At 36.7% G+C, this 144179-nt stretch overlaps 1 long non-coding RNA gene and 1 pseudogene across 4 annotated transcripts; both read left to right on the top strand.

Moving 5' to 3' along the window:
• Positions 1–79046: 79046 nt before the first annotated feature.
• On the top strand, positions 79047–127312 carry LOC140635177 (uncharacterized). Of its 4 annotated transcripts, none has more exons than XR_012032513.1 (7): positions 79047–79159; positions 81548–81620; positions 98825–98961; positions 102051–102122; positions 103362–103568; positions 125416–125465; positions 127124–127312. It is a non-coding gene; the product is annotated as an uncharacterized lncRNA (long non-coding RNA). The 4 variants fall into 4 exon arrangements; XR_012032515.1 differs by lacking the exon at positions 98825–98961 and adding an exon at positions 92574–92672; XR_012032512.1 differs by lacking the exon at positions 98825–98961.
• Positions 127313–128720: 1408 nt separating this feature from the next.
• On the top strand, positions 128721–129775 carry LOC140636045 (eukaryotic translation initiation factor 1 pseudogene; annotated as a pseudogene).
• The last annotated feature ends 14404 nt before the right edge of the window (positions 129776–144179 follow it).

The following is a 144179-nucleotide window of genomic DNA, read 5'->3' as shown; positions in this document are numbered from 1 at the left end:
TAGAAAGGGAATAAACATGAAGTAGTTCTCAGTCATTGTTGCTCAGGGATCATACTTGTATGATACATACATGTGACTAACATACATGTGACTAACAACATTGTAATTCAGCTTTTCTTGTCAGGGCACCAACCTCCAGGTAAGTCAATTATTTCATTTCAACCATTGAGACTCCTGCATTCACGTGCAAAATGGTCCTCTGCTCACTGCAAATGAACAGATCTCTAGCAAAGTCTCTGAGTGATTTCAATTCCTATCAGAAACCCTGTATATCAAGCAAAATTAAAAGCAAGAGGCACATAACACAGGTTGTATATAATTCTTTCTTCTGCCCTTCATTCATGTCAATCAGCTTCCCATACGGCATTAAATCCCTTAATGAAGTGAAATCCCCTGTTGTCTGGAGGCTGTAGTGTATGCTGGGGATATAGTTTGAGTACGAATCATGTTAATCTGAATTCTAATCCTGGCACCACCACCTATCTAAGTGGTGGCCATGGGAAAATTAATTTACATCTTTATGTTTCAATTTCCTCACTAGTTAAATGGGTATAATTACAATGCTCAGCTCCTAGGGGCATTTTAGGATACGAAGAATGTGACACATGCACAGAAATAAGAACAATGCTTTATATAGCATCAGCCTAATTTATTATCTGCTGTCCCTATTTGGTTGCAGCATTTGAAAACACCTATTACAGTTAGAAGAGAATGGGATGGACGAAGGAAGTCTGGGATCTTCTAAGTCTCAATATCTTCAGCCATGACCAAAATAGGAATGGCATTTCTTTTCCTGGTGTTAGTCAGGGTAGACAATATAAAAGTTTTGTTAAACACCAAGTCTCAGGGGTTTAACACAATACATGTTAATTTCTTTCTCTTATAAGAGTTCAGGTCTTTGGTGGGAAGTTTTCTTTGCTGTGATTCATGGCCCAAGATCCTTCTGTCTTCCAGTTTGCCTTCCTTTATGACTTCCACACTCTCTCAATTCCATCAATGGGTAGGAAGGAAACATCCAGGTAGATTGATTGTGGAAGTTTGTAGTATAGGTTGTGAGCAAACAGAGCTAAGGCAATTTGGCAACTTCTCCGTATGACTAAAGGATAATCTCAGCCCAAACTCCATATTAGTTCCTAAGGCTCAGAACCTTGATAAACCTTCCTAGAGCCATAATAAAACTGGGAGGAAGAAGAGATACACTCTGAAAGGCTTTATGTTAGCTTTTTTCTAGAACCTGGTCATGCCAGAATAGACTATTCCTATAGGAACAACTATTTTTAAGCACCTCTAAGAATTCTTTATTCTAAGGGAATGTTAAATTAAATTACTGAAGTTGGTAGGAACCTTAAACTAATCACCCTGCTTAGCCACCATGATGGATGGGTGTTCAGGTTCACCCTTTCATTCTGCAACAGTTCTCATTGCCAGGCCATCTTTTCACATGGGTACTATGATGGTGGCTCAAATGTCTCTACACATCCTTTATTGGCCAAGAACTGCTTTAAGTACTTTACAATTATTAGCCCATTTAATGCTCGGGACAACACTTCAGGCTGGTACTACTGATTTATACCTTTCTTGCAGAAACTATAGCCCAGAGAGATGTATGAATGTGTCCGGAGTTACACAAAACTTACAGGTCAAGCCAGGAATTAAACCTAGGCAGCCCAGAGCTAGAGCCCACACTCTTAATCCCTCCACCATTCAACGCCTCACAACAACATCAGCTATTTATCCTAGTTATGATGCTAGGATATAGAGAGAAAAAGGCTTTTATCTCTTTATTGCTCTCTTAAATTATTTCAAAGTCCATGTTAAGTAAAAGTAAATAAAGAGTCTTTTATGTGATAGCTATGATGAATCCCTATGCCATGCACTTCTCCCCCAGTCTTCTCTGCTCTAGGTCAAACTGATCAAATCTTTCAACCATGTTTCAAACAAGATCAGGATCATGTTTTGCTGTCCTGTTGCCTCTTAGTTGTCAATGCCACTTAAAACTGAAGAAGAAGAAAAAACACTCTCTAGAAGTTGTCTGACTAGACTATAATGACTTGGGACTATGGTCTCTATAGATCTGTTCACTAAATCTCTCTCTCTTCGGCTTCAGACGATATTCCTTTGCAGCAACTATGTGATGCTGCATTTAGATCTTGTGGTTTCTTTTATAGTCTGAGAACTTTCTGGAGGCACTGCCCTGCATCCTTTCCCCTTCTAGCCCTCTCTCACCCATTCTACTTTTAAACATTTTTCTGAAGAAACACATCAGATTTTAACTTTAACTTTGGATTAAGGCCTATGACAGGCTGTATTTTGCACTCTATGCTTATATAAATGCCTAAATGATTCTTTTAGTGCAATGACCTTTCTAAACTCTTATGTTATTAAAACAGGTTTAAATAACTTTCTTTTAATTATTGTACTCAAATATAATATAAAACCCAAGCTTATTTTCAATAACTAAAATTGGAAGATGTTTTAAACCCGTTGGCCTTAGTTGGCCTTAAAGAAAAAAGAAAAGACAATCTGCCAATTTTGCATTATTCTGGGCCTCAAATGGGTATTTTAAGTCAAGTGTCCTAAAATATCATCATGGACAGAACTAGAACATGTGGTTCTGTGACATGGTGGCTTACTCCTTTGTTAGCCAGAGGGGAGGGGAAAAGAAGGGTCTTGAAATACATAAACTTGTAAATGTTCTAGTACACAAATCCTGGAAGATGAAACTGATGGAGATTTGTGAAACCCTGAATAATCACTTTGAACCCTTTATCTGGTTGATGTGATTGGATTATAATTTCAAAGTTGATTTTCAGCCTCAAAAAAACCCTGAATTCTATTTATTTAAACAACCAAACCAAACCAAACACACACTAGGAAGTCTAACTAGTACTGTACCAGGAAATGGTAGAATGAAGTTTGCTGATAGCCCCTTCCCTGAGAACCTTTACTCCACCCTCATTTCATTCTCATGTTTGGCATCATCACACCCAGAGATATTCTATTTATATTTTTATGACATAACTCCCTCTAGAATCATCTCTTCTTGTAAGGCTGGGAGTGATACCTCCTCAAAGTCATTATCAGGCACTCACATGCCTGATTGCCCTTAGTTGTCAATGCTCCCTTTAAATGTGGTATTTCTTTCTCAGAAAGAAATAAAAAAATAAAAATACTCTGGAATTATCTAATTCAACTAGAATAGCATGAGTGTATTGTTTCCATAGGCCTGTTCACTGAATCTCTGTTATTTCAGCAAAACAGTACATTTCATTTTTAGCCACTGCTTGACACTAAATTTGTTGCTTATTTTATACATCGGGAACTTTCTGGAAGCATTACTCTTCATCCTCTTCCTCTCCCCTCTGTGCTATTACTAGAAAGATTAGGTTTTCAGATCAATAAAGAACCTTTACTTGTTCTGGTATCTCTTCTATAGACTGAGCAGGGTAGGCACCAAACATAAGCTTTTGATCTCAGGATATAGGGAGACACCTCCACATATTAGAATGATTGGAAATTCTGCCAGTCAAGTTTTCCACTTCTGTCCAATGGGTCCCTAACTTTCTAACCTTTCGGAGTCAAAACAATATTGGATTTTAACAATCTTGTCTTTCAATAGATCAAAACTATCCTTGATACAGCTAACATCAGGGATGACATCTCTGACCACCTCTCCTCACAAAGTACTGGAACGCCACTCCTAGTGTCAGTTGTTTTATAGACATTATCTCAAGTGACTGGCAGACAGTTCCCCTCATTCCACTTTCTCAGCCACCAGAACAAAGAGTGCATGCAACAAGCCACAGTGTTTGCACATCACTCCTGGAGTTTCCATAACACAAGCTCCCATTTTCATTTGCAGTAATGAGAAAAGCTCACAACAACAGTTCTTGCCACTTCCCTCCTTATTGTTCTTGTTTGGAAATGGGCTATAAAACTTTACCACCTCATCATTATAGATCACTTTAAAAAAATAAAATAAAATAAAATAAAATCTAATTTACATTTTGTTCCGACTGATTTTCTTGACTGACAGTTGTCCACAGCTCAGTGGCTGCTCTGTTCAGTGTACTTTAATTTTGAGCTTTCAAGTATTTCGGAAGCCCATTCAGAAGTAAATTCTCAGAGAAAATTGAGCTCTGTCATGGATGGATTAGTACTATAATAGTTGGTCACATATCTTGCATGAAACCTTTCAGAAGCAAGGCAAATGAGAAGGAAATGAAATTCATTTCATACTTCTTCAAGCACGCTAAGAGACTTTCTCTCCAAGTAATCTGTGAAGTAGCACTGGTTTATTGGAGGTTCGCATAACTACCATTACATTATACCTTGTCACAATCTCATGTATTGGGTGACTGCTTTTTCTGAACGGATGGTACCTGCAAAGTGCTCTCTGAAGGCACTGAACAGCGAGTGTCGTTTCTTTGATCAAAATGTATAGGTCTAAGGAATAGCATAAATAAAAGTACTTGAGCTAAATTGGAACATTATAGGTCAGAGGTGAATGAAATCTGAAAAGCAGATATATGGAGGAGTCATCACATTTGCTTTTTGATATATTGATAAGCCAGGAGACCAAAAAGGGAGGGTGACTGGAGGAAGGAGAGACAGGGAGAGTACTGTTGTTAGATATGCCTCATGGGAAAAGCAAAGGCTTGATTGCTTTTAGGAATATTGCAATATGGCATTTGGTTACTTTTTCAATTGCAATAATGCCAGCTTTTCTTTTTTTTTTTTTTTTTTTTCTTTTTTTTTTTTTTTAATGCCAGCTTTTCATTAGAAATTGTGTGCGTGTGTATGTGTTCCATAACATCTTAGCATTGTGATAAATGCTTTCTGTTATCTAACAATGACATATTATGTAAAATATTAGTAGGAAGAGAGAATGGAAACCTGCATGGGAATTTTATTTTGATTGATCACTTTTTGTTTTTCAGCAATGTTATTTCTTTAAGGACAACAAAACTATAGAAAAAGTGAAAAAGGTCAATTACTAGTTATTTTTCTTTTATAAACAATGACAAAAACAAAAAACGCTGTGATTGATTTTTTTTCCCCTGCCAGAATTGATTAGCTCTGTAGGTTCCCTGCAACTTGCTGCTTCACTGTGGGTGAATGTAACCTAGCTGAAAAGTTTGACTTGGCAGCTCCTGGGGGACACATCTCAATGTACAGAAAGCAAGGACCAGAGATGAGATTTCTTCCAATCTTCTCCCGGCCTGGCCCTACATATGAACTGCAGTGAATCAGAGAGTGATTTAAATTGAACTAAGTTGGAATACAGGCAGGACTGGTTTGGCCACAAATCTAAGGCTCTGGATGTATCTTCCCAGAAGATGGGAGGCACTGGGTGGTTTGAGAGTGAGTGATACCTCCACCTGAAAGGTGGTATTTAATCCCTCAATGGCAATCACTAGGTTCACACTTCACCATTAGAGATTCTATCATTTGGGTTCTTCAAGGCTGTCAGAGCAATGGTAAAACGTGCAGGACTAGAGTATGCAGCTATCAAACCAAGAAGGGTTTTGAAGGGAAAGTGGAAGAATGTTTAAAACAAATCTTATCACTTACGTTTTGATGTAGACATGTCTCATGGAAACATGTTTTTAAAGTAAAATAAAATAAAATATCCACCCACTTTCATTCCACTAGCTTTTGCCCAATATGAAATTCTTTGGCGAAGTAGCAGTGTTTTCTGGAGCTTGGGGAAATATGAGACCTCTGGGATTGTGCTTGTCTGGATCCTACACAGGGAACTTGTTGCTTCAGTCTATACTTTCTGTCTGACTTTCCATTTCTTTCAGATACAGAGTTCTTTCTGTAAAGTGCCTCCCAGTGCTTATCATCTTTTCCTTTAATCTGGGCTGTCTAGGCAGGCCTATGCTTCTGTTGCCCTGTTCCAGAGGAAAAGAACATTTATGGATATACTAGGTAATACTGATGACACAAACAGACAAATTCTAGATTATCTAGGGAAGAAGTTTCTAGAAGCAGGTCATTCTGAGGTGCTTGTTAGATGTAATTTTAGGTCCTGATCCCACATATTCTGATTTGGTAATGTTAGAGTTTTAGACTATGCATTTTAAAAAACCCTTTGGTGATTCCAACACCAAGAATCTTTAGACTTCCTCTTGAGTGGCAATTAATTTGATTAATGGCAAGAGGCAAGACTTAGAATTCTAATTTATAAACTCCATAATCCTTAGTTTATCCACAGAAAAAAATGAGGTAAACTATCCCTGCCATGCCATTTCCCAGGGCTGTGTGATTAATTAAAGTGCATGACAAAGCTGTGAAATAAACAGTCACTATGTATGTGTTGAATGAATGTTAAATCAACTAATATCAGTGGAAGCTATTACCAGTGATGTACCAGTTATTACTAATATGCAAAGAAAATCAAATTGTTCACATCAACTATTCACTGCAGTGTTAAGATACTTCAGGTGCAATAATGTGTTTTATGTGTCTGTGTGTTTTCAAAATCATCAAAATAAAGAAAGATGTTGGCTCAATTGCATTTTCTGCTTATTCTCCCATGTGACTAAAGTACTTGGATGGTTGGCATATTTGAGTCATCAGAAATCATTTAACATAGCAGGACAAGAATGGAAGCTACTCCTTTCATAGTTGAGCAGCATTTTAAAGAAAACAAAACATAAAATAATAAACAAAGAAGTTACTAGAAGAAAAGACAGTTTTCTGAGCTTAATTTACTTGACTCCTTATGTTTGGAAACTGGAGAAAACACAATGCATAAGCTTCCTATCTCCTTTCAGACTTTAGCGGACTCATAGTTTTCAGTTGTGACATATCAGTTGGACAAGACACCTAATGGTGACGTCTGCAGTGCAAAATAGTAGGCATTTATACGACTCTTGCCAGGCAGGAAGTTGCTGTCACATACCTCTTTACTATCACGAAGTTATCCCTAGCAATGCAAAGTCCCTTCTGGCTGCTGTAAAAGTCTATTCACAGAACAAGCTTCCACCAAGAAATATTTTATTCATTTTTGGGAATATAAGCACAGGATAGTTTTTAAAAACACATTAGAATGTACTAGTATCCACCAAAAAAGTTATCTTTTGCAAATACTTGTGAATTTGTGCAAGTATTCTTTCCAGCTAGGAAATGTCACTGCAGCTGAATTTTAAATCAAGTGTTCATATTTCTTTGGGGAGTTTCAGATCAGCAAAAGAAATGGAATATTTACAATTTGGTGCATAATTCATTTTCTGTGTGTAACTTCATTTTTTTCTTTTTTTAGGCTGAATTGTGCTGAATTTTAGACGAAAATGGAGATCATAAATTATTAAGAATCATTCCAGAGGCTGGAATAAGTAGATTATTATTAGCATCATTATCATTGTGGCTAATAAAAGAACTTAGCAGGAAAGGAAAAAAATAGGATCTAAGATTGCTGACAAAGGTAGCTTAATGTTTCAGTGCTTGCATATTTATCAGAATCCATGTGGGACAGGATTTTCTTGAATCACCACTCTGATCTATGTCTTTTCCAGCTGCAAAACCCAGGGCACATTTCAGGGCTGTCAGCCTGCTCTCCTTCTCCCAGAACGGCCTATCTCCTTCAGAGGGCTGGCAGGGTGATAACATCTTTTAGCAGGTAGGTGTGAAGTCAGGCGGGTTTTCATAACAACTCCCATTCAGTCGGGATTGGAATCCACCAGTGTGGCATTGGACTCCCATAATCCCTCAGGTTCTTCAGTTAGGTATGTTGACATGTGAGCCAAACAGGATTAAATGTCTCAGTTGTTGGTTTTACCTTAGTATCCTTATTCTTTTTCCTTCTGATTCAGGCCTCCAACTCTAAAATCCCTCCAGCACCAATGTATATCCCCAGCTGAAATCCAGTCATTAGTCATCCATTTCTCTTGGTGGAAGTGTTGTCCTTTATAAGAATGTTAATTCCCTTGCCAGGGAGCACTCACTGGGCTACTCTTTCCGATCACCAATGACCTAGTTATGCTGACAGTTATCGAATTGCTAGAACACATGAAGTATGGTTTCAGCTGCTTTGCCTGCTCCTCCCACTGCAGGGAAGGTCCTTTGGTGAGTGGCAAAGAGGTGAAGCAGATCCTATACTCCACTATAAACACCGCCCTCATTTTCTTTTGTAAACTCCACATAAAATTATATGGGTATAACAGTCTTTAATGAAAGATAAAGACATTGCAATAAAAGGAAATTAAAATTTAATGTGAGAAAGAGAATTTGTAATGTTTACTCTCCAAATATATATATCCAAGGGACGCCTGGGTGGCTCAGTTGAGCATCTGCCCTTGGCTCAGGTTATGATCCTGGGGTCCTGGGATTGAGTCCCACATCAGACTTAACTCAGGGAGCCTGCCTCTCCCTCTGCCTATATCTCTGCCTCTCTCTCTATGTCTCTTATGAATAAATAAATAAATTCTTTAAAAATAAAAATAACCAAGATTTGGAAATGGACAAAAGAACTTCTTACTGTACTTCCTTTCAATGGGATGATGGACATTGTCTGGTAGATGCTTCAGGTGTTCAGATGAACCTATAGGAGTGTACACTTTTGACTATCTTTCCATTGTAGAGGCTATTATACAGTTCTATAGGGGAAGAATATGTGCCATATACAATCTATTATATTAAAAACTAGCATAAACTCTGTACATTTCATAATTTGGTCTTCTTGGACCCATGAGGAGTAATAGAAACATTAGTGGCTCAAATGCATTTTGCTTCTTCTCTTAGCTATACATAGTATAGAAAAAATTGTGAGATCATAGTAAAATCAAATTTAGAATCAAGTCACCATTTTCTCTTTCATCTCTGAATATAGATATTGGGCAATTTTATTCTTCTGGCTTCAGAAGACCCAGGCAAAAATGCTTTAATGACCAGAGCATAAAGGGCAAGTTGAGAATAAATATTTTTGTCACTGTACTTAGAGAGAAGAGTGAAGAGAAGCTGAAGATATAGCATAGTATTTTGTGGCTTGAGTGTTCTAGATAATATTCTAACACAGTATTACTCAGAGTGTGGTCCTTGGAATATAGCATCAGAAGCATCTGGGAACTTATTCGAAGCACAGATCTTTGGGCTCCATCCCAACTCTACTTAACCAGAATCTCTGGGGGAGGGAGTGTCAAGGACTTTGTGTTTTAACAAGCTCTCTAGCTGTTTCTGATGCATGTTCATGTTCAAGAACCACTGAATTTTAATACAAGCTTTTTCTAATAGTATAAAGGAAAGATTTTAGGATTAATAAAGAACTTTCTCAGAGTCCACTATGGAGGCAGACCAGGGTGGAGGCCTAGAAGAGGTAGGTCTCTAGATCTCCCATCTATTCCCCTAACCATAACTTAACCTAGTAACCTTAAGGTAATTTCTAGGCTCCATGCTCTATCTACATGTAGGATTTGCTTTGAAAGTGAGTTCCTATGTTAATAAGTAAATGAGTAAATAAATGTTTTTATCCTCATTTTGTAGATAGATATAAAGATTATATACTTGCTTTTCTTTTTTTTTTTGACTCTGATGTTGAGTTTATTAAACAAAAAATTATAGGAGCTATTATAACTCTCACCAACAAATAATGTAAGAAAGATTATGTCCCAAATAAAAAAATAGAAATTTTAGTAGAGAATTAGAAAATATGAAACAATAAAACAGAAATTTTATCATTAAAAATTATGATCTGATAATTTTAAAACTCTCAGGTGTCTTTTTTTTTATTTTTTTTAATTGGAGTTCAATTTGCCAACATATAGCATAACACCCAGTGCTCATCCTGTCAAGTGCCCCCTTCAGTGCCTGTCACCCAGTCTCTCCATCCCTCCCCCACCCCATGTCCCTTTCCACAACCCCTTGTTCTTTTCCCAGAGTTAGGCTTTCATGTTCTGTCACCCTCACTGATATTTTCCACTCATTTTCTCTCCTTTCCCCTTTATTCCCTTTCACTATTTTTTATATTCCCCAAGTGAATGAATGAATATAATGTTTGTCCTTCTCCGACTGACTTACTTCACTCAGGATAATACCCTCCAATTCTATCCATATTGAAGCAAATGGTGGGTATTTGTCATTTCTAATGCCTGAGTAATATTCCATTGTATACATAGACCACACCTTCTTTATCCATTCATCTTTTGATGGACACCGAGGCTCCTTCCACAGTCTGGCTATTGTGGACATTGCTGCTATAAACATTGGGGTGCAGGTGTCCTGCTGTTTAACCACATCTGTATCTTTGGGGTAAATCCCCAACAGTGCAATTGCTGGGTCACAGGGTAGCTCTATTTTTAACTCTTTGAGGAACCTCCACACAGTTTTCCAGAGTGGCTGCACCATTTCACATTCCCACCAACAGTGCAAGAGGGTTCCCCTTTCTCCACATCCTCTCCAACATTTGTTGTTTTTGGTCTTGTTAATTTTCCCCATTCTCACTGGTGTGAGGTGGTATCTCATTGTGGTTTTGATTTATATTTCCCTGATGGCAAGTGATGCGGAGCATTTTCTCATGTGCTTGTTGGCCAAATCTATGTCTTCTTTGGTGAAATTTCTGTTCATGTCTTCTGCCCATTTCATGATTGGATTGTTCGTTTCTTTGCTGTTGAGTTTAATAAGTTCTTTACAGATCTTGGATACTAGCCCTTTATGTGATATGTCATTTGCAAATATCTTCTCCCATTCTGTAGGTTGTCTTTTAATTTTGTTGACTATTTTTTTTTGCTGTGCAGAGGCTTTTTATCTTGATTAATACTAATAATTCATTTTGGGATTCAAAGCAAAATTCATTTGCTTTTGTTTCCCTTGCCTTCATAGATGTATCTTGCAAGAAGTTGCTCTGGCCAAGTTCAAAAAGGGTGTTACCTGTGTTCTCCTCTAGGATTTTGATGGATTCTTGTCTCACATTTAGATTTTGAGTTTATCTTTGTGTATGGTATAAGACAATGGTCTAGTTTCATTCTTCGGCACGTGGCTGTCCAATTTTCCCAGCAGCATTTATTGAAGAGACTGTCCTTTTTCCAGTGGATAGTCTTTCCTGCTTTGTCGAAAATTAGTTGACCATAGAGTTGAGGGCCCATTTCTGGGTTCTCTATTCTGTTCCATTGATCTATGTGTCTATTTTTGTGCCAGTACCATACTGTCTTGATGATCATAGCTTTGTAGTACAACTTGAAATCCAGCATTGTGATGCCGCTGGCTCTGGTTTTCTTTTTTAATATTCCCCTGCCTATTCGGGGTCTTTTCTGATTCCACACAAATCTTAAGATGATTTGTTCCAACTCTCTGAAGAAAGTCCATGATGTTTTGATAGGGATTGCATTAAATGTGTAAATTGCCCTGGGTAACATTGACATTTTCACAATATTAATTCTTCCAATCCATAAGCATGGAATATTTTTCCATCTCTTTGTGTCTTCCTCAATTTCTTTCAGAAGTGTTCTATAGTTTTTAGGGTATAGATCCTTTATCTCTTTGGTTAGGTTCATTCCTAGGTATCTTATGCTTTTGGGTGCAATTGTAAATGGGACTGACTCCTTAATTTCTCTTTCTTCAGTTTCATTGTTAGTGTATAGAAATGCGACTGACTTCTGTGCATTGGTTTTGTATCTTGCCACACTGCCGAAGTGCTGTATGAGTTCTAGCAATCTTGGGGTGGAGTCTTTTGAGTTTTCTATGTATAGTTTCATGTCATCTGCAAAGAGAGAGAGTCTGACTTCTTCTTGGCCAATCTGAATGCCTTTTATTTCTTTTTGTTGTCTGATTGCTGAGGCTAGGACTTCTAGTACTATGTTGAATAGCAGTGGTGAGAGTGGACATCCCTGCCATGTTCCTGATCTTAGGGGAAAGGCTCCCAGTGTTTCCCCATTGAGAATAATATTTGCTGTGGGCTTTTCATAGATGGCTTTTAAGATGCTGAGGAATGTTCCCTCTATCCCTATACTCTGAAGAGTTTTGATCAGGAATGGATGCTGTATTTTGTCAAATGCTCTCTCTGCATCTATTGAGAGGATCATATAGTTCTTGTTTTCTCTCTTGTTGATATGATCTATCACATTGATTGCTTTATGAGTATTGAACTAGCCTTGCATTCCAGGAATAAATCCCACTTAGTCATGGTGAATAATCTTCTTAATGTACTGTTGGATCCTATTGGCTAGTATCTTGGTGAGAATTTTTGCATCTGTGTTCATCAGAGATATTGGTCTATAATTCTTTTTGGTGGGGGTCTTTTTCTGGTTTTGGAATTAAGGGGATCTGGCCTCATAGAATGAGTTTGGAAGTATTCCATCCCTTTCTATCTTTCAGAACAGCTCTAGCAGAATAGGTACTGTTTCTTCTTTAAACATTTGATAGAATCCCCCTGGGAAGCCATCTGGCCCTGGACTTTAGTGTCTTGGGAGGTTTTTGATGACTGCTTCAATTTCCTCTCTGGTTATTGGCCTGTTCACGGTTTCTATTTCTTCCTGTTCCATTTTTGGTAGTTCATGGCTTTCCAGATATGTCTCCATTACTTTTAGATTGCCTAATTTATTGGTATATAGCTACTCATAATATGTTTTCAAAATTGTATTTCCATGGTATTGTTTGTGATCTCTACTTTTTCATTTGTGATTTTATTAATTTGAGTCTTTTCTCTTTTGTTTTTAATAAGGCTGGCTAATGGTTTATCTATCTTATTAATTCAAAGAACCAACTCCTGGTTTTGTTGATCTGTTCTACAGTTCTTATGGTCTCTATTTCATTGAGTTCTGCTTGAATCTTTATTAACTCTTCTGCTTGGTGTAGGTTTTATTTGCTGTTCTTTCCTCAGTTCCTTTAGGTGCAAGTTTAGCTTGTGTATTTGAGTTTTTTCTAATTTTTTGAGGGATGCTTCTATTGCAATGCATTTCCCTCTTAGGACTGCTTTTGCTGTATCCCAAAGATTGTGAATGGTTGTTATCTTCATTTTCATTAGGTTCCATGAATCTTTTTAATTCTTCTCTAATTTCCTGTTGACCCTTTCATCTTTTAGCAGGATGCTCTTTAACCTCCATGTGTTTGAGTTTCTTCCAAATTTCTTCTTGTGATTGAGTTCAAGTTTCAAAGCATTATGGTCTGAAATTATGCAGGGGACAATCCTAATCTTTTGGTATCAGTTGAGACCTGATTTGTGACCCAGTATGTGGTCTATTCTGAAGAAAGTTCCATGTGCACTTGAGAAGAATGTGTATTCAGTTGCATTTGGATGTAAAATTCTGTAAATATCTGTGAAATCCATCTGGTCCAGTGTATCATTTAAAGCTCTTATTTCTTCGGAGATTTGTGCTTAGAATATCTGTCATTTGCAGAAAGTGCTGTGTTGAAGTCTCCCAATATTAGTGTATTATTAAGTATGCCTTTACTTTGGTTATTAATTGATATACTTGGCAGGTCCCAAATTAGGGGCATAAATATTCATGATTGTTAGGTCCTCTTGTTGGATAGATCCTTTAAGTATGATATAGTGTCCCTCTTCATCTCTTAGTATAGTCTTTGGGATAAACTGTAATTTATCTGATATGAGGATTGCTACCCTTGCTTTCTTTTGAGGACCATTTGAATGGTAATTGGTTCTCCAACCTTTCATTTTCAGGCTGTCCGTAGGTCTGAAATGAGTCTCTTGTAGACAGCAAATAGATGTGTCTTGCTTTTTTACCCAGTCTGAAACCCTGAATCTTTTGATGGGATCGTTAAGCCCATTCATGTTCAAAGTTACTACTGAAAGATATGAATTTAGTGTCATCATAATAGCTATTCAGTCCCTGGTTTGTTTGTTTTTTTTTCTTTCAGTCCCTGTTTTTGTGGATTATTTCTTTGGGCTTCCTCTTTCTTTTAGAGAGTCCCCCTTAATATTTCTTGCAAAGCTGGTTTGGTGGTCACATATTCTTTCAGTTTCTGCCTATCTTGGAAGCTCTTTATCTCTCCTATTTTGAATGAGAGCCTTGCTGGATAAAGTATTCTTGGCTGCATGTTCTTCTCATTTAGGACCCTGAATATACCCTGCCAGCCCTTTCTGGCCTTCCAGATCTCTTTGGAGAGGTCTGCTGTTAATCTAATATTTCTCCCCATATAAGTTAGGGATCTTTTGTCTCTTGCTGCTTTAAGGATTTTCTCTTTATCTTTGGAATTTGCAAGTTTCACTGTTAAATGTCAAGGTGTTGAACGGTTTTTATTGATTTTAGGGGAGGAAACTCTTTATCTCCTGGATCTGAATGCCTGTTTCCCTCCCCAAATTAGGGAAGTTCTCGCTATGATTTGTTCAAATATGCTTTCTGGCTCTCTGTCCCTCTCGGCGCCCTCTGGAACCCCAATTATACGTAGATTTTTCCTTCTGAGGCTGTCATTTATTTCCCTTAACTTTTCCTCATGGTCTTTTAATAGTTTTTCTCTTTTTTTCTTCCCTTGCCATCAACTTGTCTTCCATGTCACTCACTCTTTCTTCTACCTCATTAACCTTCATTGTTAGGACCTCCAGTTTGGATTGCATCTCATTTAACTGATTTTTAATTTCAGCCTGATCAGACCTAGATTCTGCAGTCATGAAGCCTCTTGAATCCTTTATGCTTTTTTCCAGAGCCACCAGTAGCTTTATAATTGTACTTCTGAATTGGCTTTCTGACATCGAATTGTAATCCAATTCTGTAACTCTGTGGCAGAGTACTGTTTCTGATTCTTTCTTTTGTGGTGAGTTCTTTTTTCTAGTTATTTTGCTCAGTGTAGAGTGGCTGTATGAGTGGGCTGAAACAAGAATATCAACCATGACCAAAGTAAATTTCACCCTAGATAATTCTGCTTAGGTCTGAGACCAGAAATTGAAAACAAAGATCAGAACGAAATAAAACAAAGGGACCACTAAGTGAAAAACAAATTTTAAATCAAAGTAGCAAAAAATAAAAGGCCAAGAATCCCAATGAAGAAGAGAATAAAGGAAAAAGAGAGAAAAAAAGGAGAAGAAATAAAAAGAGAGTGGGGGGCTGGGAGATGGTGGTGGTGATGAAGTTGTAGTGGAAGGAGAATGTAGTCTACCTGAGAAATTCTAGAGTGTGATCTTCTTGTTTCTGAGTATATTAAGTTCTGTATGTTAGAAGATGCTTAGTCCCAAATTTACATAAACCATAAATACTTGTAAAAGACCCCAACATTGACCACCAAAACATAAATGAGATAAAAGAGGGGGGCAGAATGGGAATGAGGAATCTCACAGAATGAGCCAGCATGGTATACCACTTGGTTCTGGTTGCATGCCGGTCATGTTTTAGAAGGTATTAACTTCTGCCATTGTAGAACAAAATGAGGCAGAGAAAACAAAAAACACAAAACAAAACAAAAAACATATCTTGTATATCTCCCAAAATTAAGTTGAGTATGTTGAAGGGAATCTATAAGTGGAAAACATATCTAGGGCCTGTAATTGTAGAAATATGAAAGTCAAAAAAGAAGAATCTTAAAAATGAAGAGGTAGTAAAATATTGTAGTTAAGGTGGGAAAAGAGAAAAAAAGAAGGAAATTTACAGTCTGATATAAAAATGGGTTGTCCTGGAAAAAAGGAAGAAAAAACATAGTAAGGGTACCCTCTGGTTTTGTATTCTGTAAATCCCTCAACTTCCCCTGGCGCTTTCCAGCGCTTCTTGGTCCAGAACTTGCTCTTCTGCTGTCCTTCCAGCCGGTCTTCTGGGGGAAGGGCCTGCTGTGCTGATTCTCAGGCGTGTGCACTGGGGGAGCTGCCCCGCCCCCCGCAGGGGGCTGTGTTCAGTGGGAGCTGTTGACCCTGTGAATCCTCTGTTCCCTGGTGGTGCCGCCTCTCCCAGGCACAAGGTGACACCAGGAGGAACAACCACACTGGCGGCGGCCAGCTCCCCAGCCCTGGAGTCAGCTCCCACAGTAACTCCCGCAGCTACTAGTCCTAGTCCTCACCGGCCTGGATGCTCCCGGGGCGGGGGCGCCGATCTGCACAGCTCGGGGCCCCTGGCAGGAGCGTCCTCGCTGTCCTGAGCCCTCCCCGCCTCCCTGTCCCGGGGGGAGCGCAGGGCCCTGAGCTGTGTCCCCCGCGCCCTGGGTCTGGGGCCTGCGCCGCTGGACTTGCGCTCCCGGCCTCAGCTCCCGAAGGCAGCAGGTGCAGCCCCCTCCCCCGGAGCCCCCCGACCCAGCGGCTTCTCCCGAGGCCCCGCCTGGGCGCTCCAGCCCTTCCCCGAGCTCGGCCGCGGGGTGTGGGGCGCTCTCCCTTGGGTGCACCTCCTCTGTTAGCGTCTCCAGAAGACTGGAGGCTCCACTTCCCCTCCTGAGGTTCTGCCGGAGTTCCTGCTAAGCGCTTTTCCACCCAAGAAGAATCTGGTGCGGATTTTTAAAGTTCCTGCTTCTCCGGGGCTGAGCTTTCCTGTCCCCGAGACTCTCGCCACCCGACTTAGCCTGGCTCCTCGCAGGGCCCCTCCCCCATTTGATTCTTTTTTTTTTTTTTTCCACCTTCCTACCTTGTTAAAAGGGAAAACCCTTCTCTCTGTAGTGTTCCAGCTGTTCTCTCTTTAAATCTCAGGTCAAATTAATAGGTTTTCAGGATGACTTGAAAGTTATCTAGGTAAGTTGGTGGGGACAGGTGACTTGGGGACCCTACTCCTCCGCTATCTTGCCCCGCCCCCCACCTGCTTGCTTTTCATATTGATTTTGAATCAATAATGTAGCTTACATATGAAGAGAATAGGGACGTTCTGGTGAACAGCAGAAAAAGTTGGCCAAGAGAAAACCTTCTTGCTAGATTTTGTTCTACCCTCAGAGTCTCTGAGTGATTTTTTGTCTTGTTTTCCATTACTAGAAATATAGTAAAAATGTATTAAGAATGGGCAGCAGTGCTTGAGAAAACATACTAAAAAGATAAAATAGCAAGATAGAGAAAGGGGTATAAAATAAATAAGATTAAGTGGCCAAATAAAAATTAAAAGTAAATAAGATACATTAAGAGACAAGGTAAGACAATAAAAGTGAAAAGGAAAATAATTAAATGAGATTATCATAGCATAATAAAAATAAAGGAGTAGAATTGTTAACTTGCATTAATTTAGCCAAATCACACATTTAAAATTGAAAAATTGATGTAATTTTTCCTTTATAGCAGCGATATAAAAACCAAGGGTTAAAACTACAGAAGGAGAAGCATTATAGCTTATAGTTAAGGACATGGTTTGGTATTAGACAAGTGAGTGTTCAAATTCTCTTTATGACTTATACTCTGATAATAGGAAGGTCCTTTCAATGTCCTGATCAATCTAAGATCAGTTACATAATTGATAATAATAAGATAATAATAATTGGTAAGAGTAATTGTGGTACATATTCTGGAGGAGCATATCTTGATTTGAATGAGATAATATGGCAAAACACTTAGCACAGTGACAGATTCTTAATAATTTAACTTTTTCTTAAGTAAAAAGAGGTTTTTTTCTTATTTGTCCCTCTTCTCCTCCCCTCCTAAATAACTCAGTCCCAAATCTCTTAGGTGGGACTGGATAGGGTAAGCATCAATACGGGGGTTGAGAAGAGCCACTAATGGCTCAGAGGAAATCTAAGAACTCAAATACGGTGAGTAGTACGTCCATAAAGGAGGGAAGTCCAATATGAGGAGTCAGAGGCCCATGCAAGAGAGAAGGTTGTGCACATGCCGTGGTGGCCAGGTGAGGGTGCCAGAGCTTGAGCAGGATGAAAAGGACATTCACACAGAAAAAAATCCCAGAATGGCTGTCAAAGCCCAAGTGCAATAAGAGAATCCCTGTTGGAGCCCAAGCAGATCTCAGTGTGGAGCAGCCTGGCAGAAAGTGTTAAAGTCCAAGCAGGAGGAGCAGCAGAGGTAACTTCATAGAAGGGTGCCAAAGCCTAAATGGAATGAGGTAGACACCTGCACACGGGTGGGGAGCATGGCACTGGGCAAAAAGATGTATTAGCGATACTGCAAACCAGGTTTCTCACAGTGACAGAGTACATTTATTTATATGGAGAAGAGTGCAATATACTGGTTAGTAAAAAGGTTTACAAAGCTCTTTCTAGGACATGATGCAATATTAAAAGTACATAAAAGTACATAATGCATACATAATATGCATTAAACCCTTTCTAGAAGAATGGACGAAAATGTCAAAGTGGTTACCTTAGGGTGGTGTGATTAGTGATGTTATTATTATATTTCTTCCTCTTTATTGCTATTTTTTCCTACTATATTTAATATCTGTAATATTCATATTTATTCAGTCATTTATCAGATACTTACTATGCTTCAGAAAGGCTCTGTTGATACACACATGAATATTCTTTATCTTTGAGGAGTGCAGTGGCCAGATATTGCAATTCTAAAAGAAGGGATGCTGAATAATTATTTTTAACAGTATATGTTTAGATTGATTTAACATTCTTGCCAGTAGATTCCTATAGCTAAGACAAGATCAAGTGTAAAACACTTGTCATTGACAAGTAGAGGCATCTGTATGTATGTGGTCGGATGGCCCCTGACTGAGATGGATGTTTAAACCAATCTCAGGGTTCATGCTATGCAGACAAAAGATCATGGTAATGCAAACAAACAAACAAAAATGTACATTCTGGTAGATCTCAGGAAGATAAATGTAATAATAACCCATTAGTAGCTGTTTTTTTGACATCTTCAGACTTCAGGAACTTTTCTGTAAATATGTGATAACTTTGAAAGTTGAATCCACTTTCTCACAGATAGATAGGTTGCCGTGCATGGGCTATAACAGGTAGAATCACCTTTGGTTATGTCTATAGGACATAAAGTAAAGTGGAGGTTTGGGAGTTATTAGGGTATAATTTGATCTATGTAGATAACCAATCCAGATAATAAGTCCTTTGGGTGAGTTATGTGTACTGAATTATCTGGTTTGACCGTCTACATGTAAACATAGATCAAATTAATAGGATAATTGTCAAACCTGTTCTTCACCTTGTGGTGTGCGGACTTGCTCTCAGGACGTAATTGGCACTCTGGGAGAGTTTAGCTCAAAACTGAGTAAACAGTAACAATAACTAATGGAGACTCTGCTGAGTCTAGTAGAAAATGCAACTCCTGAATATCAGTATATTCAGAACTGTTAAGGCAAATCTGTGTTCAGTGGCAAGTCCTGAAAAGTTGTCTAATTCTACTTGTGTTTCTCAAAATCAAATGTGAAAATGTCAACTTTAATTCTGATTTATAGAGGGAAGGACTAATAAAAAATGATTTTTAAATGCACGAGTAAAAAAGAAATGGACACTATAGAGAGGTCAGTTAAAACACAGCTTTAAATAGCATTAGTTAAAAATTTATTTTTTATTAGATAATTGTCCTTCAGAAGCTTGACTGAGAAAAATGGGTTTATGAAAAGCATAATAGATGAATACAATAATTATGTCCTCAAAAATGACATTTATCAGCATTCAGATCTCATTATGTATTCTCAGCAAAACACAAAAATGAGGGAGACTGTGTAAGTGATAAGGCAAAGGCAAGATTTTCCTTTATAGAAAATTTAGAATATTCAGAGTGAGTGTTTCCAAGGCAACTGTCTATGTATTACCTTGCAAATAAGCATGAGGAAAAGTTTGTAAGTATCATTATTTGAGAGATCTTATTTGATAGATATGATAATACAAATATCTACATATGCTTACCTCCATTTCCATATAGTAATCTGAGTTTGTACACAATAGCTACTCTGGGTGGAGTTGTCATGAGAGGTGGAAGTGCAGGGAGACAAACAGCCACCTAGCGCTCAGTGTATCAGTCTACTAATCAACCAGTCAAGTAAAACATATTTTCTAGACACCTGCTATTGACTGTCATACTATGCTACTAGCTGTGGAAAGTACAAAGAATAAAAAGAAATATCCCTTGGATTCAAGGGACAAAATGACTGAGTAGGGAACTGGGCATATACAACAGGAACATTAGCTAAGAACAGGAGGAAATATTTACCAAGTGCCAAAGGAATGCTTGGTGGCTGCCAGTGGTATAGCCAGTGGTGCCCAGAGCATGGTCCTTGGATGGGCAGCCTCAGAATCATCTAGAACTTTTGTTAAAGTGCAAATTCCCAGGGCCCATCCCAGATACTAAATCTTAAATTCTGGGAGTGGATCCTAGTGCTGTGTATCTAACAGGCAGGCTCTTCCAGTGTAGACTATAAATCATGAAAGAATTTAAATAATTGGGAGATCACTGTGTGTGTAGAATTATGGAAGAGGAGGATAAATTTGACCTGAAATTTGAAAGATGGATATCAGGATCTGGATATCAGCCTGGAGAAGAAGAGAAAGCATTTCAGGCAGAGAGGTTGATATGAGAAACAATGGCACTTCACTCATGTCCCTGTTGGAGAAGTCATCTGTTATATTTTATGCATATTTTCACATGCTTCTGTCCTCCAATAAGACTGTAAAATTTCTAAGAGTAGAGACCTAATTTTAATTATCTTCTCATTTCAGTGCTTCCCACATAGGGAGTGCTCAGAAAACACAGGTGAAGGACAAATTGGATCAGAAAGAGGAGAAACAAGGAAGGAAAAGAAAATATATGTGTATATAGGCTTTGTGAGATGCACAATGGATTTAGAGCCAAAAGACAATATATTTAAATATGCTTGAGTCTTACCATAGTACCTACAGTTTGATTTCCTTATGTATGCAATGATAATGACCAATTCCACCTCAAACATATTGGTGCAAAATAGGCTATCTTATGTAATTGATAGAACCTGGTATTGTGTATAGTCTATGGCATTGCTCAATCAATATTTATTAATACTGAAATAGTGATTTTTTTCATGGTCAGGGCCATGGTGTCCCCTGAATTCTCTCTTCCTTTGCTCCTTCCTTTACTCCTTTAGTTTTTTGCTAAAATTCCACTGCCTTTTATAGTCTTTCTCATGCTTATCATTTATATACACATCTCTGGATTCCTATTTATTCAATTTTCCTCTTTTATTTTTACTTAGATTACTAACACTTATAGGCCCTTAATAAGTTCCAATGGAGAGGCTAAATGTTTTTGCATTATCTTATTTAAAAATTCCAACAATGCAAGGATCTTAGCCATTCCTGTTTTGTAGACAGAATCCAAGCTTTTAGAAAGATCCAAATAAGATTTCCAGCAACACTTGGTTATTAAATGCTAGATGAAGTTTGAGCCCAGGCAACTGGAGCTTCACCAACAGTGACATGACCACAGTCTAAGGCTGCTTCTTCAATCCCAAATCTTCCTGCTGTGCTCCAATAAGAAAAACAAAACAAATTCATAGAGCATGTCATCAAACTATTTAAACCATCTTCAGTGGTATCTCTTTTAATTTTAGGAATGCTTTGGTTTATGCTGCTTTGTATTTGTGGTGTTTATGTAGGAACTTGTTAAACTTTCAACTGAGGGCTTATAAATAGTGTTTCTAGAGTATCTTGTGTTACCCTTATGCAGAAGACAGGGAAATGTTACATGAATGTGGTAGAGAGGCCAGGTAGTAGCTTCTGGGTTACCTTTCCTTAGCAAAAAATGTGTTTGTTTAATCAAGAGAGCCATCAAAATACAATCATATATATATAGTCTTTAAAAAGGCAAGAGAATTGGTAATATATTTTAAGTTAGATATCCATTCGCAATGAATGCATTTTAAAAATGAAACATTTTGTGCTCAAATGGTAAGTTTTGGTGTTCTGGAAAATTCAGTTATTTGTAACTCTTCCTTTCCAAACAAAGCCCAATAAATAACAAGTTGTGCACATCCCTTTATTGTGGGGATATTGCCTCAATTATCTGTACAATCACTTCATTTTGCAACTTCACTTTGCCTGTGTAGGGCATTGCCCTGGTTGGTAATTGTGTGGCCTATTGTTTGCAGCACATGGATAATTATTATGCTGTGAACATCAATTTGTCCTATTGTGTCGAATGGCTCTACTTCCCGAGGGACGTGATGGTAGCTGTGATTCTCCTCAGTAGGGGGTGGGATGTTGCTCAGGGCTAGAGTTCTGCCCAGTAATTCCCTCTTTACAAGTAAGACTATACATAGTACATCCTAGAAGTCCTTCATTATAGCATTTGTTTTCTGCTTGTTAACATCATTTCACGCTGGATGGGCACTAGTGTAATTTTCCATTTTGTTTCATCAAATTAAGGGAAGAAAGGAGACTGTCTTGCAAGTCTTTTATTTTATAGACAGTTGGTCATTTCATTAACACTTTTCATATTCTTGTTTGTCATGATGACTGACGATAGTAAAAAGATTTTCTCCCCATTAACTTATGAGAGAACAGCACTTTTATTTATTTATTTATTTTTGGGCTGAGAAGTATTGATCGACCAAAGAGGACATTTATTAAAATGTAACCAGCATCTTGGCACTTGCAAGTGGCGCACACTTTAACCGATTAAATAGTCATGAAGAAAGAAATCAATACATCTTGGATTCCTCTACTCTGGTCTCTGCCAGCAAAGTGGCCTCACAAATTAAGAAAGAAATAAACAAATGTGTTTACGTTGAATGTTTAAAGCACTTTGCACTTTAATCAGGAAGTAAAAGGACATTACTAATATTGGTTGAGTAGGTGGTTTGAATGTGGTTACTTCTGTACAAACCTGATGATAAACAAGAAATTTACTACTGAAGTTCCCAACCACAACAGGAGTAAAGCATGTCCATGGGAATAAGGTGACTATGGATGGTTGTCCTATGAAATGCAAGAGGAAGGTCATTAGAAGTTCACAGGGGTAATTTCTTATTAAGTTTTTGTTTTTTGTTTTTGTTAATTCCAGTTTTCATGTCAAAGTGTTCCAAATCTTTCAGCCCCAGGGTTGGGAAGGCTGGCAACACAGAAATGATTCAATTTACCCCGATGCAAAGGGAACACAGTGATGTTAGTGGCTTCAGTAGATAGTCATAGCTGATTTCCTACCTAATATCAGATTCTTAGCACAAAATTCTTTAAGTATCATCCAATGTTTGGATATTTTCAGAGATGCAGAGATCATTGATTAACAAAATATTCATTTTAATTTTTGACATTATAGATTTTTTTAAGCTTTGTGATTATTTCGAGTCATCTATTTTAATCCCAAGAACCCGCTGACTCTTTACATATATTCTTAACCAAATTTCATCTTCTCAGTTTTCATTTATCATTTTAGGCTATTGTGATGGTCAATATCCCTGCCAGCCTTGTGTCACTTGAGCATCTGAAGAGTACTTCCAACCATCATCAGAAGATAGAACAATAGAACACCAAAACAGGGCTTCATAAAACTCCAGCGCAGGGTTCATCCACAGTTAGGTTTTGCTCAGACATTTGTTTTTTTGACATTATCATATACTTTTACCACCCCGGATATGGAAATGCTTTTCTCCAAGGTAAGACCATGCTTTCTAGCATCTTTTTCTTTATAATAAAAACTTTTATTTTGCAATCCAAACTTAAATATACAAACATCTAGAGCACTTGATCCAGCATTATATACCAACCTTATTTATTTGCATTATTTTTAATCTGAAGAGGAGATTAAGATATTTTGTTGGAGGGGGACAATACTAGAATTAAGTACATATTTAATATCACATTCTCAGGAACACAAGGTGCCATTAAAGACTTGACTATACATGAATAGCTTATATACTCCATGTGACTACAATGACTGCATTTATTCCTCAGGGAGGGAGTAGTCTATATCAGGCAGGAATAAATTATATTTATAGTAGCCTAGATAAAATGAGCATGATAGATTTTTGTTTAATCATATTTATGTAGCCTTTTTAAAAATAGGCACATTAATTGTGATTTTAATGTCTTATCATAAGATAGCTTTATGAAGGTTAAGTTCCTTGATTTTGGCTTATGGGAGGATTTAAGTTCAGTGTTATATCTTAGTTGTAATTTTTATATTTTTTCCCCACCAGTTATGCCTATGAAAGGTATTTCAGGGCCAGCAGTATCAGTACGGTGCCCCCTTCATACGACCATGTTCTACATGCTTCCTTTGCTTACCACAGCGCCTTTTCGGACAGTGCAGACACATGTGATAATCTCTGTTGTCTCTGACTCCACTGTACATTACCCACTTAATTATATTCCTATTAGATTAATTATCTTCTGGCTTCATGTTTTCAAATCTGGGTTCTCAGCTAGATCATAAGTTCTTATAGGGCCAAAGATAATATATGTTGATTATGTTTCATCCCTTGATATACTTACCACATTTCTGGGCATAAAGTATATGTCCTATATGTTTTTGCATTTGAATTCAGGTTAATCAGGTCATCATGTTTAAGTGTTGATTATTCATTCAGATTCTTATCCAAGCAAGGCCTTTGGTTTTGATAATTTATGCACTGACAACTTCCCACTTAGGTTATCCTCTAATTCTGGAATTAAAAGCCATTCTTGTATTTCATTCCATTTACTATTATTCTCCTGGTTCACTGCCCTGAGAGCTATGGCTGGCTCACAGACACTAATCTTGTGATATGAAAAAACCTGTGCCGATTTTGAAACAGATGAGTCAGCTTTATTCCCCCAAATTATCTCTTTATATGAAATAGTAGCACAATGCATATAGAGAGATGAGGGATATAGGTGTGTCTCACTGGTGAAGTAACAAGATGTAAGATAGTTATGGACACATCATATACTGTTACATTAATTCCAAATTATTTTGTTTATGAAAAGAACCTGCCAATTTAGGTCTTTGTGGGAAGGAGAATGAATGTAAGGATATCACTAAGTGGCCAAAACAAGTCTATGGAAATAAATTTCAATTGTTAGTTTCTAAAGGAAAGCTGAGCTAACAAAGGAGGAGAAATAGAATTTCCATATGCTTTGGACACTTTTTTTTTTTTTTAAGTCAGCCAGTTAACAATGAACAAAGAGACTCAAAGAAGAAAAAAAGTACCAACTCCTGAAATCAGTAAAGATCTCCTAACCCAAAGAGATACGAAGAAGCAAAACAAAGCAAGAAAAAAAGTCATTAAACTCAAAGAACAAGCTGAGACACAAGGACCGTGGAGATAAAGGGAAAATATGTACAGAGTGAGGATCTTATCTCACTTAAACAGAGGAACAATGGAAGCAGGCTGCCTTTCCTTTTCTGCTAGATCACATTAGGGATGGACAGCAGAGACAAGATGGGTGGTGCAGGTGGGGGCTAAAGACTGTTGAAGGGTTTTCATTGTTAGGTTCTCCATGAAAGATTTTTCAGGCCAGTCAGTGTGTGTGTGTGTGTGTGTGTGTTTGTGTGTGTATGCACTCATGAGCATATATGTGAGCTTATTCTCTAAACTTTAGTAGCACTTTCTATTACATTTTCTAGAAAGTCATGTAAGACAACTATCCATCAGTGTCCCTCACAAGAATGTACAGAAGGCAGAGAACAGTAGTATGGGTCCGACTGGGCTTAAGGATGTACTTTTCATTTTCTTTCCATGGTTTATTCCCTCTATGCTCTCCTTCAAAGCATAACTATTTCCATTTGAATGATTATATCTATAATCATTATCTATATTGGAATGTGTAAAAGTATATGTAATATTATATGCAATATGTATAGCTTTATCTATTCCCTCAAAGGTGGTTCTATAAGAATAATTATATCATTTTAAGGTACACCAGTCTGGTTTTTTTTAATGCATTCCAAACGTTGAATGACCTTGGTTCTTTTACCCAAAATTCCACATCAGTGAATTTCATAGTATTTTAAAAATTCAATAATTATATTAGTATCCATTCAATGGCAGAAAAGACTGCTGAAGAGATACAACATATTCCAAGTACATCTAGTGAATATGCTGAGAAGAGTCCTGAGTACTGGACTCAGATTAGTTCTTGCGCTAATTCTTCCAAATGTAGGTGAGGCCCTTATCATGTCTGGGATTAGGAAGCCAACTCGATTGTGGTTTCAGTCCTACCCATGCATTCTTTATTCAGATACTCTCACCCATGGAGTGATGAATAAATGGGAAAAAAAAATGGCTACCTACATGATTTTCCTTTAGTTTATTTGAGTACAGCTACTCACTCAACATATACTTTAGGTAAAGAAGATTTCATTTGTTTACATTATGTCATTTGTTCTGGTTGCTGTGAAGGGGTAACAGAGGTGTCAGATATTATTTCTACACAAAATGAGACTACATTATCCTGAGGGAAATAAGTTGTATCTAAGTTAAACATAGATTATAATGCAATAGAACCTAAAGGAAGAAACAAGTCCAGCTTAGAAGGGCTGAATGGTTTTCCAGAAACACCTTGGTGGAGGACTCCCACTATGTCAGCTTGTGGCTTTGTTTTTCTTTTAATTTAACTTCCTCCTTTTCATCTTCCTAATTATTCAATACATTCAAAGTGTAGTTTGTATTAAACTAATACTACACAACACGACTTCCAGTGTAAGATTTGTACTCATTCCAGCGGGATGTGTGTAAGACATTAAATGTCACTGAATCACATAACGAGATATTTATTCTCTTTTCAATTCTCTTTCAATGTCGCTGATTATGTGAAGACAAGTCTCATTTGGGGTTTAGGAGGTCACTATATCTGAGCTAATATACTTTTTTAACAAAATTGAAGTAGACTTTAGATTCAGAGCCTTAGGCAGACAATAGGTAAGAGCTCCAATTTTGAAATATTGTTTCATTTTTGTTGTCTTCATTCTTGTTTTAACAGCTTAAGCTTAGGGAAAAAAAATGAAATATATACATAAAAATTGATTTCAAGGATATGAAGTTTCCTGATTAAATTGATTTAACAACACTGTTTTTATCCATGGAAAATAAATAATCATATAGATGGCAGAAAATCTGAAATTTGGAAAACCTCATGCCAACCCAAATTCCCTGCAATTTAAGTCACACCTGTTCTGGAAGCCTGCTTTAATAAGGTGGACTCAGTTGGCTTCCTTACCTCTAGCATTCTTCTTAGCCTTTTAATATGTCCCCATAGTAGTGCCTGGCAAATGAAATGGATGCTCATTTGCTACATATTGATTGATTTGAGGTAGATATCAATCTAGGCAGTCAAAGTGACAAGGATTTGGGTGCTGGAGAATAGGGAGCCGGGCATTTCAGATCAGTAAAATGGGAGCACATAAGGCCAGGATACCAGCATGTCTATATTTTGTGTTCAGAGTATGGTACAACAACCACAAATAACTCAGTGCTCCATGTTCTTAAAAGGATTACAGGAAATAAATCTAAATAGATGACTAAAAGCTGCAAATAATCTGTGTGAGGTAAATTGCTTTAATCTAAGCCCTGCCTCTAACCCTGCCACACACTTTCTGCTCAGTCATGATCTACAGAAGCTACCCCTGGCCAGAGGATCTCACTTGACCACCACTTAGATTTTAATGTAATTTTAGCCATCTGCTGAAGCAGCCCTTCCTATATTTCCTTTTTTGGTAAGACTCTAGATTTATAAAAACATCATGCCTTGATATTAAATCCAAATTTTAACAGGCTCCAAAGTTCTATTCATCAATTTTCCTTCAGTGTACCTAGAACAGCCTGGTTATTTTCCATGCTCTGACCTAATGCTCAGAGCAGCAAGTAAAGATAATGCAATGAGATCCCTTTGGTAATAGTTACTATCCTATTTCACATCACCATGATCTGCCCAATTTTCAACATAATGTGAAAGCCTTAAAAAAACAAGTGACAAAAGGGGAAACCATGACACCAATAAAAGCCCCATGCTTGGAGGATGTGTTTAATAGTTCTAACATGTATAACATTAAAATTTTATCAACAAATCAGAGAGAAAACATTTTGTATACAGAAATCAATTTACCTAGCAACTATCTGCAAGACTTGCTTGTAATTTATTTTGCCTCAAAGAATACACTGCTTTTAAACCTAATTCTATTGCATTTTAGCACATATGAAGAGAAAGGAAAGTGAACGTTTTTGCTCAAAGCATAAGTAAAAGAGTTAGAAGTATCACAGACAAAAATATGTACTTTGGTGAAATGAAATTTTGTGGCACCAGCTTTCCTGAGTTTTTAAGCCTTGGTTTAAATTTTTTTTTCCCTTTATATATGAGTTTCTTTGTTCTTTGGCTCATAAGCAAATTTATTTGTAAAAAGATAGCAAAGGTGCCACAGGCTAAGCCAGGTTTAAGAAAACCAAGGGCAGGGGATCCCTGGGTGGCGCAGCGGTTTGGCGCCTGCCTTTGGCCCAGGGCGCGATCCTAGAGACCCGGGATCAAATCCCACGTCGGGCTCCCAGTGCATGGAGCCTGCTTCTCCCTCTGCCTGTGTCTCTGCCTCTCTCTCTCTCTCTGTGACTATCATTAAAAAAAAAAAAAAAAAACAAAAAAAAAACAAGGGCAGTGGTGAAGATTATGACCCCTGGTTCCGAATGAGTACAATTATAGTGGGTCCTTTCTATATCTGGAGAAGCATAATGCAAAATAAATGAAACAAATGCAAGGTTGCAAGTGACATAAACCCAAGTTTGAGTGTCAGTTTTAATGCTTACTGGCTGACTTTAACTAGGTTATTTCTAAATAAGCTTCAGTTTTATTATCCATACAATATGGATAATTTGTTGTACATAATCCATGTGGTTGTTGTGAGGCTTAAATTATATAACAATTGAAAATTCCTGGCATAGTGTTCAGACCATACCAGGCACTTAATAATTGCTACCTGCCTTCCTGACCTTAACCTATTATAGAGAGATTTCAGACAGATGACACCCCAGGAACCCCAATGCTTAGATCTGTGCCATTGTTATGTTCTTAGAGCAGTGAGTCAATTTCTGGCTTTCTCACCATTATAGCAGTTTTACCCAAAGGACAGTAACCCCCATCAAGGAGAAGCAGGACCTAAATGCAATTCATCTGAACACAGTACATCCATGGGATGTCCTCCAACCAGCCATTCTGGTGCTTCCTCTGCATTGGTGTAACCAGTTCTGTGCTCCAAACAAAGTCCTCAGGGTAGTACTGGCTTCTAGTTTTGCCCTTTTGTTTTACAGAGGAAGGCTTCAACTAAAAGCAAGTAGAAGATTTGTCTAAAGTGTCACAACAGGCAAGTGGAAGGTCAATAATAAGTCCATAGTTTATTGATACCCTTTTATTTATACAATGTCTCTTATAGCCTCTCAGTCCTCAAGCAACTTAGGATTTTGGAAGAGAACCAAGGTACAAAGAGTTAGGAACCTTAGATAAGTATATTTAGGGATGCAAACCACCAGAGTGGTCAGTTCAGGAACTCTCTGGAGGAAGAGTTTCTGGAAGCCGGAGCTGATCACAGGGATGGACAGGAGGCTTTAGATGTTGAGGTGATACTAATGCACCCCCTTCAACTTGGCAAAGGGGCTGAGGGGCCTGATACAGGGGTATCTGAGAAAATGATCAGTCAACTATTCTTGAAGAACAGACTTGAATGCTGAGAAGAAAATAACTTTTAAAAGAAGGCTCTTTTATGGGATTATTTATTTCACTGGGAATTTAAGTTACTTTGAAAAAATATCTAGGGGCACCTGGGTGGCTCAGTGGTTGAGCATCAGCCTTTGGGTCCAGGACCCTGGGATTGAGTCCTGCATCAGGCTCCTTGCAGGGAGCCTGCTTCTCCCTCTGCCTATGTCTCTACTTCTCTCTGTGTGTATCTCATGAATAAATAAATAAAATCTTATATATATATATATATATATATATATATATATATAAAACTGCTATTATGTCAGAATATTCAAATAGGTATAATTGTATAGTATTTTACCTCAGTATAATTTGACTTGTTTAGACTAATGTTAGATCTTTAGGCCTTATTGTTCTTTTCTTCAAGTCTCACACACACACACAAACACACACACACACACACACCCCATATATATGTGTGTGGGTACGCAGATACACATATGCATATATATATATATGTGCATGTATCTACACATCCACACACACACAAACATGGGGTGCTTTGTTAAGCATTTGATTTTACATGTCAGAAAGTAATTTTACAAAGTATACTGCATTTCCCAAGTGCTTTCACTTCTCTTTATTATTCCTCATTAAAGAAGCTGTCCGAATGGAATGGTAAAAGTGTAGGCAATGGAGCCAGATAGGCAGGGTGTGAATTCTAACTTTGCTATTAGTTGTGTGACCTTGGGAAAACTATTTAACATTGTCTATCTTAGTTTTCTAACCATGAAATGGCAAGAATAAAAGGAGTGTGTCCTTCATTTATTGTATGCAGTGAGCTAATGGATAGATGATACTCAAAACAGGATCACTTACAAAGAGGGATCTAAATAAACATTAATTCGATAAATATTGATTATCACATACTCCAACTTGCTGTGGTAAGTAGGTGTGATATTATTATTCTGGTTTTATTAATACAGAAGCTGGTTGGAAGCCAGTTATTATGTTCTTGGCCACTTGGTAATACTCAGCTATCTGGGTTAGGATTACAAAAGGAGGCAACTTAAAGGTAAGCATTTGAAATACAAAAGGAAAGAAGATAAGATACCTCTATTTGTTTTAAAGTTATAGTACCTATAGACAAATCAAAATGCTTCCTCATTGGATTTGAAAATTAAGCCACTTACTGTGCATATTGGAACTGTTAGTCTCCTTATGTCTAGAGGGAGGTAAAGCAGCTGGGACCATGAGCTCAGCTGTGTGCTAACAGTCTGGCCAAGGGAAACCTCAAGCTCCACACACAACTCCACAGAACACCCTTGACTCAGCTCCCCAAACCTCACTGCTACCTGCGAGACAGAAGAGGCTCTCAGTATGATGGACGTAGGCTATAGACAGTGAAGGTATGGTATGTATGTGTGTTCTGACCCCTCCTGATGGGTTACTGTTCTTTGGATAAAACTACTCTAATAGAAGGAGATCCCAATCCTGGATGGTAGGTACAGACTGGTCTAGAAGGAAAACCATGGGGGGAGAGCCACTCAGAGCCCTTCAGTTACTGCCTACTCTGTACCTGATCCTCGACTCAGGAATTAGAATTCTAAAGCACAACAGGGAAGGCTGAAAAATGTTTTAATCACTATTTTTCTTCTAGGTATGGCTTAAAATCAGAAAGCACTGGGACTGTACACTGTCAGCTAAACACCATTTGGTCATACTCATAAATGGTTGAATTCAGTGACACGAGCAGGTTTTGTTTTTGTTTTGTTGTTTCTCTGTTTAATTTTATAACAAATAATACATTTTTGAGTGACTCCATTGAGTGCTTTGCCATTTCTAAATTAACATTTCAAAAATTTTGTTTCATGTAATATGTCAATTATCAAAAATGCTTTTATAACAAACTTGTATGGTTAACACCAATTTAAACAAAAATAAATAGGTATGTTTCTTAAAGGACTTCTGTGGTACAATAAAAAAAAAATATATATATATATATATATATATATATATATATATATATATATATATATATATATATTTGGTCTCTACCCTGATTTCTAGAGCAGAGCTTCAAAAGCCCTTGGAATATCCTGAGAGATAGGAATGTCTCATTATATTAATGAAGTGACTCTTGAGGCCCCTAGATAGATTCAGTATGGGGTTTTGTTGCCAGAAAATAACAAACAATTAGAAAGTTAGAACTTTCAGCCCTACCTCCAGACCTCTGGGGAGAGGAGGAGGACTAGGTACTGAGTTCAATCATCAATAGTCACTGATTTAACCAATCATGCCTACATAATGAACCTTCAATAAAAACTCTTGAACAACAAGGTTTGGGAAGCTTCTAGGTTCAAAAACATATCAATGTCTTTGAAGGATGGAGCTCCTGGAAAAGGCATGGAAGTTTTGTGGCTCTTTCCACTTATCCCTGTCCTATTTATTGCTTCCATTTGGCTGTTCATGAGTTGTACACTTTATAATAAAACTATAATAAAACTCTAATTTAAGTATAGCACTTTCCTGAGTTCAGTGAGCATTATAGAGAATTATCAACCTGTGGGGGGAGTGTCACGGGAACCCTCAAATTTGTAGTCTGAAGGACAGAAGTGTGAGTAACCTTGGGATATCCAAGAATTGTGGCTAGTGTCTGAAGAGAGGTCCTGTGGCAATGAGCCCTTAACCCGGGGTCTGCACTAACTCCAGGTATTTAGTGTCAGAATTAAGTTGAATTGTAGGACACCAGGTTGCTATAAGAGAATTAGTTTTTTTTTTTTTTTTTTGTTTTGTTTTGTTTTGTTTTTTTGTTTTTGGTTTTGGTTTTTTTTGGAAAAAATGCAATTTCTGTGATATCTTGATATATTAAAGTGCATTCAAAATCTTCAAGAGAAAGACACTTACTTTTCCAAGATTCTTTCCTTGGGGAGAATATCATGGGACCTTACAATCTTAGCAGATACTTTAGAAAATAATCTTATAAAACTGTTTCAACATATTTACCACAGTATTCTGCACCTAACCTTTGAGTTAGGCACTGCAAGTAGAACAAAAGGAATAAAACATTTAAATGCAAGTAGATCTTTTATTCACTTTACTATCACTGCATCTCAAGCCCCTCAGCTTGCTTCTATTTCTAGTTTTAATCTGAGGTCTTAGGTCTTCCTTAGAAAACCACCTCCATAATTTTTACATTTGCAAAAATCATAATGAACCTCAGCAAGAGTCACTGTGTTAGCAGTAGATGTCAGGGATAAAGAAGATATGGTCTATATACCAAATGGAATATTACTCAGCCATCAAAAATGAAATCTTACCATTTGCAATGATGTAGATGGAACTAGAGGGTATTATGCTAAGCAAAATAAGTCAATCAGAGAGAGATAATTATCATATTATCTCACTCATGTGGAATTTAAGAAACAAAACAGGATCATAGGGGAAGGGAGGGAAAAATAAAATAAGATGAAATCAGAGAGGGAGACAAACTGTAAGAGACTCTTTAGGAAACAAACTGAGTGTTTCTGGGTTGTGGGGGTATGGGGTAACTAGGTGGTGGGAATTAAGGAAGGCACGTGATTAATGAGCACTGGGTATTATATAAGACTGATGAATCACTGACCTCTACCTCTGAAACTAATAATATACTATATGTTAATTAATTGAGTTTAAATTAAATTAAATTTTTAAAAAAGTAAGTAGGTGTCAGGGGGTTTTAGAGTGAAATAAAAAGCAATGTGAGTGATCCTGAATGAACCCAAAGCCTCAAACAAGTTTCATAAACACAAAGCCAGCAGACACCAATCCATTAACACAAGAAGAAGTTTGGGAAGTGAACATGGCCATCTCAAGAAGGGAACTGTTTTTCAGCTTCAATCAATTATTGTTATCTAGTAATCTAGGCCCTATGTTGGCACCTCCCCTGAGTTTTCAAAAGGCAGGAATCTGGATCTTTTATGATGTCTTTTCTTTCTTTTCTTTTTCTTTTTTCTCTCTCTCTCTTTTCTTTCTTCCCTCTTCTTCTTCTTCTTGTGACTAATTTTACTTTAGAAAATACTGTGTGAGCAATTTTTTAAAAAGTACATTTGCCATCTGAATTTGGGCCACCATCTGTGGTTCAAAGGTCTCCTTTGGAATATAAGATTATTCATAATGTAGCCCCTGACTACCTCTTGAATCCCACTGCTAATACTCCAACCCATTTATACTCTATCATACTGAATTACATATACTTTCTTCTGATTATTTTTCTTAGTGTGTCTAGAATGTGTGTTGGATTTTCATAACAGCTACTAATTTACTACCTTTAAAAAAATTTGCTCAAGCATCATTTCCTTATATAGCTTTTCCTAACACATTTATCTTTTGCCTCCATGTTAGGCTTTGCCACTTCCTCTTTTGCACAGGATAATGCATCAACATGCTTTCATCGCAGCCTCATAGTTTGTCTTGAATGCATACGTTCCCATACCTATCTTCCTCTAAAGGATTATGCACAGACACTAAGAACGATTCCAGGCACATAACTGGATGTAATCATTTTTTGTATAAATGAATGAATCAAAGATGAACACTATAGCTCTAAGTAATGACAGTCCACCATTGCCTGTGGTCTAAGGTTGAATTCCCTAGGATGCCAGATGGCATCCTTTATGTGTGGCACATCAACAAGAAAAGAAACTTTTTGGAGTCTCTCTCTCTCTGACTAGTTGTGCGAATTTATATAAGATACTTAATGCTTTGCATTTATTTTTATCCATTTTCTTGCCTGTGGAACAGTGATGATAATAATAGATGCCTTGTAAAGATTAATTAAAGTTTTATTTGAGTAATAGGAACAGCACTTCTACCATAGTAACTGCCACAGAAGTGGCTCAATTTTTAATTTCCTACCTGCTTACTTTCTCTAATTTATCACCAGCACTAGCGGATGCTGCTTGCTAAGACAATTCCTCATCACATCTATTCAGCTATAGTAAATTTCCCTGTTGCTTTCACACAATTTCTTATTCATATGTGCATGATTCTGTACATACTGCTCCTTCCATCTGGAATGTGCTCCATTCCTTGTCTTCCTTGTCCTTCAAGGCTCACTTCAAATATCATTTTTCTCTTCTGCCCTGACTTTGGGCTAGCATTAAAACAGAGCCTAGCACATATTAGGTGGACATAAATATCAGCTTATAGTATTATTTTATCTTAGACTCTGAGTTCTCTAAGGGCAGGAAGACTACTTCATTCCCTCCAGAAACCTGTTGCCTATGACACTGCCTGGGAAAACATCCTGTTTCAATATACATTTGATGAATGGATGAGCAAACCAAAATGAACTTTGGGGATGGAAAGGTAAGATTATGACTACTCCTGGCCAGTAGCACATTGTTCACTCTTGGGCAAATCCCTTAAGAATTAAATCCTACACAGCTTTTCACCTACCAGAAAATATAAGCCCTTATTTACTAGCAAACATATTTGTAGATTTATGCCCAAAGGTATTAGACAATGTGAACCTACTTTCTGTATTCTATGACTAAGAAGAGTAAAATCTCGAAGGTAGAGATCCAAGGTTATACAAACTTTTCATTTCTGATGATACAGGAAAAGGAAATATGTCTAGAAAACAAATGGTTTCAATCCTGAATAAATGTGTACATCCTAAATGAGAGGATTCTCTTTTTATTTGTACACACATACACACACAGACACAGAATTCTAGCAATATGCAATCATATGTAGGTTTAGCTATGCAACATGAACTAACAAAGAAATATCAAAATCATTTCCTGCTCTTCACACCTTAAGTAGATTTTTCTACAACTTGTTCTTACAGTCTTGGTTATGTTGCTTTGTCAAAGTCTCAAATTTCTTTAATTTTCTGAGTCAGATGCCTTCAGTGTCAGTATAACAATCTTTTGATCCCACATCGGACATGTTTGTAAGAAGTTTAACCTTTACTGGATTGCCCTGAGCTTCACTTCCCAAGTATGTCTGGTGATCTCTAAGGAATATTTATGCATCCTACAAATTTAACCTCTCTGTTAGATGGAACTAGATGTGTAGGTGTTTTGCTGCAGGTAACCACTCGACTCCCTGAAGATCATAATTATAGTGACCTTTCACCTAGTTTCTCCATTCTGTTTATGTCTCACTTCTCCTCAAATTTGTTCCTGGACTCTGTGAACATCCCAGGCCAAAGTTCAGACCAGGCCACCAAAGGCAAGAAAGTTTAAGAGAGTTTCACCAAAGATCTCAGGACGATAGAAGGAAATTGGAAGGCATGAAATCAAATGATTATTGATTACTAGATATGAACGTCACTAGAGTCACAGGCCATACTCATCCCAAAAACGTCCCTTGCCAACCACCCCTCTTACTTTGCTCAGTTGTTTCCATGTCTGAGAGGGAGGTAATCATTCTAATGGATGTACCTCTATGCTCCCATACCCATAGTTTGAGTTCCCCTCTCCCACTCCTTTGAGGACCAGTGAGAAGGGGAAAAATATACTGTCTTCTTCTTGTTGTCACTCACCAGTTTCTGTCTCTCATGAGAAAAACAAGTCTTTTACATTTTTTTACAAATAATTTTTATTTCTTTTCTAGAATTTTCCTAATTCAAAAGAGAAAGTCTTTATTTTTTTCAATAAATAAAAGAGTTACTTAAATTGCCTTACTACCCATCTTCCTACAACAGTGGAATAACTTAAGTTCATAGGTAACTCTAAACATTTATGCAGAGGAACTAAAAAGTTGCTGCAGTCTTAAACAGCAGCTTCAGCTCCATCCTCACTGACTACCTCTCTGCCACATTAGACAGAAGCTTTCTAAAACAGATTCACTTATAGAATCCCATTAAAATCCTATAACTTATGTGCAATAGGGAAAGACAACCAACTACAAATCTGAATCACGGAGGAAAGAAGGAGATAGATTGAAGTGTCATCCTAATGTCTAATACTACATGATGGGCAGCCCTGGTGGCTCAGCGGTCTAGCGCCCTCTTCAGCCCAGGGCCCGATCCTGGAGACCCAGGATCGAGTCCCACGTCAGGCTCCCTACATGGAGCCTGCTTCTCCCTCTGCCTGTGTCTCTCATGAATAAATAAATAAATTAATTAAAAAAATAATAATACATGAAAATAAGATTTCCAATCTCATTAGAGGTTTGACTGATAAAGTTGAAAACAGTGCTTTGTTTTATTTTAAAATTATTCTCAAGAGTTTACTGCAGTCTTTTTAGGTACTGTTCCCAAAGATGATGTCCAAGGAAACCGTGATTGAAATATACCACCAGTAATTTCCCAATTTCACAGCTACCATTAGCATTTAGTATTATTCCAACAACCCATCTGCAAATTAACAATTAGGTACTTACTGGAGTTGAATTCTCAAATATTCCAGGACGAAACTTTATCTGAGACTACATTTGATGTATCAAACTATTTAAAAGTAATTGGCATAGGCAGTGAACCATCCACCTGCAGGCTCATGAATATCACAGATAGGAGATAGAATGTGCGGGGGAATTTTGTCCAAGGCAATAATTGTAGGTCAAATGCTGCTCTGAAGTTTCTAGTTACAATTCATAATTTCTGGAGGTTCAAACTCTGTTAACTTCCTATTTCTAGAGAATGGGCCAAATGGCTTTGGAAATGGTATTATAATGACACTGGAAATAGTAGCTATACATATGGATGTATAAATATACATATATATGTATATATATATGCATGTTCTTCATGGAAAAACTAATAGAAACATGAGCAGTTACAAATAATAATATGGTAAGACATGATTACTATATCTTAAAATTTTACCATACTGTTGATTTGTATGTCTTATCTTTGACAAGTAATACTAAACATTAGGGGGTTTTAAATTAGTAGCACAGGGCACCTGAGTGGCTCAGTTGATTAAGCGTATGCCTTTGGCTCAGGTCATGATCCCGGCGTCCTGGGGTGGAGCCCCATGTTAGGCTCTCTACTTGGTAGGGAGCCTGCTTCTTCCTCTCCCTCTGCCTGCCACTCTGCCTGCTTGTGTGTGCTCTCTCTTTCTGTCAAATAAATAAATACAATCTTTAAAGAAATAATAAAATCAGTAGCACAGCTAACTGTCCCATGTACATTAAAATATAGGGCTCAAAAAAATATAGGACTCACAGCAGAATTAAAGAAACACCTGGTTCTTCTCACATCATTTCTTGTAGATGGGTTATGCAATCCACAAAACCCCATGCCACATTACATACATGCCTGGTAGACACTAGGAATTGGGTGAGGAGCTGCAGCCTGTACTAAAATATGAAACTGTCATCATTAGATAACATAAAAATCTTACAAGACAGACACAGGTAGATCTATACAGACACTACCTTCCTCTTTTAAAATATTTTTTTCTGAGCAGTCCTGGTGGTGCAGCGTTTAGCGCTGCCTGCAGCCCGGGGTGTGATCCTGGGGACCCGGGATGGGGTTCCGCGTCAGGCTTCCTGCATGGAGCCTACTTTTCCCTCTGCCTGTGTCTCTGCTTCTCTCTCTCTGAATAAATAAATAAATAAATCTTTTAAAAAATATATTTTTTCTATTACAAAAATAATTCCTGTTTTTTCCAAGAAATGTAGAAAAATGTACAAATGCAGAAAGAAAGGATGCTGGGTGGTTCAGTTGGTTAAGTATCTGCCTTGGGCCCAGGTCATGATCTCAGGGTCCTGGAATTGAGCCCTGCATCAGGCTCCCTGCTCAGAGTTTCTTCTTCTCCCTCCCCCTGCTCATTCTCTCCCTTTCTCTGGCTCACTTTCTCTCTCTCTCTCAAATATATAATATTTTCAAAAATGCAGAAAGAAGGAAATACAGAAATAACTAATGTTACAAAATTGGTACATTCATCACAATAATGTGTGCTTTGTTGTTTGTGTTTAAGAGTATAACTTCAGGGCAGCCCAGGTGGCTCAGCGGGTTAGCGCCACCTTCAGCCCAGGGACTGATCCCGGAGACCCGGAATTGAGTCCCACATCAGGCTCCCTGCATGGAGCCTACTTCTCCCTCTGCCTCTCTCTCTCTCTGTTTCTCTTATGAATAAATAAATAAATCTTTAAAAAAAGAGTATAATTGCATATTTATTTGATAATGTGCAACTTATAGACAGGATTTTGGATAAGAGACATCTCTACGGTCATTGGTCTACTCTTATTTAAAAATTCTAGAAAGTCTTAGGTTATCCATTACTTACCTTTAAAATCTTCAAATCATTTTTCAAATTCCTCAGCATTAGTGGAGTGAAAAATTATTACTACTTTTTGTTTCTTTGATATTTTCATGCTGAAAGAACCTCATTTCTGATTCTAGGAAAGTATCAAAAAAGAAGATGAAACTAAAGGGCTAAGCTTTTCCCTGGGGCTATAGAAACTACTTTATAATCTATAATATAATTCAACTGAATTTCTAAGCTGAGAATCACAAAAATTACAAGTAGTTACAGGATTTTACACCCAGATGGCCTTGATCTTGAGCTCTTAGTCTTGTTTCATTTTTCAACTTAATAATTATTAAGTTTTAAAGCCTTCTCTTAGTCTTCACCTTACAATATTCTTCTATTATTTTATAATTTTGAAACACAAAATTGTCATGAATTGATGAAGTACAACCTTTATTCTCTTATCTTCCAAAATTTAATGTTGGAGAGGAGAAGTCTGGGACAAAAATTTTTGGTTCTCTCTCTCTCTCTCTCTCTCTCTTTTTTTTTTTTTTTCCTTCATGGCTATTTGTGCAATTTTTTTATTTTTGCAACTAAAATCATTGTCAGAATCTATGAAGAAGTGGTTTCTTGTTATTGATTTCAAGAGATTACGGTAAAATTTCATTGTTCTAGCAAGATTTTCTTTGTTCTAGTTTCTAAAGTGTTCCTTTTTAAAAGACTCGTATTACAAATGTCTCTCATCTTTGTATCTAATATATTTACTTAATTTTACTGTGCATTCTGAGATAGTTAAGTTTTGTTTATCCATGAATTTAAATTCTTATCCTCAGTGAATGTTTTCATTTTTTCTTGCATGATCAGTTTATTTAAACGCATCTTTAAATTGTCTTTTTTCCTATTTTCATTTTATTTTATCCAATTTTTTTTTAATCTCACGAGTTACCTGCTTATACATTCCGCTTATATTTCATGGAAGTCAAATTATCTTACAACCTTTTGAAATCTTCAGTTATCTCATTTTCCCCTCTGATTCCTGTAATAGATAAGTTTAGGAGTCTGCTTTAGTAAGCTTATTTATTTACTTATTTTTAAAGATTTTTATTTATTTATTCATGAGAGAGAGAGAGAGAGAGAGGCGCAAAGACACAGGCAGAGTGAGAAGCAGGCTCCATGCAGGGAGCCTGACATGGGATTCGATCCCAGGTCTCCAGGATCAGGCCCTGGGCTGAAGGAGGCACTTAAACCGCTGAGCCCCCTGGGCTGCTCAAGAACTGCTTATTTAAGCCATCTTAAAATTTAATGAATCAGACAAAAACTGGTCATCATCACTCATGCATCTGTGGGTTGCCTATGGGTATTGGCTAACATAGACTGGAATGAAATGGGGTAAATTGGATGAAGAGGCTTTGCTCTACTTATACTTTATCCTATTTCTGACCAATTGGCTTGCTCAGACATATTTTTCTCATGGTCATAGTTATGCAAGAGAGGAAGTCAAAGCATACAAGCCCTCATAGACCTAGGTTCAGAACTGGCATACATATTGCCATATTTACCTCGTTCTATTGGTCACATCAAGGGATAGAGAAATGTACTTTGGACTAGACCAAAGTCAAGGGGTGGGGAAACATATGCTGTCTTTGTCGAAGAGGCTCTAAAATCATGTAGCAAAAGACATGTATACAAAAAGAGGTGAAAAATCAAGGTCAGTAATACAGTCTCTGCAAAGAGTATGTGTTTTCCTAAGTGTTTGTATATGCTTCCTCTTTCTTTATAGTAAAGTACATCTTTCATTATACTTTATTTCTTTTTATTAAAACTCATATCTGAGAAAGATATAAACAGATTTAATGATTATCAATAGGGCACCTGGGTGGCTCAGTGGTTGAGCATCTGCCTTTAGCTCAGGTTTTGAACCCGGGGTCCTGGGATCAAGTCCAGCATCAGGCTCCCCACAAGGAGCCTGTTTCTCCCTCGGCCTATGTCTCTGCCTCTCTCTCTGTGTCTTTCATAAATAAATAAATAAATAAATAAATAAATAAATAAATAATCTTTTAAAAAAAGGTTATCAATAGATAGGTTGTAAGACTTCCTTAATGTTAGTCTCCCCGTGTGTTTTGGTAAAATCCTCTTCTCTTATCCACTGGATGATTTTAGATTGCAAGCTGTAGCTCCTCACCCAATTTCTAGTGTGTACCAGGCATGTATATAGTGTGGAAAGTGGTTTTGTGGAACTGAATTGGAATGCTCCCTGTCCTTCTATCATCTCGCCATCTATCTTTTTGAATAGACAGGACTCGTGAGATATTGTAGTACCCAGCATACTCTACCTCCAGAATTCTCCTTGTTTCTATTATGCTAAAGTACACTTGGGGATAACATCTTCCAGAATGTAATATATCTCTACCACATCTCTGTGCTTCTTGATCATTACACTACTACTTGCTCTTCCATTTTCTATAACTTACAGTTTTAAAGAAGTAAACCTTCATAATTTTAGATTTGGCAATTAATTGTTAGATATGACACCAACAGCATAAGTAACAAAGGAAAAAACACATAAATTGGACTTCATCAAAGCCAAAAACTTTTGCTCATTAAAGGACATTATCAAGGAAAGGAAAGAACAACCTACAGAATGGGAGAAAATAGTTGCAAATCATATATCTTCTAAGGATTTAATATTTAGACTATATAAAGAACTCTTATAAATCAACAACAATCCAATTTAAAAATGGGCAAATGGCTTGAATGGATATTTCTCCAAATAAGACATACAAATTAAAAATAACATATGAAAAAATGCTCAAGATCATTAAGTATCATGGAAATGCAAATTAAAAGCACAATAAGATGCCACTGTATACCTACTAGAATGTCTATAACAAAAAGGAAAAAAAAAGAAAATACTAAGTATTGGCAAGGGTATGAAGATATTGGAACTCTTGTGTATTGTCGGTTGGAATGTAAAATAGTGCCACCATTGTATGTAAGTTTGGTAGTCCCTAAGAAAGGAAATCATAGAAATGTCATATGACCCAACAGTTTCACTTAGGTATATATACACAAGAAGTAAACAGAAACTCAAATAAGTATTTATACACCCATGCTCATTGCAGTGTTATTCACAATAGCCAAAAAACTGAAACAACCTGTGTCCATCAACAGATGAATAAATAAACAAAATGTGGCATATAAATATAATGAAATATTATTCATCTGTAAAAAAAAATGAAGCACTTATATATGCTAAAACCTCCTCTGGGTGGCTCAGTCAGTTAAGCTTCTGCCTTTGGCTCAGGTCATGATCCCAGGGTCCTGGATCGAGCCCTGCCTCAGGCTCCTTGCTCAGAAGAGAGCTGCTTCTCCTCTCTCTGCCCTGGCCTCTGCTTGTGCTCTCTCTCCCTTTCTGTCTCAGTCTCAGTCTCTATCACAAATAAATAAACAAAAAAACCTTAAAAAACAAAACACTGATGAACCTTGAAAATGTGCTATTTTGCTATGTGAAAAAAAGCCAGACAAAAAGGACAAATATTGTATGATTCTATTCATAAGAAATATGTAAAATAGGCAAATTAATAGATAAATAAATTAGAAGTTACCAGGGAATGGGCACTGGGGCCGGGAGTTATTGCTTAATAGGTAGAGTTTTCATTTATGGTGATGAAAAGTTTGTAAATATATATATAGGTCATGTTGCATAACATTGTGAATGCAATTTATGGCATCAACTTACAAACTTGAAAGTCGTGAAAATGAAAAATTTTGTTATGTATATTTTACCACATTTGAAAACTGAGATTAGGGGAGGATGATAAGGCTCCAAAATTCTGCCTAGACTTAGACTTGAAGACAAACCATAAATTTTCCTAAATTTATCTCTTCATTTTAAATTGTGCTAACAATAGAAATAAGTCACAATTTGTTTCACTCTGGCTTCCAGTTTTATGCATGTATTTATATGAAATTACTTATTAGATTTAATTATAATAATTTGCTACTTTATTTCATAGATACTCCTTGATAACAGGAAACTTACAAAGTGGTTGGTTTGAGGAAGGTCTTGAATTTGATAAATGTAAATTAGTGGCTGTCTAGTTGTTAAATGAATGACTCTCTATGTGTGGTGATTAAGATATTTCTACATAAAGGAAGGGGGTAGGTTACATGGATTGCTGGGATCTACCACTATAAAGATTGTATGTGATTCCACATATTTTGTAATTTTGCCTTGCCTAACATATTGCAAGTTAAATTAAACTGCAATAACTTGCAAAATTATATAATACGTATATTCTAGAACTGAACAATGGAAATACTGATTTATAAAGAGTCTATCCTAAGATATATTCTCTGCCTTTCTACAAAAAAACTTTCATGTATTTCTCTAACTCAATCCTATAAATAACTACATCAGATTAGTAGATTATGAATTATTACATCATCCCAAAGAGTAACCCAAAGTCAGGATAAATTTAATGACCTATTAAATTCATCTAGTGAATTAATGTGAAAGGCAGGGTAAGAACTCATGTAGTTGACATTAGATAACTTGCTGAGAGTTTCTACACTTTAACGGAGGTGGTGGAGTGTTTATGATGAGGAAGTTGCTGTGAGGGGGAAGATGGCACTGTGCATGAGTACCCTTCTCCCTGAGATGCTACCATATGACTGGTGTGTGCAGCCATCAGGAAAGAGAACTATCAAGGAATAGCCATGGCATGCAGCACATATGGAGCATAGACACAGCATGCTTCTCTTTGCAGCTAGCATCAATTACAGTGAAAAATGAGGTATTAATTGGTGTTCCCTGAGCAGTCTAATTCTCCTCTTTGAGATCTGTGTCATATCTAGGAAGAGGGAAATGAAAAGGGTGGGAGCAAGAGTGTAACCCATTGGGGAAATCAAAAAGAGGCCTGAGTAAAATGGTTTCCAGGTTCTTGGGCTTAAGGTAACGCATCTGTCAAATCACTCAAAGCTAAGTATGAGGCCTTGCATTTCTTAATGGAGGCCTAGGAACCACATCTTTTTTTTTTTTCTTTCTTTCTTTCTATATTCCTCTTTTAATATAGTTGACACACAATGTTACATTAGTTTCAGGTGTATGACATCGCTATACCTCATGCTATCACCACAAGAGTTGCTACCATCTGTCACTATAAAGCATTATTATAATATTGTTGACTGCATTCCTTATGCTGTGCCTTATTCCCGTGACTTATTCATTCCATAACTATAAAGCTATATCTCCCACTCCTCTTCACCATTTTGCCCATCACCCATCCCTTTCCCTCTGACAACCATCGATTTGTTCTCTGTGTTTATAGGTGGGAGCCACATCTTCATCCCAGGCTCTACTCACCAAGGTGAGGAGCAGACACAGTGATTCAATTATAACACTTCCAGAACCCAGGTGTTTGCTTTCAAGTGTCAAAGCCAGCTTCCTGAGTTCTCTGCCACATATCTGATAGGCTTCTATGTTGCCCCAAATAACAGACAATGGCAGGAGTGTCTACTCTTTCCTGGTGTCACTGGTATTTGACTCCTTTCTCTTCTTGTTTTGACTTCCCTAAGTCTTCTCTCATAACCATGCTGCTCAAGCAATAATCTCTCCTTTATATTTTATTTATTTCCTTTTTCCTTCCCCTCTATAGCTCTGAAACTTCCTATAATAAAAAGCTTTTGTCTAATTACAAACTATAAAGAGATCCCTTCTTTTCATTTACAAAACCACAGTTACAAAGCTGCCTATCTTGCCTATATTGCACTTTACAGCTTTCACTCTAATTGGTCATGCGATGTCTCATGACAATCTTTTTATCATCTTCACATACCAATGTGGTTTCATATGCTTGTGAGTGCTTACACCAGGATTATTCACCAATGAATGTGGCTCTCTCCGTGTGGTCAGGAGCATCCAGAAGGACATTACTGATACATTATGCCTTCTTTTGAAATCATTTCCAGCCTGATGCCCATTGCACTTAAACCTCCATTGAGTTATATCCTTTTGTCTCTAAAGTGTTGTCCGCTATCAGCAATTTCCATACCAACATCGAACCAGGTGAGTTACTGTATAGACCTGGGCCAATGTGAAGGAGGTGTTAGATGCAGCTGGAAGATGCTGAGTTAATGACACTAAAACTCTCTTCTGATGTTATTGTCCTGAAATGAGAAGTCAAGGTATAGGACCAAGAACAACAGGCCTGAACCAAAAAACCTTTTCTCTTTTTTTTAGCTTCCTCAAAATTTAGTGAAATAAGTTACAGCAAAAAAGCTGCCTCTTTCTAGGTCTTGGTTTTAGCACCTGTAAAACGAGAGGACTAAGACAGCTAGATCAGAGTCTTTATATTGTGCTCTGTAGGGTGTCGGGGTGCCTCAGGCTGTGAGGAGTGAGTGAAGGGAGGAAGATTGGGTGTGAGTACATGGCTAATGACCAGGTTGTACTGCAATGTCACCCAGACAGGTTTTATATATTCTGGTCTCCAATAAGATCTTCTTTGAGAAGAACTGCTATAAAGGCAAGTTTGTAAAGCTAATGCAAAATAGTTCATGGGGTCTTGCTTTATATGAGCTGAAATAAATCGTTTTATATAAAAATATTAATGTATACATTATGTGTGTGTGTGTGTATATGTTCAAAAGGTGCAGCCAGATGTCTCTTTGTCTGCAGTATTCCAGAGCATTAAACCTGTGGGTGTCTGTTACTTAACCTCCCTCACTGGCCTGTGTTCCAGTTTATCATGAAGGAGAAAGATAAACCAATTCCAATCCATCTATCCCAATCCTATTCACAACCAAGCAATAACAATTATCTCCGTCTTTACATTTTCTCCCATCTCTTGCTATTTCTTGTACAGTAATGAATTGTAACAGCTACTTCTTGCTGACTTCTCTCCCATATAATTAATGTCCTAAGATATTCTATTTACTGGTGAAGCAGTTTGAATCAAGAAGTGATTACTTTTAGAGTAAACAGAGCTGCTAAACCCTCTCCACAAACAAAGCTGACAGCAGTTTTATTTTTAAAATAATCAAATTGAAATCCCAAAAAGCTTTAAGTTTGGGACTTCTTATTTATTATGCGTGTGGAGGTATTTTGCGTGTGTGAAAAGTATATTAATATTTAGAGCACAAGATAGGAAAAGTATATAGATCAAAAAGAATGACTTAAAACAACAAAGACAACAAACATACCTATGTCACTACCCCCTGCTTCCTTGTTTAGCCTAAACCATCAACCTTCGTATCAGGTGACAGTAACAGGAAACAGAGCTGTTTGTTCAAGAGTTCAGGTTCAATTCTTAAAAACATTAAAATTAGATATTGGACTTACTGAGTTGGGGACAAAAAGTTCTTTAGAATCAAAACCTCAACAATGACTGAATATAAAGGAAGAAAATGGAAATGTTGTTGGCCCAAACTTTGCAGTATAGATTGTGTTGCAGTTTTGGGGGTGGTTTTTGAAGTTTTGCAACATTTTGAAATGTTGCAGCAAGGAGTCAAGGCTTCCCTTTAAGTCAAAAAGAATAGTAGCTACAGTATAGCCATAGTTATAAATCAATTAACGTACAGTAACTAAGTGAGTGGTTGACCAGCCTGATGAACTTCCTATCTTCAAGTGAAGCCCTATCTCTGGAAGTTCCATGGGCCACAATCCCAGCTGCTTACCCCAGTCCATGCCCACAGCTTCAACATCCCCCCACTCCTTCCCAGTGTACTGCTTTTTAATATCCTGGGTCTTTGCTTCCAACCACTCCTTCAGACTCCTTCCTTTATACTTCTGCTTCCTTAGGCAAACCATAATGGTATCAAATTGATTATTAAAACTTAAAAACTAATTTTGGATTTCTTCCTTTCTTGTCTGCGCCTTATCTGGTAACCAATTCATGTTGATTCTTTAACATATTCTTTTCCACTTCCAATCTCTTTACCCGCATTCATCTTTTCATCACCTCACATGTGGATATGGAAATCACCTTCTAAATGGCCTCTGTGTCACTCTGCGTTGCCCTTTTTACTTCATGGAATGCCTCACTGCTAAATTAATCTTAAATCTTCTCTAATCAAGCATCAGAACTCATGACATTCAGAAAATGGAGAGATCATTGAGGGTAGAGCAGTTAGGGAAGGTGATGCTGAGGAGATGGGCCTTAGAGTATGAAGGGAGAGGATGGAGATAATCAGAGCAGAGGTCGGAAACCATTCTCAAAAAAAGAAAGAGCATCAAGATAGCCATGGATGGCAAGCTTCAATCGCAGGCCTTGGATTGTTTCCAAGTCTCCTGTCTGCCCAGACTTAACACAAATTCAACTCATTTACAACTCCCTGACAGACATGCTCTTTTGCAAGGACAGAGAAATGGTTTGACAGCCTGGCTTTTTTGAATGCCATCATTGCCCCCGCATACGACCTTGTCATATTTGCATACTGTTTCACAGGGAACCTGAACTTATCTTCTAAACTAAATCCTCTGCACCAGTTAAACTAGTCTAGTCATATCTCCCAAAACAAAACCTTCTTGAGCATGCTGTTTCTTCATCTACAAGTCCCCCTTTTCCAAATTTTACCCTGTCTTTTTGAAATTATACCTGAGGCTGAAACCCTCCTTTAATTTAGCTCATCTGTGGATCATGTATCTTATAGATTCTCTATACATAATGCTAGCAAGAGAGAAAAAGAAGCAGCAAAACCATTCACATTTCTAAACCAACCATACTTATGCTTATATTAGATACTTTCTCTTAATTATGGTCAAGAACAGGTAAAACTGTCTATATTACACAGGTGTATTTTTTCTTACCTTTTAACTTTCCTTTCTCTGGTTTAACAGAATAACAGATGTTTTATTTTAGAAAATTTGGGAAATAAGAGAATGACAATAATCAGGAGAAACAAACGAATAAAAATTACATATGGGGAAAAATAAATACATTTTGAAAAAAATCCACAGATCTATTTGAATTTCTCACCTTTATGGAAATAATTCCTGGTCAATATTTTATGTGTTTACTAAATATTTGTTGTGCATATTTTAAGTGCCAAACATTGTGCAAAGATGGCTATGACATATTTACTGAATTCTGAGACTTCACTGTCTGAAAGGAGAGAAAGTTCTGTAAAAAATAAATTTTGACACAATATGATAAGTGCTACAATATAGGTATGCCCTTTGCCAGGACACTACATGCATTATAGAATTTTGCAGATGCCATGTGGGAGTGAGATGCAGAATCTTAGAAATGGTGACACATACGTAATTACTGCCAATTTACAAATCTCAATCATGTTTTTTTTTTTAAGTAAAATCTGTGTTTAACTTAGAATTACATTATTTCACTAGATTCCTTATGCTGCATATCAGGATCAACCATACATAATTCTTCGATGTTTCTAAAACTGAAATTCATCCGCGGAATGCAGATATTTTTTTTTTAAGATTTTATTTATTTATTCATGAGAGACACAGAGAGAGAGGGGCAGAGACATAGGCAGAGGGAGAAGCAGGCTCCATGCAGGGAACCTGATGTGGGACTTGATCCCAGGATTCCAGGATCACACCCTGGGCCAAAGGCAGACACTCAACCGCTGAGCCACCCAGGGATCCCCAAATGCAGATATTTAAAAGAACATTCCACAGTGCCTAGGAGCCTCTGCAGCTGTACAATCATGAAAGGGATTGCTTTACTGACATATAATTGGACATTAAAAAATAATTCAAAGTTGGTTGTAATTATGCCATTTTGTTAAGAATCGGTTCAGAGAGACATTTTTTTCCAAAAAATGATTTCTACAAAGAACATAACAGTTTTGGAGAACTTAGAAACAAGGTTTTCTTGGGGGTGGGGGGTGGCACTTTCAGAAGAAGTTGCCTGAGCTAAAGGAAGAGCAGGGTCTTGGCAATCAGTGGGAAGGTGAGGCTAGGTGGGAGGCCAGTCTTGGTAACAGGAGGAGGGAGAGAAGCATTTACTTTCCTCAGGATTCCTTCAGCTTCCTTGGTCAGCAAACCAGTAATAATTCCACATCACCTGCTGCCAGCTCAAGAAGATCTGATTAGAGATTGGATTGGCCTAATGAAGACCCTTTCCATCTTCCAGCCTCAGCAGTTCTGCAGGTCACATTGATTTCTTTATGGGCATGTCAAGCAAAAAGATATCCCCTGCATAGGGAAGAGGCAGGCTCACCCTGAAAGACTTGCATCTGAGGTCAGAGAGCAAGCCTTGCTTTCCAGGGCAAGATTAATAGGTAAGGGCAAAGTGCTAAACAGTCAGCCAAATCCACAGCCATGTGTCTCAGGTAGAGAAAGTGAAATCAAAGGCCAAGGGAACTCACACTCAGCCAAGTTAAGGGTAAGAGATGTTTCAAGGCAAGGCCATCTAAATGTGATCTGGAGACACAGGCACAGAGGCTGATCTCATGGCCTTTGCAATGGCTGCCAAACATTTACCACAGTCCTGCTTGTAAAATGGAGGAGGGAATGATGCCAATGCACAAATAAACGAAAAGAGAATCATAAACATCGAGTGCTTGTTGGAGCTATATAACCCTTTGTAGCAAAGGTACTATCTAGAGATAAGAACGGAAAAACCAATAAAAAAGGGAGAAAATGTAGAAAACAGTACTGTCCAGCTACTGAAGCCAGCTACAATGATAAATTGAATTTTCCTAACAGTATAAAAAAATCTCTTCCACTGTGTGGATCCATTATATATTTCCAATCTGATTTTTCCATAATTTCCTCTACAGACCAGATGGTGTCCTGGCAATCCCTCCATAATTTCTAATCAATGCTCTCCAGAGACATTTAATTTTTCCCCAGGTTCCAGTATTTTTAGATCCAACCCAATCCTCCCACACCTTTGGCCCCTTCAGTGAAGCCTCCTGTAATTATACCAGTCAATAATAGCTTTCTTTCTTGAATTCCTCTGATATATATTATTTGAACAAGTCACTTTGTGATTATTACATTGACCTTTATCTTGCTCCATACAATTCTATGCCCCTTGGTGGTCAGATCCATGTCTCATGTAAGTACTTGTAAAACCTAAGATACAGAAACTATATTAAAAAGAGCAAAGTATGATTTATTGGCAATTTACCAGGGGATTTTTATTTTGCGGTATACTATTCAAATAAATCATATTCAGATATAAATTTCTATGAATTTTTATTTTAAGTGTTAAGTCAAAGTCTATTTTAATCTTGTTTTAGTTATTATTAATGCAAAATACAATTACAAATCTTTTTAAAATTTTAATTCCAGTATAGTTAACAAATAGTATTATATTAGTTTCAGGTGTATAATATAGTGATTTCAACAATTCTATACATTACTCGTGCTCATTATGGTAAGTATACTCTTAATCCCCTTCATCTATTTCATGCTACCTCCTCTCTGGTGACCATAAGTTTGTTCTCTATAGTTAAGACTGTTATTTGGTTTGTCTCTTTTCTTCCTTCATTTGTTTTGTTTCTTAAATTCCACATATGAGTGAAATCATGTGGTATTTGTCTTTCTCTGACTATTTCACTTGGGATTATATTCTCTAGATCCATCCATGTTGATGCAAACTGCAAGATCTCATTCTTTTTTATGGCTGAGTAATATTCCATCATATATACATATCATATCTTCTTTATCCATTCCCCTATCAATGGACACAGGCTACTCCCATAAGTTGGCTATTGTAAATTATGCTGCAATAAACATAGGGGTTGCATGTATCTTTTCAAATTAGTGTTTCTGTATTTTTTCGGTAAATACCCAGCATTGGAATTACTGGATCATATGGCAATTCTTTTTTTTTTAATAGAATTATAAATCTTGCTGGATGTAATTTCAAGAGATTTCTGGCTGTCCCATTTTTTTTTGTTAACTGAGAATTTGTCATGTACTTAGTATAATCTCTTATTCAAAATATGTGTTCAGCAAATATCAGTAAAGGATTCATTCAGTTAGATATAGCTCCTTTGATGAGCAGCCCCTGTGTGCCCTGATGGCAAATAAAAGATTCAATTTGCAGCTTGTCCTTACACTTAGTTACCTAAACAGTCTCTTCTTACTCCTTAGCTATACCTTTCTGAACCTAACTCTACCCTTCTTTCCTCATATATTGCCTCTTTGGCTCCATGTCTTTTATTACTGTTTCCAACTTCAGTCTTGGCTTTTTCCTCCACCCTGGTTCCCTAGGCTGTTTCTGTCAGCCCTCCATCCAGAGCAGAGGACCCAGAATGGAGGTAGGCCAAGCCTGGAGCTGCAAAGTTGCTGAAGGACTGCATCTTCTGGGTGCATGGTTGTGCCAGTGTACCACAAAGTGTCCTTACATCCACACTGCTGACCAACCTATAGAGTGTCAAAACCCAGCAACAGAGCCCCTTCCTCCTGCATTGTCCCTTCAGCACACTGTCATCAGAAAGTTTAACATTGTGCTACTGTAAAGGAGAAAGGCTGGTAGAAAGTCCATCCCTTGTTGCAGAGCATGTATCGAAGGATAAATTTGGAATTAGAATACTTTAATAAGTGGAACATTTTTCATAAAATGTTAGAATATATTTCTATCCCAAATACAATAGGTACTTTACTCAGAAAGTATATGCCAGTTGATTTTTTATAAATAGAAACTATTTTAACCACATTAATAAATATCTATCATTTAATTAAATTTGAAAATTAGTAGATTGTTTTAGAATTGAAGGAGGGATCTCTCCCTCTGTCTTATCTCTCTTATATATTATCAAATTATAAATGAATTATATTATATGAATCAAATATATACATTATATATAAAACCAAAGTGTATATAAATATATAATATATGAGTGAGAAGAGAGAAAAAAGAGATAGAGATCCTGACCCCATAACTCTTTTTCTGCCTCTAGAAAATAGTTTTTTCAAATTAAATTAGTAATGATTAACTTTATTACACAAGCTTAGACACATTAACCTTTAAGTGGTTTCATAAAGTATATAGATAAAATAAGTTCCATTGTTTATCAACAAAAATATTTTATTATTTGAAGAGAGTTTTTGATAACTCTCTTTAAACTTTTTAATATATCATAGAATTTGAGATTTAGAATATTCAAGGTAAAAACCAAAATAATTGTTCGAAAAACAAGTGACTATACTAGAATTATGAGAACTATAAATGCTTGGGGTTAAAAAGATTTTCTTTATGAGGAAGTCAATATATAAAAGAAAATACTGGAGAGTACATGGAGAAATGAATCTTTTTTAGATAGTTCTGATATCCATACAATGAGAAAGTAAATTGATTCCATTTTGGCCAATGGCCCCTTACTCACACTCTTAGCTCTTTGTTCAGGGCCAAACTAACTCAAAATGTTTTGTCCTCAACAATGGATATACTTGGGGAAGTCTAGCACAGCTACCTCTGGGTTGTAGGTAATTAAGGATTTTGTCCTTGGGATTCAGAATTTTTGGCTTTCTCCAAATTTCTCTTATCCAAAGAAACCTCAGAATACACAACCAATCTTGATTCTGTCAGGTATGTACACTTGTGGAATAGGGTGATAATTTTGGAATCTCTCTTACTATCCTAGAATTAGCAAGCACGTCCCAAATCTGGGGACAAATTGATGTATTTTGTTAATGCTGATCCAACAAGAGCTGCAGTAAAAAATTAAGGAGAGGCATTCTCCAGAGCTTACTGAGGTGGCAAACTGGGCTCTGCTACCACCAAAGTACTCAGCAAGCCACTTTACTTCCTGCTAACATCAGAAGGTTGTGGAGGGGTGCTGATGGAGTAGTGGCTGGAAGTGCAGTTTTTGTAGCTAGAACCTCCGCTCTTCATGGAGAGATGCCTAGTGAGGGGAGCCTTGGGAGATTACTTACAGAGACTGGCATCTACAGGCTTTTTGAGCTATGGAAACTGCAGCCCCAATCCCTAATGGAGAGGAGTGTGTGGAGAAATTTTTTAACTCCTAAAGTGATCCCAAAAGTTCGGTGGTCTATGAGCATATAGAGGCTGATGCTGAATTTGAGGAAAGCATATGGGTCCCAGTAGTTGTCTGAAAGTGTTCAATCAATACCTTTGGGTAGGATCAGCAAAATACCAGCATTAAAACTTATAGAACAGGTATCTGCAGTTTACGTAAATATTGTGAAGATAATAGTGAAGCACTTTTATTTTTTTTAAGATTTATTTTATTTATTAATTTAGAGAGAGGGAGGAGCAGAGGAAGAAGGCGAGACAGAATCTCAAGTGGACTCCCTGCTGAGTGCAGAGCCTGATGTGGGGCTTGATGATCTCACCACCCTGAGATCAAGACCTGAACCAAGATCAAGAGTCTGACGCTTAACTGACTGGGCCACCCAGGCACCCCAATAGTGAAGCACTTTTAAAAAAATATTTATTTATTTGAGACAGAGAGAGATGGGTGGGAGAGAAAGCATGAGAGAGAACATGAGCAGGGGGTAGGGGTAGAGGGAGAGGAAGAAGCAGAGTCTCCGGTGAGTAGGGACCCTGATGAGGAACTCAATCCCAGGACCCCAAGCCAAAGGCAGATGCTTAACAGATTCAGCCACCCAGGTGCCCAAGTGTGAAGCACTTTTAATGAAATGAGAATCACTAGCACTTGATGACATAGAAAAATAATATTGGAAGGTAAACACGGACACTGGTGACTCTGAATAGAAAAGTCATTCAGAAGATTCAGACTCTGAATGATAAAACATTTTAGTATTACCCTAGACAATGTATTCCACTTATATTTTTCTTTGTATGTATGCATAAAATATATGTGTGTATCTACATACACACGTGCATGCATACATGTAAGCCTAAAGGAATTCTTTCATCAAATATAAAAGTAAGTGTGTGGGGGCACCTGGGTGGCTCAGTGGTTGAGCATCTGCCTTTGGCTCAGGTTGTGATTGCAGAGTCCTGGGATCGAGTCCTGCATCAGGCTCCTCATAGGAGCCTACTTCTCCCTCTGCCTATGTCTCTGCCTCTCTCTCTGTGTCTCTCATGAGTAAATAAATAAAATCTTTAAAAAATATATTTTTAAGTGTGCACATGTGTGAGATTAGAAAACACTGAGGTATATATAGTTTAATTGACAGACATATAATTGTCTTAGATTTGATGAAATCAGGCATATTAAGTGCTGATATCCAGTACTAGCCTTGTTCTTCAGTTATGTTGGGTATTCAAGCACCTTAGTTCTACCCTGTGAATTTTATGATAAATCTACAACTCTGTTGGATTTCTTTTGGAAGGCCATCAATAAATAATTGTAGAGAAATTCAATCTTATAATAAATGTTTTCTTCAATAAAGCTTTGTAGTTTTCTCTATGAAGTTCTGACATATTTTCAGATATGACTGATCATAGTTATCTTAGATAATATTTTCATTTTATAAGGTATAATTGCTAGTATATATGAATGACACTGATTTTTATATATTGTGTCAGAAACAAGCATCCTTAATGAACTCTTATATTAATTCTTTTTTTAAAATTCTAGTTAGTTGACATACTGTTCAATAATTATTTTAGGAATAGAGTTCAGTAGTTTGTGATTTATGTATAACATTCAGTGCTCATCATAACAAGTTCCCTCCTTAATACCTATCATCCATCTATCCCATTCCCCCATGAAAGAATTAAGTCTCTCATGATTCATTTCCCTTTCTCTTTTTTTTCTCTCTCCTGAATATTCATCCATTTTTTCCCTAAATCCCACATGAGTGAAATCACATGGTACTTGTCTTTCTCAGATTGACTTATTTCGCTTAGCATAATATACTCTAGCTCCATCCATATCATTGTAAATGACAAGCTTTCATTCTTTTTGATGGCTGAATAGTATTCCAGTGTGTTCAGTGTGTATGTGTGTGTGTGTGTGTACCACATCTTTTTTATCCATTCATCAGGCATTTGAGCTCTTTCCATAGTTAGGCTATTATTGATAATGCTGCTATTAGCATTGGGGAGTATGTACTCCACTGAATGTGTATTTTTTGTATCCTTTAGGTAAATACCTAGTAGTACAATTGCTGGATCATAGGGTAGTTCTATTTTTAGCTTTTTGAGGAACCACTATACTATATTTGCAAATGATATACCTGCTAAAGGGTTAGTATCCAAAATTTATCAAGGATTATTAAACTCAACACCCGAAAACCAAATAATCCAGTTAAGAAATGGCCAGAAGACATGAACAGACATTTTTCTAAAGAAGACATTTAGATGGCTAATAGGCACATGAAAAGGTACTCAACATCACTCCTCATCAGGGAAATACAAATCAAAACCATGATGAGAGACCACCTTATACTCATCAGAATGGCTAAAATTAGCACAGGAATTGGAGAGGTATTGGAGAGGATGCAGAGAAAAGGGAACCCTCTTGCACTGTTGATGGGAATCTTCTATTAATTCTTTTTTAGTTGGATATGCCTATTGTTAGTAATTTCTTTCTTAACATTTACCATTTATTCTTTTCTGGTTTGAATAAGAGATAATACTAAACTTTAAAATGATTTGGAAAGTATTCACTCTTTCTTAACTGTATAGAGTATTTACAACTAGCATAAAACAAATTGTGGATATCTATAAAGTACAATTTGACAAGTTTTGAAATACATATACATAAATTAAATTATCACAACAATCAAGATATATCACTCCTTCAAATATCCTTGAGCCCCTATGAGATTCTTCCTTCTTCTCCCACTGGGCTTGGCTGATCCTTAGGTAAAAACTGATCTGCTTTCTCTCACTGTGAATTAGTTTGAATTTTCTAAAATCTCATATAAGTGCAAGAATATGATATCTATTCTTTTTAATTTGGTTTCTTCCACTCTGCATACTTAGAGTCATTGATGTTGTTTGCCTCAATACTTCATTGTTTTTTATTCCTAAGTGGTATTCAGTTGTATAGATATACCACTATTTGTTTAACCATTCACCTTTCAAGGAACATATGGATTACTTAAGCTTTTTGGCTATTACAAATAAAGCTGATATGAAAGCAGCAACATCCACAATAGCCACACTGTACAAGGAGCCAAGTGTCCATCAACAGATGAATGGATAAAGAAGAGGTGGTATATGTATACAATGGAATATTACTCAGTCATCATAAAGGATGAATACTTACTATTTACACTGACATGGATGAAACTGGAGTGTATTATGCTGAGTGAAATATAAGTTAGTAGGAGAAATACAATTATTATATGGTTTCATTCATATGTGGATTATAAGAAACAATGCAAAGGATCACAGAGAAAGGGAGGGAAAGTTGAATGGGAAGATATCAGAGAGAAAGACAAATCATGAAAGACTGTTAACTCTGGGAAAGAAACTAAGGGTTGCTAGAGGGGAGGTGTGTAGAGGGATGGGGTAATTGGGTAATGGATATTAAGGAAGGCACATGATATGATAAGCATTAGGTGTTATACGCAACTGATATATTATTGAACACTACACCTGAAACTAATGAAGCACTATATGTTGGTTAATTGAATTTAAATTAAAAAATAGAGAAAAAAAAACAAAGGTGATATGAATATTCACATACAAGTCCCTGTGTGGACATATGCTTTCATCATTTCTCATGAGTAGGTACTAAGGAATGAAATGTCTTGACTATATAGTAAATGCACTCTTAACTTTTTAGAGGACTGCCAGATTATTTCCCAAGTAGTTGAACCTTTTTTTATATCCTCACAAGTAATGTATGAGAGTTTCAGTTCTACCACGTGATTAATCTTTTTCTAATTTTAGACATTTTAATAGGTGTATAGTGGTTTCTCATTGTGGTTTTAAATTGCATTTTCTAAATGACGAATGGTGTTAAACACTTTTTCCTGTGCTCATTTGTCAACCATACATCTTCTCCTGTGAAGTGTGTATTCAAATCATTTGCCCATATTTTTACTTGATTATTCCATTCTTACTGAATTCGAGGAGGGTTTTTTTTGGCGTGTGTTTTTTACAGAAGTCCTGTATCAGAGATATGTTTTGCTTTTATTTTCTCTCAAGAGAAAATTGGGCTTATATTTTCATTTTCTTAGCAGTATATGTCAAAGAGCATAGTTCTTAATTTTGATCAAGTCCAGTTTAATTTGTCTTCTATATTTTGTTCTTTTATATTAAATCTAAGAAATTTTTGCTCACTCAAATCACAAAGAAGTCTTTTTATGTTCTACATGTTTCATAGTTTTGAATCTTTTCATTTATGTTTATAAGAGATACTTATTTGTAGTTTTATATTATATAATGTTTTTGTCTTATGTTTTCATCAAATAACACTATCCTCATAAATGGAAGTGGAAAATACCCAGTCATTCCCAATTTTCTATTAGAGTTTGTGTAAAATTGAATCAGTTCTTCCTTAAATATTTTGGAAATCACCAAAGTAGTCATCTGTGTCTATAGTTTTCTTTGTGGGAAAGTTTCAAACAACAAATGTAATATTTTTGTTATAAATAAGACTATTTTCTTTTGAGAAACTTTTGGTAGCTTATATTTTTCAGTGAATTTTTCCACTTCATCTAAGTTGTCCAATTTATAGGCATGAAGTTGTTTATGATATCTCCTTAATATCTTTTAAATATCTGTAGAATATATAGTGATATCTCTCTCATTCATAATATTGGTACATTGGGTCTTCCCTACCTATCTTCCTTTTTCCTAATAAGTCTGTCTAAAGTTTATTTTTTTAAAGATTTTATTTATTTATTCATGAGAGACACAGAGAGAGACAGAGAGAGAGAGAGAGAGAGAGAGAGGCAGAGACACAAGCAGAGGGAGAAGCAGGCTCCATGCAAGGAGCCCGATGTGGGACTTGATCCCGGTCTCCAGGATCACACAATGGGCTGCAGGCAACATTAAACCGCTGCACCACCGGGACTGCCCAAGTCTGTCTAAAGTTTAATTCATTATTTTGATATTTTCAAAGAGCTAACTTTGGTTTATTGTTGTTTTTTTCTATTTCATTTATTTGCATATTCATGGATACTATTTATTTCTTTTGTTTACTTTTAAATTGTCTTTTTGCATGCTGTTGAAGGTGAAAGCATAGTTATGGGCAATTTTTTTTAAATTTTTTATTTATTTATGATAGTCACAGAGAGAGAGAGAGAGAGAGAGAGAGGCAGAGACATAGGCAGAGGGAGAAGCAGGCTCCATGCACTGAGAGCCCGACATGGGATTCGATCCCAGGTCTCCAAGATCGTGCCCTGGGCCAAAGGCAGGCGCCAAACCGCTGCGCCACCCAGGGATCCCGGCAAATTTTTTTTTAATGCAGTTGTTTAGTGCTCTGAGTTTCTCCTGAAGTCATGCCTTAGTGACACAAATTTTGACACAAATTTTGATAGGTTTTGTTGATTTTCATTTAACTAAAAGTATTTTATAATTTTTATTTTATTTTATTTTATTTGTCCCTTGGGTTGTTTGGAAATATGTCTTTTAGTGTCCAGATATTTGGGGAATTTCCAGACATGTTTATGTTATTGATTTCTAATTTAATCCCATTGTGACCAGAGAAAATAATTTATGACTTGAATTCTTTTCCATTTATTGAGACCTGTTTTATGGTCCAGTATATGATCTATTTGGCAAATGATCCACGTACATTTGAAATGAATAGCCACTCAGCTGTTGTTGGGTGGAATGTTCTACAAATATTAGATTAAGTTGATAGGTAGTGTTGTTTAAGTCCATTTGATATTCTATTCTTTTGATTGTTAAGAGTAGTGTATTAGGATAACACTATGACCATAGTTTTGTCTATTCCTCCCAGTTTTATCAGTGTTTGATTCCTGCATATTCTTTAGTTATACAAACATGTATTATCATTATGTCCTCTTAGTAAACTCCTTGATTACTATTATTATCTGTAGTAATATCCATTGCTTTGAAAACTACTTTTTGGCTATCAAAATGGTCATTCCATTTCTTCAATAAATGTTCATATGGGAGAAATACTCTTATGACAAAAACTATCATCTCTGAACCCTAACCCTCACATATAATAGTGCCCCTAATCTTTGTGTCAACCAAAAACACCACCACAAAAGTCTGAAGTGTCCTGCGGGATGGGACTATATCTCTTACAAACTATGATTTAGATCTTCTTTGATGTCTTTTAATAACATTTTTATAAATTAGGCCAATAGCTCAGAATTTATTTTGATCTAAGATAAGATAATCTAATAGAAATTGAGCAGGAGGAAAAGGTCAGAGTTTGGCATTAAAATTGCCCTCTAGAGAAAGACACACTCAGCCTGCAGATGTTGCCAAAGAGGAAGAGTGGGCTGGGCAGGTATTGTTTGGCATGTGCTGGTGTAAATCTAGGCATGAGTCTGAATGAGAGATTCTTAATTGAGTCCCAACATTTCCCAAAAAGCAAGAGGAGACAGAGAAGGGATGATTGATGTAGAAAATTTTAAAAATCACAGAATTGTAGGGCTGGAATTTAATGATTAATATTTATATTACGTTATCTCAAGGAGTTAACTGAAGCCCAAAGAGACTGAATAACTTGGCCAAATTTACTAGGTTAACTTGGAGTGAGAGATTACATAGGCTACCATGTGAAGTTCAATCAATGACCTCTGACAGCATATTCCAATTTTTAAGACAATGTTAATTCCCAGATTGGGGGGGGGGGGTTATCTCAGGAACTAATATATGATTTGCAATGCATACAAATTCACATAATCTCAAGAAATCAACAATGAATTATGATGCCTTTGTAGGTCTACCTAATCTGTGTTCTGTGCCGCTGATGCAATGAAATTGAAGAAAAAGGAGGAGGAGGAGGAGGAGAAGGAGGAGGAGGAGGAGGAAGAGGAGGAGGAGGAGGAGGAGGAGAAGGAGAAGGAGAAGGAGAAGGAGAAGGAGAAGGAGAAGGAGAAGAAGAAGAAGAAGAAGAAGAAAGAGGAAGAAGAAGAAGAATAAAAACCTTCAGAGAAATAGTATCTCATATCTGCTCTTTTGTATCTTGCAATATCATTTCTGGTCAAGTAACCTATCTTGGGAGCAGGTATTGATGTTTTTCCAGCTACAGTACAATGCTTTACCCTTACCCACCACATTCCAGTTTCTAGCTTGTAAATATAAGACGTTAAAGGCACAGTAAGTCTTAGAGTTTCCCATACTCGCCTAGTATATTAAAAAGCTAGCCACACCTTGGTGATAAAATAATGCTATTGACAATGAGTCGCGAGAGAGAAGCAGCACCCTTGCTTGGGTCAAGGTCTATGGCCAAGGTCTTAAATAAGCCTTTCCACAGACAAGAAAGCAGTCTGAAGACAATAGCTGAGTTAGTCACTATTCAATTCATAAAACCGCATTTTTTTGGTGCACAGATCCCATGCTCCTGAGATTCCCAGAGCTAGATTCAAGGTGGCAAATGCAGTCTACCTAGGAAGAATGCTGTATCTGCATCAGAATATCTGTTTTCGAGTCCTGAGTTTATCACCAACTAGCACAGTTACTGTTGACTTAACTTCAGGGGGAAGAGGAGGGAGGACCCTCTTTACTCTCTATGAGTTGGGAAAAAAATTTTTTTCTAACTATCTCCAAAGCTCTCATGGGGAGCAAATATGAATACTTTTAAAGAATGTGGGATTTTTTCTTTCTTTTTTCTTGGACATGATTTCCAAAAATTTGTTTGTATTGCATGGAGGGATATTTAACAAATAAATTACAGAAAAAATGGACTGATGTGTTAACATTTTTGGTAGTTCATACCTTGATAGTTAAGGTATGAATGACATAACTCAGAAATGGTAAGATATGAATGGGTCCTTCTTAGTTAAAAAGTCAATGAGTACCCTGATACTTCTACAGGGGACAAGTAAAGGTTTCCAATTTGTTGAGAACAGGAAACTAATTCCCAAATGGTTTTACCTAACAATGGTTCTCATTTGCATTCCACGGGAATCTGCATTTATGACATTTTAGTGGGAAAAACAGCATTCACAAATCATAGTAGGCTATGAGAAAATAAGCATGTAATTCTACAGTAGCAAGATGAAACTTTTTCTGTCATGAACAGACTGCATACAATGAAAAAAATCCATTTAATCATCCAGATATTTAGTCTACATGTCAATGTATATGAAGAAATGGGAAATATAGAGATAGCTTTTTTACCCCTCTTTTCATTCAGGGTTGTTTTCTAGAGCTTTCTGTGATGATGGAAATATGCTATATCTGTGCTACCTAATAAAGCATCCACTTGCCATATGTCACCAGTGAGCACTTGAAATGTGGCTACTGCAACCAAGGAACTGAACCTTTAATTTTATTAGTTGATTTACATTTAAATAGCCTTCTGTGACCCGTGGCTACTGTATTGTACAGGGCTGATTGAGATTATTTGTTTTTAGCCTTTATTAGAACTTCAAAGAAACTTACTGAAAAAAAAAATCCTACCTAATGGCTGATAAGACAATTGTTACTTTTTCTCATGCTCTTTTTTCATTTCAAATTCAGGAAACAAACAACTATTAGAACGAACTCCTCTCTGATGTTAGTTCCATCATCTAATCCGATTATGAAAGATTAATCCCTTTGAAAGTGGCTGCTTTTATTTACTTAATAATTATAATTTTTATTATTTTCAGTGTAAATTTATGATGCTTCACTAATAAAAATAAAAGTTGGCAAAAAGCCTCCATTGCTCACACATAATCTTATCATTAAATATTTGAGACCTGCAATGGGAAAATCATCCATGACTCCCACAGCCAGAGGAACTACCTGCTTCTCCACATCAGATGCCTTTCAAAGCCGGCCTCTGTTCAGGATGCAATTCATCACAGTTATCCCAGGTCACCACGTGTTCCTCTGTGTCATTTCACACGGGAACACGACATGACATGATGTAATTAAAGGAACGCAATGTGGTGGCTCCTGTTAGAAAGAAAGGACGCATTTTCCAGATCAGCTCCTAGGTCTCCACTCCAGCTGCCACAGAGAGGCTCTGAAGCTTCTTCGATGAAAGCTGGCCGATCTCATGTGTTCAAATGCACAAGGTCTCTACATGTCTGCCCATTTCTATTAAAAGCCAAGTCAACCACTGTCAGAGAGTGTTACAGACCTCTTCCCTCAAACTGTGGTCTTGTCAGATCTCATAAGCCAAACAAGGTTGGGGCTGGGTGTGTACTCAGATAAGAGGCCTACTGAGGAAAAATGAAGGTATTCTGGTTAGCCCAGGAACCCATTCCACCTTCCCAGCCTAAATGGGATCACTTTATGTCGCACACATCCTTGTTCCCAGTGCCTTTATTGGTGAGCCTAGGTTGGGAACATACTTATGCATCACACATTGCATTCTCCTTCCCAAAGTTGGGGAGAATTTTGCTTTGCTTTCCTGGCTTTGTTCCAGTTCAGCTAATTGCTTCCTCTTGCTTTAAATTCCCCCTGCAGTGTCTATTGAAGGCTGTCTTCTTCATTTATGATTCTAAACTGTTGTGCCATGTTGCTGTGTGCTGGCAAGCAGCTGTTGCTCTTCATTCCAGCTGTGGTGGAATTTTTGTAGTGGCCAGAGTGAATTGTACACATGCCATACTCAATTGAGTAGAGAGAAGTCGTAAAGTCCTGGAGCTCATCCCAATGATGCATGCCATTTCAGTGAAAAATTATTCTATATAATCATATAGATGCAAATGCAGATATATACTCCCACAGTCTAGACTTGTTAACTCACTACCATCTGTCTGAGACAAATTCTCAAAAGGAAACCAGGGTGGTGAGGCAAAGCGTGGGCTGGAAGTTGTGAAATTGGAAACCCTCATTTTCATGATTCTTTATTTTTATTTTTTGCTTTAGCAGGAAGACTCTAATTTAAATCAGCCATTGGAAAAAAAAGAAAAAAAAAAAAAACCTTATCCATGTCAGTTTACAGAAATTTGCTTAAACACTATTTCTCTATCTCTTGATTTTAAAAAGGGGACACTATTTTGCCACCCATGGAAATAATTTGTAATATGCTGAGGAACAAAGATCACAGAATGCTTGGCTTGAATACGTGTATAAGAACCTGGGCAATCATTTGAAATTATTGTTTTGGATAAAGATCTTTCTTATCTCCCCTCCCACTTCCTTGTATTCCCCATTCCCACAATAATGAAATCTTTTGATTATCAAGAGTTCCTACTATGATGCCTCTCATTCTAATCTATACTTCCTTGTCCTCCATAGTACCTCATGCCCCCGAACAACTCATTTATCCATATACTTTCACTATTTTAAAATCTCAATTTTCTCATTAATAAGTAATCTACTTTAGCTTAGGAGAAAACAGCCTGCTTAAAATACTTTGTACTAATATGAGCATTGCTGTTTGTCTGTCCTGTGGTCTTTTAATACAGTCCAACACACTCTCACATGAGCTTTGGGAATTTTATTGCAATTTCACTGCCACTCCCTCATTTGCTCCAAATCTTTTCTCTTTCTAGCTAATCTCCACTAAACTTTGAAATCTTTAAAATTTCTAACCTAATCTTTATTAAACTTTGAAATCATGCTGCAATCCAGAATAGTAATTCTGCTCCAAGCAGTTTACACTTGTGGTTCCGTGCACTTGGTTTCTGAATTTTGGGCTTCCACCTGCTGAGGCTGGGTAGCATTGACTCTTCCAACTCTCCTCACATTAAGAAACAGATTCTTGCTCTAGAAAACTTCTCAACATTGGCTATCTGGCAGTTCTGTGGACAAGCTACTTCTGACAGCCTTCTATAGAGTAGAGGAATTCAGCAGAGGGAGGAATGGAGGACCAGATTCAGACACAGAATTGCCTTTAACTCTCCCATGCAGACTATATTTGGAAGATAAGTTTTAGATTAAAGTCAAGAGATCTGCTTTCTAATCCAAAAATTTTATTTACTTTTTGTGTCTTTGGATAAGTGTGCCGTTTTTAAAAAAGATTTATTTATCTATCTGAGAGAGAAAGAGAGAGAGACTGGGTGGAGGGGCAGAGGGAGAGAATCCCCAAGCAGACTCCTTGCTGAGTGGGAATCAGATGTGGGGCTTGATCCTACCACTCATGAGATCATGACCTGAGCTGAAACCAAGAGTCTGACGCCCAATAGACTAAGCTACCCAGGTGCACCAGTGAGCTAATCTCTTCAAATGAAGAAATTGTATCAGAATTAGACACTCTAAATTTTGAAATTATTGTAAGTTATTTGTAAAAATACTCATTCCATTCAGGAATTTAGGGGCCATACCCAAGACAGATTCTTGTCCAGATGAAAATGTTTGTGAATACTTAGAAACTTGATTGTTTTAAAACTTGATGGGGATTAAGAGAAAAAAACTTCCAGTTATAAAATAAATAAGTCATGGGGATGTAATTCTCTGCATAGAGAATATAGTCAGTAATATTGTAATAACTTTGTATGGTGACAGATGGTAACATATAAAATATATATAAAAATATCGAACGACTATGCTGTATACCTGAAACTAATAGGATATTGCGTGTCAATTACACCTCAATAAAAAATTAAAAAATAATAAAACACATGTCGTACAATAAATATTGAAAAAAAGGGAAACTTGATGGCTGTGAAGTTCTTGACTTTAAAGATGCTTAGTCAAGTTCTTCTTTGACAGATTTCCAGGCTGAGTAGGAATCTGGCTAATATTTATGAAGCCTCTATTATTGCTAGGTTATTTGTATATGTTATTTAACGTTACCTCACCATTATCTGCCACAATAGATGTCATTTCTAGATAGTGAAGCTGAGGCAGAGATTTTAAATAACTTGCCCATGAGACTAGAGAAGTGCGGATGGAGCCTTTGAATCACAGTCTGTAAGTCTGATCTCCCTCTGCATTGAGGTATGCCATACCAGCTGTGGAATTCTTCCCCTCACCCACCCACCCCCACACTCTGCCTACCCCTGCCCCCACCCCAAAATGGAATCTACAAGGAACTCTGCTCTTTGTATTGGTACTTATTTGACAGTGTCAGTTATGAGTTAGAGAATCATAGAATACTAGGGTTGTAAAGCCCTTTCAGAGCCATTTGGTTCTACTTCCTTATAAGATCTGCATGATTTTTATAGTCATTCTTGTCCTTATTAATAAGGGATGTTCATCAGGCTACCCTGCCAACGTGAAATACAGCACATGCTGCTATCATCACGCTCCTTGAAATTGAGGTAGAGCCTTCTGCAAAATTCTTCAGAATATTTTTTCCTTCTAAAAATAGAGATCATTAGAGATAAAAATAACAAGCGCTAAAAAAGAAATAGTTCTGAGATTAGTGTTTCCATTTCACTCTAGAAATATGTGGGTATGAGTAAAGCCAAATTGGAAAAAGAAACTCTGAGTGTTATGATTTTCACTGTTCTGTAATCAGGTAGCCATAGTATTATGACTTCATTAGCATTCAATTAAGTTGGGGTGGAGATAGAGACCCAAACACACTGTACTTTTGGTAGATTAAACTTAATTCTCCAAGATCTTCACACTGTTTAGCTTTGGCTATTCTAAGTTGCACCTAGGTTTGGATGGCCAGGTTAGGAGTCAGATGGGAATCTCCCTACCCCATCTCCAGTGGATGACCATCTTAGTGTGCTCAGTGTGCTCACAATGATATTGTTTTGTTTCTCAGGCTAGTCTACAGGCCTGAGATCTCTACCTTTTCTTTTTGCCTATCAATCTTGCTGATTCTTCAAGGATGAGTTTTTTCTATATATTCCTTTCTGACCATACCTACACAGACTGCTGTATCTTATGTTTGAAATCCTATTTAGGCTTACATGAACATTTAGTTTTCATTGCCTTACTTTTCTGCTTTCTTGCTTTCCTTTTAACATATGATACTCAAGGACAGTATGTATCTATGTGGCATGAGTGCTTATTACCATGGTAAACCTTATTACCATGGTAAACATGTAAAAGGTACTCAATAAGTTATTGCCAGATAAAAGCCACACATTCCACTTGTGTTATCTTTCAGTGAAAACCAAGGAAAGATCTAAAATGAGGAAACACATTTGAATAGACCAGAGTTTCTAAACACAAACCCACTTATTTTCTTTAACATATGCAACATTTGACGAAATCTAGTAAAGCACTGCCCTGGTCTTTCAAGGCCTTGGTCAAGCATCTAACCAATAACTGCACAGAGAGAAATGATTCCCCAGTATCTGAGTGGTATATTTCTTCCTGGATCAGACTGTCTATTTAATCACTTTCCAACAGGCTCCTCTATTCACATGTCCACTTGATCAACATTAATTATTTTAACCGACATCCTTGTTAAGTGAAATTGTTTTTCCTAGCCAGACTATAAATAGCCTCCACCTTATTCATCATTTATCTCTTTGGAGATCACACTGGCTGCATTTATAAAGAAAGAATGTCATGACTTGGCCAAGGTACAGGAAGCAGCCCTCTCTAGGGGCAAAGGAATTTCACAGTTATTGGAAAGACACAGCTTATTTTTTTCTTGACAACACACCAGGACAGGGCATCGGTTTTCTTTTAAGTGTGAAAGATTGCTTTTTGTAGTGTTCTTTCTCTACTGTCCAAGGAGGAGGCGAAGGAGAAACACCAGTAATAGGGAAAGCAGAAGGAATAAGTAAAATTAATAAAGCCTCATCTTCTGTCACCTTTTCTCATTCACACACATAGACAAGGTATTTCAAGGTTAAAATTTATTTTAAAAGAGAAGCACAAAAAAAGAATAAGCTTACTGTGACTATATGTAAAAGGGGTAGGATTATTTAAAGTCTCAAAATCTACAGTCCAGTGAAAAAGGCAACAACTGAAAGGGATATAAAGTTCAGTGCAGAATATGACCAACAGATTCTAGTTCATATTACTGCTTTTCTGCTTAGGGAGGAAGACCCCTTTTTATCATGCAGGGCTTGAATATACTATAGTATCAAATAATTCCTCAATTTCAGTGTCTCAAAAAAACCAAAGTTGTATTTCTTGCCCATGCTATGTCTCCACCTATGGTCAGCACATTGTTCTGTTCATGTCATCCTCAATCAGGCTCAAATGGAGACTTCACCATTTTGAACATTGCTAGTCACCTGCAAGGGGACAGGTAGATAGCAAGTTGCACGTAGATTTTAAAGACTTTTGTCTCAAAGTAACAAGTCGCATCTGCTAAGATTTTATTACCCAATGTAAGACACCTGGTGTGCCCTGGCTTCAGGTGCGCAGGAGAGTACAGACTTGCTGTACTCCTGGAGGAGGAGGAGCAGGCATGGTTAAATAGCATAAATGGCTTCCATGAATTATCTCCCTAATATTTAATGAACATCAAATATTCATCTCCAGTTTTTCCTATGGTCCTTTTCCCATAGGAGAGATTATATTATTATTATTATTATTATTACTTTTTTAAGGAAAGATCATTTTAAAGTCCCCTTCTGCTGCAGCTTAAAGTCCAGGGTCTCCCAGAGATGCAGAATAGTGTCTATAAGTTTGATATGGCTACTCTTGCTCCAGACACCTATGAATTAAAAAACAAGGAACAAACAAACAAACAAACAAAAAACAAGTCACTTTGCATGGGCATCATATTGACTATTCAGAGGCTGACCAGGAAAAAAAAAAAATCAATGAGGTTGTCCCTTTCTCTTGTTAAAACAATTCTGCTGTCAAGTTGGTTATTTCACTGATCTTAATTAACAATTGAATTCCATGGGCCAATCTACAGTCTACTTGGTTATGTGACAATTAGCTATCATGACCACTGGGAAGATGCATTAAATGAAATAAAGAAAAGCAAAACACTCTCATTTGATCATAAAGACAACACCTGGGCATTTTTTCAGTTTTTCTTCCAAGTAATTTTTGTTTTTGCTTTTTTTCAATAGGTTTAACATTCCACTTTTGTTTTTTTGCATAGGTAAGGTGAGTGGAAAATTGAGCAATTTCTAGCTATATCCAAGGTTATGGTGTAGGTTTTATGAACTTGGAATCAGTAGCTAGAATTACTGATTGTTAGCCCCTTCACCCTTCTATATCACTTCTATTTCTCCTTTGTTTTCTCAATACTTCCATGACTCAGGGTTCATTTTTCAGCTCTTCTTACCTCTTTTTTATTTATTGCATCTCAAATTCCAAAGTGAAATATCTTGGAATTTTCTCATTTATAAAAGCTCAGATTAGCTATGATTTCACAAGTTTATTTCAAAGAAATGGAAGTTTCCATATTAGTCAAAATTCTTTCAACAGCAAGCAACTTATTCCTGGCTTAAACTAGGCTATATTTTTAAAAACCTACATATCAGCTATTGGTCTGTAATAAACCACTCCCAAAACTCAGTGGCTTAAAGTAACAATGATTTGTTTTATTTTAAGAATTGTTGGGTCTGTTGGTCTCAGTTGAATAGCTCAGCTTTAAACTGCAAACATAGCTGGGTTTTTTTCTTACTATGGATTGGGCAACTGTCTGTTCCATGAATATAAATTATGAAGAACAGGTTGAAAAAATGAGTAGCGCTTTTCATGGTGATGAAAGAAGCACCAGAGAATAAGCCCAATAGTGCATATATATTTTAAGTCTCTTTGTATCACAACTCTTCACTTCCCATTGGCAAAAAGCAAGTCATGAGGAAAAACTCAACAACAAAATACAGGGAAAGTATACCCCTCTCATATAGGTGGTAGAAAGGGAAGGAATACTTTTTTTTTTTTTTTTTAATTTATGATAGTTACAGAGAGAGAGAGAGAGAGGCAGAGACACAGGCAGAGGGAGAAGCAGGCTCCATGCGCCGGGAGCCGATGTGGGATTCGATCCCGGGTCTCCAGGATCACGCCCTGGGCCAAAGGCAGGCGCCAAACCGCTGCGCCACCCAGGGATCCCGGGAAGGAATACTTTTGAACAGTAATATAATTTTCTACATTGTACATTATATTGGTTTATGTATCTAGGAAGTTCAAGGGCAGTAAAGTAGACTGTGCATAGACAGATCCAGATCAGAGCAAAATCTTTCTTTTGCTCTCTCTCCATCTCCCATCCCTGATCTTTCAGTATGCTGGTTTTACTGTCAGGTATATTTCCCAACATGACTAAAAATACAGCCTCTCATAGTGTGAAGCTTATACTGTAATGTGTTATTACCCCAAGGAAAAGAATTTTCCTCTCACTGAATCCATACATCAAAACTCAGAGAAGATTCTGATTGTTTAACTGATTAATTTAATATGTTAGTTTAATTAATTAGTTTAATATGCCCAGCACCATATCAATCACTAAGATCCAGGATGAGTGTATAAGATTAATAATCCTAGATTCCTAGATGATCCCATGTGTTGAGAAAGTGGGGGTAAGAGACTTGACAATTTCAGGAGAATTATGTGGAGTTGGGTCAAGATTGTACCAAAAAGGCAAATGAGTGGTTGTTATAAGCAAAAAAGCAATTAATGATGAGCAGCCTCAAACAAGAAATGTCCACTACAATAATACTACATAATGAATATGCTTTCATATTACATAAACCAGTAATTACATGAGTCCACAGAATAAATAGATGTGGAATGGAATTTAATGAAGTTTATCCATTTGAAAAAAAAAATTCAGATTAACCCTTTACATAAGTTTTCAGAAAGGGAGACCATTCCTTGAGTTCCAGAGTACAAAGGCATCTTTTTATTTAATACTCAATGTAGAAAGTAATTATTTTTACTTTATTATTAGATATTTATAGGAATAATATCTGTATTTTGGTTAAAATGTTTGTAATGAAGTTCGGATAAAATTCTTGAATTGCCAGAGAGTTTAGGGATCACATAATATAGCACACTGGTTTAAAGATAAGGAAAGGGAGGCATCAAGATAAAAAGTGATTTTGTCAAAACCACAGTTAGATGTTGACAGGGCCCAGCCAGACCAGACTATGTAAATTAAAATAAACAAGCAAAAAGACTACTTTGGGATTAGATTCAACCAGACCCATTGCCTAACTAGATCAAATTAACAGTGCAATGGGAAGTCTCCTCTTCATTCCTTAATTTATAGAAGCAAACCATCCCTTTCTAGATCACATTCTAATGAGAAAAGACTGGAAGATCTAGTTATACCAATTTTCCACAATTCAGAGATTGAAATGCATACCCTATTGCCCCATGCCTGGAGTTGTAAACAATTACATATATCTGAGGCTTCTCAAATTCCATCACAAATATCCAGCGAAAGCAAGCATTTGGTTGGTCTTTAACAAAATTAACTTCAATTTTTAATTTCTTCATTTTGTACCTGTAGGTTATTTTGGGATCTTAGGTTAATGCAAGATGTGCAAAATAAGAGGGTCAGAGTGAAGAACAAGGAAGCTCAAAGTAGTACATGTGTCTATGAGTGAGGGAATCACAGAGGCAGCCCTTATAACAGTAACTGTTTCCTCTCTGGGAGGACAAGTGTACCACCATATGTATGGTGTACATATGCCCACCTGACAACTTTTAGAGGAGAAGAGGGAAAACAAAGACTTTTAGTTCAGTTATAGTGTTAGCTGAATTGTGTTCTATTCTTTCTCACTTTGGCCAGAGCCAATTTAAGCAGATCTTCATTTTCTTCTCATGCTCCATTTCCACCAAATGTCTTTTCAGTTCAGATAAAGCCTCTCTCAGCCAGACTTTACTTCTGTCTTGCACTGGCATAATTACAGAAAATTGCACTGTTTGCTCAATTTTTGCAAATTGAGCTAATGCAAAACTATGTAAATTATTTACCAAAAAGGAGCAAAATCAAACAAGTAAATGGGTTTGTGCTGTACATTAAGGGAGCAGAGTGGCACAGCCGACATTGTGGTTACAGAGCCAGCTTGATGAACTCAGCCCAGGGCTACACAGTGAGACATTCTTTGCTTGGCTCCAGTGAGCATCAGAAGGGGCGCCCCTCACCCCACTCTCCTAAACCCTAATCAAAATTTTTTCCAACTTTATGAGTTTGCTGGAGGATTTGGAGAGGTCAGTATTTTGTAGTCTAAGGCAACAGTATCCACCTACTACTGCTTCTCTTCTTCATTCTTTTCTTTCCCTTCTTTATGCTGCCTTCTCTCTCATCTTCCTTTATCATTAAAGCAGTGGGAATTCTGGGATAATGATTAACTAACAGTGTGACTTATAGTTCCATTTTTTTTTTTTCATCTTCTTCTCTAGGTCTTTTGCTTGCCCATATGTACTTGAGATTCTGTGTTTTACATTTTCTCCTGTCCTCAAATATTTTCCCCAATTTAATGGATGGTCAGAGTTTGAACTTTCACCTCCAAGGAGAAAATTAAGAAATTTTAGAACTTGCTACACTTTGATTCTCTGCATCCCATTCTCCCTTTCAGTCTGCTTACTGAGTTGAATATTACTATTCAACCATCTACAAACTTCAAATAAAATTGTTCTTGCAGTCATTTTTCTTCCTGTTTCATACTCATTGTTTAACAGAAGCACTATTCTCTTGGTTACCTGAGCTCATAATCTCAGAATCATATTTGATGCCTCCTTCTCCTTCTCCTTCTCCTTCTCCTTCTCCTTCTCCTTCTCCTTCTCCTTCTCCTTCTCCTTCTCCTTCTCCTTCTCCTTCTCCTTCTCCTTCTCCCCTCCTCCTCCTCCTCCTCCTCCTCCTCCTCCTCCTCCTCCTCCTCCTTCTTCTTCTTCTTCTTCTTCTTCTTCTTCTTCTTCTTCTTCCGATTCTTTTTTGTTTAAGAATTCCATCTATTTATTCATGAGAGATGGAGAGAGAGAGAGAGAGAGACAGAGAGAGAGAGGCAGAGACATAGGCAGAGTGAGAAGCAGACTCCCCGCAAGGAGCCCGATGTGGAATTCAATCCTGGACCTCCAGGATCACACCCTGAGCCAAAGGCAGATGCTCAACTGCTGAGCCACCCAGGTGTCCCTCTTTCTTCTCTTTTGTCAAGTTAAATGAATGCCATTTTAAAACCCTCTTCCTTTATAATGTTTTTTGTTCATATCCAATATTATTTGATTCATTTGCTGTGCTACTGCTGCAAGCTCTGAGTATCACTGTCTGCCATTAACTTTGACTGATCTCCCCTACATTGTGTTCATTGCCTATTCCCCCCCATACCCTTTAAAGGGACAATTCTCTAACATGAGACTCCGCCCATCCACTTGGTCAGTGCTGGTGGTGCAACAGATCCAAGTGGCTACACTGTTAGAAAATGCAGAGTCTCACTTGGGTACACCTCTAAACAATTTAAGGAAATTATATCATGATTTATGGGTTGATCTCACATTTAGCCCGATTTTATCTTTCCTACCTTTACTTTATTGTTTAAATTTTGTCCACTCCTTTTTTTTTATTTAACTACATTTATGACTTTTAACAATTTTGGGGGTTGACCCATTGGGAACAATTAGATAGTTCTTACTGTCTCATGCACTTGTCATCAGACAATGGCTGGGGCCGGAGTCCTCTCCAAGTCTCCCTCACTTCTACATTTGACATCTGAGCTAGGAAGACTCAGATGGCAGACAGAAGAACATGGAGATCCTCAGGTATCTCTCTCCTTTTGCTGTGTAGTCTCACCAGCCTGGCAGATTCAGAGTAACTAGATCTCTTAGAGTGGCTCAGGGATCCAAAGTGCATATCCTGAGAGTCAGGTAAAATATTTAGCACCTTTTATAACCTAAACTGGGAAATCACGGAACAGATCTTGGTCAGGATCCTATTAGCTGAGGTTGCCACAAAAGGCTGACTCAGTTTCAAGGGGAAGAGATGTAGATTCCACCTCTTGGTGGGAGACTGGCAAGGTTCTGGAAGACTGTGTACAATGCAGAAGGATGTTACTGCATCCATTGTTGGAAAGTACAATCTTTCATATTATACTAATATATAAGTAAAAATATTAAAAACATAATTTTCTTGCCACCTCAAGTCTTTGCCATTTGAACAAACCAATGCAGCCTACTACAGATTGATCTTCCTATAGCATAACACTTGTACTACAACACTCTTCCAATAGACAATCATTACCACTTTCATGATATGTCACTTTGTGTCCTATGAAAAGGTATCTGTGGTCAAAAATTGCTAAAACATTCAAATAAGTTTCTATACTACAGAACTTGTAAACATACATTGCAAATCTTTAAGATGGACATAAGTTGTATACAATATTCTCACAAAAGTCTACAGAACCCATTTCAGAGTCCCTATAAACTTGTATTGTTTGATGCACTGTGGGAAGCATCAGTCTACACAACAGTGTCACAGCTCCATATGTACAGGATAGTCACATAATCTGTGATCTAAACCAGATACTTTTGAGAGACAAAAGGGTGCCATTAATCATAATGGGCACTAACTATTCCAGACATCCCAGGATAAATGCCACTCTACTTCCGAGGCATTATACACCCTACAATATCATTTTCCTGTACTTAGGAGTGCATTCTCTTTTTCCCACTACCCAAAGGATATTTGGACATAGTGCATTCTTTCTACTCTCCTATGCCTATGTTCACCTCTGTAATGCTCCCATTCCCATCGGGAAACTTCTCAAGTCCTCCAGTGAAAGATATTACCTTCTTCAATGAATCTTCATAGCATCTCTCCAAAACAAACTCTGTTCTAGCTTGTATTAAAGCTACCTATATCCAGGACTCCTCTTTCTTTTATATTGTGAGATGCATGAATGTTGGGTTAATGTTTTATTTTGTTTGAATTGACAGACATCAAACTAATATCATATCTTAACTAAAAATAAATATGTATTTCTACTGCACTGAAATGTTAGAGTAGAAGTCATTTTTACTCAAGTATAATTAATTAAGAATGGTTTAGAGAACTAACATATCAGCTTTTCCTAGCACTGAGTGTCAAGGGAGATTTGGAAGAAGGCATTGCCCCAATCTTTGAAGGGGAAAGGAGACCCACACATGTTATATGATGAGTTCGAGTATGCACAAATGTTCAAAGCAATCAATTAATGCTTCAAAATCCATCAACATTATTGACATTATGACTATTTACATAAAAATATATAAAATATGTTGTCATTATTACAGGCTTGATTTTTAGGAAAGATAAGGGAGATTAGAAGTGACTGACTAGAAAAAAATGGGATGGGAAGGAGAGGATGGACTTCAAATAGACAATACTTTCATTTCTTACATCTCTTTAGTTGTCTTTTTTTTTTTTTTTAAGATTTTATTTATTTATTCATAGAGACACAGCTAGAGAGAGAGACAGAGACACAGGCAGAAGGAGAAGCAGGCTCCATGCAGGGAGCCCGATGTGGGACTCGATCCCGGGGTCTCCAGGATCATGCCCTGGGTTGTAGGCGGCGCTAAACCGCTGCACTACTGGGGCTGCCCTAGTTGTCTTAATCATACTGCCTTCCATTAAAAAAAAGGAAAAAAAACCATTTTTATTTGGGCTGATATATACCCTATATTTTTATTAAAGGCTGACATATACCCTATATTCAAGATAAATTATAAGAAAACTGGAGGGTAGGAACACTTAGTGTTTACCTATTGTTATATATCCCCACAATGCATTAGGATAATTAACCAGTTCAGTTTGCATCTGCATTCACAAATTTATATTCAGAGTCTTGGGTATATCTCACAACCCCTAGTGGAAGATCCTACCTTTGAAAAAGAGTAAAAAAAAGGGAAAGATCTGAGTTGTAGGAATGCCCAATGGAGAAGATGTGAGAGGATTCAAGAAAGTGAGAGACACTAGTAAAAGAGGAAAGAATGACCTATATCATTAAGTTGATTTGAAGATAGCAAAGATGGTGTGGTGGGGAGTCTAGACTTCTGAGTGTAACAAATACACACATGAGCAAAGAGGAGAGAGCCTTGAAGCCAAATAAAAGAAGTTTACATTTAAATAAAGGGATATTAGGATTTAGCTTAAGGGAAAGAATGACCTGATTACTGGAGAGCAGAACGAGTTACCTTGTCAGAAGCCTTCTGAACTAAGTACCAACAAAATTTATGAGGAAAATTTCTCACTAAAGTCTATGTAGAAGGGACATCGAGCAACATTATGAATATCTTTAATAGCTCTATTTACAGGCAAAAGGGGGTGGAAAATTAACATACATGATGGGTTAAATAAAGGTCAAGAGGTAATTGTCAAAGTATAAATCTACTCAGACAATTCTACAGTAAGAATAAATGACTGTAGATACTAGAAAATCTATTATACTCCTTCAAATTCCCATATACTTTTTATCCAGTTGTCTAGGTCTTCCCCTAATTTGATATAGGTCATCCTAGATAATGATTCACCAATTTAATGGGAAGGCCCGGTACTTAGGTTTCACAAAGTTTTTCAAACTCTACAAGTTTACTCTTTTCCCTACTTCTCTTATCATGCACACTCCCTTCCCCAGCAAGTTCATCCATTGCTACTACTGGAATTACCAATGAGAAGATAATACAAATAAACATATTCAAGTGAGATATTGCTGACTTTCAGATGTATTTAGTCTTCTGCTCATCAGATACCTCCTCCTAAATATTTCCAGGATACTTCATTCTCGTTATTGCTAAAAATAAACCTTATATAATCCTTGCACATGTTTCTCATCTTTGCAAATGGTCCCACCATACATTCATTCAATTTATACAATCTGGAAACTAGGAATCACTCTGACACTAAGGGTGCATCTTTGATTCCAAGCCTTACCCATATCATTGTCTGAGTATCATTTCATCCCATCTATTTCTCTTCATGTCCTCTTCAACAGCATTTGCCCAGGTTGCTACCTTTCCTTTCTAGGATTTTTATATTAGGCACCTTATCAGTCTATCCTTATCTCTCCACTTCTCTACTTACAGTATCTCTTTTCCATATTCTAACTCATGTTATTCTCAATATCCAAAACTGGAGCATATCCTTTTTCAGTTTAAAATCATCCAAATATCAAAGAAAAAAAATCATCAAAATCTCATTGTTCTTAAACTTCATTTGATTAGTTTTTAACTTGGCCTTCAAGATCTGATCTGATCTGATCTCTACCTCTTCAGCTTTATCTTATATTTTATATCACTCTTTCAGTTCCAGCTACTCAATTCTTCTCTTTGCTCCTTTCAGACTCCATGGTCAAATCTCCCTTTCCTATTGGCAACATGGCACTGACTCTCTCTCTAACATGAAATGTTTTTCTCTATCATCACTTATTACCCTCATTGCTCTGGAGTCATTTCTTCAGGAAAAGGTCACTAACCTTTCTGAATGGATCAAATAATCCTGCCACTCATGAAACCATGCACATCAACTTTAGAGCATTCTCATTGTTAGTTTTACATTGGTTTGTGTGTTGTCTTTTATTAGCACAAGTGTTCTATGAGATCAAGGCTCCAATTGCTTTCATTCAACATTGTATTTCCAGTATTTTGGAATATACTTGGTACATATTAAGCATTCAGTGAAGATCTGTTAGTTGGATAAATGTGTCAATCAGTGAATCAAAAGGTACATGATTGCCCACATGAATATAAACGTCGTATCTTTTTATGCACAACAGAAATATAATAATAGTTGTATTATATAATATAACAGTTAAATATAATAGTTATATTATATAAATATAATAGTTAAATATAATAGTTGACCCAATAGGTATGATGATAGTATAGAAAGGTAATTAATTATTGAGTTTCTTTTTAGTGAACTTCAGTGAAATGTATTAGGCGAATGAGGATCCTCCTGATGGCCAAGACTGAGACTGGTATATAGACAAGGTGCTTGGACTTTTTTCGGTTTGTATATGAAAACTTAGAGTAAGGAGGCAATACAAGAAAGAAATACAGCAGGCTAGAGCCAGTTGGCAGTAACGAGGGAAGGAGTGATTGCCAACAATTGCACTTTTCAGTGAGACAAGAATGTGATACAAATGATTAAAACCTCAGGGATCACACATCAAGTCAATATACTTGCCAAGTGGCAATCAAATCTTCATCCAATGTACCAAAAAAAAAAAAAAAAAAAACCACTGGCAGAAAATCAGAGGCAATTTGTATGTACTTATGAAGTGTCTCAGTTGTTATCAACTTTAGGAGTTGGTACTTCATCTGCCTATTGTCTTAGAAATGTCGTTCAAGAGAAATGCCAAGCAAAAGACTCTGCCATCAGTCCTGAGACATAAACCCTACCTCGTTTAGGGATTCCAGAACACAGACACCACTGAACTATCATAAATCCCAGTTTTGTGTTAGGCACTAAACTATTTTCCGGGGTGTGTGTGTATGTACACGTGTATAAGGGACATTAAAGTCTCAGTCTCCAAAGAGTTTTATTTTCATGTTCAACAGTCTTGGCTTCCTTCTGCAACCTGGAGTTAACTAATAAATTTACAAAGGATTTACTGTGAACCATGCATTCTTATACATATTTCATGTATATTACTTAATTTAACCTCCATAACAAAGCCATGCTATGGATTTCTATTACTATGTCTTTTGAGAAGATTAGGAAACTGAGGCATTTGCAAGTTACAAAACTTGTCTCAGATGGGGATGGAACACAGTCTGTGTTATTGTAAAGCCTGTGTGTTAATCACCGCAGGGTTTAGCTTCCAACCTCTTTGCCAACTGCAAATATAAGCTGTACTATATATTTAGTTGAACACTTGGGGGATATAATCTCAAAGCAGCATTAATTCAATTACATGATCAGAGAAAAGGAGACTAAACATTTGAGTCTTAAATGCTTGTGTATGCCAACTTCCATAAACATAGGTAAAACAAATGCAAACACCTTAGTTATGCGTACTATTTTGCCAACAGTGGAACTTTAGGTGGAATTATTCACATAGTTCCCTTACTTGGCCTTTTGACTTGGCAAACATACATGCAATTTGAGTCTGTCTCTGAAGAGGAAACTAAACCACAGTGTAGTTGATAAGTTGTGACAAAGCATGCCAGGTCAATCCCTCCTGGACTATTGTGGTTTGAAAGAAAAAGGCAGCATGCTAGTCACCACATCATGATGGGACTGGACTAGATGCAGACCATTATTATTAAGGTTGTAATAATATACCAACAATGTGGGGCTAGAGGAACAGTAATGATAAAATTAGCCCAGACCATGATGATTCTGGATATATGCTTTTCATCCAGAGAAGTCTGGAAACTGTATGTCATCATGTTTCTGGGTAACAATGCTATGGTACCAGAGGTTTGGTTTAGCTTCTATCCTCTGCATCCAGGGTCTCCAGTAAGGAGTTAGAAAAGACTAGCAAAAGCATGCTCACTGTATTATCATCATCACCATCATTCTGCTTTATATAATTTATTATCCTTTATTAAATATGTATCCCCTTGGCTCAATTAAGTAAACTGTAACCGATATAATATCTATGGGTCCTGAGTGTCCACCCACGATACTCCCTGTGTTTAATGGAATCTGTTCATTTCTCTTGGTCCTTTTCATTCATGGGGTTCATCACCTCACAAGCCTTAAATGCCTAGCTTAATAATGTGGACAATGAGTAATAGTACCTGATAGTGAAACAACATAATTGTTACGCAGTGGCTGTAAGTATGAATTTTAAAAGAACATTTTTGTCTCTCCTCACTTCACCCTACTTTAGCTGTCCCATTCCCTTAATGGCACATAGCCCATGATGTATTTTTCTTTGAGGAACAGAACTAATACTCATGATTTATATTGATATCTATATAATGAGGATTGAAGTCAGAATGTGTCCATGCCTCAATGTTTGCATTTAAGATATTATTTTTCAGTTTCAGTGAAAAAATTTTACAGACTGTTAAAGGATCATCAGACATCTATAAGGAGGTAGGTACTATTTGTGTTTATGGAGAGGAGGCAGTGAAAGGGCTTCCAGTGTCTCTGAATCACACAGCAGAAAGGCCTACTTGCCTGCCAGTGAGGTTCTAGCTAGCACTGTGGAGGGAGGGACAGGCAGACAGATAAAGTGGCTCTCACTCAATGCACTTGTACCTAAGCCTCCAAATGGTACACACAACATCCTTTCCATACAACAGGCTCCCTTGACATTACAGGAAATATCACCAATACCAGCCTGCCATATGGGCTTCTCCAGGCAGGGCATCTGCTGTGTGCTGTGGCGGCACATGGTGGAGACAAGAAAGGTTTAACATTTTTCATTAGTGTATGCCATAGACAGTTGAACTCCATTATAATGTCTGCAGGAAGAATCTGATCCATTCCATTATCACAGTGACAAAGAGAAAGGATGGCTTGCGATTTCAGAAAGGTCACAGTGAACTGGTGTTCAGCTGTAAGCACTCAAGGTATGATGATAATAATGGGAGAAAGGGTTTAAAAGATGAAGTTTACAGTCAGACAAAAATTAACATTTAAAAGGAAACCCTTATCTAGGAGATATTCCTATTCTTTTCTATTTCTGTCTCCTAGAAATTGCTAGTTGTTAGGGTATTTATATATAAATACATTCTTTCTCCTTCAAAAATTTGTATCTGCTTTCTGATTATTCCCATACTGAAGTGATAGAAGATGCCTGTTGCTATGGGAGTGACTGTGATGTCATAAATGGAAGATAATTGTTTCATTGTGTGATTAAACAAAAGAAAGAAATGAACTTGGAAGGGGAAAAGCAGGTGGTTTATCTGCATTTCTGGCTATAGGTAGGTAATTATTATTAATTCCTTTAGCAATCTTGGGAATTACATTGATCATTAGGGAACTCCTGGGATACAGAGGTGGTTGAGGTGTGACACGTAATTGCACTAAAATTCACATTTACAGTGACATGTCTAAAATGATGACTAAAAATTAGCTGTATATTTTAGAACATTATCTGCTGAATTGATAATAAGAATCTGACAACTGGCTGCCCTTTGCTGAAAGCCTCTCTAATTAATGAAAACCGCTTTGATACCTGTTTACCTTTTACCCACCCATCCCTTTTAATTTTTTTGATACACAGTTTCTATAATTCCAAAAAAAAAAGGAAAAAAATACCCTGATCATATGAATTCATTATTCATAAGTAATTTTCCTTCATTACATGGATTGTAAGAAATAAGTGTTCAGAACTACTCGGAGCATTTTTGTCCCTTCACTCTCTGCCTTCCTATCCTTACCTTCCCTCCCCCCACCTTTTTTATTAAAGTAATCTTTTTTATTTAATATTCAGGATATCTTATTTTAATTGAATCTAGTTCGGTATTCCAGATTCTACAGCTTTAAGATGACCCATTTACATCTATGTGCACTGCAGCCTCTACCCAATAAAAATAAAAATTAAAAAAAAAACCTGTCACCACAAATTTTTGTCATCAAATTGAAGTTACATTGAACATTCTACCCTAAATCTCTCAGCATCGACCCTAATGCTACCAGCCTATCAGACCAGGACCTAGCTTATCCTAGTTCACCATGACAAGAATGGCATGGTGGACATTAGGACCTGACAGACATGAAACAATGCCATCTCTCTGACTTTTGTCCCATACAACTAATACATTCTTGATATTAAAAGCCTTGTCATCTACTCCTACAACCAGATGCCTGCCCAAATGAGCTGATACTACTTTTGCTAAGCTAATTGCCCAATCCCAAGATATTCCTTGGTACTTATTACTCTAGACAAGTACTTGATATTATGGACAGTGTATCCCTTTTCAGTTTTTGTTTTTCCTCCCATCGATTTTGCTTACCAGGTTCCTCTTTTTACGTTCTCTCAGCATTCTTTGATTCTACTCATACTCAGAATGTATGTGTGACTTTAATTCCTTCCTTGGCCTTTTTTCTCTTTTCACTCCAGACATTTTACCCAGTAAAAATGACACTTATGTGGTGGACATCATGATTGATTTCCATTTCTATGTATTTACTCAAATTATGTAGATACTCAAATAATGTCTCAAGCTTAGATCTCACACCTAAACTGATTTTTTATTAGCCATCACTATTTGACTGTACCATGGGTAGTTCCTGTGCAATTTAACTCCAACAAAGATTAAATAAGTAACAAACAGATGCTCCCCCACATACAAAACTTCCTTGCTTTAGGTAATTCCTATTTTAGTCCATGGCCAAATCATATAGAGATTTCCAACATCCAATTAATTTCACAACCTGTGGATTCTGTCTCAGGATATTTCCAATATCCCTCCCTCCTTTCTGCATTCATAAAGCAATACCTAATTCAGATTCTCATCATCTCTCATGCTGTTTGGTTTTCTAACTCAAATTCTTTTCTCTGTCTCCCTGCTTCTTGACCATCAATAGCTCTTAACATAACTGTGAGTTTCTTCTTTCTCAAACACAAATATAACCACTTTATTCATTCTTCACAAATCATCTGAAGGTTGACCAAATTGGGCAATTTAGCAATATGTGTTAAAGGCCTTAAAATTTGTTTTAGCAAATATACTTTTAGAAAAATCCCATTAGGAATAATTGGACTTGTTAACAATTATGTACATAGAAAAGTGTCCACCAAAATATTATTAAAAGTATCAAAATTAATCCCAAATCACGACTGTTAAAATATGTATGCCACCTCCATATAATGGGAGACAGTACAAATAACCAAGATTTTTCTTTTTCTTTCTTTTTTTTTTTTTTTAGATCTTTATTTATTCATGAGAGACACAGAGAGAGAGAGAGGCAGAGACACAGGCAGAGGGAGAATCAGGCTCTATGCAGAGAACCTGATGTGGGACTTGATCCTGGGACCCCAGGATCATGCCCTGGGCCGAAGGCAGATGCTCAGCTGCTGAGCCACCCTGGAGTCCCTCTTTTTTTTTTTTTTCTTTTTAAGAAATCTATGTGGGTTCTTTCTTTCAAAATACATTCAAAATATATCTTTAATGTAAAAATTTAATTATGGAAAATTCAGGTCTGGTCAAGATGGAGTAAACAGGGATGAGATTTACTCTTTTACCTGAAACAATTACAAATTGAGAAAAAGAATATGACAAAGGACAGTGATCCATAGGGAACAGGGAACAAATGACGTGAGCCCTAATAACTGTCTCAGCTCACTTCCTGAAAAATTTTTCCAGGTTTGGGCATAGGAAAAGTGAATAATGGTGGAGCCCTGAAGTCTTCCTAAGTGGATGATAAAAAGTTGAGAAGGTAAGGAGGATAACACAGGTAGATTTATGGGTAGTATACAACAGAGGGGGAAGATGCACAGAGGAAAACTTTGAAGCTCTGCAGAGGGTTATTACCATGTTTTCAGCTGAGAACTGAAACTACATTTGAGGAAACTTAACAGAGACTGAGGAAAGAAATGCTCAAAAGGATTTTAGAAAACAATACTCAAAACTTTCATAGGTGTGGAAACAGATCCTATCACAGCCAGCCAGAATAGAAAAATCTCATAATTCATGGGACAATTGTAATGAAAAAGGATTTGGCTCAATAAAGGGAAAACGATAAGGTCTTGGATAAATGTTGCTCTTGTGCCAACATCAAAGCTTAAAAGTGAGGCCCAAATGTTTCAATTAAATTGCTTAAAACCAGTGATAAAGAAAAAAAAACTTGAAAGTAATAAGAAAATGACACATCATATACAAAAGAATAAAGAGAATAAAGAAAATAAAGACAGGAAACTTCTGTTTGGAAGCAATTCAAGCCAAAAAACAGCACAGCAAAATTTCAACAGTACCAAATGAAAAATTTCCAGCCTAGAATTCCATACCCAGTAAAAATATCTTTCAAAAATGATAGTGGAGTCTATTTCAGAAATTCAAGCATTGAGGGAATTCATCATCAGCAGACCTGGACTTCAAAAAATATTAAAGAAATTCCTTCAGACAGGGAAAAATAGTACTAGAAATAAATCTAGATATGCCAAAAATAATAAAGAGCACTAAAAATGGTAACTATTGTAATAAATACTTAAAAATCGAATATCTAAAATAAAAATAACAAAATGCATTGTGTAATCTATAACATATGTAGAAATAAAATGTATAACAACAATAATCCAAAGGCTGGAAAAGGAAAAAGCAACCACAAGAATAACACTGCCCTTCCCCAAATTATAGCTAAGGAGCTAACAAAAACATAAAATGGAATCCATAAAATGGAATCTAATGGGAGGTAGGAAAAGAGAAGAAAAGAAAGCAAAGAAAAAAATATACCACAATAAAAGCATATAGCAAAAAGACTGGTTTAAATGACCCCAGATCAATAATAACATTATGAGTAGGTTAAATATCTAAATTAAAGGGACAAGATTGCCGTATTGAAGAAAAGTGGAAACAGAACTCCATGCTACCTAGAAGAAAGACACTTTCAATAAAAGAACCCGATACCTCAAAAATAAAAGGTTAAAGATAGATATATCATGATAAGAGTAACTATTAAGAATCTAGAGAGGCAATATTGATATTTTATATTATATTTCATATTTTCTGATAACTTAAAAATGTTTATTTTATTAAAATGTTTGCTTCCTTTTCTCTTGAAATTATACTGTGCTTACCTAGAGGTCATAGTACCAAAAAGAAGAATGCTTCTATCAGAGCACAAAATAATGGTTTTTTGAACTGAAAGTTGAGACTGTGACCTGGTCACCTTAGGCTCTTTGTGCCTCTGAATCACTAGGCAAAGAAGGAAGTTACCGTATTGACAGGAGTAATTGATCCTATTATCAGGGTGAAACTGGGTTGCCACTACAAAATAGAGGTAAGGAATATTATGTTTACAACACAGAAGATTCTTAGGGCATCTTTTCAAACTACCACATTCTAGGATTAAAGGCATTGGAAAACTGCATTAACTTAATTAAGGGAGGAGTTCTAATGGCCCCGACTCTTCCAGAATGAAGAGTTTTGCTAACTCCACTGGCAAACTCCATTCAAAACATCTAACTAAATCGAAAAGCAGTGATCTTTTGCAGAAATGAAAACTGTAATGGATATGAGTATTTCTTCCTTATTTTGTTATAAATCAGTATATATACTAAGCAAAGTTTCTCTTTTATTCTCTTATCATCTAAAATAAGGTGTAGTAATAATAGTTAACTTTACATCACAGTATTGAAGTTACAGAATATTGAAAAGAACAGGAATGAAGAACTTTGTGTCCTCTTCTGGGATAAGTGGTTAGTGTGTTTTCAATGTATGTAGAGCAATAGCATCAAGTTAGGTTGAAATATGATCTTGTTATTGCCTTTATTTAGAGTTTTAATATAGTTTAAGAAGATGTGCATGAGAACCAAGTTGGCAAGAAGTGGACTAAGATAGTTTTATGTATCAACTTAACTATAATCCCCAGCTAATTCAATCAGATGCTAAATTCGGTATTGCCATAAAGGTATCTATAAGTATGATCAGTATCTGTAACCACTTAGCTTTAAAGGAGGTTATCCTGTATAATCTGAGTGGACCTTATGAGCAAAATCTTTCCCTGAAGAAGAAACTACCTGTAAAATGCATCTTCTGCTCATGCCCTAATGTTCAAATCTGCCCTGCCTAATGGCCTACCATTTAGGACTTTGGGCTTACCTAGCCAGCCCCACAATTATATAATGTAATTCCTTGCAATAAATCTCTTTATACATCCTACTGGTTCTATTTCTGTGGTTGAACCCTAACTGATGAGAACCCTAAGATTTTAGTGTTCATTTTCTCTAAATAACCAGAATTTCTGTATTTTTTCCTTTTCACATTTTGAATAAAAATTGCAAAATGATTATTTGATTCTTTTTAAAGGAAGACATGATTGTTCTCCTCTATTATGTTTTTATTTTAAATTCCCTACTCCAGTATCCTTTTTTTTATACCTTCGAATTGTATGTTTGCTACTGTTGCTCTTTTCACTGTGCATTTAAATTATTTTTGCCTATATTTTTCTCTTACTATTTTGTTTGCTCTCATTGCAAGACTGCATTTAGCAAAAGTATAGATGAATCCAATATTTCACTGAATTGAAATTTTACTAATAAGATTATACCACATGTTTCCACTTTGACACCTGAGCTCCTGCCTGGAGATGGCCATAATTCACCATGCATATCTTGCAGTCAGAGACATCAGCCCATTTCCTGAGCACTATTTCTGCTTATGGATTTTAGTATACAGCCTACATGAGGTCTCACTGCTCTGTTTCATGCATGACACTTAAAGAGAAAATATGTGCCCCACTGCAGACAAAATGCTGGAAAAAATCTTTGAGAAAGAAAGTGAGAGGGAGATAGGGCAAACAGAGTTCAATTTTTTTCATCAACCTGCTACACCCTTGTTAGTCATGACCCAAACAAAAGCAGATGTTCCATCTTTCTTCTGGAGTTGCTGTGTGTCAGCTCTTTGATATCAAGATACTAGTTATTTACCCCAGCAGACAGAAGCATTAAGGACAACAATTAGAGCAGGTGTTGTGAATAATCAGTCTAATTATTACGGTGTGAAATGGGGGAGCTTGACATCCTGGCAACGCCTTGATGCTTCGAGATTTTGGTTGCATATATCTAAGTGTAGCACTTGCCTATTCAAAATCAACTTTTTTTTCTTCAATTTTTGTTGCTTGTAGTAGTTTATAAACCTTCTTTGAAACACATAACATTCACATCCACACACAGGTGTGTGCACACACATACACATATGTCGAATTTTCCAATATAAGACACTGAATATGAAGGTCCATTCTTTCTTTGGATTTGGTCAATTGATCTTTTCAGCTAGTTAACAAGAATCTTTTCAGTCTAAACATATTCAGAGAAAATTAAGAATGGGGATTAACCTTGATGTAGGTTAACTAACATTAGAATCATCTGGGGACTTTGAAAAACTAGTTTTGCCTGGGCCCCACATCTGAATATGAGACCCAGGCATGATGACTACAGGCCACTCAGATTATGAACTGTATCTCCCTTCCCTTTGGTCCTCGTGCGAATTTTGGGTAGCTCTCAGTCTCTCTTAAGTTTAGGTCTTGAATTACGTTGAGTATAGGAAAGAATTCATTTTCACAAAGGTTATCTGGATGTTCCAGAGCTCTAAAAGAACAATAACAACAAAACAGACATATAGGCAAAGAAAATAAAACATGAGACTTTTCCAGTGATTTAATGAGAAATATACCTGAGAAGAAGGTTTGATGGCATGGGTCTTCAATAGGCACCAAAGAATAGGTATGTTACTTCAATAAAAATATGATTATTAAGAAAAGTGTTATTAATGTAGGTCAAGAAGATATAGATAAGCATGAATAGTCATGACTGGAAGGTAAGGATAATTGAAGCACATGAACATAGGTAATGAAAAAAAGAACAGACATGCTACCAGGGGAGTGGGCCATTGGCTGTCCAGGCAGAGAGAGGAGATGAATATTGCATTTTTCATAACAATTTCAAACTGGTGATACAAAGTATGATTACAGAACATTAGTTCCTGGCTTCTTCTTTCAGTTAATAATTGAAGGTCAGACAACTGCGGATATTTTCTCTCATGATTTTATCTCTAGAATGTAGATGAGTTTTAGAAAATTCCCATTGGACCATGCTAGATCCTAACTTTTATACCTACTCTTTCCAATGCCAAGACTAATACTGACATGAGGCAGGATGTATTCAAGCCCTTTTAGGATTCCTAAAGCCTATCCTGTTTTCTGTTGACAAACATATCCCTTAATCCTGAGTGTCTGCCTGCTTGTATTTATTTATTTCCTCAATTATGTGTTTCTTTCCACTTTGGGGTAACATCCCTTTTCTCAATATACAACTTTGTTGTACCTGCCTTCCTCAGCCCAGTAGTTATTAAATCTAGGTGGTGAAATGTGCTGTTAACGATCTTCTCTACCATCAGTCTTTTTTTCCAGCCATGCCTCCTACAGTACCTAGGGGTACAACCTAGTTTCTAGTCTTGGCCCCTTCCTCTTTGCTGACCCACCTAAGTCAGAAAGGAGAAAAATTCTGAATTTAATCCTGAGAAGAAAAGAGGATTCAGCTTTTTAAGTGAATCCACTTTTATCTTTTGCATAGGTTAGGAAGAGATCAACCAGGATGGTGAGATAGTTTAACATCAGGTCAAATAAGAATAATACTAAAAATCAAGGATAGTGCTTAAATCTAAAATAAGGAAACTCCATATCTCTCCAAAAAAGTTTTTGGCTTCAAGAATAAAAATAAAAGAAGCATATTTGTCTCAATCCAAATACAGACACCAGAAAGACAAACTGGGACTATACAATGAAGTAGCTTGCAGGATAATACACTGAAAAATGTAATCATGCATAAATCATGCACAAAGTAGAAACCACAAATTCTGTATTTGGCAAGACTTCGATTCCTTTGCATAATTCTTTCATTTTCATCTTGCTACTTCCATTCTCCTCTCATAGAAATAGCTACATAAAACAAAGACATAAACTGTGTGCAATTAAAATGGGAGAATAGCTGAAAGGAATGTATTGATAATTATGTTAAAATCTATACCGTAAGGATTCTTGCATTGTTAGGCATCTAATTTGTCATCTGTTGACATCAGCATCTCAGTTCTCCCCAACATCTGAAGCTTTGTTTTAGGCAACTTCTTGCAGAGTGAGCAAACTTTATGTACCGTTGAGTTGACAAAAGTATAACTATATCCTACAGGAAGAGACTTAAGTAAACCTCCAGCAGTCATATGAAATTCCAGAAAGACAAGACAATCACTGAAAGACAGGGCTGGGGACACAATTTCCCTAGCCTGAAGCAGGTGCTAAAATGGTACTCTATCATTTGCAAGGTTGGCAGTGGTTGACTGGAAGAAGGAAGGACAGTTAGAGCACTTCTTGTGTATGGAGCTGTTTTATCTTCATAACCTTGGGAGAAGTGTGTTTGTTTGGAGAGGGAGAGTCCATTGCCTTCATCCAAAGAAGGCCCTGGTCACCTACAACAGGCTCAGGGAACACTTGGTATAGCCTCTAGTATCTTTTTTCTTAATTATCATCACCTCATTCATGAAGTTCAGACATGCATGATTTCTCCTTTCTGTCACAATCTATTAAAAAAAATTAAAGCTCTAAATCACATTTCCAATGAGATTTAAATGTTGCATTATAACCTAAGATAAAGCCTTGCTGTGAAGTTAAAAATATTAAGGTGAGAAGCAATATGGCATAATACTAATGAGCAGAACTATGTATTTCTTCCTGAATGCAAATCAGTGTTCATCCAGGTTAAGCAAAAACTTTTGTACCTCAACTACCCAATTTATAAAATTTCATAATGATAGCACTAACTTGTGAGATTATCGTATTAAATTAGCACATAAAAATCATTTAGCAATGTATATGATATTAGCCACCATTTATTAGAGTTTCATTGAAAAGAAGAGTAAAGAAATGTAGAGAAATTAGAAGGAAAAAAAAAAGAATAAGGAAGAGGTGGTAAGTCTAGTAAGTCAAGGCACATTGTAATATAGGAAACATATTCTTAGTTCTTAATATAGGCCAGACTCTATATTCAGTGCTCTAAACCTCACTACTGTTTTTTTTTTTTTTTAATTTATTTATGATAGTCACAGAGAGAGAGAGAGAGGCAGAGACACAGGCAGAGGGAGAAGCAGGCTCCATGCACCGGGAGCCTGATGTGGGATTCGATCCCGGGTCTCCAGGATCGTGCCCTGGGCCAAAGGCAGGCGCCAAACCGCTGCGCCACCCAGGGATCCCTCACTACTGTTTTTTGAAGTGGATTATATTATCTCCATTTAAAAGATGAGAAACTGGCGACTAGTTCATCAAGGATCACACACCTGGGGCAGCCCAAGGGGCTCAGGGGTTTAGCCTGATCCTTCAGCCCAGGGCCTGATCCCGGAGACCCAAGATTGAATCCCACGTTGGGCTCCCTGAATGGAGCCTGCTTCTCCCTCTGCTTGTGTTTCTGCCTCTCTCTCTCTCTGTCTGTCTCTCATGAATAAATAAATAAAATCTTTTTTAAAAAAAAAGGATCACACACCTAGTAAATGACAAAATTTGAACAGGACAATGGAAGCTGAATTCTTAATAATTATATTTTATTTTTTAAAATAGATTTTAACTCTCAAATATTAATAAATTAAGTCAAAATTGACAATAATTTCTTTGTATTACGTATGCCTTACCTCCTCTACCTCTAGTGGGATATAGTAGGAAATATTTGAATAAGCAATCAGGATACTTGTGCTTTTTGTCACAAATGCACTGAGGGATCTGTACCAGGTGAAAGTGCATTGAAACCATATAGATGAAAGACACAGTAAAACAGATTTCACAGAACTGCCAGGGAATGTGCTATCCCAAAGGCATCCAATCATAGTTACACTGATAAGTCTACTGCCTGAAACTGACATCACAAAGACTTGAGAAAATGCAACTAAAATTGAGGTTATTTTTCAAACTTTCCAAATATTATATAAACATAAGCCACTCTTCCTCTATCTTCATTAACCAGTTTCTGATCTGTTCTATTCCTTACAGCACTTCCCAATTGGGTGAAACTTTGTCTTTGCACCCGACTATATTGCACATTGTCTCCAGGGTTTGCAATACTCAGGACATCATGGGCAGCAAAGGAGACAACAAATCTAGTTCAGGGAGCATTGCGTATAATTATTGCTAAAGTTCATTACAGTGGCAATGGAGAGAAATAGAGCATTCATAATTTGGTTAAGGAGGAACTTAAACATCAAAGCTGACTGCTACGGTACAGAGCATTGTCAGAGTGACACGGTTTGTTCTGCTCTGGAGTGGCTCATGCACCAATCAAGGAGCCCTTGTGTAGGCACTGCATGGAGTATGGCCAGGCCAGAAAGCAACAATGAGATCAAGGCTTGGCCCCATGGGAAGAAATTAGGGCGGTGAAATTGGGAAGTTGACACAGTTTTCTAGAACCCATCAGCTGTCCTGTTTGTCTACCCATGGTATTCCCCACCCCAATCAAGCCAGTGCCTCATAGTGACTTTACAGCCCGATGTCCTCTGCCTTTCAGTTTTACACTCTTGCAGTAGCACATATATCTTTCCTTTGTTATTTAATCGGCATTTTGTGTGATAGAGTGCCATGAAAGCCTGCAGGGTCCCTTCAATCAATGCAGAGGTGGGCTTCTTCTCTTTTGCATTAGCTCCTATTTATTAAACACTAGTATATACGTATCTGAATGGTAGTAGAATTTATTAATCATATTACACAAACAGGAAAAATGAGCTTCAAGGTAGTGAAGTGACCTGCTCCAAATAACAACCCAATTAACTCAGGATTCAAAACATCTAACTAAATCCAAAATGCAAGCATTTTTCCCTAATTCAATGATTCCTTGGTATAAAAGTGCTCTGTATTAAGAAACAATAAAGTTCTCCAAACATTTTATGAAAAGTGAGAAGTTCATTTCTATTCGGTGGGGTGGGTATAGGTCAGTTTCTGGAATTCAACCTCTGCATAAGAAAAAAGAAGGAAGAGGAGAAAGAAGAAACCAATATGGACAAAAGACAGAAGAACCTATTTCACATCTTTTAAATAATTTGAGCTTTAATGTGTCATGTTACCTTTTTTATCCTGGTCATTTCCAAATTGATGTCATTTCCACTGAGTCACAATATGCATTTCCAATGACATAAGCTCAATGGATTTCTATTCTACACAGCATAAAAGCATCGGGTGGGCAGCCTGCGTGGCTCAGCGGTTTAGTGCCGCCTTCAGCCCAGGGCGTGATCCTGGAGACCCAGGATTGAGTCCCACATCGGGCTCCCTGCATGGAGCCTGCTTCTCCCTCTGCCTATGTCTCTGCCTCTCTCTCTCTCTTTCTCTTTCTCTGTGTGTGTCTCATGAATAAATAAATAAAATCTTTAAAAAAATTAAAAAAAATAAAAGCATGGGTTAAAACAGTAAAAGATTCCTACGAATATTCTGCCCTTTCTAACTCAAGCAGGAATCTTTCTGCTGTCATCCTTCACTCTTTTCTCCCCTGAATTTCCTGCATTATTGTTTCAAATCCTTTCCAATAAATTAGAAAATTACGTATCTACTTAAAATCTATAACTGTTTAACCAATTCTTCCTTTAAATCAGGGACCGATTTGGGACAAAGATAGCTTCATCAAAAGATGTTATCATTATCTGCTTCTCCTTTTCACCTTGATCTAGAGGGCTTGTGAATGATGGTGCCTGATAGAGCCCTGAGAAAACAAATGACTGGCAAAAGACAGCAAAAGATTTGGGTACAGAGTGCAGCAGTTAAGTGCTTCTTTTATTGCACCAACATTCCAAACAAAGAATGAAATTATCTTATGATCCAGCAAAATTGAACTTCTAATGGAAGTAACTTTTAGAGGAGGCAAATAACTTTTGAAGTTTTGTAGCATTTTTATTAGGAAAAAATCCATCTTAATACTGAAATAATTTCTCTACAATCAAATGGAAGATTTTTTTAAAGGATGTTTATGCTAAGAGTTTTATTGTGCTAGCAAAATAGTTTCTCTTTTATGGCTTATCGCAGAAGAACAAGGCAAATCCTGCCTAGCAAAATGCCTCCACATGCCAAATGACAGAGTCTAAGGAGCTTTCAGGAAACCAAGAAATCTGATCACTGCTGAGGGCATTTTAATACATTAAATTCAAAAATTATTTCAGCTTTGCTTTCTTACTACTGGTTTTCTTCAAGAATGGAGCTCAAAGAGTATTTTGATGGTCATTTTTTTTTCTCAGCCGATATTAGCACTCAAAGAATCTTTACTAATAATCAGTATCTCAATAAATATTTATAAATACTTCTTCAATACAAAGCTCTTAGCAGGATGTTAGAAGAATACATAAGCATAAGCATATTTGCCTTCTAGAATTGTGTGGATCAACAAGGTATAAACAATATTGTTTTAATACTAAAGCAATAAGCAGAGTGTCCAAAAATTGGTTCAGGGAAGGCATGCTCTGGGAGTATGCCCAGGATGGGTACACACTGTCTATAGCCCAAACTGGAAACTTACAGTAAGGAAACCTGTGAGCTTGGGACAATAAATATTTTCAATGGTCTCATTTGGGCTACTTAATATAGAATAATGGTTTGAGGAACAAATTTTTAAAAATCATTATGTTTCTTTCAGTTTTCATATTGTAAGAGATGAGAATGTTTACCTCAGCTCATGAGCAGGATTAGAGGCTAGGTCTTCTGATCCTGAGCCCTGTGCTTTTGTAGCTCTTCAATGTTTCCTTTTGTTCACTCTGTCAGCAGTACTAAAAGAAGGGGGACTTAGGCTGATCCCCAGCAAAAAGAATATTAAAAGCCTAAGCTTCAGAGTCAGTCAGATGAGTTTGTGTTTTAGTTCCAAAGCAGAAGTGCTGTGAGTACTTGGAGATGAAATAGAGAGTACATTCATCCTACTAAGCACTAGATAGAACAATCAAAAGCATCTAGTGTAATCCTTGACAAAGGATTACAATAATTTTTCTATTTTTATTATACGAGCTACCTGTTATTATTATTATTATTATTATTACTATTATATGATTACCTGTTTTAATGGGGTTGTCTAGGTAAACAAGAATTACTTGGGTTTGAAGAGTGTCTGTTCTCTCAGGACTCAAGAAAACAGTAAAAAGGAAGTGTTTGGCGGATCCTGAGCTTATAGTGGGGTTATTAATTTATACACATATATTTGGTGAATATCTATTCTGGATTAACCACTGGGGATACAAGGAGCAAATGGGATAACAAGGTCTTTACACATACTCTGTTCACAGGTGCACTACAATGAATAATGTGAATATGAAAAGAGAAACACATGGACCCTGTAAACACATAAAAGGGGTAGCTACTCCAGAAATGAAGCAGAGTGGGAGAATCAGGAAGGTTTTTCAGGGGAAAAGTTCCTGAATACGAGACCTGAAGTGGGCAAAGCAGAGGAGATGGAAAGGTGAAATGTGTTCCAGGCAGAGGGAGCCATAGGCATAAATGAGAACAAAAGAATATGGTTCTTTGGAGAAATATGAAATCCTATGGTATGTTATCAGGTAGCGTGAAATAAGTAGTGACGAATAATGAGGCTAGAGACATATGAAAACATAACATCTTGTAGGACACCAAAGCCTGGGTCCTACAAATGCTTCTACAAAGTTTTGTTCTGATTCCTAGACTTTGGGAAACCTTTGACAGGTGTTGGAAACATTTTAGAAAGACTGGAAAGATTTCCCTGGTTATAGAAAGAAGACTGCAGGCGGGCCGAGCAGGAAGGTAAGCAATAAATTAAAGGCCTTGGAAGAATCTAGTAATTGGTGATGGTACTGGAGATGGACTGACACTGGATTGGATGTTGGTCACAGGGATGACACCGAGTGGAAAAGGCTGAGATTCTTTTGGCAGTTAAGACTTATAGGCCTTGGTAACTGATTAGATGTGAGTTGTATGGAGTTAAGAAGTAAAAGACATTGTAGTGATCTGGCTTAAATTGGGTAGGTAGAATTCAGTAATTAAGGAAACAGGAGTAAGGAACGGGAAGAGAAGTGGGGGAAGGTCCAGAAGGATGATGGTTTCAATATGACATCCAATATGCAATCATTCCAAATCACCTAACTGCTTGCTCATAAGCCACTGGCAGAAGTCATGATCTAAACGTTCGTGTCCTGCTTCTAGCACTTTTTAGAAGAGCAAGTGTTTACTGAACCATGTGTCACAGAGTAGTAGCAAGAGGAACAGCCTTTACAAAAAATTGAAGTGATAATTGAGTTTAAAATAGTGAGTAAAATTATAATTTAAAACTTATGAGTAATTACGTGTTCTTTACTCTCTCCTTAATCAAAACTAAAGCAAAACGCAAATACAAAAGGTAGAAAAATCCAGTTTTCAATCTGTATCAGCTGTCTTTGAAGAGCAGCATAAGCAGGTAGATTTTGCTGTGACTTCTTGTGTATTTCTTTTCCAGTTTGCCTTTAAAATCACTGGAATTGTTTTGGGGCTCCTGAGTGGCTCACACTTGGTTAAGTATCTGACTCTTGATTTTGGCTCAGGTCACGATTTCCAGGTCATGAAATTGAGCCCATGTTGGGCTCCATGCTCAGTGGGGAGTCTGTTGGAGATTCTTTCTCCCTCTTCCCCTGCCCCTCAACCCTGTGCACAGCATGTGCTCCAAATAAATATATACATACATACAATCTAAAAAAAATAAGTAAATAAAATCATTGGAATTCTTTTGAATTTTGACCTTTCTGAAATGCTAGCCATACCTCTCAACACTGAACAAAACCCGTAAAGACTAATTTTTCCATTATCCATCAAGTTATCTTAAAACACTGCTATATCTGTTCTAGAAGAGATATCAAAGGATGTCATTCCTGAATGTTACCAAAAGGAAAAAGATAATGAATGGGACCAAGAATTAGGGCCACCTTAAAAGTCCTAACAAGGAAGATAATTCCTCCAGACTCTTTGTGAATATATAATATCTTCCCCTCTCATATTTGAGATTTCACTAGTCAGTCTTTCAAAGTAGGTAGTAAGTGGCACATGGGTATGTATTCACTGCAAGTTCTTACAGCCTGTCTGTTGGAGAGTAAGTGGGGTAGAGACACGAAAGATGAGGAGACATTCTATAGGCTCCACATGAATCAAGGGATACCATTCTGCTCTTAAGAATCTCTGCTCTAGGGACACCTGGGTGGCTTAGCAGTTGAGCGTCTGCCTTTTACTCAGGGCATGATCCCAGGGCCCAGGATCGAGTCCCACATTGGGCTCCTGTGGACAGCCTCCTTCTCCCTCTGCCCATGTCTCTTCCTCTCTCTCTCTCTCTCTCTCTCTCTCATGAATAATAAATAAAATCTTAAAAAAAAAAAAAAGAATATCTGCTCTAGGCTCTTCCATGCCAAAACTGAAGTGTGATTTCAATAGAAAAAGAGGCCAGAAGCTGAGACTTAATTATCTCTGTGCCCTCGCATGTTTAAACATGCACAACTTTAGTTCAGTGATGCACAGTACCACTTATGGCCCCCTCGAGCTGAATCAGCCAAATGCTTGTGTTTGGGGGCCCATGGAGAGGGTCCCTATTTATTAGGATCAGCCCTTACTACTCACGTCAAGTAGACTGCTAATAGTTAGGTATCATATTTGACCTTTTATCTCCCTTTCAAAAAAACCTGGCTTGACTTCACTTTTTAATGCATTGCCTGGAAGAAGAATTGACCATTTTTACCATCTCCACTCAAGGAGGAGTGAGTGAAAGTAACTCTAAACAAACAGATAAAATATAATTGCAGAAATATATATAGCATGCTTCAACCAGAGACAGGATCCTCTCACTGATGACTAGAGATGTTGGTCTTACACCTGATCTCCAGGATGCTGCCATCAAGAGGAAACTGGAAAATGGTCTAGATGAAGAAAGAACCAGTTTTAGTCAGGATTATCTTCTGAAAAATTAAGGACTGTCCCCCAAACTATTTGCTCCTTCCTGTTGGGAAGTCCACTATCCACGAACAAAACACTGGAGAAGTCAATTGCTATTGGCTCCTAGCAGCTGAGCAAGTTGTAGTCTTGCCTTATTGGCATCACAGAGAGGTAGGAGTGGACACACCAGTGCAGTAGCACATCAATATCTATATCAGTGGGGCCTGAGATGATATGTGTCATCCCAGAACAAACTATCTAAGTAATTACACCATCCCAGTTCTTTATCTTCTGCTCAGACTCTACCCTGGGCCTATGTCAGGCTTCTTTGCTGAGAATGAGATCAGCTTTGATGGTTAGTGAGCTTCACCTACTGGAGCAAAGGGTGGAAAGGTCAATTATCCTAGCATTCAAAGGGCTAGCCATAGAGTTGAAGTGTAGGTTTTTGTATTAGTGTGGTGTGTGAAAAGTTTGACCTAAACCTTATAGAATCTAGAAAAGGGGATTGCCTGTTCTACAGCCTGTTTGATCTACATCATGACCAAGGGACTGGATTATACTACAACTGTCTCCCAGCTCAGATGTATCATGCATGCCCCAAACCTAGTCAGAGCTCACAAGGGCATTTCTCACACAGTGACTATCCTCAGATGAGGGGGGCACACTCAAGAAGATAAAAAGAAAAAAAACAAACAAACAAACAACAATGATCATGCAATATGAGGGAGGAAGAAAATGAAGTCAGATACACAAAAACCAAATCAAAATCTGCCTAACTCAACAACTCTGTTTTCTCTATTTGTGTGATTAATTTACTTCTTGTGCATTGTATGGTTAGCTTTATCCACAGGAGCTAGATTCATGTTTAAAATAATGGCAGTATTTAAGGACAAAAAATACACACTGATTATCGCATTCCTTCATAAAGGTTACTTACTGAGTGGAGCGGCACATAGACCTGTAGACCCATTTTCTGTGGCAATCCTTAATTATTCTACTCCCTCACAAGATACTGCTAGTATTTAAAGTGTATTATTTTAGAATAAAGGTTTCACTTTGCCTAAGCATTAAGACTTAAAAAAAACATTTAACTTTGACATTTCATTTATAGGCATTTTAATTATCTGGATGGTTTCCTTTAAATGCTAGATGTAGGCAGAGAAAATTTGTACTTATATAGAAGAAAGTGCTTCCAGGACTCCCTAATTTTCATGTGTTATGAATTTTAATGCCTTATGCGGGTCAGGTTTTCATAGCCACGAAGAGGGAATACATTGACCTTAAACTATTGTACAGTTGTAACAGTATTTTTAGTCTCTGTTTGTTATGGGCAGACAGGAAATATATTTTGTTTATGTTTTCTTTTTCAAAAGTTCTTGCAGCAGAAGTAAGAGAGCCCCAGGCATCTAAGAAAGGTCTCACATTTTTGCTACTTTCTCTTTTTAATTTAAGAAAAAATTTGTGATGATGAGGTAGCAACAAAACAGACTGTATCTGCATGGCTGAAAATCAGTAGGGGGTTGCCGAGCAGGCAAAGGCGACCTGGCTGGTGGCAGCCCATCCCTGCAGATAGGAGTAGACGTCCACTGCAAGGCCAGGCAAATAAAAATGGCTACCAGAACCCTCCACACTTCTGTCTGTCTCCCACCCCTGACAAGACAGGTTCACTTAGGTGTCCAGGCTCTCAATTGTTCTTCAATGTGCAGGAATTTTGTTGGGCTGCCCTACCCAGCTTTTTCTCCCAGTATACCAATCCTAGCTCTGTATTTCCTGTATCTTTTTCTACCTTACCAAACTTAACTATCCTTTCTACTACCTCTGCTTACTTGACCTACTAATATAACTAACACATTTAGAATAGCCTATTAGTAGTAGATACTATCTCAATTGCTTTGTGAATTATTACAGGTATAGATAAATGGATATGCAGATGGATGAAAAAAAAAGACTCCAAGACATTGTTTTATTTGCCATCATTTCCAGAGAATATATGCCTTTCAAGTTTTGGCTACCTGGAGGCACAATAACTTTGCTGTAATTAATGAATCACCAGGGGCTCCTCGGTGGCACAGTCAGCTAAGTGTCCGACTCTTGGTGTCAGTTTAGGTCATCATCTCAGGGTCCTGAGATCAAACCCCTGGACTCTGTGCTCAGTGAAGAGTCTACTTGGGATTCTCTCTCCATCTGCCTCCACCTCTCCTGCTCGTGCTCTCTCTTTCAAATAAATAAATAAATATTAAAAAAATAAAATACATGAATCATCAATAGTCTCTTTCATAGCTGGTAGCAAGTAGATGTGGGGTATTATTTGTGCAGGTAATCAAATGTGTTCTTAAAGAGCTGGCCTGGCTACAGCCATGTTGATAATGTGGCAATCTGTTTACTAAGGCAATGGAAGCCACATCTGTAATTTCTGCATATTGGGCAATCTTTTTTTTTTTTTTTTGTATTGATAATCAAAATGTTTTCTGAACTCCCATAGTGCATATATCCTATACCATACAATTGAATTCCTAATTAACAACTGAGATTTATTTTGCTTTAGTAGTTTGTATATATAAATATTTCATATGTTCTTTTAAAAAGCATCTTTTGAATTCCTCACAAGTGTCCAGCACAGGGCTGAGCATGGGACAAGCCATTAATAAATACTCATTATAAATACTCTTGGTTAAAGTCCGTTGTATTGTGTAGACCACTGCCGACAAGCCTAACATGGCTCTGTAATTGCACATTTGCGTCATCCCAGGGAATCCATTTAAGTGAACTCTTCTGCATCTTAAAATAAAACTGTGCCAGCTTCTTTATTGATGAAGCTAAATCATAACTCACAAACTTCAACAAAATGGAATCTTTTCAAGGTCAGAAAAATCTGGGAATGCTTCATCCCCCACCTCCTGAACTCCCTCCCTGGACCTGGAATGGCCATCTGTTGCTCTGGCAGATTTACAGTTCATTCACACTGTGAGTGATAGGAGGAGGAAGTGAGCAGAGCTAATCAGAGCTAAGTAGTTAACGAGCAGAGGGCTAACGAGCTGGTGAGTTAACGAGCTAAGCAGAGAGCTAATGAGCTGCTGTTTTCCACTACATGCAAGCAAATATATCTTTCAGGTGATTGTTTACCTTTAGCATTCTTAGCAGATGTCCATAATAACATAGCTAAGATTTTGCGGTTCCCCAAACATCTCAATTTGACACAAATTCAGCCATACCTTCAGTCTTAGGTATATATACTTTCCTTGTCACCACTGTGACCTTGAAATGGAGTCATCTTATTTTTTTGACTCAGGCCAGTAGCTATTCCATCAGATTATTTTGCATAAATATTATAGTCACTTATATAAAATTAATAAAGACTATATACTAGGCACCTATTTTGTACTAATTAATGGGTATACTACTAATGATGTAGGAGAATCATAAAATTTTAAAATTAGTGTCAAGAATAGGGCATCTAATTGGGAGGAGACCAGCAGAACAATTGAAGAAATGGAGAAAATAAAGTATTAGGTATTGGTAACAATTGTTATTAGGGATTCAGAGAGCAGGGATTCCACTGTATGGTGGAATTGAGAATGGATCTCTGTGTGTGCTTTATCCATCTCAAGTCTTGGCCTTGCAACTGAGGTCATAAATCAAGGGATATAGTCTAGAGATAATACTCTAAAAGAAGTAGAATAAAAACATGGCCTGACTCAAATGGTTAATATGCTACAATTACCCCAAATCCAATTTTGTCTCAAGTGGATGTGAAATGCTCCTTGCTGCCACTTGTGTTTAAGTCTAACTGGCAGAGTAAGTTGCAGATGTGGGGCTCAAAGGAGTTTATGGGATAGCCGACCAACTTAGATGGGGTCCTTAGGTGAGTCACCTTGCCATGAGTATGAAAAGACATATATTTCACTAAAAATAAGCTGACCAAAAAAAAAAAAAAAAAAAAATTAAGCTGACCTAGGCTAATGGGCTACACGTAGCTGAGCTCTACAAGTCTTTCATCCTCTCCTTAGATCAATGGGCTATCCTGAGCAAGCATTTCTCATGGCACTGGTAGGGATGAAAGGGAGCAAGCTGAAACAATGAGGCCTCCTGAGGTCTGGCCTGGGCCCTGAAACACCATCACTTCTGTCTCATCTCATTTACCAAAGTAAGTCATATTTATTTCCAGTGATATGAAGTTAGTAAATATTGCAAATTCTTCCTCAACCATGTGCTTGGCAACAAGGAGCCATGTGCCATTGCTGCTTATTGTCAAACAGAACACTATGCACCCATAACCAATGTCAGAAGAGAACTTCAACTACATGGAGGATAACAAAAATCATCACAATACCAGCTATTAGAGATTGTTTTGCCCATAGCACTTTGGTATTGGAGTCACTGGTAAAAATACACTACCATCTAACACCAGAAGGAAAATGCTTTTAGTAATAAAGAGGAGAGAGAGCAAGATCAGTTTCAATGGTGTGCACTGGCCCCTTATGACAAGCAGATTATCCCCAACAGTTGATGTAGGTCCCTTGTCCTATGTGCACCACTCTGGTGCTGTGGCAGAAGGACTCACTTCTTTCCCATAGAGTCTGAAATACTGAAAGTTGAGGGTGTGCCTGAGGGTCATTGGATGGCACAATTGATCAGAACAAAGAAACACTCAGAGTCTGAAATAGGGAAAGACATTCCCACACAAAATGAAATAGCCTGACCAAGGTGAAAAGCCTGGCACAGGCTGTGTGGACTCTATCTCTTATTAAAGGAAGGGTTCAGGTTCAAGGGCCATTCTTACATGACCTAGCAGAGTTCTAAATAGCACATTCATAAGACTGCCTTTCTCAACAGTTATTACAAAAGTCAGTGGTTTTCAACTAGAAATGATTTTTGCCTGCTAGGATTGCATTCAAAAATACCTAGAAGCATCTTTGATTGCTACAAATGAGGGAGAAGGCTATTAGCCCTACCCACAACTAAGAATGATCTGGTCCCTAGCATCAATAGTACTAAAGCTAGAAGATTCTGTTCTTTGCCAAATAACTTTCTATTTCTCACATAATTCAATTCTAGCAACTGTTTCTTTGTCCCTTTAGATGTTTCTGCTCCTCTTTTGTATGCTACTTCCTCCACATCCTCCAAATTTGTCTTTGTATCCAATTTTTAATCACTGATTTATTCAATAAATATTTCTTGTGCCCAGAGGAGTATAAGCCTCATATTTAAAGTTATCAAGAAGAAAAAGATATTGGGCGTGCTTGTCCTAGAGCTGAAGATATTTGATCTGCACACATACAGATCAAAATAACAAGTTAAAAAAAAAGAACAAGTTAATTACTAATGATAATACAGAAAAAGTCACAAAATGCTATTTATATAATTAATTAATAAAAAGCTATTATTTTTAGATGTAACAGTTAAAAGAGTATTAACAAGAGTCTCCTAAATAATCTGTTCTATAATCTCATTCATTTACTCATTCATTCAGCCAGTCAGCAAGTCAGTCATGTAAAAAGAAGAGTGTTAATTGAACCCTATTCGGTGGCAGTGACTGTTCTTGGCATATACCAAAAATAAAGTGGTAAACCATGAAAGTTGCTCCTCTCATGGAGGTAGAAGGAATAAAGAGTATTATTTCTTTTAATAAATGCTAGATCAAAAGTCAGAGCAAGATCAAAAAACAGAATGAGAGGAAAGAAAGTAATAATGGGGTAGAGGACAGGTTTCTTTAGCAAGAGTGGTCAGGGAAGGCCTCACTGAGGAGGTGACATTTAAGTAAAGACTTGAGAGAGGCTAAAAAGGAAGGCTTAAAAAAAATCTGAGAGAAAATGATTCTAGGTAAGGAAACCTCAAGGATAAAGCTTTAGACAGGATAAAAAAGCAGGATTAAGCTGCTTACCAATACCAGGAAGGCCAGTGTGAGTGAGTCGTTGTGACTGAGGGATAAGGGGAAAGAGTGAACAGAAGTCACCATGGAGGACCTTGTAGGTCAAAGAAAGGAGTTAATATTCTATGCAAAATGTAATAGCCAGTTATTGAAGGATTTTAGACAGAGAAGTACCATTAAATGATTTACACTTTAGAACATTTACTCCAGGTGATCTATGTTTAAAATGTGCGAAAATCACACATACAATCATTGATTGAGATGAAGGAGAATGAGGGGAAGTGCAGATCTCTTGGATGGTGAAGTAAGGGATGGGTTCTCAGAAGGATTTTTTTCTAGACAAAAAATTTGTCTAAAGATTTGTGGGGCAGCCCGGGTGGCTCATCAATTTAGCGCCACCTTCCGCCCAGGGCATGATCTTGAAGACGTGGGATCGAGTCCCACATCGGGCTCCCTGCATGGAGCCTGCTTCTCCTCTCTCTACCTATGCCTCTGCCTCTCTCTCAATCTGTGTCTCTCATGAATAAATAAATAAAATCTTTAAAAATAAATACATAAAAAATAAAGATTTGTGAAAAAGAGAAGGAACTGTTGGAGCAAATGGTAGCATATCATATGAGCTGTTGAAGTGAGGATGTAGAGTGAAAAGGTAGCTAAGAGAAGGTAAAGGTCAGAAAGTGCTGTGCTCGAAATCAGTTTCTAGGGTAGCTGTAGTTGATAATGGCAAAATCCAGACTATAACCATGGGAGTGCAAGGCTAACATGGAGTAGAAGAAGTCAAGGAGTTGACAGGAAAGTATCCAATATAGATATTGAATTGCCAAGAATGATGGCTAGAGAAATAATGGAGAAGCCAGGAAAACATAGTGATTAATGGTGTAGGAGGGAGTGGTGATCTATAAGGTCTGTAGAAGACAGTAATGAGAAAGAGTTGTGAGTAATAAAGTATGGTGGCTCATACTTCAAAGGATTGGGGATTTAGAGAATGTACAAAACAAAAATAATATGGAACTGGCAAGAGGATTAAAAAAAGACACCTGAGATATGCAGTGTGTGTGAGAAGAAAAACAAAACAAAATAAAACAAAGCCAAACAAAACACCATTTGAGATTCCAACAGTGTAAGTAATATTCTCAGAAGATAGTAAAATTTTACTAAGGTCAAAAAAGTTCAAATTTTATAATATGGGAATTTTGGGGGAAGATACTAATAATAGTAAGTACCACTCATTGGGCATTCACTCAATCGCAGGGGGATGTTATTATAATTTTATGTTGTTGCTATTATTGTTCCAAATGTGTTATGTGTACAATTTGAATACTTACAGCAGACATGTTATCTTGTATGTTGATTTTTTTTCATAGATGAAGAAACTGAGGCACAGAGATGTTAAGTAACATGCTTAAGATCACACAACATTTAAGTGGTGCAGCCAGGTAAGATCCAATACCAGGCAGCATGCACTCTCCAAAGAACGTATTAGAATGATCTAGAGGGTCAGAAAGAGATGGGAGATGGAGAAAAGAGTTACATTGTATAGTAAAATATATTAGGCAAACCATATGTGAGCCTGAGTGATGATGGAGGACCTGGGAGGCTCATACTTCAGCTGGTATTGAAGAAAGAGATGTGAGACCTGTCACACTCAATGGTACTGTCTTTCAATACCTGAAACCTCAAGGGAATGTTTCTTCTTTATGATCTCCCTCAGAATTAAATCCTTATGCAGGTTTCAGGAATGACATAGACTATGGGTGTCTTAGCTGTAAGGGTAATCTTGTTAGGAGAGTTGGCGAGCCTTAGATACTCTTTATAACCTGAAGCTAGATTACTGTTTATTCCATTCTGTTCTCATTTTTCACTCAAAGCACCGCTCCTTTTATATCATCCCATTTATTTTAAAGTAGGTGTTTCCTCACTGCTTCCTCATGTCTCCAGAACAAAATTCAAGTTCTTTAGAATGGCATTAATGTTCCTCCATTAACTACTTCTAGTTAACCTGTCTAACCTTTTGACTGACACTTTCTCAGAATTCTTTAAAGGACTAGTCAAATCAAATGAATTGCAGTCCCTCAAATTCTGCTTTGATTTTTTTCATAAAGTCTGTTCCATCTGATATGACCTTCAGATATCTGCGTAATCAAGAACATTTTCTTTCTTCACAACTCTACTCAAAGATGGTTTCTAATGTCAAGAATTAAGCAACTCCCCTTCCTTTGAATTCCCTACAGTTCTGAATCTGTGTGGTTCCTCTCACTTTTTTACACTTGCCCTAGGGCTCTAAGCTTCTTGAAAATTAAGATTGTGCCTGCTTTACCACTGCTACTTGTGAGAGTTTATCTTGGTACATTGGAAGTACCTATTTAATAGGGAAAAAAAAAAAAAGGCAAATGAAATTTCCTAATCAGGAAAATTACTGTAGAGGAAGGAGGTATTGGAGTGACATTAAGAGATAAGGCAGGATTTGGATGAGTACGGGCAAAAGGGAAACACAATTACTGTGGAAAATAAGAAGAAACTCAGATTATTGAAATTGGAGAGTGCTTGCAGAATGGTCAGGGAAGACACTGTTAGAAGATAGTTCTAGATTAAACTGAATAGGATACTGAGTACTATTCTAAAGAGCACTGCATTTTTATTCTTTTAATTTTCTACCTTCTTGTACTTCAAAATAGACTACCATAAAACATCACCTTGAAGCCAAATGGAAGCTGAAACTGAAGATCTTCAAGAAGACAAACAGTTGTCATTCAGGATGGTATCAAAGAGCATGGATTCCAAACTCCTATGTGCAAGGAGATTCTACAGGGCTTAAAGTGATCTACAGCTAGTGAGGATGACATTGTTAGATGAAAACCCGGAATGTACTCTGCTATGAAAAGGCAGGTTGAATCATGACTTGAATATATGAGTTGGCATAGAGGCATATGTTAGCTAGGATTATGTGGATAAGAGAGAGAGTTTAGACTGAATATGCAACTGACTACCATGTACTGGATGTTTATTTCCCTAAAATTCAAATGAAAATGAAAACACAATCCAAAACCTCTGGGATGCAGCTAAAGCAGTCCTAAGGGGGAAGTATATGCAACTTGAGGCCTAACTCAAGAAGCAAGAAAAATCTCAAATAAACAACCTAAACTTGCACTTAATGGAGCTAGAAAAAGAAAAAAACAAAGCCTAAAGCCAACAGAAGACAGGAAATAATAAAGATTAGAGCAGAAATAAATGACATAGAAACTTAAAAAAAAAAATGGATCAATGAAACCAGGAGCTGAATTTTTGAAAAAATTAATAATTGATAAAAGCCTAGCCAGACTTACATAAATTTTAATGTCCAATGTGATGGTACATGGAATTGGTGCCTTTGAGAGATGACTAGGTCAAAGAGATAGATCTTTCATGAATGGGATTAATGTCCTTATAAAAGAGACTTCAGAGAGCTCCCTTGCCCCTTCTGCCATGTGACTTTTCAGTGAGAAAATGGTTGTATGGACTAGGAAGTAGACCTTCACCAGATACTGAGTCTGCTGGAACGTGATCCTGGAGTTTCCAGCCTCCAGAACTGTAAGAAAGAAATACCTGTTAAGTCACCCAGTCTATGGTATTTTTATTAAAGCAGCCCAAATGGGCTAAGACACTGACCCAAAGAGGATGAAAGTCAACTATTTAAATTATAATATTCTGGGAAGACAGTAAATATCCATTTAATCTATGATACATAAATTAGCTCATTTAAAAAATATATATTAAGTATTTTCCATGTGTCAGGCACTGTTATGAACATTGAGGATATAGAAATTGAGAGAGAGAGAGAGAGAGAGAGAGGTTAATACAGAAGTCTTTGGTGTCCATGGCACTTATTTTCTGCACAAATGGATGTAATCTCATAAAATAATTTCTATCAACAGACAACAAGACTCCAAATTTTTCTTACTAGGGGTCAGTAGGAATAGAGTCCAGTCTCTAGGAAAAGAAGCCTGGGTTCAACCTTCATTGGGGAACTGGAATATTCTCAAAGAATGCAATCAGAGTAACATTTAAATCTACGGGGTATGTACCCAAATGAGGAGGGGAGAATGGTTATTGAGGCCCCAAATTGGATCTACAACAGTCATTTTAATTATACATCCCATCTTCTTCTGGAAATGAATATTCCATTCTGATAAACATTTTTATAGGGAGGAAAATGAGCTGACATGAAGGTTGATGGGACCCTGGTTTTCGTTAATAGTAACATGTGGAATGGTAGCACAGAATAACAGTCTCATACATGGATTTTGGCAGTAGCTAGACCTCACTTTAATTACTTACTATTTGTTAGATGTGGAGAAATTTACTTAAAACTCTCTAAACTTCAATTCCCTTTTTTGCACATTATACCTGCTTCATAGGTATATTGTATAGGTACGTTCATACACATGTGTGTGACAGTGTATGTACGTGTCAGAGAATGACATGAGAGGATGCATTTCAAACTTACAGTATGATATATAACACAGGCACTAGAATCCTAGAATTTGGCAGCTATTAATTCATTTTAATAGTGACAATTGATAATAACAATAGAAACACAACCAGAATATAACAGAGTTGGTTTGAAGGAGAGGGTGATAGGAAAGATGGAAAGATGTGTGGAGAGAAGAAGGATGGTAGCTTCCAGACACACACAATCTCATTTTTCCTGATGGGATGTGAAGGTGTTTAATTCTTGTGCCATGACATAGAATTTCATTCACAGAAATTCATAAAAATAGAGTCTCCCAGGAGTTGTAACCTGGATATTGATTTGCACATAATCAATTAAACCAACTGAGTTTCAATTTTCTTATCTGTAAAATAAAGATAATATTAAAGTTTTTCCCACAAGATTGGCTTATGCATCAATAAAATCATGAGTGTTAAAGTACCTGCCCCAGCACTTAATGCATGATAAGTGCTCAAAAAAATGTTTATTCACCTGAATCTGTTTGGAGTTGGAAAAAAAAAAAAAAAGAAAAAAAAAAGAAAAGAAAAAAAAAAAAAAAAACACAATTAAGAGGAGTGGCAGTTCCTGTGGTGAAGTGACCATAGTGGTTAATCTTATGTGTTGATTTACCTGGGCCACAGTGCTCAGGTAATTGGCCAAACATTCTTCTGGATGGTTTCAGTGGAAGTGTTTCTTAGATGAAATTAGCATTTAAATGAGTGGACTTTGAGTAAAACAGATTACCCTCCCTAGTGTGAATGGGCCTCATTCAATCAGTTGAAGGCCTTAGTAGAACAAAAACTGACCTCCCCAGAGCAAAAAGTAATTTTGCTAGTAGACTGTCTTTGGATTTGAACTGTAACTCTTCCCTGAGTCACATACAAATATATATATATATATATATATATATATATATATATATATATATATATAATTTATCTTCCCAGCAGCCTTTCTTAGTGGAATACAGAAGTATCATGTGAAGTATAGTCCTGGGAGGCAGTAAGGTGGCAAAAGAATGACAAAAGAAAAAATAGACACCAACCAGTACTGGGATAATGATGTCTATTTGCCATAGGGATTCCCTGAAGAGGTGCTGGAAAACAGCACCTGGCAAGATCTCACTGTAAGAACAAAGCTACATATTATTTCAAATATGCTGAATACTTTTTGTTACTAATAGTGAAATATTTGTTCATTTCATACTTAAGTTTAGCTCTTCCTGCTTAAAGCTCACCTTAAGAAAATTATTTCAAATATATTTTTAAAATGGAAATGTCCTAATTGGCTAGATTTCAGCAGCACTTTAAAACTATTTCTATTTTGGGGGCGCCTGGGTGGTTCAGTTGGTGAAGCATCTGCCTTGGGCTAAGGTCATGATCTCCAGGTCTTGGGATCAAGCCCCATGTAGGGCACTCTCTCAGTGGGGAGTGTGCTTCTCCCTCTGCCTCTTCCCCAACCAGTATACATTCTCTCTCTCTCTGTCTCTCTGTCTCTCTCTCTTTCTGCCATGTGAGAACACGGTGAAAATGTGGTCCTTATGAAAGCCAGGAAAGGGCTCTTATCAGAACCCACCCATGCTGGCACCCTGTTCTTGGACTTCCAGCCTCTAGAATTTATGTTGTTTAAGCCCCTCAGTCTGGTATTTTGTTATGGCAGCCCAAAGTGACTAAGATAAATATATTGTCATTAAAAACGACATATTAAACTAGAGTAACAAAAAATTCTAATACAATCACTTTCTTCATACTTTCGTATTATAGTACAGTATTTGTTTATACCCATGGATATTTTTAACATAGATGCTCATCATAAAGGTGCCCACACTTAAAGGCATTTTCCTTGTACTAGCACTGGGTAAATCAAGTAAGTGCATGCCTTACAATTGCAACAAGCTCTTTTTAAGTATAATTTTATGAACATGTAGAACCCAAAGATATATGGTAACCTATAAATTTAATTTATCTTAACCCAGTAAAATTTTATGATCACAGAAAATAATATGATGAATAAAAAAATCCATATATGCCCTGGATGGTATCATATGCTAACATTTGCATAAATGGTGTATGTCAGCTCCATTTACATAAATGGTTTAGATAAATTGTGACTATTACTACCATTAAGTGTATTAATAGTTTGTCTTGTGGCAATTTTAATGAAGTGTGTTTGCAGTTGGTGCCTTCAAATCATGGCTCTTATTACTATTCTTTCAAAGCATGTTTAAGTATCTCTCTACCCTTAAAACAGAACCCAATTGACACAGTAAGTTTCAAAACCCTTTTAAAAGTATGTATTAGTAGAAGTTCCCCTTTGATGGCAGAGGCATAGAATTGGAAATTCTAGCAACTTGCTTCCCACAGGTTTTAGGCAAATAAGGAATAACAGTTTCTGAAAGTCTTTGTGTACCAACTGAGCTGGGAGCCCTTCCTGACAAGTTACTGCTATCATGCCCAGCCAAGTTTATGCTGCAGAGAGGTACGTGGCAATTAGGTGTGGGCTGGTCTCTCATTAAGCTTGGCTAAGGTTACAGTTCTTGGCCACACTGCTTGTTCTACCCTTAGCTTTGACCTAAGGTCACCAACTCCCTGTTATTCCACATTTGCATAATGAGTGACATACCCATCAGTAATAGACTTGAGACTGTGAAACAGACAGATTGCACAGGGAACATCCATTCTTGTAAATATTACATCTTAGTGTTAAAAGGGCTACAGACTGGTGTTTGTGAGAAGATACAGGAAGAAAGGGGTTTGATTCAGAAATTAGTCTTCAAATTAAAGAGTTGAAACAGTGTGTGTGTCTGTGTGTGAAAGAGAGGGTAACAGAAAGGGTTTTTTATTTATTCTAATTTTCTGTTTCTGGATAGGAGGGGAAGATAGCAGCAAATCATGAATAGTGAATAGGTATTTACCTCATCTCTTAGGTCTTCCAAGAAAGATATCACAGTCTTTCTATACGACACATACATTATATTAATCTCCAACTGACCCCATGCATTTTGACAACTGCTAACAACCCATAAAACTCTTGACTAAAAATTGTCATGTTTTGCAACTTTATTACGAAGCTACACAATATTGGAACATAGCTAGAAACTCACAACTAGGTATTCTTTTGAGAGCATCTTCTACTTCACCCTGCTATATCCGGACAAGTGGGGAACTTTTTCTACCATATTTCTGTATATTTTCTATATATTTTTATCTAATCTTCTCAATATGCTACTTTTTAAAAAGATTTTATTTATTTTTTCATGAAAGACACAGAGAGAGAGAGAGGCAGAGACATAGGCAGAGGGAGAAGCAGGCTCCATGCAGAAAGCCCAACGTTGAGACTCGATCCCCAGACTCCAAGATCATGCCCTGAGCCAAAGGCAGACACTCAACTGTTGAGCCAACCAGGCATCCCAATATTCTTCTTAGTTTCTAGTTTAAAATGGAGAGCACTTTCTGAACACTAGGCAAAAAAGGAAATATATATATGTATAATATACATATAATATGTAATAATTAGGGAACAAAACACAGTACAATTCACCCTTGCCTTATGCAGCAGAGAACCTTACAGAATTATGCTGGAAGACGTCGATAATTGTATACTATAGACTATACATGTAAGAGGGAGTAGGGGAGTAAATGCAGTATAGAGGTGCTACAGGTTCAATGTAGTTTCATTTATTTCAAAACGGATTGCAGTAATAATAATAGTGTTTTAGAGCTTTTAAAAGCTTTCTTGCACATCATTCCACTTGATTATTTTAACCAAAGTGTAATTTAGGTGCAACGGGTTCTTTTTTTGTCTTGCTTTGGTTTGTTTTTTACAGATGAAGACATTGATTCTCAGGACAGTTTGGTGATCTCTATGAGACACATAAATAACTAGGAGATCTAACTGGAATAAGAGTCCTCTTAGTAAGTCATGTCCTGTTTGTTCCTACTACTGCTCTATGGAATTCGATGGGAAGTGACCAAACATTTCTGACTGGTTCACATTATTCTATCTATAGGAAGAGGTTACCTTTGGTGGTTTATTATCAAATATGGGGTTTGCTTTAGGAGATAAATTGCTTACTGGATTAAATAATTCTACAGTTTTAGAGATACTTTCAAGAATTTAAAATGATATTTAATTATTCTATGCTTCAGGTCCATTAGTAAAAACCTAAAGAATGGGAGAAACTTCAAAAAACAAAGGGAGTAAAATGGTAGTAATAAATCATAATTACATAGAGAACATGAATACATACACAGATAGTCTACTAGTTTATGTAAGTTGGGATTTTTTCTCTCTCCTTCTGTATGCTGTTCTTTCTCCCAGATCCTGGTCGAATGCCTTATTTTTAAAGGTTTCAGAATAATTACAGAGGCTTTCTCGTGACTTGAAGAATACAGTTGGCAGCACTTGCTGGAACACCTGTTCAGAGCACATCCAGGTTCTCAGAGCCACTCTCCTGGGAACTGATTTCAGTCTTTGCTTGTTGGGGGAGGCTTCCTGCTGTGAACTCTGAGAAAATCTCTGACATTCAATTGCAGGGCACTTGTTCCTTGATGATATTGTTGTTATTGTTTTCTGTTTTAGTAACATCTTCCTCCATTAGTGTTTCATAAAGTCAAAACCGGAATCATATTCAGATGCCCGTGTCTTCAGCTCAATCCAACTGAAGCAGCTTCAAGTCATTCCCAAGACTCTGAAACTGCTTAGGAAGAAAAGACAAAGGAATATATGGGCATTTTATTTCTAATTCACCTTCTTAAAAGAAACATTTCTTTCTTTCCTTCCTTTCTTCCCTTCTTCTCTTCTTTCCTTCCTTCCTTACATCTTTCCTTTTCTCTCTCTCTCTCCCTCTCTCTCTCTCTCTTTCTTTCTTTCTTCCAAAAGAATAGTACTTTAACTAAATAATACTTATAAGGTACTACTTTGGACTTCATATGTTTTTCTGAAGACGGTCACCTCCTCCTATTCCCACAGATGAGCCTATAACTCATCTCTAGTTTGCTGAGTACTCACAGAGTCTGTCCTGTATGAGGTCTGTGGTTTGTGTCGCTCTTCCTGTCTTTTCATTTGGAAGCTATTATTGTGAATCCCTCTCAGTCTCCATTTGACACAAAAGTTTTTCTCCTTCATTTCAAAGCCCCTTATGAAAATATGGTGAGAAAGAATGTTTCTTTCCCCTCTGGTTGATGCGGGTGCTGATGAGGTTGCTACTGCTGATACTTCTAAACTTTCAGTGGCATGTGACAGGCACTGTATCAACATCATATTTAATTTAAGATAATCCTGTGAAATAGAGGTCATTGTGACCACACTGTAGGTGAAGAAACTGATAGGGAACCAATTTTCCATGGTCACCCAGGCAATAAGTGGCAGAAACAGGTATTAAAAACCAAAATTCTCTGGAACCAAAACTGTGTTCTTTATATTTACATTATTTCAACTAGGAAACCCTGCTCCATCAAGGCAAGTTTCTGAATGCTCACCAGATGAGTCAGAACCAGCTAAGCTCTACTATCACGTCACTCAAAGACTTAAGTTGACAGAGGCTCCTTCACAGCACATAACTTTTCCATGACTAAGGCAGGGAAAAGGGAGGTGGCAAGGTATATATTACCTCTGAGAGCTTCCACCTAGATCTGCTTTATGTTACTATATTTAATGGGGAGAAGCAAGTCCCATGGCCACTCTTGTCTTCCTTCAGGGGTATGGAGAATTGTAAATTGACATATACCTAGAGGGAAAGCAGAGCTAGAATATTTGTTTAAAAAAATTCTTTATGATACCCATCAGGCTTTGTTTAAGTGTTTTGTCAAAAAGCAACTTGTTTCTGAAACTCTTACAATACTTGCCAGAAAAGTTCTTTTATTTCATTTAGTAAGTTCCTAATGTTTACTATATTTGGGAAATCTTTTCAGACTAATCAGGTAAGTGGAGGCTGGTTTATGGATTTCTACATTAGTCATGTTGGGTCCTACCTGTAATATGCACAACTCTGACAATTTCCTTATTTGAATAATGAAAACCTTAGGACTTAACTTGTAGCTAGAAGGTAAGAATAATCTGAAAAACATAAAAGTGGCTAATGTGGGGCCAGGCACACAGTAGGCAAATGGTGAATATCAGAATAGATCCCTAATTCTATTCTTCTTTTCTTTCTTTCTTTTTCTATGTTTTATCTTGCAAAAGGTTAAAGATCATGAGAATTTTTCTTGAATTCCAGTTTGATGACTTTTATTACATGAACAGCTGATCTTCTCTGAATGTCACTTTCTAAAGTCCCCTCTAGGCTCCAACATTTTTTGTGAATTTAAGAAAATTTACATCACTGAAGAAAAATAACCAAATTGTGATCTTTATTGAAGTCCTTTCAACTGCAATAAATCTCTACAGAAATGAAAACAGGGCATTATAATGCATAGAATCTAATGTGGGTCTTCTATTTACTGAGTGGTCACCTCTTCTTGGACAAGCCATTGAGCCCCACTAACAGCACAGTTTTCCCATCCCATGAGGCATGAAGTAGAAAAAAGTTTCAATACCAGTTGTAAAAAGTCAATTAAATGTCTTCAATTTCTGGGAAATAAAGTGTGAAATTAATGCTTCAGCATGAGGTTGAGCAGTCAAATGCTACTGGATTTTACTTATATACATACAGAGGAAGAGACATTCTCTCATATACTCCTTCATCCAAGATCTTCATATTTCACTTTGTTCAAAAGTTTCCATGTCATCCACACCCACATCAGAAAACAGGGTGGAATATATATGAGCATGATACAAATTGTGCTACCTATAGGTATGGAAGGATGTTTCCATATATCTATTATTTACACACCTATTTAGTAAAATGTCAGAATCATTCTAATTACATTTAGTAACTTTGCAGGTGGTCATTACTAGAAAGCTGTTCTTTTACAATGAGGATTCAGGACTCTTTGTGGTGGGACTCTTCACTAAGTCTAAAGCTCTACAAATTGAATATTCTGCATTTGGTAAACAATCAGCGAATTAGCCAATGGTTTGATAGTTGCTTCCAGTATACCTACTAAGGGCAAAATACTGAGTTACTATCTATAGAAAATGGTCTAATTGAGAATATAAAGGGGATACATGGAGGAAAAGAAAAATCTAATAATTATTTTTCACATGATACAAAATTTTAAATAACTTATTTTCAAGGGACAGGAAAATGAATGATTCCAACAAAATAAGCTGTTAATATCCAGAGTAACAGAGGAGCATTTGATGGTTTGGAACACCAAAAGGAGTTAGTGACCTCTGAACCAGGTTTTTGAGAATGTGGATGGTGGTGTAAATGGTGAGAGATTAACCAATGAATGATGGCAGCAACCATAACAGCTTCTATCAGTTCTCCCTAACATAACACTGAGTAACATTCCTTTTGTTTTTAGTTCAGCTAAGACACGTATTTTAGAAGTTATTTTTACTAAGTAATTTAAAAGAGAGAGTAAAATAAAACTAAGAAGTGTAGAAACTGGTTCTCAATGGCAAATCTGGCTTTAGGTTCCACTAGTACCTAATTGAAGTCCCTGTAAGCTCTGCCACTCAGCAATCAGATTTTCTCCAGCTCCATTTGTGCAAAGATAATGAGTTGCTACATGTGAGTTGGTTCCAATGCTAGGATGACAGAGTCCTTAGTCCTTCCTAGAAGTTGTTTCTGGCTGTGGTTGAGGATGTCGGTCATTCTTTCTGCTTTTGGTGTCCTCAGGTTCTCTTTGATATATATTGGTTCACATGTGGTCTCAGGACACAATTTGTTGACTGGGCAATTTGTTGACTGGGCTCTCAATTGAAATGTCTCGCATATACTTTTCAGAGTTTTTGTTTTGTTTTGTTTGATGTGTTCCCATCAGCATTTTGTTAAGGGTAGTTCCACACTTCAGCAGAGCTAGAATTCGAAGTTTCCATTAGCCTTTGTTCTTTCATTTTTGCAAAACAGGTGGTTGTTATCTTACCTCATGCAGATCTGCATTCCTTCAGGGCATTTATAACACTTGATGCAAAGTTTGTGCTTAATCAATGTTTGTTGAATAATTGATAAGAAAAAAATTGACTGATATGTCTTGACTCTAGGAATCATCTAGTCTTCTGTCCTATAAGTAACCAGTCCTACTCCTTGCCCAGATTTTGTTTTGAGGAGTTATTTTTTTCAGATTCTTCTCATGGGATCTTTTTTGTTTAGAATATTATCACTACCACCTCCAGTTTATAAAAAATACTTGTAAAATATAGGAAATATAGAAAGCAATTTCTGCAAGGAAGAGAAGATAAATGGCATAGTAAATAAAGCCTTGCCAATCTTCAAAACTGAACCGCAATGGTAGATGTAGATCCGTCAGAGGACAGGATCCCTTTCTGCAGCCCTACTGGAGGACATAACAATTTCCCCAACTGTAGCATAGAAGTCAATCAATTCAGACCCACTAGTTGCAAACTTATAGGGGCAGGGAATATATCACCTTCTTCTGTCATTCTTAGCAGTGTATCACAAAGGATAATAAACACAATATGAGAGATCAGAAAAAAATGTGCAGGATAGGCAGGATTATTATTATTATACAGTATATCATTATACATAATTTCTAAAATTCATCTTCAATAGGCAAGTTAGGGGACAAGGCAGAGGAAGGTGCTTTCAGTACAACCCCCTTTAACACCCCCCCACCCTCAACAGCCTCCTCTTTATCTTTCTCTCCTTTTGTTCAATCACCAAGAAAACAGGCCAATCAATGCTGGGTAAATCAGTGGCTATGTTATTGATTTTCTTCCCGTTTGCCATAAACTACTGGTGCCACATGACATAGCATTGTGATAGAAAATGTATATAAATACATAGTGGGAAAAAGAATCAGCTATAAATACTAAAATGTATACATGGTTATTTAATATAGTCTGATCTATTTAATGGCATTTTCTTTAGTGTTTTTTTTGTGTGTGTGGCGGGGGAGGGGGTAGAAAATAACAAATAGTTTCAGAAACTTGAACACTCAAATGTCAAAATTTTCCAAATGGCTGTTCACTCATATCTGGGTACACGAAGATACTATAGTATAAAAAAAAATACAACTCTCTTGTACTTATTAGAAAATGAAAAAAGGAATTATGTGATATCCAGGATATGAGAGATTCCCAGAGAGATGTCCCTGCTCTTAATGAGAAATCACAGAGAAGGCTGCCATCGCTTGCCTGGACGCCTGGGCTTATCAGCAGGTCTCAGAGTTTAGGCCTCTGCGATATTGAGTGAAGATTATAAGCCAGATGGGCCACAAATTCTGTCAAGCCTTCTTGGCAGCTGCTCTCATTACAAAAGCCAGCCAGCCTTTTCCAAAAATAAGAATGTGAAGCAAATTGGGCTTATAGACCCTTATAATGCAATTGCACGCAGAGATAGGGGCCTGAGCGGGCAGGCAGAAATATTATTGATGGCTGGTGAAAACAGGGAATAAGATGTTATTAAGGCAACTCAGAGATAGATATCGATAGCTAATATAAAGCCTTTATTGGTTTACAGGCTCTAGGAAAAAGGGTTCACAGCTTCGACCCTTTACTTTGCTTTTAATTTCACTGGAGGTACAAAGTTTATGAATAAAACATATCTTCACTCATGATTCTGATATTAGTCACTACTTTCTTTGTCCCTTGTTCACCAGAAGCAAGCAACATACACTAACGACATGAACCTTAAAGGCTTTTACTGAGGAAGAGAATTTTGGGTGTGTGTGTTGGAATGAGAAGAGACCATTTTCTAGACACCCTGAAGTTCAAAGAAAATAATGAATTGCATTTAAAAGAAAATTCCTAGAACAAAAATGTTATAACATCCAAAACAGCCTGTGTGATAAAAGATAAAGGAACCTGCATGACACAGTAACTCAAGTGAGGAGGGTCATGTTCTCTATGTGTCCGACTTAATAATTGGGGAAATACGGTTCTAAAATGATACTGACTTGAAAATCAGGGATCAGATGAAAGAATTATTACTTTCTTCAGATTTTGCATATTACAAGTGGGACTGATCCTTGGTACCCAACTGCAAAGCATCACCATGATGGTGACAGTTTTGCTCAGTTTCTTCCATTCTAATAGAAAATAATAGCTAAACTGCATATAAAACTGACTGAACTAATCAACCACCCATTTGATGGGCTATTATGCAATCACTACACTTTATTTCAAAGTATTTATAAAATCAAGGGTGATACAACCCAGTTTGTATTACAATTAGTTAGCAATAGAACTCGATTTGCACAATTCCTCTGCCTTTAGCCTCCTCCACTCCCATGAATGCAGAAAGCACAGGATGGCATGTTTTGCTTATGTCTCTAACCCACTTAATGTACTGAATTAGAATCTATATAATCTGAAAGGGTGTTTTTTTCCCTGGTGCATGCATCTTGTGAGGTCATGAATACATTTTTCAATCAAAAAGCTACTTGCTCATTTCACAGACCAACCAGCACTACAGTGGTGTCACTGAGGACCTATTCTTCACACACTTTTAAGTTTAAATCCAGACCATTTGTGGGCTTATGAGCGGCTGCCTGATATATCACATATCAACTCTAAGAATATCTAATAGCATGTTATATTATGTGAAGAACACACAAGAACTTTAAGAAATTATTTAGGTAATAACAAGCACTGGGTTGGCTAGACTGACAGAGCTAAAATCTATTTCTAGAACAGGTCATTTTTTAAAACTTTTCAAACAAGTCATTAGACTCATGTAAGCAGAGATTTGTGATATCTAAATGACTGTTCTTTAAAGAATATTTCAATTATCTTGGGTTACTGTGGTTATCAAATGGACCCTTCAGAAATCTTGGGTTCTCTGATTATATAATAATGGTTATTAAAACTGTAAAAAAATAGAGGCAAATGCAATGCATCTGTCAAGCTTATATCAATAACCATTTCATTTTTATTCTGTATGCTTGAGAATCAAATAATTCTGAGTAGCTACCCAATATTGTTTGTAATAATTTTGCATACTTAATCTAGACTCTACTGATAGTTTGAAAACTCTTTGAAGAAGAGAGTTATAACTTCAAATTTTTTTAATTTTTAAAATTTTTGTCTTTTTAGCATGACTTGATGCTATTGCATATATTTAACAGGTAGAGAACAGGTGTCCTAGTGTTTGTTCATTGTCACATACATTTCTTTAATGGAAGTCTCCACATGGAAGATATTTTAAGATATTGACCATAAGCCCATTTAGCATCATCTGGTGTTAGAATGATTTGTATTTCTTTTTCTCCCATCTACTGATTCTGCTCACCCAGCCTCAGTCTTTAGTAAAATAAACCCACAAAAATAATTATAACACCATATGCATCTTCTAAAAGGGTGCAAGGCTGTAGTGGAAGAAAAGGAGGGTATCAGATAAAAAAAAAAAAAAGATCACATATACTAGGAGAAGGTAGTTCAACATTTTTTTCTTTGCAATACAGACTTAGGAATGGCAAAAAATTACAATCAAAATTGCCATGGCATCACATACAAGCCAATAGAGAAAGACCTTTTGTTCTGACAGTTGCTCTATTTCAACTCCTACAGGCCCCAGGGACACTGAAATGATGCCTTCTTGCTCTATGGCCTCATTTCTACGTCTTATAGTGTCTATGTCCACAGGGCCACTCAAGGGCATAAGATTATTTTGGTGCCTTTCTGCTCTCTGCTGTCAGGTCTTCTTAGCATCAACCCTAACATTGCCTGTGAATTGGCAATTGGCATACAAGAGTGAGAGCTCAGAGGTTCACAGCAAACAGATTACTGAAGTACTGAGTAAGAAGAAACAAGGAATATTCTTCTGTGCTCCCTGTTCTTACTAGTGTTGCCTAATTCTTTAATCATGTTGAAATTTGATCATATATCCTAGGACAGAATCACCCAATTCTGGCATTCTTCTTCTTCTTCTTCTTTTGTTTTTTTTTTTCCCACCAAAGACAAAGGTTAAGCTTCACCAAATAGGGAAAGGAATTAGCTTGTCTTGATCAAATACTATTAAATTAGACACTATTCTAGTTACTTTTCATATGTAATTGCTTAGCAAATATAACCTAAATTTCTTAAACCACACATCTAATCCTTTATTTTCAAAGTGAGTATCCAAATTTTCTAACAAATGTTTCTTGAAGTCTCCATTGCTCATATTCAGAAGACATCACTGCATCCAAATCCAGTATAATAGTTCTGAGGTTTTCTTAACTTATTACTGTTATTTTAAACTAAAAAAAAGTGCTTGAAGTGCTTTTCACATTTGACTAAAATGGAACCTACCTTTCTCAATGTACAAAATAAGGTTGTTTCTTCATTTCTTTAGAAAGATATCAATGATGAAAATAAGAATCTTAGACAAGAACAAAAGGGTATGAAAGAAATAGACATTCTAAGTTACTTTAGATACATAGTAATATTTTAAAAGGAAAAAGAAAAGAACTTCCAAAACACTATAATATTTTCTCATTAGCTGTTGCAAAATGAATGAGAAGATCGAGTGATTACCTCTATGTACTCTTGAAAAAAATTAATGAAGGAGAAGATAGGTTTCTCTATGAATTTTGATCCAGAGCAGAGTCTTTTGGTTATTCCCCAAAAATATTCCATCGAGAATTCTGGCTTTATTTTGGCACAGTAAGAATATGTCTGCTCCCTCTCCTTCTACACCCTCAAAACAAATGAAAACCACAGGAAAAATGAGCATCTTTGTAATGAATTTAAGAGTTATCTGTAATTCCAAATCAGTGTAGGAGAAAGGGCTACCACAAGCCTTGCACTGCCTGGATTGGTGGGGCAAGATGCTATGAGAGGCTACCTATAACTGTGTATCCCCAAAAGAGCTGACGAAAAGAACATTCTTTTCAGAAAACAGTAAAATGCAGTGACTGGAAGAACATCTCTGTCTTGGAAATAAGGGATTTAGGGGTACACAGGCTGATTGCTGAAAATTCTTGGGGCCTCACTTGGCACTATAGAAGAGCTGAGGAAGAAAGACACAACATAACAATATGATATTCTTGAATACCTTGCCGTTTTTACAGGGGGGTTTTGTGAGGACCCTTCCAGCTGCCACACTTGGTTATTGAAGAGAAGTTGTAAACCTATTCTCTCTTTCTGCCTCTGTCTCTGCCAGTCTCCAATCTTCTCATACATGCAGTCAGACACATGCATAGACAGACCTGGCTCAGAGGCTCACTGTTCCCTCACCAGACATCAGGCCCAGGAAGAATGACCTTTATGCCAAGAGTTGTGAATACTTACAGGACCTCTACAAAGGACAGGAATTCAATCCATTGAAAACAAATGAGAACAAGAATTGAAACATTTCCACAGAGCAGATAAATTTGTGAAGACATATTTTGAAAAAAACTGGAAGATTTTTAACAAAACAAATACCCTCTGTGAAACAAACTCTTGAAGAAGATACAAATGATTTTAAGAACAAAATACTAAGACAGTATAAATAGATTTAATAACTAGAAAGGTATGGGAAAAAATAAAATTAAGAATATATTAGAAGCTACAATATAGGAGAATGACTACTATTAAAAAACACAGCCAAGGGCATGAAAGTAAGCTGGAAAAGGGGATTAAAAGTAAATCAAATTTTTAAAAAAGGTTGAAAGAATTTGTGATATAAAGCTAGATATGAATACAGGAAAAATAAAGGATTATATATATAATTGATGTCCTGGTAGAAGGGCAACCAATGAATGAGAAAAAAAAAAGATATAATTCAAGAAAATTTTAAGAAGAAAAGTAAAGACTAAAAATATGCCAGTTGAAAAGGAAAATTATATCCCAGGGAAACCTGGTACGTATCACCCTGGAAATATATATATATATATATTTATATATATATTTAATATATATATATATATATATATATATTAGTAATATAACTGGACTTTAATGGTAAAGAAAGAAACCTAAGGGCATATAAGACAAAACAATTTAAAAAATCAATTTAATCTGTAAAGACAGAAACAGTTGCCTGGCTGCAACTGGCTGCAAACCTCTCCTTACATTCAAAGGTAGAGCTATTATTATCTATATTATCTATATTTTCTTTTCAGAAATTACATTGTTTGTGCTTTCTTTTCAGCCAGAACTATCACATAGGTTCAGTCAACTGATAGATATTTTCAAACTTTAGTCATTAAATCTTATTAAAGAACAACTAAAAAATAAATGTTTATCCAACCAAGAAGTAAACAGCAAAACACGTAAAAGGACAGATGGTGAACAGAGAATTCATTTAAAAGTAACAAGAAAGTGGGAACAACTGCCTGCTCCTGATTCAGGACCTCTTACTTGTTCATGAATTTTCCAAGGCCAAGTACATGTATTTTGGGGTCAGAGCTTTCTAGTCTTGTATTCACATGTGGTCATGGATTTTAAATTTTGCAATTAACGACATTTTGGCTACAATAGACAGGACACTTTGGTCTCTACTTCAGTTTCCCTTTCTATTATATTTCCCCTTCCATTGGAAAAGCCATGGACATTATTTGGACCAGCTAAAGGAAAACTGATCTTCGAATATTTTTAGTTGGAGTTTAATGTGATATATTCATGTGATTCATTGTCATTTCCACAGACTATGGTAGAACTGTCTTACTCCCACCACTCAGTGTCAAGTTAAAATGTTGTAAAGCTAAAGGTCTTTTGTCAAGGTAAGTGCTTAAGCACCCAGAAGTGTGTGAGTAGCAAAAGAGGACAAGTTTTGAAAAAGATGGGGGCTGGGCCTAGTTCCTGAAAAATCTTTTCAATCATCAAACATTTTTTCACCATCACCTAGTCAAAAAACTGCATGTTTTCTCATAAAGCATACACAACTATAAATGCACTATGTTCATTTTTAACATTTTTTATGGGAATTATGTGAAAGAGAAACCCTGTTCATATAGAGCATTATCTATATCAATGCTAAATTGGTAAACCTGTTTGTGTGGGAACTCAGATGCTGGACTGTGTCCTACTGTACACAGTGACATATATTGCCCTTATCACTAAGGGCTCCAGATGAAATTGTGTGGAAAATGGCCACTGGTGCAGCACATAAAACACAAACAAAACATGGATTAATAAGAGACTTTATTATTTCAGAGTGCTTAATCACAGCGCAAGAAAATGTAAATGCTCTAAAATCGTACAGCTTATTATGAAAGATAACCTGATAAAGATCATCCTAAATTTTATAAGTATATAATATAAATTTGCATACCATTACCAAAAACAAATTATGAAGCTGCCAAAAACTTTTTTAGCTATAAAAATATCATTTGATCATTCTAGAAAAGAGATGAATTATATTTTGGTTGATATTATAGAAAATACTATAAAATCAATGTCACATGAAAAGGTGGTCAAAATACGTAGCCAAAAAATAAAAGAACAAATGTATTATGAAGATTTGTCTGACTGTTAATAAAAATATACAATGTCCCTAGATTTTGGGAAGCTAAGTTGTTCAAGCTCTGGGACCTATGAAACTGAGATCTGTCCCTGGCTTAGAGAAAAATATATCTTACATAATATAAATGAAAGCAATGTAGAAATAAAAATATAACTAATGAAGAAAGAGGTGTGAAATGGTCAGATTCTGTGTAAGTAGGCTGACTCCTTTGTAATTTTTGATAACTGACAGTCAATAGACATATAGACAAAACCACAATGAGATACCACCTCACACCAGTGAGAATGGGGAAAATTAACAAGGCAGGAAACAACAAATGTTGGAGAGGATGCGGAGAAAAGGGAACCCTCATACACTGTTGGTGGGAATGTGAACTGGTGCAGCCACTCTGGAAAACTGTGTGGAGGTTCCTCAAACAGTTAAAAATAGACCTGCCCTACGACCCAGCAATTGCACTGTTGGGGATTTACCCCAAAGATACAAATGCAATGAAACGCTGGGACACCTGCACCCCGATGTTTCTAGCAGCAATGGCCACGATAGCCAAACTGTGGAAGGAGCCTCGGTGTCCAACGAAAGATGAATGGATAAAGAAGATGTGGTTTATGTATACAATGGAATATTACTCAGCTATTAGACATTTTAAAAATTTTATAACTAAGTAATATGGGTATATTATTGAAAGTTACAGGTAAAAAGACTCAAATATTTACAAAACCATATATATGTATATAACTATAACTACATAACTATATATATGCATATACATATAACTAAAGTTTTAGATGAAGGAAGAAAAAAAGAGTTGTAAGAATGAAAAGAATGGTTTGTTTTCCTCTGTTCTATGGTACAGGGGTCTCAATAATTATTTATAAAGTTAAAAATACCAAGACAGAGGCATAAGAATATTTTCTAATGGCATACTATAAAATTCTTAACATTACTTTCATATAAATTCATTAAGCTTCATGTAATCCATCACAATACTAATTTTGGAGGGTGGACAAAAGAATGTGAAAGTAATTGGAAATTGTAATTACTTGTCATTCATATTTGGGTGCTAAAAACATTCCTTCATAAAAAGAAATATTAAAGTTAAAAATGAAAAGAAACAGATTGAAAACTCACAAATATAAAATAAAACACATATGATATAGTGACATTAATATGTTAAGAAACACTGAAAACTGAAAGTGTAATAAAAATTAAATTTTATCAGAAAATTCCTTTAGAAAATAAGAATTTAATTTATTAGACCCTCTTAATCTAATTATAAAAATCCAGGTTTTCACAAACAATGAAACAATGTTTGTTCACAAACAATGTTTGAGATCTTTCCAAATTTATGTGACAGACCTGACATAATAATCCCAGCGCCATCTTTTGCAAACCTTTTTATAAACTTAAAGTATAGTAATCCCTCAAAATGAGTATCCTGTTGCATATTTTGTATATGCCTCTAGAAAGATGCTACTCTTAACTGGCCTTCTCAGGGCAAAAAAAAAAATCAGATTCTGTTTATAGTTAGAGAATAAATAAGTAATTGCAACTCTTTGCAAGTCTATCTATTGAGTAAAACAGAAGAAGGCTCACCACTCTTGGGATGTTGGTTTCAGGGCTGACTGAACAGCCAGCCATCTTGGAACCAGTGTTAGCCTCTGACAACAACTGAGCAGAAGTGTGATGAGATTTGCGTGTAGAGAGAAATGGAAGGATGAACAGATGACCCTCCCCACCACCAGCAATCTGAGTCTCAAGAAACACTCATTTTTGCACCCATGACATACCTTCACAATGCCTGTCCTATCACACCCACTTTGAAAAATCCACATCAAAGTCAATGCAAACAGACAGAAACATTCACCTTCAAAACTCTTGAACTAAATCACAATCTGCAGGGCGATGTGTGGGGGCAGTCGTCTATTTATTTCCAATTACCTGAGAATAGCAAGAAAAATTTGCTTCCAATATTCTTGCAGCCCAGCTGCTCGTCAGCTTTCTGAGACGTGACATGGAGGGTCATTAATGCCAGAAGCACTTCTTTTCCAGGAGAACTGACTAAATGTTTCGCTGTGCTGGCTGCTGTTGGCTCAGCTGCTACTTGCTTTGGTTGTACTTCAATTTCTCTTTTCATTTTAGATTTTGGTCTCCCTTTTTTCCATTATACTGAGTAATATATGACTCTGAATGATGTGTGTAATAGGAAACTGATGTTATATGTGTACTTTATTGACACAGCTGCTGAAAAAAACGGCTTAGCCTATATCTCTAAGTAGTGCAATTTATTGTTCACTATCCCCCACTCACCTACATATAATGGTAAATGAGAGAAGAGAGTGAAGAATTGTAATTTCGACTTTTTCCCCAAACACTTAAAAAGAACTGAACTTCCAATCATTAAACTTGAAGCAGGCTGTTTCTTCCCCAGGACATTGGGTCTTGAAATAAATATTTCACTGCAACACAATTGTCCATTGGCCCTAGAGTCCCTGGCTCACTCAGAAAGAGGACAACTCTGAGCTGTTATCATCACCACATCACTCAAAAGCCAGAGGCTGCCCTCTGAGAATATCCCTATCCTCTTTACTAAGAGAGTAGAGTGATCCATCCTTCCTTCCACTTAATATAGAAACTTTTTAAACGTTCCAAATTGGCCTATGGTAATGTTGAAACTCTAGGAGAGGAAATTCTTCAGATTAATGTTAGAGAAAATTGCCATTTTGCACTTTTCGTTTGCAGTTATGAATTATGGTTGATGTGCATCAATCAGCTAATACCCATCAGTATCCCCCTGGCATAGGGAATATGAACCTCTATTTTCAAATTAATTATATTTTATATAAATAGTGGTTTGTTTATGTACTTAAATATTTGTGTGAGAATAGTCAACTGACTTATTTAATTAAAATACATATATTCATACATTGCCATTATAAAAAATGTTTGATAAAAAATGTAAGGGCAAGAATTGTTTAACATTTTTCCAGAGATTAAAAAAAATGTATTTTTGTGTGTATCAGAGAACTGGGAAGAAAGGGTCCAAGAACTTTTAATGAGGACAAGAACTACCAATAAAAGGAAATATTCATGTAGACTAAAACACCAACCTAGCATTCTACTGGCTACTGATAGATGGTATATAACATATGTATTTGTGAATGTGTATATTTGTGTATGTATTTTGTTTGCATGCAAATGTATTTATGCAAGAATGTGTATTTTGAAGTGCCAGAATGAGAATACAGTATTCTTTGAGAAAGAAATTTAATCGGAAACATATCCTGCTTAGTAATGAGATGATGGAAATAAAAATGCTATGTGAACTGTAACATCACACATAAGCTAATTATTGTTATTTGAATTGTACTTGTTATTGTAATTATTAAAGCATAGTAAAATGATCACTTTCACTGGAATGGTGAGGCACTTCTTTAAGTAGTTTGCTCAAGATATCAATTGTTCTACTTTCAAGTGTTACATTTTAGAATATGAGTGCATGGCTCCAATGCAGTACAAGTCTTTAATTGTGAAAATTAAATTTTTCTGGTACAGTGTGATCTTTGCTAAACTACCTTGGCTATTGCCCAGTAGCTTTTGTTTTAGGTAAATACAGATAAATTATTTTTTTATTTGTTTGTTTGCCTTCCCAGTTATGTGGCATGCTTGTAATCACCAATGCACAATCAAGATAGAGCTTGGTTGGCTTCTGTAAGTCACAATTATCTAAATGGAGAATCTAGCTTTTCCAATCTGTAATAAAATCACTGATTCCTCTATGCTAATGCATTTATTTAATGAATATTTATTATGTGTTAATACTCTGTGCCAGGCACTCTTCTAACATTGCTAATATAGCTGTGAACAATAGAAACAGTCTGTCTCCCTGACACACTGGTTCCAGTGGAGAAACAGTTAAATAACCAAATAAATATTTAAACTCTTATCATTATAAGTACTGCTAGGAAAGACTAAAAGGTTGGGTGAGACAAGGAAAACTGAATGTCTGGTAAAATTTGAGTGAAAGAGAGAGAGAGAGAGAGAGAGAGAGAGAGAGAGAGAAGGGAGAGGATTGGTGAGAAAAGGCCCTTCTGAGAAAGGGAAATTTACCAAAAGGAGGGATCAGTCACATGAGAGTGGTAAAACAGCAGGTGTGAAAGGTTTGAGCAGACAGGGTCTTGGAATGCTCAAGGTTAGCCCTGGAAGGTAAGGAGAGGCTGCTTTAATGAAATCATACCAAGAGCTTTGGATTTTGCCTTTGGTGAAATAAAAATCTATAGGGATTAAGAAGAAGAAAATTGTATTAAATAAACTTATGTAGTCTGGAGATAGAAGGTGGTAGTGGGGAGGGGAAAAGTTGTCTTATCTGGCAAGGAATATTTTATAGAAGTTTAGGTAAGAGCTAATGAAGGCATTTTCATCAATAAAATGACAGAATATTTATGTAGACTAAAATGCCAGTCTACTTTCTGAGTCTGCTGGAAGAGATGGAGAAGTGTCAAATCAGACCAGATATATTTGAGCACAAGAAAACATAGTATTGACTATAGATTGACTATGAAGAGTGACAGACATATTTCAATATGATCTTCTAGTAGCAAAATATATGGAAATAAGGAGACACCAGAGGAATAAAACTGTGGAGCCAGCTCAACAGTTCATTTTTATACCTCTATTTAGTTTGAGATGCCTCTATTTAGTTTGAGTTATCTTTTTGGTGCTGGAAATGCACATCTGAGAGGTTCTGGCATAGAGATGGAAAGTAGATATAAATAGCACTTGTTGAAAATATTATAAAACCTGTATTATTACCCTTATTTTATAGATGACAGATTGAGTTTTGGAAATGTTGAAAAATTTGACCAAGGGCAAAGGGTAAGTGATAAGCAATTGTTCTGAGTCCAAAGCCAATCTCCTCATCCCATTAGAACTTCCACAGCTCCTAGTGCAATGTTTTGTACCTAGAAGTTTTTGATAAATATCTATCAATAATTGATGTCATCACTCAACTTTTTACCTTTGCTTCAATCCTGTCACTCCAACAAGTACATTTCATGAAGAAAGGGACCACTTAATAACAACAAATGATGTTCTGCATAGAAGAGTGAAAAATAATAGGTACTCACTAAATACATATTGACTGACATCCTGAAATTAAGTTTATTTTACATTTTTCTCATCAATGGAATTGCACAAGAAACAGTCAGGATGTACTCTATTCCATGAAAGATTTCATAGTTTTTGATATTTCACCAATATCACGCAATGTTAAGATCATCTTCTATGATTCTTTATGATAAGATTACTTTAATTCTAGAGTTCTAAATCACTGTTTTATTTTGAGTTGAGTTTGTTAATGTTCCATGTCAGATAACAGGTATATATATATATATATATATATATATATATATATATATATCCAAAGTCAATTTCTTTAGGTCAGATTATTCTTCAGACCTTCAGATCAAAATTAATTCATTCAACATTTACTCAATATCTACTATGTCTGGGGATACTGCAAGATGTGATCGAGACAAAAATAAAAACTAGTCATGAGAAACTCAGAATTCAATAGGAAGGATAGATAAATACATAAATACACAATAGAAGCATAGAATGGGGGAGCAGATACTGTTAGTTTCATTAAAGGTCAAATGTATGTATCATTTAACTAAGGCAATGGGATGTCCTGATATTTGGTCAAATGTTAATCTGGGTGTGTCTGTGAGAGTGTCTCTAGATGAGATCAACATTGGAATCAGGAGACTCTGTAAGGCAGATTTCCCTTACTAATGTGGGTAGGCCTCTCCAGATTCGTTGAAGACCGGAAGAGAATAAAAAAGGCTGAAAAGAAGGAACTTCTTCTGCCTGACTGCCCTGAACTGGGACATCAGTCTTTTCCTGCCTTTGGACTGACCACTGGCTCTTCTTAGGTTTCAAATCTGCCAGGCCCACAGACTGGAACTTTCACCATTGGCTCTCCTGGTTCTCAAGCCTTTGGGTTAAGACTGGAACTACACCATTAATCTTCGGGTTTTGCCTTTTGGAAGCTACAGATCTTGGTACTTCTCAGCCTCTATAATCACACAAACCAATTCCTTGCAATAAATCTCTTCATATATTCTTTATATATGCATCCTATTATATAAACTGCATATATGTGTTATATTGTATATATAATATGTACATGTACATATGTATATGTATGTGTGTATGTATCCTCTTGTATATATATGTATATTTGTTTCTGTCTATCTATCCATCTATACATATATTGTTTATTTTGTTTCTCTGGAGAACCCTGACTAAATGCAGTACATAACCCCAAATCCAACTAAATTTGGCTAATCCCTCATGCTCTAATCTGCCATGTGTTTCATTGAGCCATTCACAGTAATCTCATCCTCCTTTCTAACGATTTTTTTAAAAGGATATGATTTATAACTCTGGATAATGCAGGTGAGTCTACTTGGTATTTTCTATGAAAACATTCTCTTTGTTCTAAAAAGGGAAAACATGTTCTCTTCTTCTAGATTTTACATGTTTGGATTTGATGCCTGAACCCATGTCAATCATCTGGTGACACAACGAAGATGGGAGAAAGATAAGATTGAAATGACCAGTGTTCTTGATACCATTACTGACCTGCTGAATTAGCTAACTGTGGAGCTCCCAACCTTTAGTTACTTGTTCTGAGGGATAATACATTTCCTTTTGTTTAAGCCATGCTGACTTGCATTTTCTTCTTATGTGTGCCATAAACTGTAAATCTGGTAAATGTTATAATAAAATGCTACTGTAAATCTGGTAAATGCTGCAATAAAAATCACATGGTATAATGAGGGTACAAAAAGGAAGGTAATTCTTTCCAGAATTGTGGCAAGAACTTGAGATTTCAATATCAGTCTTAGAAGTTCTAAGTATGAAGTTGCTACAGATATCCAGGTATAAATGTTCTACAAGTCATTTGTTATTTAAGTCTAGAGTTAAGAAAAAAGCACTGGACCAGAAACACAAAGATTTGTAAGTTTGAGATATGTATTTTGCAGTAAAAGTCTTGATGTAGATGTCATTCTTCAGGTAAAATTGCAGGGAATAAAACGTTAAATGACACCTTATAGAAAAAAGAGAAGTGCCAACCAATATACAATACATGGTCAGAAGAAGAGGAACCTAGAATAGAGACTAAGAAAGTCGTCACAGGAAGATGGAAGGAAAGATCTAGGAAAGAGTTGTAACACAAAAATCAGATGTATAAATGGATTCAAGTGGGATAAAACATAATTAGCAGCAACAAATACCTTAATGCTTCAGAAATATAAAAGCAAACATTGGCTAGGACACTTGGTTATTGGGATTGTGTATCAGTTATAGATTATGCTTGGATGCATATGACAGAAACCTGTTGTTCATGTAACAAAGTCTAGAAATAGAAAGTTCCAGGACTCCTGCAGGGGCTTCACAACCTCATCAATGTCTCAGGTGTCTTCATTTTTTTCTTTTCTACCCAGAGTTTTTCATCTTTAGGTCATATTATGATCACAGCATGGCTGGTCTATCTCTAGCCTCACATCTACATTACAAATAGAAAGGAAGAAGGAACAACAACAAGAGGAAAAGTGTAATACTTTTTTTTAAAAAAATATAAATCAGCAAAACACATCTTTCCCAGAAATCTTCTGTAGACTGCCTATTATAGCTTCAAAGCTGACAAGTAATGTGGGTAATGTAGTTTTTTTAAATTAAGCTGGCTCAATATTGTAAAGATTCTCTCTCTCTTAGTAAAAAAGAAAATGGAAATGGGTATTAGAAAGACAACTATCGGAATCTGCCACAGATATCATTTACAATCTGAGTGAGAATAGTTTGAGAGGTGGTGTTAAGACAAAAGCCAAAATTAAGCCAAAAGAGGGCCAACTGGAAGAAGAAGATATGGTAAAAGCAGACATGGGCAGGAAGTATACTTGAGAAGGAAAGGAAAGATGGGGCCGTACAAATGAACGCTGTATAAATTTCTATTAATGTTTACATCTATGGGAACAGACCCCTGGATCTTTCCACTTTGTACTCCTTTTTGCACCTATAACTTGAGTGAGCATTCAACAAATGCCTGTAGAATTAATGAGCAATATGGAGATTGTTGATTTTGGGGTCAGTCACTAGTCTCTCTTTACCTATAAGCACAAAGTACGTGAAAGAGAATGGTTGAAATGTGACTGAAATGTGGGGAGGTACCAGATCATGTAAGCCCTATTAAGGCTTCTGTATTGCAACACAGGAATCTTGAAAATCACTGAATGACCTAAACTTACAAAGGCACAATCAAATTTACAGTTTAAAAAGGATCTGCTTTGGGCCAGAGGTAGGGCTGAAGGTGGGGAGTCAAACTAGAAGTCAGGAGCAGAAGTCTAGGCAACAGATATGATTGCTTGGACTGGACTGGTGGGGGTGGTAATTGTCATACTCCATGTTCTTTATTATTATCTAATAGAAATATTAATAAATAACCCATTTTATTACTGCCCCTGTGCCAAACATAATTCTAAGTGCTTTGCCTTATCTGTATTGTGCATTTATATCCTCCCTCCAACCCTCTGAATTATAAGGCATACAGCGCTTCACTGAGCCACCACCAAGGACTCAGTGGCCTCTTTCTTGTGCCCCCTCACTTCCTGGCCCTCTGTTCCCTCTGTGCCACTCACTGACCCCTTCCTACCTTCTCCAGCTCCTGCTTTCTTCAGGCCACTTCTACCAAGGAAAAGGAATCGTATAGTATATCTTGCTATCCAGAAATCTCCACTCTTTCAAGTCCTTGGCTGATGCAAGTCAGGGTGATGATCTGCTTCTTGTTGACACTGAGGATCATATTCATATAAGAATTCACCAGGGAAACAGCAGGAAGACCCTTATTACTGTCCAAGGGATCACTGATGATTACAATAAAAAGAAACTAGTGAAGGTATTTAAGAAGAAATTTGCCTGCAATGGTACTGTAATTGAGCATCCAGAATATCGAGAAGTAATTTAGCTACAGGGTGACCAGCACAAGAACATATGCCAAAAAAAAAAAAAAGAAAAAAAAAAAAAAGAAGAACATATGCCAGTTCCTCGTAGAGACTGGAGTGGCTAAGGATGACCAAACCCAGTTCATGGGTTTTAAGTGCTTTTGGCTCACTGAAGCTTAAGTGAGGATTTCCTTGCAATGAGTAGAATTTCCCTTCTGTCCTTGGTCACAAGTTTAAAAACCTCACAGCTTGTATAATGTAACCATTTGGGGTCTGCTTTTAACTTGGATTAGTTTAACTCCTTCATGCAATAAACTGAAAAGATCCATGCTGTCTAGTCTTAAAGACCTCATTTAAACACAGGTCAAGCAGTAGGCACCTGGCCGTGTCCCACCTCAAACCAAGCAGTAATGTGATGTTTTTTTTGGTCAAGCCCCAAGATCATAGATGGCCATGTCTGGCTAGCAGTTCCTCAGCACTCCCTCTTCAGAGTTTCCTGGCCTAAGAGAATGTCACCACCTGAACAACCCACAGTGAAAGTGAGAGGACAGGATGGGCTGAGACAGCAACAGCAGCTTTGCTGCTTGCTACAGGGAGTCAAAAAAGATCCCTGGTGTCTCCAAACTAACCAGGCAGGTAGAGTTTAGAGAAACTACCTTCCCTCTAGTGAGGTGTGACAGGACATCTGGCTCGCACCAAGGTCTTTTTGACCAGACATATCCTAGCTAATCAATGTCCAAACACCAGAATGTGAGAACAAACTTCTATCCAAGTTAAACTTTGACAAGGGAACAGACTTCAGACTGATGTATCACTCATGTAGCTAGCTGTAGAGCTTGCAACTTATTCGCTACAGCTGTCCAATGCCATGTGAAGTAACTGGTTTTTGGTTTATTTTTTCCATCAGTTTTAACTTTACATTATGTACTTAAACCCTTATTCAAATAAAACTTGTTTTCAGGAAAAAGAAATGGCATATACATAATGGAGCAGTGCAGGTACTTGCCCAAGGTCATAGAGCCGTTGTGTGGCTGAGCCAGGATTTTAAACACATGCCTGTCTGGCTTCAGAGCCCAGCTCAGCACATACTCTATTAGGCAGCAATGCCAAGACTGTGGCTGAGAGGCTGGTCTTTTCGTAGCTTAGTGCACAAGTGAAAGTCTGCATATCTGAGCTGGACTATCTGTGTTCAAGTCAAGCCTCCATGCTTCCCTCACTGTGTGAACTTTGGGAATTACTCAACATTTATTGCTTTGATTTCCTATTTTGTAAAATGGGGATAGTAATGATAATACCAAAATCATTTGGTTGGTATAAAGATCAAATGAGTTAACATTTATCAATCCTCGTCTCAAAATAAGAATGCTTCATACATAGAATGATCTACACGTTTCTTAATAAAAATGTTGAGGTATACTAGATACTGAAACCTCTGTGCACATGTTACTTTGATGTGCTCATCCATTCAGATATTTTATTTTATTTTTTTTTTTTTATTTTTTTTTTCATTCAGATATTTTATTTTCAAATAGACATGAAAAATTAATTGCTCATTTGACTGTGTCCTCTCACTGGTTTTCTATATCAATTTTGACTCCAGTTACTTAAATCACTAAGTAGTCCCCCCAAAATGTAAAATATTCAGTGCTCATCTACAAAATTGTTATTATTGCTAAAGTAAGGTAAATACACATGCTTTTATTTTAATTGCTCATACATTTGAGGAAAACAGTTTTTCTATCTTGGATAATTCTGGTGTGTAACTAATATATGTGTAACTCACTTCATCTTAATCCCTTTGTTGGCAGACATGATGTCACTTAAATCAGATTATGATCTTGTGAAAAGATTCAGAGAGGAAATAAGTGTAAGAAAAACAAACCTGCTTCTTTGCTTGGCTTTTACTTCTAACAAACAGCAAAAGAAGTCATCCCTTTCCAGGCTGAAGTTGTTATAGTTGTGCTCTGAAAATTGCACTTTAATGTCAGCTTATTGCCACTATTGAAAAGTTCATCATTGTTTTTTTCATGTGCCAAGAACAATGTACTTGCAAAACCAATCATGAGTCTGACTGCAAGCAAATGGTAAAGGTACATAGGACTACATGAGAGGCAGCCGGAAAGCACTGGTATGGATGGAAAGGCAGCAATCTGGCTAGGACTGCATTTCAACACATGTAGCTTCACTGTGATGACTTGCGATTTTATCAGTTACTTGGAACTACTATTGTTCAGGCTGTTGGGCAGTTATCATCTCCGATGCTACAAGTGCCCAAGAAAACAAAGTTTCCCCAAAGACTCAAAAGGATTCTTACTCCCAATCGTGCTGCCTATCTGCAGAGTGATGCCTCCATGGGTCTGGGGGAATGGTGGAAGGTATGGCTGAGATGCTTTTTGGATGCTTTTTGGAGATAATTTTGTGTAGTCAAGGTCTTGAATCACTCTATATCTCGGTCTGTATATACTGGTATCTTGGATTACTGTCACCATGGTGATAGCCATGCAAATAACAACACTGAAGAGAAATTTAAGCTTTGCTAACTTGACAAGAAGGGAAGATGGAGAAAGAAAGTAGATGTAATGATTTGGGCATTTCCTGGTGATAAAGCATTGAAGACTAGTGCCCAAAGCTCAGAAGAAAAGATTGTCAAGTGGACCAAGGACTTAAAGAAACTATAAAGCACAAAATGGAAATACTTGAATGCTTGCTTTTAAAATAAGAATTTTTTTCCTTGCATGCAGACTAGATGAGATTATAACTGGGAGACAGAGAAGTGATACGGTAGAAAAATAGCAAGTTTAAATGACCCCAAGATCATGACCTTAACTGAAACCAAGAGTCAGATGCTTAACCAACTGTGCCATCCAGGTACCCAGAGATGGCTGCTCTTAAAGAAGAATGATATGTTCAAAGTGGAAAAGATTCACCTGGTTTACCTTTTCCTCTCAGATACCAGTGAGACTTCAAAAGCACCCATCCTATAAAATAGGGTTTACTTTGTTTACTTTAAGAATGTATCCCTAGGCAACAGACTTGAGAGCTGCCCCTGTGTCTAAAAGAACAGAGGAGACAATTGGAAAGAAATGGCAGAGCCAGGAGAGAAAGTAGTCTCTTCACCATGCAATAATGGGAAGTTTCACCACGCAAGTATATACTTGAAAAGGTATCCAGGATTGAGTCATACAAACACCTCAGCAACAGAACAGGCTGAGGGCTATCAGAGCCATACCATACATTTGCCTCCTCTACTCTTTGAGTCTAGATCCTCAGCTCAAGATCATACTGGAGGGAGGGAAAGAAATGGGATGTAAATTGACTTTAAGATTAAAGTTTTGATGAAGTGGGATTTATTCCTGGGCCGCAAGGGTGTTTCAATATTTACAAGTCAATCAATGTGTTACATCACATTAATAAAAGAAAGGATAAGAACCATATGATCATTTCAATAGATGTAGAAAAGGCACTTGACAAAGTACAACATTCACTCACAATAAAAACCCTCAACAAAGTAGGCTTAGAGGGAACATACATAGGCCATGTATGAAAAATGCACAACTAATATTATCCTAAATGGGGAAACACTGAGAGTTTTTCCTCTATGGTCAGGAACAAAACAGGGATGTCTACTCTTATCACTTTTATTCAGCATAGTACTGGAAGTTCTAGCCACAGCAATCAGATAACAAAAAGAAATAAAAGGTATTCAAGTTGGCAAGGAAGAAATAAAATTTTCACATGATAGTATATATAGAAAACCTGAAGGCTCCACCAAAAAACTGCTAGAACTGCTAGGATTCAGTAGTCACAGGATAAAAAATCAACATACAGAACCTGTGGCATTTCTATACAGCAATAATGAGGCAGAAGAAAGAGAAACTACGGAATCAGTTCCATTTACAATTGCACTGAAACAATGAGACCTAGGAATAAACCTAAACAAAGAGCTGAAAGACCTGTACTCTGAAAACTGTGAAACACTGATGAAGGAAATGGAAGATAACACAAAGAAATGGAAAGACATTCTATGCTCATAGATTGTAAGAATAAATTGTCAAAATGTTTATACTACCCAAAGTAATCTACACATTTAATGCAATCCTTATCAAAATACTACCAGCATTTTTCACATAGCTAGAACAATCCTAAAATTTATGTGGAACCACAAAAGACCCCAAATAGCCACAACAGCCTTGAAAAAGAAAAACAGAGTTGGAGACATCACAATTACAGACTTCAAAGCTACAGTGACCAAGACAGTATGGTACTGGTATACCGTAAATAGACACAGAGATCAACAGAATAGAATAGAAAATCCAGAAATGAACCCACAATTATATGGTGAATTATCTTCAATAAAGCAGTAAAGAATATCCAATGGGAAAAACGTCTCTTCAACAAACGGTGTTGGGAAAACTGAACAGCAACACACAACAGAATGAAACTGAACCACTTTTTTACACCATACACAAAAATAAATTCAAAATGGATGAAATACCTAAATGTGAGACATGAAACCATTAAAATCCTAGAAGAGGGGCACCTGGGTGGCACAGTTGGTTAAGTTCTGGATTCTTGGTTTCAGCAAGGGTCCTGAGATAGAGCCCCATGTCAGGCTCTGCACCTAGCACAGTCTTTTTGGGATTCTCTCTCCCTCTGTTCTCCCATTTGTGTTTTCCCTCTTTCAAATAAATAAATAAATCATTAAAAAAATTCCTAGAAGAGAACACAGGCAGTTATCCGCTTTGACATCAGCTGTAGCAACATTTTTCCAGACATGTCTCCTGAGGCAAGGTAAATAAAATAAAAAATAAACTATTGAGACTACATTAAAAAAAAAAAAAGGAAGAAAAAAAAAAAAAAAAACCTTCTGCACAGGCCAGGAAACAATCAACAAAACTGAGAGGCAACCTATAGAATTAGAGAAGATATTTACAAATGACATATCCGATAAAGGGTTAGTATCCAAAATACATAAAGAATTTATAAAACTACCAAACAACCCAAAAACAAATAATTCAATTAATAATGGGCAGAAGACATGAATAGACATTTCTCTAAAAGAAGACCTACAGATGGCCAGCAGACACAAGAAAGCTGCTCATCACTCATCATCAAGGAAATGAAAATCAAAACTACAATAAGATATAACTCTATGTATGTCAGAAAGGCTAAAATCAGCAACACAAGAAACAACAAATGTTGGCAAGGATGTGGAGAAAGGGGAACTCTCTTACACTGTTAGTGGAAATATAAATTGGTACAGCCATTCTGGAAACAGTTCCTCAAAAAGTTAAAAACAGAACTACCCTATGATCCAGCAATTATACTACTAGGAAAACAAAAATACAAATTCAGAGGTATATATGCACCCTGATGTTTATAGCAGAATTATTTACAATAGCCAAATTATGGAACCAGACCAAATATCTATCAACTGATGAATGGATAAAGAAGATGTGGGATATATCTTTATCTACCTCTATTTCTATATTGGAATACTACTCAGCCATAAAAAGAATGAAATCTTGCCATTTGTAATGACATGGATGGAGCTAGAGTGTATTATGCTAAGTAAAATAAGTCAGTCCGAGAAAGATAAATACCATATGATTTCAGTCATATGTGGAAATAAAACAAATAAGCAAAGGGGAAACAAAGACAGAAAGAGAGGAAAGAGAGAGGGGAAACAACTATGGAGGACAAACTGCAGGTTACCAGAGGGGAAATGGGTGGGGGGATGGGTGAAATAAGTGATGGGTATTAAGGAGGGCACTTGTTATGAGCACAGGCTGAATCACTATATTGTATACCTAAAATTAATATTATACTGTATGTTAACTGAAATTTAAATAAAAACTTAAAAAACAGATTAATGTTTTTAAATGGCTTGAGTTTTTATAGCTAGATCAACCAGAAAGTTGTGGTTTCTGCCCGATGTTGTTAGAGAGCAGGAAAGGGAGTTTTAGCAGAGCAGCATTGAAACCAGTAGTTGGGGAACAGATTCCTATTGAAATGTTACTGTATAATTTAGAATCATCAATAAACTGATAATATCAATAAACTGGTAATATATTAATGATATATAGTTTACATGTTATAAACTGGTAATATAAAACATGTATTATATATTTAACAAAAATTAGTGATAATCATCTTATTTGGGTGTTTACTTGTTTATTCTCTCTCCCTCCACTAGATTACAAACTCCATTAAAATTCCAGCACAAGGGCAGCCCCGGTGGCCCAGCGGTTTAGTGAGTGCTGCCTTCAACCCAAGGTGTGATTCTGGAGACCTGGGATCGAGTCCCAAGTCAGGCTCCCTGCATGGAGTCTGCTTCTCCCTCTGCCTGTCTCTCTCTCTCTCTCTCTGTGTGTGTGTGTGTGTGTGTGATGAATAAATAAATAAAATCTTAAAAAAAAATCCAGCACAAATAAGTGAATTTATGCTGCAATAAATCAGGCTAGCAATTATAAAATACAAAAAGCAAATTTTCTCAATACATCAATGTTTATTATTAGACATCTAAATTTTCAAGAATCTCTGAGTCCTCTGCTCTCCTGAGACTCAGTAATTCCCCCGTGTATCTGTGCTCAATATATTCAACTTTATACCCATTCCAGAATGGTGGCTGGTGTAGGGACTGCAAACATACGTTAGAAACAGCTCTTCCAGAGAACATAAAATTAGAGCTGGGGAGGCAAGATAGAATTCAATAAATTAGTTGAGAAGAAGGTGTAAATGAGAGCACAAAGTTGTATTTACAGATGGTGGTAGCTTTTCAGAAGACCAGGGGTTGATCGGGTGTGTTGTCATAGGAAAGTGGTCACAGAAGTGTTGAATGTGAGGAGGCTATAGGGAGTTGACTGATTTGATTGGAGGAAGGGAATATGTAGAAGAAGTAAATAGGGCCGATAATGAAATCTGAGGGTATCTGAATGAAAATCATTAGGTATTTTTGTAGGGTCTGATGGAGAACCTAGAATGCAATGCTGAGGAGTTTGACTTAACCTGAGAGGAAACTGTGTACCACCTTCTAAATAAAGACATAAAATGTAAGATTGGGATAGAGTGAATAGGCAGAGACTGCTAGTGGTCTACTGGACCACTAGCAGCCAGCTTAGATTTTTGTTGTTGTTGTTGTTGCTTTAATTGAAGTACAGTTGACATATGTATACTAGTTTCAGGTGGAAAATAAAGTGATTCGACAATTATATACATTACAGAATGCTCACCATGATAAATGTGGTCACTATCTGTCACCATACAATGTTATTATAATATTACGGACTATATTCTCTATGCTTTACTTTTCATCCCCATGACTTAAATTACTTTATTAACTGGAAGTCTGTACCTCTTTAACCCCATCATCTATTTTGTTTATCCCCCAACCCCTTCCCTTTGGCAACCACCAGTTTTTTTTTTTTCTCTATTTATGATCTCACTTCTATGCGGAATCTTAAAAAGCAAATGAACAAATACACAAAAACAATCTAGGTATCTTTAAGATTGAGGTTGGGGCTAAAGATTAGGGTGAGTTGCAGGATTCGGGTGGAGTCAAGGTGCAGAGAGTGGTAGTAAATAGAGGCAGAGTAACAGGGGGTTTTGTTCTTCCTTCTCCCAATCACTATTATAAGTCTGAATTTATAATCCTAGATGTAATATTTGCAGTGTGATTAACGTTTAGAATTGTATTGGGGCTAATAAATGGAGAGCTGTGATTCTAACCCAAAATTCCTTAGCTAACTGGTTTGAACTAAGAAATTTAGAGAACTATGGAGAGCAGTTTTTCTCCTCCTGGTATAATCCAGAAAACTTATTAATATAAGATTATTACATTTGATGTAAACAGTAGGGGCCGGAATTTGTGAAGCTAGCTACTTGTATGGTCTTGTGGCTCAGCCTTTGGAACCTCCACTATGTGAACAAACTAAATTTAAGTTATCTTTAGGTTGTTTTCATCCTTAAGAAAAGCCCTATAACTGCTGATCAATATGCTGTGCAAAGCTCCTCCTTGAAACTGCTGGATAATTTTTACTGCAGTTATAATTATAACATTTACTCATTTTTTGGTGTAATTACTGATGCTCACAGTAGCTCAACTTGAATATTTCAAAATCATTTGAATATTAATTTAAAATACATTTCTTCTGTTTATTCTTCTTTTATTTTTAGCTGCTACAGTTGCTGGCTTTCTAAGAGGAGTCAAAAGGAATGCCACTTCCCCAAAGACTGCCCTGACCTTTGCCACTAAATAATGAAGATGGAGCCCATGTATTCTGTATTCTTCATTTGTCATTAATTATGGAGTGACATGTGCAAATATCTTACACTCTCTTTAACTCTTTCATTAGCTTTTAACTCTGTGTATGCTTGTGAATTCAGCTAAGTTTTAAATTCCTTGAGAGAAAAGGTGGTAGATCATAAATTGCTATAGTCATAAAGCAAGGTTGTTATTTCTTTTTAATAACTATTATGTCTGAATGAAATGAAATATGATCACATTCCCTTAAATCATTTTCATTTGCCTTTTAGAACCAGAAATGGGCTGGTACTTTTCTTTTTATAAATTCCAATGCCCTCGTACAGTCTGAGTTGTCAGTGACCTCTCTTTCCTTCTCTCACAATATTTCATTCACCTATTGGTATCTTCCTGATTCCTTTCTCAGATCCTTTCACTTTCTTGCACCTTCTACTCTGCCTGAAAACAGAGAAACGAATTTTGGCAATACATGAAATAAGTTGCCGTCCTTTCTAGGAAATAGAGTGACTTAGCCACTCAATCAGAGAATTTATGGTAGGAATTTTAGACAGATGTTGTTTTAATTGGGACACATTTTGTTACAACAGAAATCCAATTGCATAGGAAGCTATCTACCCAATAGCTTGGGCAGCCTAAACTTTTGGTGATCCTAGGATCCTTTAGAGTGTTAATTCACAGCTCTTTGGACTGGTTTTCAGTTCTTTTGGAGATAATTTCATTTTATTTACACTGATCCACCTTCTGACGAATAGAGAAGAGCACACAATTGCAAAGAGATCCACAGTAAGGAAATCTCGGGAGTTCCGTCTTGAGGAAGCAAGTATGGATTGCAGCTTATATTAAAATGTGTTTGGTTCAAAGTAGATCCATGTAGCATAAAATAACAGTCTCTAAGTATTATGATAGAGGAAAATGACCTCATACAATTTAAAAGAAAGCCATTTTCTTTCTTACAGCTCTAACGATCTTATTTATTATGAAAGCACAGGGCAGCCATTTACACTATACCTGTTCTTTCTGTGATATATTCTGTTGGAATGGGAAACAGGTATATATGGAGGCTCACCGTATGTTGCACTAAGCAGTGCTTGGAATTAGTAAAAACTCTATCTCCTTATCTCTCTTAAAGAACATTTTCCATTCCGTAACAATTTGGTGTTTATTTTTCAAACAGAGATCTGAATTGGATGCTCCAGGAAGAATTGTTGGAATTTCAAAATGCAGCACCCTATGATATTAAAATAGCTTTCTAATTTAAAACAATTTATAGTTAAATCTAAAAGATTTCTGAAAATTTCTTCAAACTTTTCTGTGACATCCAAGGTTTTTTTTTTTCAACCTTACACCAAATCCAGATGGACCTAAAATAACTTGGTATTTTGATAATCAATTAATACCTGTGTTGCAGCCAAAATAGTTTGCCTACAGTTTTAAAAGCAAACTTATGCTCATTACACATAATTTGTTGAAATATTTAATAAGACAATTTAAAGAACAGTCTCAGGTTCACAGAAAAATTGAAGAAGACAGGTATTTCCCATATATCTCCAGTTTCACACATGTAAAACATCCTCATTATCAAGATCCCCCACCAGAGTCATATATTTATTTCAACCAATGAACTTGCATTGACACATCATAATACCCAAAGTCCATAGTTTACATTATGGTCTACTCTAGGTGTTGTACATTCTATGGGTATGGACAAATGTAGAATGACAAGCACCAGCATTATAGTTTTATACAGAGTATTTTCAAGCTCTAAAAATCCTCCACGCTCAAAAAACATAAAAAAATAAATAAAATAAAATCCTCCATGCTCCACCTATTCATCACTACCAACCATTGGTAATGACTAATCTTTTTACTATCTCCGAAGTTTGCATTTTCCAGAATATCAGGTAGTTGAATAATACAGCATGTAACAGTTTCAGATTAGCTTCTTTCACATAGTAATATTCATTCAAGTTTCCTCATGTCTTTTTTGTGGCTCAACAGCTCATTTCTTTTTAGTGCTGAGTAATATTTCTTTGTCTAGATGTACTAGAGTTTATCTATTAGTCTATTGAAGAACATATTGGTTGCTTCCAAGTTTTGGCATTCGTGAATAAAGCTGTGAAAAACATCCATGTGCAGGTTTTTATGTAGATATCAATTTTCAGCTCCCTTGGGTAAATACCAAGGAGTGCAATTGCTAAATTGTACAATAAGTATGCGCTTAGTTTTATAACAAAATGTTACTTACACTTTCAAAGTGGCTGTACCTTTCTGCATTCTAACCAGTAATGAGTAAGAGTTTTATTGTTCCACAAACAGGCCTGCATTTGGTGTTGCCAGCGTTCCAGATTTCAGGCATTTTAATGGATGAGCAGTGTTATCGCACTGTTTAATATGCATTTCCCTGATGACATATGATCTGGGGCATCTTTCACACATATTTCTGTCATTTGTAGATATTCTTTGGTCAGGTGTTTGTTATTTGGCCAACTTTTTTTAACTGGGTTGTATGTGTTCTTATTGTTGTATGTTTTTAATCTCCCTGTATTGGGGAATTTTCCACTTATCTTTCTGTTACTGAATTTTAGCTTAATTCTATTGAGATCTTAGAATAGGTATGGTATGATTTCTATTCTTTTAAAATCGGTTAAGGTGTGTTTTATTTTTTGATCCGTTTGAACAACCTTTGCCTTTTTACTAGTGCATTTAGACCATTGATGTTCAAATTAATTATTGATGTAGTTGGGTTAATATCTACCATATTTATACAAAATAAGATTCTTATGAACAAAGAATTCAATTGTATTTTAAAGGAATAATAATAGTATACTGGGAAATATTTAACAGGTCTTCAAAATGGAAAGAGAACCTCTTATTTCTGCGGTATAAATACCACTGCTGTGACGGATTTCAAGCTACTAACAAGACATCATTCACTGAACACAAGGTTGGGAAGATAAGAGCCAGCTCCAGCATACACCATAGCCAAATCTGGATTATCTTGACTGACTGGAAAAGATTCTCATTTTATCACAAAGTATTTTTCTAGTACAGTTGTAAACCAATTAATTACCTAATAATTTATTTTCTTAAAAAAAGAGGAGGGGGGATGCCTGGGTGGCTCAGCAATTGAGCGCCTGCCTCTGGCCAGGGCATGATCTCAAAAGTCCCGGGATTGAGTCCCACATCGGGCTTCCTGCATGGAGCCTGCTTCTCCCTCTGCCTATGTCTACCTCTCTCTCTCTCTCTCTCTCTCTCTCTCTCTCTCTGTCTCATGAAAAAATAAATAAATAAGATCTTTTAAAACAACAACAACAACAAAAAAAACTGTTACTGGGCAGCCCCGGTGGCGCAGCGGTTTGGTGCCGCCTGCAGCCCAGGGCGTGATTCTGGAGATCCGGGATCGAGTCCCACATCGGGCTCCCTGCATGGAGCCTGCTTCTCCCTCTGCCTGTGTCTCTGCCTCTCTCTCTCTAGCTGTGTCTCTATGAATAAATAAGTAAAATATTTAAAAAAAACTGTTACTGTTTTCTGTTTGTTATCCTGGTTACTTGGTTTTATTTTTTTCTTTCTCTCTTTTTCTGCCTTCTGTGGATTTAATTGAACATTTTTTTTATGATTTCTTTTTCTATCCTTTCTTAGCATATCATTTACCCTTCTTTTTCAACATTTTTCAGTGGTTTCTCTAGAGTTTGTCATAGACATTTACAGCTAATCCAAGTTCACTTTCAAAGAAACCTATATTACTTCACAGGTAGTATGAATACTTTATCAAAACAAAATTACCCTAATTCCTCCCTCTTATCCCTTATATCATTGTTGTTACGCATTTCACTTATATAAGCATAAGATCTAATATACTGTTGGCATTATTATTTTGAATAAACTATTATGAGATAGATCAATTAAGAATAAGAAAAATAAAAGGTTTTTTTGAACTTTCATTTCTTCTTCCTATGCTCTTCCTTATTTTATATAGATCTTTGTTTTTGAGCTTTATAATTTTCCTTCCTTCTAAAGATCTTTTAATATTTCTTGTGAGGAAGGTATACTGGCAACAAATTCCCTCAATTTTTGTTTGTCTAAGAAAGTCTATTTCTCTTTTATTTTTGAAAGAATATTTTGCAAAGTTCAGGATTCTAGATTGGTGTTTACTCCTTCTCAACACTTCAAATATTCCACTCCAATCTCTTCTTGCTCACATGGTTTCTGAAAAGTCAGATATAATTTTTATCTTTGCTCTGCCATAGGTAAGGTATTTTTCCCTCTGGTTTCTTTCAGGATTTTTTTCCTTTTCCTCAAATGTCTGTAGCTTGGAAGTGATGTGCCAGTTATGGGATTTTGTTTATTTGCTTTTAGTTTTTGCTTTCATCTACCTTAGTGTTCTCTTAGTTTCCTGGATCTAGCTTGGTGTCTGACATTAATTTAGGGAAATTATCAGTCATTCTTGTTTCAAATATTTTTTTTTTGTTCCTTTTTCTCTTTCTTCTCCTCTGGCTTCCCTGTTTACACATATGTCACAACTTTTGCAGTTGTCCCATAGTCCTTGGATATTATCCTGTATTTTTCAGTCTTTGTTCTCTTTGTTTTTCAGTTTTCAAGAATTCTACTGATATATCTTCTATCTCAGAGATTACTTCTTCAGCTGTATTCTTGCTAATAAGTTCATTAAAATCATACTTCATTTCTGTTACTGTGTTGTTGTTGTTGTTGTTTTATCTCTAGCATTTCTTTTTTGTTTTCTTTTCTTAGGATTTCCAGCTATCTGCTTACACTGCCCATCTGTTCTTGCATGCTGTCTACTTTATCCATTAGAGCCCTTAGCATACCTGGCTGATAATTCTAATATCCCTGAATGTCTGGTTCTGATGTTTGTTCTGTCTTTTCTAATTGTGTTTTTTGCCTTTTGGCATGACTTGTAATTTTTCTTGATAGCTAGACATAGTGTCCCTGTTAAACATAACTGTTGTAAATAGTCCTTTAGTAATGTGGTGGTTACAGTTGGTCTCAATATTTTAATGAGCCTATCCCTCTGGACTGCAATGTTCACAACGGAGGTTTTTTTTTTTTTTTTTTTTAAGATTTATTTATTTATTTATTCATGAGATACAGAGAGAGGCAGAAACACAGGCAGAAGGAGAAGCAAGCTCCTTGTGGGGAGCCCGACGTGGGACTCAATCCCAGGACCCCTGGATCGTGACCTGAGCCGAAGGCAGATGCTCAACCACTGAGCCATCCAGGTGTCCCTCACAATTGCTTATCAGGTTATTTTTTTCCTCCCCCCCTTAGGTGTAACAGAATTACTGGAATAGGCTCAAATTCAGTATTTCCCTCCTTCCATGTGGGAGGCTAGAGCTGGTTAGAGTTGGGTATTTCCCTTCCCCCATATCAGTTAGGTTCTGATAACACCCAGGCAAGTTAGGCTCTGGTTAACTAGTTTCCTCTGAAGGCAGGCCTTGTTAAGAAGAACACAATGTTCTGGAGAATTTCAAAATGGTTCTCTTCTTCCTCCCTCTGCCAGAAGAATCAAGAGACTTTTCTCCAATATTTACCAGGGAAACTGGTTGAGATTCTGGAAACAAATCTCACAAGATTGTGGGGACCTCCCTATGACTGGGTTTTCCTGGTGTTTTTAAATCTTAGTTGTGTCCACACTGACCCTCCAGCAATTCATCAATTATATTTTAGGTTTTCCCATGCTGGCGCTGGTCCCTATGGCAGTTTCCACTGTGAGTCTCTGCTCTGGGACGCTATGATGACCTGTATTTGCCCGTCTGTCTCCCCAAGCTCTGGAGTAGCAGTTGGCTCTATGTCCTCTTCTCTCTTACAGATCCAAGAAAAGTGGTTGATTTTCCCATCTGTTCAGCTTTTTATTTGTTGTTAGAACAGAACGGTGACATTCAAGGTCCTTACATGCAGAACCAAAAACTGGAAGTATTTCAAAATTGTTGTTTTTATTCCTTCAACCATAGACATATAAAAGATAAAAACACAATGTTGAGGGTATATGAGAGTTCAGTATACCTTATTATACAAAAGTTGACCACTAATGACTATATCAGCATTAAATGGTTCATGTAATTTACTTGTGTAAAATTGCCAAGTCTTATTATTTCAGACATTAAAATAAGCAAAACAGATTGAGCACTAAGCAGTTGGTGACTAATTCAATCTGTAAATGTTTAACGTGGTGCTGTTGTCTTTACTGGTACAACTAGTGAAGAATGTGGGCAGGAAGAAAGGTGGTAATAAATGTTATTGATGATCCCTAATTTATTTACAATAATCTCAGAAATATATGAATTTGCTATTATTATCCTGATG

The sequence above is a fragment of the Canis lupus genome, chromosome 6 (genome assembly GCF_048164855.1).
Source record: "Canis lupus baileyi chromosome 6, mCanLup2.hap1, whole genome shotgun sequence".
NCBI classification, from domain to species: domain Eukaryota; kingdom Metazoa; phylum Chordata; class Mammalia; order Carnivora; family Canidae; genus Canis; species Canis lupus.
Note: the sequence above shows the minus strand (reverse complement) of the source record. Positions and strands in the feature narration are given on the sequence as shown.